The sequence below is a fragment of the Plecotus auritus genome (genome assembly GCF_963455305.1).
Source record: "Plecotus auritus genome assembly, chromosome: 5".
Classification (NCBI taxonomy): domain Eukaryota; kingdom Metazoa; phylum Chordata; class Mammalia; order Chiroptera; family Vespertilionidae; genus Plecotus; species Plecotus auritus.
Genome location: NC_137776.1, coordinates 53,438,782 through 53,582,960, shown reverse-complemented (window position 1 = coordinate 53,582,960; position 144,179 = coordinate 53,438,782). Strand labels below are relative to the sequence as shown.

At 39.1% G+C, this 144,179-nt stretch overlaps 2 protein-coding genes across 7 annotated transcripts in view; both read right to left on the bottom strand.

Annotated features, from left to right (window-relative positions):
* Positions 1–51,027: 51,027 nt before the first annotated feature.
* TTC21B (tetratricopeptide repeat domain 21B) lies at positions 51,028–126,674 on the bottom strand. 3 transcript variants are annotated; one of them, XM_080667292.1, is made up of 29 exons: positions 126,567–126,674; positions 123,267–123,396; positions 123,066–123,176; positions 120,253–120,419; positions 117,556–117,678; positions 114,946–115,103; positions 114,219–114,303; positions 112,853–112,951; positions 111,342–111,534; positions 110,819–110,916; positions 110,301–110,501; positions 99,799–99,928; positions 95,674–95,831; positions 93,816–94,040; positions 90,916–91,154; positions 88,801–88,873; positions 87,081–87,191; positions 86,193–86,328; positions 84,932–85,038; positions 79,553–79,741; positions 77,649–77,759; positions 76,663–76,744; positions 72,335–72,485; positions 71,978–72,139; positions 67,343–67,538; positions 61,933–62,157; positions 59,944–60,064; positions 53,882–53,949; positions 51,028–52,481 (listed from the first exon to the last, which is right to left on the bottom strand). In XM_080667292.1, exons 1-29 carry the CDS (start codon positions 126,585–126,587, stop codon positions 52,404–52,406), a joined length of 3,948 nt encoding a protein of 1,315 aa, XP_080523418.1. In that variant the 5' UTR covers positions 126,588–126,674; the 3' UTR covers positions 51,028–52,403. The 3 variants fall into 3 exon arrangements, with proteins under 3 accessions (XP_080523418.1, XP_080523419.1, XP_080523420.1); XM_080667293.1 differs by having other exon boundaries at positions 84,932–85,023; XM_080667294.1 differs by lacking the exon at positions 110,301–110,501 and having other exon boundaries at positions 126,567–126,673.
* Positions 126,675–135,068: 8,394 nt separating this feature from the next.
* The window catches only part of LOC308247756 (sodium channel protein type 1 subunit alpha), a 129,861-nt gene continuing 120,750 nt past the window's right edge, over positions 135,069–144,179 (bottom strand). For all 4 annotated transcript variants that reach the window (XM_080667270.1, XM_080667271.1, XM_080667269.1 and 1 more), the window contains 3 exons: positions 142,299–142,403; positions 140,482–140,752; positions 135,069–138,370 (listed from right to left, as the gene is read on the bottom strand). In XM_080667270.1, coding sequence (XP_080523396.1) covers positions 137,193–138,370; positions 140,482–140,752; positions 142,299–142,403 — 1,554 coding nt within the window. In that variant the 3' untranslated portion in view covers positions 135,069–137,192. The remainder of the gene's footprint in view (positions 138,371–140,481; positions 140,753–142,298; positions 142,404–144,179) is intronic.

The window sequence follows — 144,179 nt, the reverse complement described above, 5'->3', positions numbered from 1 at the left end:
ACGCACCTCTGAGAGAAAGCCACCCTCGAGTTCCACCCTCTGCCAGAGAGTCTAGTTTCTCCCTAAATGAGTCTGGGTCCCCAGAGTCTCGCCCGGAACTGGAGTTCAGTGCCGTCAGGAGCTTTTGTCTCCTTCCTGCTTGGGAAAGCCAGCTGCGTACTCAGTTGCCCGCCCTCTCTGCCCATGCGTGCCTCGATACCTCTGCCTTCCTCAGTTCCTCTGAGTCTCAGTGTGCTTTTCTCTTTCCTGACTGTCCAGTTTCACCCCGTATGAGTCTGGGTCCCCAGAGTCTCGCCAGGAACTGGAGTTCAGCGCAGTCAGGAGCTTTTGTCTCCCTGTCGCTTGAGAAGGCCAGCCACGCACTCAGTTGCCAGTCCTCTCCTGGTGCGCGTCTCAGTACCTCTGCCTCCTGCAGCTCCTCTGAGTCTCAGTGTGCTTTTCTCTTTCCTTCTGGTTGTAGAATTTCCACTCAGCCAGCCTTCCTGTGGTTCTGGATGATGTCCGTTTTGTCTTTTAGTTGTAGTTTTGAAATTGTTGTGTGAGGCAGCAGTTTAGGTGTTTACCTGTGCCACCATCTTGGTTTCTCTTCGCTATTTTATCTGTCCTTTATTTTTTAAATATATTTTATTGATTTTTTACAGAGAGGAAGGGAGAGGGATAGAGACCTAGAAACATTGATGAGAGAGAAACATCGATCAGCCGCCTTCTGCACACTCCCCACCGGGCATGTGCCGGCAACCAAGGTACATGCCCTTGACCAGAATCGAACCCGGTACCCTTGAGTTGCAGGCCGACGCTCTATCCATTGAGCCAAACCAGTTAGGGCTCATATATTTTTAATTGACAAATCTGGTACACCTATCCCAAGGATTCTGATGCTCACTAAATTTGAGAATCACTGGTTTAGGAGATTTGGCAAAAAGGTCAAATTCAATTTTGTGAGTTCTCCACCAAAGGAAAAAAAAATAGGAAAAAAAACAAGCCCACAGAAATAAACTATATATGGCCTGAGTCCCCAAAACAAATATACAGAAGAGTAAGGGTACAATCTCTCATCTTCAGTGTGGATGAAAGGGGCCACATGCTGACCTGTCAAGCTCAGGGGAGGCCTGCATGGCAGTCTTGCAAACTCAGAGACCTAAAGTAACCACAAAAGATGGTCTGAAATTAAACTTTAACTAAAAGCAGTTATGGTGTGCAGTTATGTCCTAGGCCGGTATCTTCAGTGACAAGGTCAACCTTTACCTTCACTGAGCCTATCTGTCTTTTTGCATCTATGATAACATACCCTTGAAGTGTCTGGGTAACTTGTAACTTCCCTTTTTCTGGACCGCCTGGGGCACAACCAAATGTGCTGGGCGCCAGGACAGATACCACAAATTCCTTCATTATCATGTTAACTGTTCCTGCACCCACCTAAGTATGTGTCCATCATTTTACTTTTTATCCAATCCCAGGGTCCCCCCCCCCCAACTTTGCTTTCTCCCACCTCTCTAATCTATCAAATCTATCACCAATGAATTTCATGTAACCAACCTATGTACCTTCCTTTGATTGCTATGTATAAATACAGATGTAACCCGCCATTCTCTGGAGCATTATCTCAATTCGTTGAGGTTCTGCTTCCTGGCATACATTGACAGTTTGGCTCAAATAAACTCACAAAAATTCTTTACAGGTTTAAGTGGTTTTTTTATGTTAACATCAGAATAGATGAGCTTTTTTTAGCAGCTATAGTGGCAAAAGTAGACAATCTAGCAGCTGGAAAGGAATCCACATCCTGTTCTCTCCCAGAAAGCATATTGGTTGTATCCTCCTCTGTCTGCCCAGCTTCCCAAGTATCAGAATACTTCACCATGTAGCCATGTTTCTTCTGACATTCAGGCTGGTCCCCTTCAATTTCAGTCTTCTGATGGAGATTTCCTGACTTATGGGTAATATGGTAATGCATAGTGTTTGTGCAAGTACAGAGATCTTAGAGAAACCATTATCTTAGTTAATTTTCACAATAACCCATAACCTCAGCAGATGAAGTACTGAGACTCAGAAAAGTTAAGGAAACTGAGGCATCAGTATGGGGTGTTTTATTCCTAGACCAAGACCCTTTGACTCATCTCAGGGTATTACACTTAAATGCTGTTCATTTGTCACTTTAGGATAGTGATTGAAGCACAGTTGTGTGACCCTGACCAAGTATTTTTTAACATTTATAAGCCTTCGTTTCCTCATTTGTGAACTTAGGTTAGTGAAAGTACCTACGTTTTGGAGTACTGAAATTAATAAAATGATCAAGTTTTAGCACAGTGACTGAATGTTGTAAGCATTTAGGAAATACTAGCCATTATTAAAGCTATCCTCGGGGCTACTTCCTCTCCAGGCTTCACTCTTCTCAGTGTTATCTTTCAGTAAATAGAGCCAGAAAATGAGAAATTTAGATCCAAAACTAGCAAAAAGAGAAGTAGCAATGGCTGTGCAAGGAAGTAATAATCTACACCATTCTTCCTCTTTCCTACATCCCATCCCTGAATTCCCAAGATTTTACATGTATGTATAGTGAAAAAATTAGCCCTCCAAACTAGACTCAGAAGACCAGAGAGTAACTGGTTGAAATATTAGGGTCTTTAGTCAAAAGTAGGGACTAGAGTGAAGTACCAAGAAGATTAATTATTTGCATCTTTTTTAACTTCCCCATTTACACTAGCCTCCATAGTAATTATGGCATCCCAATGATAGCTGTTTAGGGCCACAATATTACCTACATTTATCTTCTTTTCCCACCCAGATTTTTAGATGATAACAGGTAATGTAATATCTTGATAACACCAGTGGATGACACATGGGGGACCTCAATGTACTTTTTTGCATTGCAACTATTAGGACTATTTTCTTCAGAACATACTTGGGGCAATACTGCTGTGGATAATGGGAAATAAATAGTGGGTCTTTCACAAGGAAAACAGAAGCTGTCTAGACCAAGTTAGGGTCACTGAACAGTACCAGAGGAGATATAAACAGAGAAGTTATCTTTTCACGACTGTGTCAGCACTGGCAAAGCTGTTGCCTTTTTTCTTAGAGGTAGCACACAGCTATTCAAAAGAAAAATGAAGGACATGCTTGGGACATAGTAGAGCAAGCTGCTCCAAAATTTGTTTTTGAAAAAATGTTGTGTTTCATCCTTTGGGAAAAGCCTAAAAGTGATCATCAGTGAGGAAAAAATGAATTTTACAACTTTGTCATATCCTTGTGTTTGGTTTAGAGTTTGTGGGGATTTTGTTTGTTTGTTTGTTTGTTTGTTTTTGGAACTATAGTTTTGGAAAGCTGGAGGATGGGTGGATATCATAATCTTTTTACTTTTTTTTTTTTTTTGGAAACTCTAAATGTCTTAATCAAATTTAGACAAATAGTGCATAGGTATTACTTGCTTTTTGCTATCCTATCTAATAAAGAGGGAATATGCTAATTGACCATCACTCCATCACAAAGATGGTTGCACCCACAGCTGAGGCCAAGTTCCCATAAGGAGCCTTAAGGAGCAATCAGCAGGGACCCCAGGCTACGCCCTCCCCAGTCCCCGTGGGGCTTGACAGAGGATCTCAGGCTGCACCCCCCACCCGGCAGGGCTTGATGGGAACCTCAGGCCATGCCCCCAACCCAGCAGGGCTTGACGGGGGACCTCAAGGTGCACTTCCAATCCTGGTGCTGGGCTAGGGGACCTCAGGCTGCTACCCCCCCGCCCCAACACCAGGCCGGGGGACCTCAGGCTGTGCCCCCCACCAGGTGGGGCTTGACAGGGGATCTCAGGCAGTGCCCCCCACCCAGCGGGGCTTGATGGGGGACCTGAGGCTGCACCCCACTACCGGTGCTGGGCCGGAGGACCTGAAGCTGCGCCCCCTCGCCTGGTGGGGCTTGATGGGGAATCTCAGGCCATGCCCCCAACCCAGCAGGGCTTGACGGGGGATCTTAAGGCATGCCTCCCACCCCGGGCTGGGCTGGGGGACCTCAGGCCACGGCCCCCATCCTGGCGCTGGGCAAGGGGACCTGAGGCTATGACCCCTGCCCAGCAGGGCTTAACAAAGGTGGGACTGGCCTGGTCTGGATCTAGCCCAATTGCGGGGGACGGGGGAGGGGCTGGCTGGATCTGGGTCTCACGTGATTTTGAGGTGCATGTGGGTGGTGGGGACTTGACTCTGGGTCCCGTGGTGAGCCCAGACTCTGACAGGAGGAAGGTCTTCATATACATTTTACTAATTTTCTTTTCATCTCTGACACTTCTATTATAAAGGGCAAATAGCAATATTAAATTATTTCCTCTGATTAATCCCCTTTTAATGTGCATGAATTTCGTGCACTGGGTCACTAGTTGACATATAATAGCCTTCATCTAGAGAAGGCTGACTTTTTTCCCTCTAAGATGTAGAACTTGTCAGCATGCTCCTTTATATCTAACAGGTTAGATTATAAAGCAAATAATCATAAGCCCTATCATTATTTGCTATTATTACCAAATGTTTCATGATGCAGTATAAGCCATTAAATTAACATACTTCCTGGATAGCAAATGTCTAGTAAATTTTTTTAAAATACAGTGCATTGTGTTAAACACAGTGAGAAATATACACCTGTATTTTTAAGGAGAAAAATGAAATAAATTATAGCATAGTTGTAAGTAATATTTAGAAACAACCATAATAAAGATAGCATGTGATAAATAGGCAAGAAGGAACAGATATGTCCTACTGATGGTGACCTTTTTCTGCCTACTGAGATTCTAACACTTTGGTGAGGCCCATTTTATTTGTTCTTATTCTCCAAACAGTTCAATCTCACAAATATTGAGTGAGCAAGCACCATGTGTGAACATTCATTCAACAAATATTTTCAACTTCCACTATGTATGGTGTATGAGAGATTCATTACAAGAAAAAGAAGCAGATATGACAAAAAAGGGGAGGAGGGAAGAAGGGAAAGAAGGAACTATCCCTTCTCCCAAGGAACTTTAAATGTTCTTGGGAAGTAGACAGGTAAACATAATGGCAATAAAATGTATAAGTTTTCTCCATGGACCTAGGCAGGGGTGGGCAAACTTTTTGACTCGAGGGCCACAATGAGTTTTTAAACTGGACCAGAGAGCCGGAACAAAAGCATGGATGGAGTGTTTGTGTGAAGTAATACAAATTCAAAGTAAAGGAGCGGAGGGGAGAGCAAGAGAACTGGATAGAACAGCCGGATCCGGCCCTCGGGCCGTAGTTTGCCCACGGCTGACCTAGAGTGTGAGGGAGTAGATCCTGGAAGAAATAACAGCATGCTGTTAGAAAAGGGGGAAACAGAGCCTGAGCAGGCAAAAACTACAGCTGAAAAATACAAATGGAGACTTGAGTCATGCCCTGGGGAAAGGTAGGACTTTTATTTATCTTGAAGCATAGGCATTGGAAAATATATGGGATTTGGGTTAAACATAATTTTGAACCTGTCTTTACCAATAATATGTGTAACCTTGAACAAGTTATTTTGCCTTTCTGAGCCCTGTCTCTAAATAGAAATTGTGATGCCTATATTTAAGTATTAATGTAAACATCTGCTCAAGCCTGTTGTCAGTCTGACATAATGAGTCTCACCTGTGTCTGGTGCCAACATTTAGCTATTAAACTCTGGCAAGTTACTGAACCTATTGGTGCCTCAGTCTCCACATCTGAAAATGAAAATTATAATAATAGCAAACCTACCTCCCATGGTTGTTGTGAGAATTAAATAAGTTAATTATGTAAAGTTACTTAAAAGTGCCTACACCTGGTAAGCCCTATAATTATTTGCTATTATTACCAAATGTTTCATGATGCAGTATAAGCAATTAAATTAGCATACTGCTTGAATAGCAGATGTCCAGTAAATTTTCATATTAAATACAGTGTTAAACATGGTGAGAAATATAAACCTGTATTTTTAAGGAGAAAAATGAAATAAAGTATAGCATAGTTGTAAGTAATATTTAGAAACAGCCATAATAAAGATAACATGTGATAAATAGGCAAGAAAGAACAGATATGTCCTATTGATAATTCAGAAGAATAAGTGGTCAGGAAGAAAAACTAAAAAGTATAATGAAGACATGCCCTACAGACATGGGAGTTGAGGGGAAGGAGTGGATGTATCCTTCTGAGTGGCAGGAGAAATAATGATCCCTGAGTCAACAATGCAAAGATAAGTAGGCTGTGGCTGGGTGGACTAGAGGCCCGGTGCACAAAATTCGTGCAAGGGGGGGGGAGGGTGTCCCTCAGCCCAGCCTGCATCCTCTCCAATCTGGGACCCCTTGAGGGATGTCCCACTGCCCGTTTAGGCCCGATCCAAGTAGGATTGGGCCTAAACAGGCAGTCGGACATCTCTCTCACAATCCAGGACTGCTGGTTCCCAACTGCTCGCCTGCCTGTCTTCCTGATTGCCCCTAACCGCTTCTGCCTGCCAGCCTGATCACCCCCTAACCACTTACCTGCTAGACTGATTGATGCCTAACTGCTCGCCTGCCAGCCTGTTTGCCCCTAACTGCCCCCCCCCCCTGCAGGCCTGGTCACCCCTAACTGCCCTCCCCTGCAGGCCTGTCCCCCCCAACTGCCCTTCCCTGCTGGCCATCTTGTGGTGGCCACCTTGTGTCCACATAGGGGCAGTCATCTTTGACCACATGGGGGCAGCCATCTTGTGTGTTGGAGTGACTGTCAATTTGCATATTATTCTTTTATTAGATAGGATTAGATAGGAGAGAGGACTGATGCACGGGTGGGGGCCAGCTGGTTTGCCCTGAAGGGTGTCCTAGATCAGGGTGGGGGTTCCCTTGGGGCATGGGGCGGCCTGGGCGAGGGCCCTGTGGTGGTCTGCAGGCTGGCCACAGCCCCTGGCGACCCAAGGGAAGGCCCTGGTATCTGGGATTTATTTAACTTCTATAATTGAAACTTTGTAGCCTTGAGCAGAGGCCAAGGCAGGTCAGGGCAGGTGGAAAGCTTGGCTTCCTCCATCGCCGGGGCAACTCAAGACTCCTGCTCTCTCCGTGGTGCAGCCATCTTGATTGGGTTAATTTTCATACTCGCTCCTGATTGGCTGGTGGATGTGGCTTGTGGGTGTAGCAGGGGTACGGTTAATTTGCCTATTACTCTTTTATTAGATAGGATTCCTGGCAAAACCAACAATGTGATGTTTTCAAGGGCATAGAAACTTGAGAAGGCTATGTGTGTTGCAGAAGAAAGCAAATTATTCAAGGTAGATGGGCTATAAGGTGTTAACTTTGAGTCATCATGTGATTGATAAAGATACAAGGATGAACAAGACATGTAAAAAATCTTTTTGGGGGGTACATGCTGGAGATTGTTTCTGTTCAAGTGTTTATGTCCTTGCCTTCCTCCTGTCAGATTACTTCTCACATGATATAACTTGATATAAAGGTTTTTCCAAGTTATAATGAGGCTTCAAATAGGGCTCTTTCATTAAATACCTTGTTTGTCAGCTGTCTGCTCTCACTACCATGTCCCTGTGGACATGGACAGTATAGAATTATTTGCAGAGTCCATGTGGGTTTGATGAGGAGCAGGCAGTCAATAAATAATTGCAGAATTGAACTGAATTGCTGAGACCTTAAATGCTCTAGAAGGGCTTCTTCACAATTCGTTGGCAAATTCTTTCAGAAACTGAATGTTGGGTATGGGTTGTGTGTGTGTGTGTGTGTGTGTGTGTATGTTTAGGGAGAATAAACTTGTGAAGATCCCTTTTCTCTGGTTTAACAGCATCTCCATGCTAATTTTTGTAGTCATTGAACATTTAAAAATGAGTGTGGTACTTTTTTTTTTTTTTTTTTACCTTAAATCAATGTCCATCACTGTTTCTGTTTTATACAGTGAATTCCTTGATTTTTCATACTTTCACTGTGGAATTATTAAAGTGAAAAAATATTGTCAAATCTACTAAACAGAGAGATTTTAAAATGAGACTTTGACCTTATTACCTTAGCAATTTGACCTTAGCAATTCTACTTCTAGAGCTTTATCCGACATATACATACTTACACATGTGTTCAAAGGCATATATATCAATGTTTATTGTTTACTGAAGTATTGTAGTAAAAAAAGGAGCAGGTAATGATCCAACTATTCTTCAATAGAGAACTGATTAAATAAATTATGATATATCCATATAATTAAATATTACCCAGTCATTTGAAAGAATAATGTAGATATATATGGGCTTATTTGAAATGATTTCCAGGACCTATTTTGAAATTAAAAAGAAGAAAGAAAGAAAGAAAGAAAGAAAGAAAGAAAGAAAGAAAGAAAGAAAGAATGAAAGAAAGAAGTTAAAAAAAAAAGTAAACCACAGAATAATTATAAAAAAAAATTCCCACTGATACACACAAATATTTACCCCGTGTGTGCATTTTATGTACTTAGTAATTACAAATGAATACTGCTGAAGGGGTTCAGAACAGGCCTCCCCAAAATGTGCCACTTTGGCATGTTGATTATTTTGAGCTGAAGGCCATCAAGACCCAGCAGACTCAAGAAAAACTTTTACCTCTCCCTTAATTACCTAAAAGAATTTAGTTAGCAGGCATGGCCCACAAAAAAGAGCTATTACCAGAAATAACTTTTTATCTGAATGACCTATCTGAAAGGCAGGACCAACATCTAATTACTAAACATCTGCTCTTCTTATTGTCCCGTGAATTACCCTCCTCCTCTTTGAAGCCTCAGGCCCTTATCCCTTTTCTTAGCTCAGGATAGCATATGAGCCTAAACTGCTAACAGTGTCCTTATGTTTTATTATCTCTGTGGGGCCTCCTTGAGTATGCAATTAAATTTGTTTTCTCCTGCTAATCTGTCTTATGTTAAATTGATTATTACACCAGCCAAAGAACCTAGAAAGGTAGAAGTAAAATTTTTCCTTCCCTACACTGTGTTATGCACAAAATCTTCTGAAAAAATAAGCAAGAAAGTACAAATAGTGATTTGTTCTGGATGGGCTAAGAATACTTTCCATTGCATATCTTTTGTAATCTGCATTTTTATTATGCTAATGTATTTTTATTACAAATTTTTTAATTAAAGAAAGAACCCTAATGAAGAGAAACTATTTTGGGTCAATTCTATAGTGGCTTCTTGGAGACTAAGTAATATACAGTCTGGACATAAATGTCCATATTAATAAACTAATAGTTCTCAGCCCTGACTTTATTAGAAGGGCATTTTCAAAGAGTTCAAGTATGTATAGGATTATTTTAAACAACTCAAAGAAAAAAATGGTAATTTACTTTAGTTTAAAAAGGAAACGTATTTTACACATTTTAGAAAAGAGTTGTTTTCAAAAAGGAAGCAGTGCCCTAATGAACAATCCATTGCATTCCTATGTATATTTCAACTGCGTGCAAACTAAGAAAAATTGTTCTTAGTGGACTACACCATAAAATTGCCTTAATTTTCCTATATCCAAAGGTCAAAAACACCAGAGAGCCTACCGCTCTTAACTTTAGCTCATTTGAGTAATATTTTTCTGTGCTCTGGAACACAGTTAGCTCTTAGGGAAAGAGGCCAACTTTTCAGTTTCTGCTTTTCATGGTTTTTTTGTCTTCCCCTGGGCTCCACTGCAGGTCAGGCACACAGATAAGCATTATGCCCAGAATAAAACTGGCTTTGTTTATCTGGACTAATAAATGAATGGAACCAGTTATTTTCATTGGTTTGGTCTGGAAGGAAACCAAACTAACTTCCACAGACCTTAAATTGGACCTATACCAAGCTCCTTGTCCTCGTTAGTAATAAGAGCAATGATGATGAACCCAAGTATAAAAGTAAAAATTTTTACAAAAGTAATCCATATTTATTGCTGGGAAAGGAAATTTGGTGGAAATTAGGAATTGGCATTGGGGGCCCTGAGAGCTCTGAGAAGATCTGCTTCATTTCCATTTCAATTGGATTGAGGTTTGCAGTTCAAAGGAACCTTTCTTTATGTTCTAGAGGCTCCAGTTTCTCTGTAGTCAATTATTCCAATCAAGTTATCCTGCTTTAAGCTGATGAGCAGAATATTTATGTGGTATCATAGAAACTTTTGCACAAATCTCTGTTTCACCCTGGAAACTTTTACAACTCAAATTGTACTTCTAGGGTTCCTGACAAGTTAGGATATTTTATTTCACAATTTATTAATGAAGCAGTGAAATTTTGACTTTCATTAACCACATGTAATAGATGTGTTTATCAGTGAACTTCACTCAGTTTATGAAAGCAATTACTCCCTCTGTTCAAACGGCATTGCTGTCCCTATTTAAGATTCATGGTTAGCCTTTTAATTATACACCCAACACTGACCCTAAATACATTCCCAGGGAAAATAGATAAAAGCATTTAAATAAAATATTAGCAAGATAGTACAAATAGATTGCATATTTTGCTCAAAGATAGGGACAATGTTTGGAGTTGCTCCCATGATTATAGTTTTATGATTCAAAATAGTTTAGCTATAGTTAATTTGGATATATTTTGAGAATGGAATAAACTCTTTATTGGAAGGAGAAAGGATTTGATAAGAACTTAAATCAGAGTACTTTTTCATAGTATGTATTTGTAAATGAAAATCATTTATTTTTCTGTGATTAAAAGTAATGCCCATTTGTGGAAAAACAAAATCAGACAAACCACTAAAATATAAAAACAAAAGGAAGGAAGGAAGGAAGGAAGGAAGGAAGAAAGGAAGGAAGGAACCCACATTTCTAAGCACCTAAAGAAAAACTACTATGTTAATATTTTCAAGTATACCCTTTCATACATTTATGTGGATAGACATCAGGTACACACACATTTTCCAGGACAAAAATGGGGTCATACCATACTCTTGGAATTAACAATATACCCCTGAGCCCTTTAAAATATGTAAAGATAGATAATTCAATAGGTATGTAGATAGATGGATCAATCTCCACCTTCCTGTTTATAATGCTGCACGACTTCTATTGTAGGTATTTCACCAGTCTATTCTTAATGAATATTACAGCAATTTCAATTTAATTTTATATAATGCAAATATCCATGTGAGTTTGTTTGATTATCTCTTTTGGTTTTATTCCTAAAACTTACTCACTATAGATATTTATAATGTTTGAAATTCATTCGTAACATATCTTCCAAAATGTTAAAACCCACAGTATAGTTTTGTTATCTTCTTACATCACAGGAAAGTTATTTAGAAAGAGTCTTTGGGTGAAAAGAAGTGGTGAGGAGGTATGAAGGACTAAGAGATGAAGGCAATACTAGATGTATTTCTTTTATATATATATATATTGATTTCAGAGAGGGAGAGAAAGAGAGAAAGATCAGAGAGAGAATCATTGATCGGCTGCCACCTGCACACTCCACATTAGGGATTGAGCCCGCAGCCCAGGCATATGCTCTAACTGGGAATAACACTGTGACCTCCTGGTGCATATAGGTCCATGCTCAACCACTGAGCCACGCTGGCTGAGCTGGATGTATTTCTTAAAGTAAGATAAATAATCTGTTAATAATCTGTGGAAGGTAGAAAAATGAGTACAGCTCAGAGATTTAAAAAAATAATAATGAAAAAGGTATGTGTTACATGAAGTCAGGCACCAATTCAACAACGTTGCTGAGAGAACACTCTTGTGAGCCAATGAGTAACCCAGAAGTTTTAGCTTGAATGAGCTGGAATGTTACTGCTTTGCTCCAGAGAGAAAGACAGCAAGAGATCTTGCCTAAATCTATTTTCAAATATAAGATTCCCAGTTTTTCAGTGGGCTGTTAAAAAAACATGCTCTCCTTTTCCTACTACACTTAATAAAATCTACTGTCGTCTTTTCCCTCATCCTCAGTTTTGACCAGAATCGACTGGGTTAGATCTAGTTAACAAACGTCCTCCAGGACGAAATACATTTAGAAATAAAAGTTACTATTTTGAGAGTTTTCCAAAGCGAACTAAGATACTTCTTACGCTTCTACAAATATATATCCAGGTGTATTTATTAAATGGTTAAAACCACAGAGATGGTTTTGCAAAACGAGCTTTGGCAAACCTTTTAAATAGGAAAATGTATCCTGTTGGATACTATTGTTCAACCTTGCCACCTTTTCTCAGGTGCCCAACCTTACCAATTGACACCACTCCCACCCCTGCAAGCCTTTCCTTCTCCAGTCCAGCTCTGTCCCTTCAAGACAGTACATTCAGGTAGGGCCCGATGATCATTCTTTACCTCCTTCTCTAGACTCATGAGCACACTTTAGTCTTTGACTTCACTATTTCCTCGGGGCACTCCTAAATGGAGCTCCCTTATCTGATGCTCTCCTGTGAAAAGTAATGATTAGTGGTAGTTCAGTGTGTTACTACTCCAGGTAAGAAAGCAATTTAAAAGTGGCCTTTAATGCCTCAGTGGAAAGAAATCTGTTATGTAAAAGGACTTTAAGCTTCTTAGAACAGGTTGTTTTCAGAGAAACCCACAATCACACCAAGTAAGGCCACAGCTCTGGGTTTGTAGTCACAGTCATAGATATAGTAAAGAGATATTGACAGATATTATCAGTGGAGGTTTAATTTTAATCTTTTAATTTTATCAAAGTAATACATAGATCCATTCTTTTAAAAAGTAAAATAACACTTTAAAGCTTTTAACAAAAATAGTTTGCTCCTGCTCCATTGCCTCACCTCAAAAACAAGACTTTCTACTCTATAATTGTTTATAGTATACATCCCCAAATTTCTCAAGTACCTGCTCAATCTATTCAATTTTCTTTTTTTTTCCCATTAGTAGTCAACATGTATTACTCATTTTCAACATTTTTACAGGTGAAAAGTTTACAAATGATTGTAGTAAAGTGATTTTAAGAAAATTAGTGTAAAAACCAAGAGAGCAGTTGTTTTTAGATCATATTATTACTAGTGAAAATTTTAATTTAGAATTGTTGTGAATATCAGTAAATACTATAAACCAAAAGTATTCAAAGGTTAAAGTTGACAGGCCTTCACTACCCTATTGGCTGTGTCCATGGGTTATGCATATATGCACACAAGTTCTTTGGTTGATTTTTCAATATGAGGTATCATTATTGATTGACTTCTCTGTATGGAAAGTGGAAATTAAGAGATCTCACACATACCTCCCACCACACACACAAGAAAGCTACCTATCTTCCCACTGTATTTGTGGCATACTTTGGGGTTAAATCAGTGTTTAATAGTTATATTACTAACTATGCATATTACTCATAGCTGAATCACACCATGTTTTGTAACTTACACATCTTTCCTTGCATTATTTTTGTTTTTTTTCCTGACTTTAAAGTAGTCCTGTGCTGTTTTGCTTCTTTTGTCTCTGCTGTGAAAATCTTCATAAATAAGACACATTAAGCGAGCCATTAGTACTATTTGTTTCATGGAGACAGTCTTCCTCGTGCTATCTGAAGTCCTTCCCACTCCAGGCCTGCTACAAGGTGGAATTCCTGGAAATTTCTTCTGCCCTTAGCCTGAGTATTCCCATTCTTTCTCATTTGAAATTTAACCCATTCTCATGCTTTTCTCTTTTTTATTTACTCTCTGATTTTGAAGAAACATATGATTCAGTGGCCTATTAAGAAAGAGGACTTAGGAGGGGACTTAGGGGGGATGGATGGATGAAAAAGGTAAGAGGGATTAAAAAGTACAAATTGCCAGTTATTAAAATAGCCATGGAGTGTTTATAAAATACAGCATAGGGAATACAGTCAACAATATTGTAATAACTATATATAGTATTAGGGGGGTACTAGATTTATCAGCAGGATCACTTTGTAAGGTATATAAATGCCCAATCACTATGTTGTACACCTGAAACTAATATAATATTGTATGTCAACTGTAATTGGAAAGTAAATTAATTTTTAAAAATAATAAAGTATCTTCCACACACACAAAAAAATAAAAATAAAATGGGGACGAGAGGTAAATGTACTGAGGCAGTGGTTGGCAAACTCATTAGTCAACAGAGCCAAATATCAACAGTGCAACGATTGAAATTTCTTTTGAGAGCCAAATTTTTTAAACTTAAACTTCTTCTAACGCCACTTCTTCAAAATAGACTTGCCCAGGCCATGGTATTTTGTGGAAGAGCCACACTCAAGGGGCCAAAGAGCCGCATGTGGCTCGTGAGCCGCAGTTTGCTGACCACGGTACTGAGGTATCACAAGTCAGAAAATATCTCTGCTGCATCCTCCAGTTTGATTGTGGTTTGGCACAGTACAGAAGTCAAGGCTGGAAGTCTTTTTCCCTCAGAATGTTGAAGGCAGTGCTCCAGCTGGAACAGGGCCCGTATTGCTGTTGAGAAGTTCAATGAAATCTGCTCTCGGCTCTAAATCCTTGTCACGAGAAATGATTGTTCTCTCTGGAAAACTTTTAAGGTGTCTTCTTGATCTCTGGCTTTCTGATGATGAACCTTGATGTGGATCTTTCTTCATTCATTGTGAAATGAATGACAGGTCCCTTTAATCTGAAAATGTGTCCTTCAACTGCAAACATATTTATTCTAGTATTTCTTTGATAATCTTGTCTTCTCTATTTTTATCTCTTCCTTGTTTGTGGAACTCATTAATTGGATACGAAACTCTGCTTTTCTTGTCCTTTCTATTCTATTTTCTATCTCTTTGTTTTTTATTCAACTTTCTGAATTACTTTTTTTTTTTAAATTTGTGTTTTCATCCCACTGATTTTATTTGTACGGTTATATTCTTTTTACATTTAAATAACTCTTTTTAAAATATTCCTTTTAAATAATATTCTTTTCTTGTTTTATGGTTACAAATCTACTTTTGTCTTTGAAAATATTCCCCCAGCTCCAGTATTGTTTCTAACGTTTGGTATAGCAGGAGTTTACACTCTTGCAGTCAGTTCAAATGCCAGTACTGACATTGACTCTAACCAATGACCTTGGGCAAGTTACTGCACTTCTCTTTATCAGTTTTCTCAGTAAAAGACATAATAAGGCTACCCAGGCATAGGATTGTTGAGAGATACAAAGAGATTCATATGTACCAAGCACTTAGAACATAAGTAGTGGAAAATAGTAAGCCCATGTAATGTTATTGCATCCATTTCCTTTGGGTTCCTTTTTTTTTTTTCTATTTTGCTTTGTTTTAGCCTTAATCTTTAGTGTTGGACACTTCTCCAATGCTTGGTGATCCTTGGCTGTGTGTTCATATTTTAAGAATGAGGAACTACAGAGCTGATTGGAAGCTCTTTGTATGCCTTTGGACCCCTGAATGCCACGTTGGAAATCTAATTCCCTCTTGGAGAGACCACATAATGATAGAGAGCAGTCGGCGCTTAAGGACCGTCCGCTGTTGGAATCACTTGCAACCACGTGAGACACCCCGAGTGACAACCACCTCTAAAACCATGAAGAGCCATGATAATAATAAATGATTGCTGTTGATTTATGCCACCAAATAGATAAATAACACATAGGAAAACAGGCTCCAGAATAAGCAGAGGCCCCACAAGGATCAGATCTTGTGACTTGAAAGTTTCAATTAATTGTCCAAGAAACAGCCTCCCAATCTCTATTTCTTTAGAGTCCTAGACAACACCCTTGTTTGAACATTAAAAATGTTTCTCTTTTCATTTCAAAATATATCATAGAATCATAGCTGGGGGTGATGCCCTTGTAAGGCACTGTAATCACTTGTTTTCTAAGTATGAAAATAAGGCATAATGATAAACCACCTAGAACAAACAGTGTAATTGTTACCTGGGTTAATAACACTGTTTTTCTCTTTGCCTCCCATCATGTCTCTCACTCATCTAAATTCATTCCTATGCCAGAAACGGAATTCAGGAAAGAGATTCCTCTGCAAACTGTAGAGTGATTCAAATTAAGGGAAAAAGAAAGCGAGATGAGATGCCAGAGGAACCTTCTCAGGAGCTAATGTAATCTTTTGGAAAGAGATGCCCACAAACATTGAAGCTTGACTCTTGAGGCAGATAATTCAGCATTAAATGATGTGCAACATAATTGCTAGGAGTATATTTGTTTAAACTGTGGAGCAGCTATTATACTGTGAAGAGGGATTTTGGATTTGGAACATCTTGACAGAGACCTTGAGTCTAAAACATATTTATTTCAAGTCAGTAGACATTGCTTACACTTTGCTGTTCATTTTATCTCCACCACTGAGAATGAGATTAGACTTCCCCTAAAGAAGTCATTGCTTCTTTTAAAGCAGAAAGTAGTCAAGGAGATCTCACAGGGGAGAAGGTAAACTAAGCATCCAAATTGAAATACTTAAATTGAAGCAGCTGTAAACCATGAATTCAGCCATTTAAAATGTAACCGTCAGTCTCAGCCACACTTATTGAAAATGTTACTCTCTGTGTTTGTTTGAAATGTTTCGAAACTCTAAGATGAATATCATATTAAGTTAGCCCTGGAAATTTTACCTATTCTAATTTTATTAAATTATGGTGAACAACGAAGAGCTGGTGTAAGTTGCCTGGGAGATATTTACTGAAACTATTGTCATTCCCCATTCACAGGCTGAACCTTCACCCTCAGCAGTTAAGTGTTGTGTGTAAGAACATGCAGAGGACGAAAATCTGTCATATACCTGATTTATGTTCAGAGAAGAAAAAGATGTATATCTTTCAAAATCTTACCAGCCCCAGAAATAATTTAGCCACTGTTTTAATAGAGCACCTCTTTCTGAAGTTGGCCTTGGGCACAGTGGTGGCCTAGTCAGTTGTGAACATGGAACAGAACAGTGATTTCAAACTTGAACATGCATTAGAATCACCCACAGGGCTGGATGCGCTGCATATTTCCTGGCCCCATTCCCACAGCTTTTGATTCAGTAAGTCTGGATTGTAGCCTAAGAATTTACATTTCAAACAAGTTCCCAAGTGACGCTGATGTTGCTGGTCCAGGGACCAACTGCAGTTTGAGAACCACTGAAATAGAGCAATCAAAATCATTGTGATGAGGACCCATAAATGCTATGTGTTTGTGTATTATCAAACACCATACACACACACACACACACACACACACACACACACACACACACACAGCAGAATCAGAAATTTTAGGAGAAACCACTTGCATTCTCTGATAGTTTACCTGTTCCTGTGAAAAATAAGATAAAGCAAAATAAAATAAAAGTTAGCACAAGCTCACCCTGAGATAATAAAACTGAAACTAGATTGTTATCATGATAATAATCACCTTCATAATAAGGCACTGCTGTTAAGCATTCTACCTTTAGACCTTATAACAGCATTACCATGAATGTGTCTGCATCCCTCCCTTTACAGGTGAGGAAACTGATGCTTAAAAAAGTTAAGAAATAGGAGGAGCAACCCTCCTGGTTTGCCTAGGACTGAGGAGTATCCCGGGTTGTGGGGCATTCACTGCTAACACCAGGAGAATCCCTGGCAAACTAGGATGGTTGGTTCCCTTACAGAGCAGGTAAACCAGTTACTAAGTGGTTATGAAAGGGCCAGGCCTACTGCAATGAAAATTTGGGAACACTCCATGCCAGCAAGCATATTTTTGTTATATGGTGGTGTTTTTTTTAGTTTGTTTTGTGGGGAAGACAAATTTATTCAACTAATCACACAAATAAATGCAATTGTAAATGTTATGAACCTATAAAGGAGAGGAACATGGTGCTATAAGCATTCATAAAAGAGACTTGACTTGGAGTGGTTGTAGGGGAAGTGGTCCTGCAACAGAAATACTCTTAGCCTTTTTTTTTTTTTTTTTAGTATACTAGAGGCTCAGTGCACAAATTTATACACAGGTGGGGTCCAGCCGACCCGGCCCCAATCAGGGCAGATTGGGACGGGCCTGTCGGGAGGAGGAGATGGCGGGAGGTTGGCCAGCAGGTCAGCCCCAATCAGGGCAATCAGGGCTGACCAGCTGGGGGGAGGGGCCACGGGCAATTGGCCAGCCAGTCCCACCACCAATTGGTGTGGGAGGGGGGCGATCAGGGGCAGAGCTGGCTTAGGGGAGAGGCTGCAGGAGGTTGGCCGCCCCCTCTCCCCAAAATCAGGCTGGTTCACTGGCTGCAGTGGGCGTCATAGCGACCCATCATTCTGGTCGTTATGGCATTCTGGTCGCTGGCTTTTTATATATAGATTTTAAAATTTTTCTTTATTGATTAAGGTATTACATATGTGTCCTTATCCCCCCATTGATCCCCCCAACCCCCACTCTTGCCCTCATCCCCTTGGTGTCTGTGTCCATTGGTTATGCTTATATGCATGCACACAAGTCCCTCTTACCTCCACCCTCCCCTGTCTTCCCTCTGAGGTTTGATGGTCTGATCGATGCTTCTCTGTCTCTGGATCTGTTTTTGTTCATCAGTTTATGTTGTTCATTATATTCCACAAATGAGTGAGATCATGAGATATTTATCTTTCTCCAACTGACTTATTTTGCTTAGCATAATGCTCTCCAGGTTATAGAGTGGTGTTTTTTGAGTGCCAACTTAGATTGCTACCATCCTTAGACTTGAGAGATGCTCATTCTATATGATATGCTAAACCACCGAAATTTGAACATGATTTCATGTCCCCATGAGGTTTAAAGGGCAACATCCACATGTTTAATATCCTAATTTTATTATATAGGAAACTGAAGCTCAGAGACGGTAAATTGCTTGACCACGGTTCCATTTAACTTGACTTTTATAAATCACCTTGGAAGTAAAAGGAATAGATTGTTTATCTTCTAAATTAGAAATGCTTAATACTTGAACTATGTTCAAAAAGTAAACTGTCAAGAACAGGTTTCTTCAGAGAAAAGAGAAATAATATTTAAACTTGATGGTATTAAATGAAAAAATACATAATCTGTGATATATGTTTTCTATCTTGTTTCATAAGTGGTAATTAGGTTGTAGAAGTCAAGAAAATAAGGGGATAGGTGAAACTGAGAAGATGGATAAGGCATAGATTAAGTAAAGAGTAACTTGTGAGACACGTTAAATGTAGGTAGGGTAAGTGGAGCACATATGTGTATGAATATAGATAGAAAGGGATGAAAGAACCAGGTGGTATTAACTATTTATCACAAACGAGTCGTATGAGGCACCAAATAATCGTGCTACAAAAAGTATACAATGTAATATGGTAAGCACTACCAGAGGAGCTCTTAAATCAGATGTAAAAGGGAGGGTTTCTATCAGGGGTGATACCTAAACTGAATTCTAAAGTCTCAGAGCAGGTAGAGGTGAGGTCGAGAGGGACATTCAGAGACAGACAACCAGTAGGTGTGGGGTATATAGACCCAGGGTAAGGAATCAATCACTCTTAGTTGATTTTGTGGAAATGGTCAATGTCAAGAAGAAAGCACAAACCAGACAAGTACCCAGGGTGGAACTCAAGGGGCTCACACAGACTTGCTGAGAAAATAAATAAAACATAGGGTATTCCCAAAAATGTATACACACACTTTGAATAATCATAAAGGCAGTGTTTATTAACATACTTTTCATTTTCAAAATTGAGCTATTAGCTGTTAAAGTGGGTATACATATATTTGGGACACCTGTATGTAACCTATCACTTACTAATATTAAAAAGAGCTCAAAACATGTCTGAATATGATCAGTAATATTACATCCAGGTTAGACCTTGTGAATATGTATAGATTTGGACTTATCAAATCAAGTCAAAAGAAATTAAAGTTCAAAATTTTTATTAACATGACACCATAGATGTCTTTACTGAGGGATCTAAGGGGTTTTCTTTTACTACAAATAAACGGACTGAAAATGGTAAACTATTGACTAGTATTTCTCAAATAGAAAATACTATTATAATCACTGTCATTTCAGTCATTAGCAACACTATATTATTTAAATGAATCTGCAGTGTGCTAAATAATTGGCATACATTATCTTACTTAATATGCAACACTGTAGAATAGTTATAGTTAAATCCATTTTAGCTGAAAATAAGGTTCTGAGAGTTGAGGTTTATACAGCTAACGAGTGGCAAAGTTGGTATATGAACCTTTGTGTTTCTGATTCTCAAACCTTAGCCTTCTGATAATGGATGTTTAAACAATTGGACTTTAATTCACATTATTCAAATCAGTAAAAAATTCAACAAAGTTTGATTGTACCAGGTGTTATTCCAAGTGATTTTCATGATAATATAACACTTTATTTTCCTCACTACCCATATGTAAGAGGCAAAATATAAAGTCTTAGTGCCAATGCTTCCCACAATATTCAGTAGGCAAAGGCTTTTCTTGATACTCCAAATTGCCTATTACAGCCTATCTACCACCAATACCACATAAAGATTTATTTTAGCCTCTTCATGGTCTTTGCATTCTTCCCTATCAATATAAAGGCTAAGATGATTACTCTGCAACTTCTCTCCAGAGCATTTATCATTAAGAGATAACACATCACATCAAAGGAATATATGCTTCTAACGGTGGAATTTTAAACATTGACAAGTATCCTTAGGAGAGCTTTTGTGTTTTTCTCCCTTTTAGAGCAGGGAAAGGAGCCAGGAATAGGATAGCAAGATGTGTGGTAGAGAGAAGCTTGGAGGAAGGAAAATCCTCTCTTGCCATATGCCCCCACTTTATTTTTAATGACTCTACTTCTGGATCAAGAGTATTGTGGAAAATTATTAATGAGTATGGATTTTTATTAGTGATAAAATACGAAGTTATTAATCTTAGTCTTTATGCATCTACCACATTTAGGTCTATGTGTGTTATAAATTTACCACTGTAAACATTGTGTGTGTGTGTGTGTGTGTGTGTTATGAATTTACCACTAAAACATTAAGCATCAGTGAAGGCAGTTATCCGTATCACTAGGTAAGATGGATCTGTGCAAGGCAAAGGGCCTGGAGTGGAGTGGTTCCATGACACACCAGAAGGTGGGAACTCTCATGATTGATGAAGGATTTTTAAGCTGAGTCACTTCCCATCACACAACCACATTTTTGTTGTTGTTAATCCTCACCCAAGGATATTTTTTCCATTGATTTTTAGAGAGTGGAAGGGAGCAAGGGAGGTAGAGAGAGAGAGAGAGAGAGAGAGAGAGATGTGAAAGAGACACAGTGGTTGGTTGCCTCCCAAACTCACCCCTTCACCCAAGTACGTGCCCTTTGATTGGGAATGGAACCTGCAACCCTTTGGTGTGTGGGTCAAAGCTCTAACCACTGATACACACTGTCCAGGGCCACACTACCACATTTAATTTACAGATTGAAGCCTTCAAATATGCCACCCAAAATTGATCAGCTTCAAGGGTAGGTTCTACTTGGAATGTCAATGTTCGCACACCTGCGTGGAGCCCCAGGAACTGCTCTAAGTCAAGAGAAACACCTTCCTTTCCAACCTGAAGGGAGCCAGCCAAGGGCGAGCCAGACATCCTCATTACTCTTTGTTTTCTCTCTGATTTCCCAGTCAAAAGCAGTGGGGAAAATTGGGAAGCACTAAAGACATTTTGTTTTCTCCTACTCTTGGTTGTAAAATTATGTGCTATGGAGTAATGGTCATGAAACTTAGGAGGGGCTTTAGAATGAAACCGAATAGTAAAATCATTTGAGCACCCCTGTATCACACCAGCTGGTTAATCTTTCTGATATTGTCCAGAAATTAAGACAATCCTTGAAGATAAAACTTAAATGCAATCTCGAGGATGAGAAATTCTGTGCTCATCCATTCATCTATTCTTTTAACAAATATTTACTGACTGACTTAGCACGTTCATGGATTGTTGAATGTTAAAGCAGAAAATGAGAGCCCAACTCTGACAAGCCAATGAGAAAATTAGAAAACTGAAATGGAAATTGAGATTGGTTTTTGTTTTTTCCTAATTTTTTTAGAAGCCCCTGTCCCTGATGAAAGTATAGAAAGTTTACTGTGCAATAACCAGGGAATTCCTGAGTTCTTGGACATCATTTAGAAAGGATCAAAGCCATGGTCACTGTGGTTCCCAAATCCTTGTAGTAAGGAGCTTGAACTGAAAGGTTAAGGAGCCATTCACTCTTGAGCTTCAGTTTTCTCAGGTTTCAAATGGGCATTAAAACAAAACAAAACCTGCTTCACAGTTAGAGAAAAGTTCCACAAAGAATCCGATCAACACATGTGAGATAACACCTTCACAATCGCTATGTCAGGAACCTGAACCAAGGTCTGTCAAATTCAATTTGCAAGGGATCTAAAGTGCCATGTGAACATGCCAGAAAAAATGCTTCACCAGATCAAAGAAGGGAACAATTTGTTTCTCTCTGGCATCCCCCACCGTTCAGGGCTATGGGACCTGTTTTGAGAAAGGGTGTCATAGATGTAAAATCAGGTGGCATTGGGCCCAGCTTGGGCTTCTTCCTGGAGTCATGACCTACAGAGCTCCTTTGTGTTTTTGCTGGGCAGAAAGAAAAACAGAAGTTCATGGAGAATTAAAGCCTTACTCTCTTTGTTTGATAAAGAATCACTGTATAGTTTCACACGCATTAGTCACTGAGGGATCTAAATCAACAGGAAAACCTGTTGATACAAGTTTCTCATCAGGATGACTTGGACTGATCAGGGTGGCTCTGCCATCCAATGGATTATCAAAGATGTAAACTTTTAGAGGTGTTTAGGTCATGGGTAACTTTATGTATATTGAAAATACCTACCATTTTGATAAAATTGAGGACATGATTTGTGTGTATTTGTCTACTTTATCTAATATAGAGAGACAGCAAGCTTCATGAGAGTAAGAATTGTGTTGTTCCTGGCACATTGTAGGTGCTCAATAAATGGATAAATAAATGAATGTCAGCAAAAATCATGTGATTATATTAAGAAAATGTTTAATGATGAAGAATATGGGAATAATTAAACCAAATAATAAGAAGAAATAAAGCCACTAATTTGTTATTACTCAACTATTTGAAGATAAAGCCAACACACCTAGGAAGGCAGAGTCTGAGAAAACTTAAGAAAAATGGAGCAGAAGCCTGCACCCACCTTCTCTCTGGCCTTACTGTTAAAACAATATTTCCTTATTGCTCAAACCAGTTTTTCTATTATTTGCAGTTAAAGGCATCATATTGACTCAACATCAATGCCTTTACTTTCACGGAAGCATATTTTTCCAATATCCAGAAATGCATTTATCTCCTACTCTAGACACTTTATGTTGGAATATCTAGAAATCCAGATTAATTATCAGAAGTTTCTCTCTCTCTCTCTCTCTCTCTCTCTCTCTCTCTCTCTCTCTCTCTCATAATTAGGGGGCAGTTTTCAGGAGGATTTTAACTGTTTTTAAAAATCCTGTCAAAATTTTGTTACACAGAAACAGTACCCCTCTCTAGTCACTAGGAAATGCAATGCACTACAGAGGAAGAGCTTTTTCCCTCTTGGACAGTGGTAGAGATCGTCTGCCCTTGTCTTCTTCGCTTCTGTTTGAATAAACCATCACTGTCTGAAAGAATGATAAGCCTCAAGTGCAAGCAGTGAAATTTTATAGTAGCCATATTTTTAAAATTAAAAACAAACCTGGAATTGAATTAATGATATATTTCATTTAATCCAAATACCTAACATATCTTTTCAACATCTAGTCAATATAAAATTATTAATGAGTTATTTTACACTCTTATATTTGTACCAAGCCTTCAAAAGTCTGTGTGTATTTTACTCTCGCAGCACTTCTTGATTTAGACTAGCCACATTTCAAGTGCCCAGTAGACAGTGTTGTTATGGCTGCACACAAATCTCCTTTACTTCTGTTGCAGCCTAAGGCATGCAGGGAAGGGCAAAAATAGGTGTACAGTTGCTCGTATGGAAAAAGACATGCAGCTTATGATTATTGTAATAGCTTTATTAACTCTGTGTTTTGCCCACTGCTGTAAAGACACATAACATTTGATTAGGTAACTTGATTACCTTGTTATTACAATCATCATTAAACTCATGTCATTTCATCCCTTTATCTGATTTAATGCAATCTCTTATATGTCACAGTTGATAATATTGAGGTGTAAACCAGTCTTCTTGATATAGGTGTAGGGGAGGCCATTTCTCTTAATCCAAGGATTTCCTTATTTACAAAATGCCACTTTTATAGCTATTGGATGGAAATACTGTAATTCATCCTAGGAACTCTTTTAAACTATGCATTGACCAAGAGTAAACATGCATGGAGTGTCTGTTTATTCCTGGTAAGCAAAATAACTAATGCAGCAAATAGATACTCAGGCAAAAGCAAAACTTTGTTAGTTGGTCTTCTGGTTAAAAAGGTGTTTTTATATGATTAGTTGAATTTTATCTTGAAAACTAGATTAACTGAGTACAGGAGACAGTGCACCATGGTGGAAAAGAGCATGGGCATCAGACTCAACTTGACTCTATTGCTTACTAGCCGTAACATTGGGCATCTTTATTAACTTCTCCATCCTTCAGTTTCCTCGCTTGTAGAATGACAATAACATACTATGACAGAAACTGTTAGTTTTATCCCAATACCCATTTTTCCCCTTCCTTATCATTAATGATTCTCCATAAGTGAGCTAGACACCAGGATGCCTAAAATAAAGTCCATGTTTCCAGTCTCCCTTGCAACTGAGTGTGTTTTATGTCATTAATTTCTGGCCATAGGATTAAGTTAAAGAAGTTTCCTTAAAAGAAGAGGAAGGATGCTTCTTCCCCCTTTTTCTTTCCTGCAGGTTGGAATTCAGGCATCTCTTGAACCATGAGATGCAAGCTGTGCATTGAGGATAGCACAAGAGCAAGAACCGAGGATCCTTGTGATCATGGAATCCCCACAAATGCCCTAGATCAATTACGTAGGCATTTAGAGAAGAAAGAAAAAGTACTTTTATTTTGTTTGCGCTATTGTTCTTACCGGTGTTTACTTTCTGTAGCATGTTGCTGAACCTAATACATGCCTAATCCCTAGGGTTGTCTTGAGGATTAAATGGAATAGTATGTGCCAAGCAGTTTGTGCCTGGCACAGGGGAATGCTAGTGGTACTCAATCCATGACTGCTATGGTTATGAGGATAAAATAGCTCCATAAAAAGTCAATCTAGGGATCAAGTGAAAAATGAGTGAACAATTAAAATGCGTCATAATCTACAAACCTAAAATTCACTGTATAAATGTTGGCCATAATTATCATCATCGTTATTAAATTATTACAAGAAACTATCAAACTGCCAGCAAACTCTCCTTGAATCAATCTATTAAAGCCAGCTAAAAAGTAGATACAGACTTCTTTACTTTGGTTCGGTTTACTTAGCATTTGTCAATTGTGAATGTCTATAGGCTTGACGTTATATCAAAGCTTTAACACTCAAATGAAATACTCATTTGGGTAGTTTAAAGAAAATGCTTAGAATCTATTTAGATAGTAACATCACTTATTCATTTACTTTTACCTTTATTTTAAAAGTTCAATATGACAAAAATTAAGGTAGTGTTTATAGTTAAAATAAATTACAATGATAAAGACTTAAGTAAAATAAAAGAGTCCACCCTTTACTTTTTCTTCCCCATCCAATTCTTTACAATTGACTACTTAATTATTTATTTAACAATTCCTTGGGAGTAAATGACTTTCTTCTAGGAAGTCATTTAAACATTTTTACTGAGTTAATTATTATAAAATTGTAAAATGAAAGAGACTGCCCTTAAAATAATGGTAGGTAGCAACTTCTTTGAATTGTAAAGATTTCACTAGATAATTCAGGAAAGTGCTTAGTAAAATGTCTGGCACATAGTGAGTGACTAATAAATAGAAATGCTAGCTATTAAGACATTGATAATAATAATAATTAAAGTTAACCATTTCTTTGAGCTTAGTCTCAATAAATTGCTAATGTCAGAGTATAATATTCCTCATCTTATACTTTCATTTTAAAGACCCTCCTTGGACTCTGTTGTGCGGTGGAGGTGGTGTTGAAAGGGTTAGCTAGCTAGCTTAATTAGGCAGGTTTAGGTTAGGAATAAAAAGGGGTCTATGGGGGAAGGAATACGTAATGGAGACTTGAAGACGCCAGGGTGTTTATCTTACTTGTACAGAGAGTAGAGAAATGGAATAGGCAAATAGAAATATATCTGGCCTGTGCAATTAAAGACAGCCATAAACCAAAAGATATCTTGAGCCTGAGCAATTAAAGTGACCATAAGCTAGGCCAATAGTAGCCCTGACCTGAGTAGCTGGGAGAGCCATAAGATAGGGCTTTCTCTGCCAACACAACTGGAAGAGGTATAAGATAAATCAAAAGTGACTCCAACCAGCAAGATAAGGGGAGAGAAAATGGGGGACACCACGTGGGCTTTGAGCTTTGAAAACTAACTCTATGTAGCAAAATGATCAATAAGAAGGGATCAGGTTCAGACAAAGAACTGCAGCCTATTTAATGCCTCAAGACAAAGAGCAGCGGTCACCCTTCTCAGGGCCCCTCTGTCTGTCCAGCAGTGACCGTCTTAGGCTTAGAATTTAGAATTAGGTTTTAGAGGTAGTGTCTGCTTGCAATAAAGTTTCTGTACTTTTCACCTATAACCTTTTGTCCGTGGCTTCATTCTTCAAAACCATCAAAATAAGAACCCGAGAATTCAGGGCATTCCAGTTTAATTTTTGTGTTTCAGTGTCACATTCTGGGAGGACTCTCAGATTCAGGTTAGTTCTCTTCAGGAGGTCCTCACCTGTGCCTACCCAGTTCAGTTCCAAAACTGAACCAAAAATACAGTCCATCCACCTGCCAGCTAGTGATGAGGCCAAGATGGCCTTTCAAGGACCTAATTGAACCCTTGTTGGAAGGAGAGATGCCTGCTGGGTGGAGCTCACTGGCCTTTGAGAGAAGTATGGATTTAAAAGGACCTAATGACTCCTGGATAGCTACCAGGCAAACAGTGAGGCAGCCTGTCCTGGGGAAATGAACCACAAGATGCACAGAGTTCCTGTGAGGTCAATGGGGGTGTCAGAGGAACCAGGAAGGGGACTGACTGATGCTGACGGATGGCTCTGAGACAAAGGAAGGGCTGTAACAGGAGCTGTCTCCCAGAAGGGGGCAAATGGTAAATCTGATCATTTTGCCATTCCCCAAGTGTTTTAAGTGTAATTAAACCAGAGCCTGATAACAACGGGATAAGGGAAAAGATGAAATGGTTTTTTTAAGTGTCCAAACACATACTCCTGCCTTCAAAAATGTCTGGTGTCTAGGTAAATAATGTTAAAAATAAATCCAAGAACACCTCCTAAACTGGAGTGTTCAGAAAGTTACAAGCAACTGAGGTTGGTAATAACAGTGGACAAATCACCATCCAATTCTCTTCCTGAACATTTCTGATTTCTGGTGAAGCTGGAGCCTTAAATGGTCATAACTGGATAAGAAATAACACTGGACTTAGTACCAGCATATATTTTTTGCTTTGTACAAGGCCCTGAAATTCATCCCTCACTGCTCTTGAAAAGCTCTGTGCCTTAAACCAGGAATATATTTCTATAAAGTTTCTACCAGAAGGGGGAGCGTTGCGATAATTCAAACAAAGGCTTGGGTATGGAAGTCTTGCCTTGACTGGCTGAGGGACCTATGTTTGGATCTTAGCTGAGGGGTCTTTCAGCATCATCATTCCTGTATACATTCTCAATCCTACCGACTCATAGAATCATGGAATTTAGAGCCAATTAAATACCTCAGAAATTACCAATTTCAACTCATTTTGTAGATGAGAGACCTGAACCATAGAAAAATAGTTTTGCCTAAGTTTATAAGATTTAAATAGCTAATGATAATATTTGTTCAACAATATTATAAGCTTTTATGAGTTTGTTCATAGACCTATTTTTACTAACGCAGCACTAAAATATTCTGTTATGTACTTATTGAGGTTTAAGCTATAAAAGCAATTGTGCTTAATGTTTAGATTATTAAAAATATTTGGTCCTCAGTACAAACTTTCCCATTCTAGTATTTTGCTATTGTTCTAGGTTTATAACTAAAATGCGGCTGTCACTTCCTCTGAGAAATCTGTTCTTTCCTCTCGAGAATGGGTTGAGTAGCCCTCCCATGTGCCTGTCTACCACCTGGGGCTTTATCTTTGACATTTGTGACATTAGATTGTAGTTGTCATTTATAATTTTAGTTCCCTATAACCACTAAGCTCTATGAAAATAAAGATGTATTGGGTATTTCCTTACACTATTGTATCCCCAGTACTTGAAATAGTGTTTGAACTATATAAGTGGGTAAATATGCATTTGCAGAAGAGAAGACGAAAAACAGAAACAGAGAAAGGGACTCATGTAGAAATAGGGATGAAAAATAAAATAAAAAATGTGTTAAGAAATACAAGTTAGAGGTAGAAATAAATGAAAATAAATGAAAAAATAAAATAGTCCCCTAATTTACAAAGTTTTAAGATTTCTAAATATGTAGGTATGACAGTATAACCCATGTCAAAGCGTTCTCTGTGTTTGCCTTTATGTTGTCTATTTACATGTGGGGGTGTTGGAGGTGGTGTGGCAGACATATTCCACAGTGCCCCCCATGAGTTCTGCCCCTGAGGGTACATAGCTTTGTGTAATTCCCTACCCTTGCCATGTGGCCAGGACCTGCTTCTAACCAATGAGTATACCAACGCAGTGAAGTGTCACTCTTGTGATCATGTTACCTTTACATAAGACTCTGTCTTGCTAGCAGACTACTTTATTTATTTTTTAAATTTCTTTATTGATTAAGGTGTTACATATGTGTCCTTATTCCCCCATTACCCTCCCTAAACACCACCCCCCCTCATGCCCTCACCACCCTGGTGTCTGTGTCCATTGGTTAGGCTTATATGCATGCATACAAGTCCTTTGGTTGATCTCTCCCTCTTACCCCCACCCTCCCTTACCTTCCCTCTGAGGTTTCATGGTCTGATCTATGTTTCTCTGTCTCTGGATCCGTTTTTGTTCATCAGTTATGTTGTTCACTATATTCCATAAATGAGTGAGATCATGTGATATTATCTTTCTCTGACTGGCTTATTTCACTTAGCATAATGCTCTCCAGTTCCATCCATGCTGTTGCAAATGGTAAGAACTCCTTCTTTTTTACCGCAGCGTAGTATTCCATTGTGTAGTTGTACCACAGTTTTTTAATCCACTCATCCTAGCAGACTACTTTAGAGAATCTCCTTGCTGGCTTGGTAAAGTAAGCCCAGGGAAAGCCCATGTGGCAGGGAGCTGCAGGTGCCCTGTAGGAACTAGGAGTGGCCACTAGGAGTGGAGGGCAACCCCCAACTGAAACCAAAAAAGAAACCAGGGCCCTTCATCCTATGACTGCAAGGAAGTGAATTCTGCCAACAACATGAACGAACCCAGAAGCAGATCCTTCCCTAGTTTACCCTCCAGATGAGAGCACAGCTCCGCTGACACCTTACTTACACACTTGTGAGACCCTAAGCAAAGGACCCAACTAAGCTAGACCCAGACTAGACTCACAGGAGCTGTGAGAAAACAAGTGTGCATTGTTTTAAGGCATTACGCTTATAGAAATTCGTTACACAACAAGAGATAACTTACATAAGGTGTTAGGTTATAATGAAGCTATAAAAGTAATTAGTCCCCCACTGAAGAAAGGAAGAAAGGAAGGAAGAAAGGAAGGCAGACTATTTTTAGGCTTAATTTGATTATTTAAAAATCAGTATAGAAAACACCTAAATAACTTAGAATATTTCCAAAAAGCAAATATTAAAAATTTATCTGATCTGGGAGGGAATGTAAGAAATTTAGGCAAATTTATATGGGTGAATTCTATGAACACATAAGAATGGAAAAGTTCTTAAGAGGATAGTGATGTATATTCATCTTCAAGCAAGGCTTTTTCTAAATCCTCCCAAACATACAATGACAATGTTCATAATGACATGAATATTCTGAGCTTCTACTTATTGAGTTCCTCATATATGTCAGACGGAATTGAAAGAAACTGGTATCTATGAAGCACCTACAATTGTCCTTATATAGTACTGCAAACTATATAAATAACCTTGCATTAAATAACAATAAGCTTTCACAACCCACCTTTTATTGGTTTCTGTCACTTCTTTCTGCCTTAATTTTTTTTATTTGTTCCACCTTCCTTGACCATCTCCATGCCAACCACAATCACAAGTATCTAATATGAATAGGGCACTGTATTTGGCAATTGTTAGAGTTGAGGAAAGATTGGGTGGTCTGGGCTTTGCTCTGGGTCATGCACTGCCAATTCAAACGGCCATCAGAACAGTCTGAGGATAACTGAATGCCTACTGAGAGATTCTCAATATGTACCACAGACAGAAGTACACAAGGAGAGAAACACTTATAAGTTCAAAAAAGCACAAACTGCAGCATGCTGGACTCTGACAATCACACTCTAATCCAGTAATGTCTTAAACCAGTATTAATAGAAGTTCCTTTTTCAAGGACTCACAGGTTATTTTCCTGAAAAATGTGAAAATGCTAGATTTTCTTCTAATCTCTATCTTAATTTATTTAATAGCATTAAATAATAATGTACAGTCAACCTTGATGTCATACTGAGACAACATTTCTGTATAAAATCTAATATAATTATACTATCAAGCCATAAATATGATCATATCACAAATTTACATGTAATGGTTAAACCCCAAAGAAAGAACCCCATTCTTTAAAAAGTACCAAAACACTCAGCCAATGTGGCTCAGTGGTTGAGCATCAACCTATGAACCAGGAGATCATGGTTCTATTCCCTGTCAGGGCAAATGCCCAGGTTGCAAGCTTAATCCCCAGTGGGGTGCATGCAGGAGGCAGCTGATCAATGATTCTCTCTCATCTTTGATGTTTCTATCTCACTCTCCCTCTCCCTTCCTCTCTGAAATAATTTTTTTTAAAGTGCCAAAGCATTTAAGTATATTTCTGAGCAGTAACATTCAGACCAGGATCACCAACAAATGATAAGTAACAATTTTCAATGAAGAAAACCATCAAACATGACCTAATCAGTCCACCATTTGTGTCAAAAATAAAATAATCCAGCCCTAGCATGTTTGGCTCCGTGGATAGAGCGTTGGCCTGCAGACCCGGGTTGTTAGCTCGATCCCCAGTAGGGGGCGTGCAGGGGGCAGCTGATAAATGATTCTCACTCATCGTTGATATTTCTCTCTCTCTTGTCCTCTCTGAAATCAATAAAAAATCAATAAAAATATATTTTATATGTTTAAAAAATAAAATAATCCATACTTGATGCATTCTATGATATTATAAAAACTGCAGCATGGCCAGTAGGGGTTGAGCATTGACCCAGGAACCAAGAGGTTAACAGTTCCATTCGGGTCAGGGCACTTACCCAGTTCCGGGCTCCATCCCCAGTAGAGGGCATGAAGGAGGCAGCTGGTCAACGATTCTCTTTCATTATTGATGTTTCTCTCTCTCTCTTCTCCCTTCCTCTCTGAAATAAATAAAAATATTTTAAGATAAATAAATAAAACCATTAAAAAACTTTGCAATATGGCAAATGCAAAAAGAAATATGTGCATATCTAAATTTTTATTATGATATACATGTACATATAAATTAGAAGACATATGATGGCAATTAAAATTTATTGTAAATTTTAAATCTGATTTAAGTGTCCAATAGAAAGCCAATGTTCAAGCATGATACAATAAAGAAAATATATGCACTTCATTAAATTCAAGATCATCCTTACATTTTCCCTCTTAAAGGTCAACACTTAATCTATACTATCATAATTCATTTGGTAACTTATCTCAATTTTAAGATTAACTTGTCTGCAACTTCTCTTTAATATTCTAGGATTCAAAGTTCTTCCCAGGTTTCTGAAAATATTGGTATTTTCTCCCCCTTGATGGATAGGAGGAATTGCTTTTTAAAATAAATACATGTGAAACCCGAGTGGACATTCAATTATACACTATGTTGGTTTAAATTGGGAAGGAATGGAGGGTAAAATACTCACAAAAAGGTGATTCTTCAATTAGTTCATTTAATATATGGTTTTTCTCCTTAATGAACAGGAGGAAAATAAATCTTTGTCATTCCAAGGAAGCGATTCTGAAGGGTAACCTCCATGAGATCATCTAGATCCGTGGTCAGCAAACTGCAGCTTGCGAGCCACATGCGGCTCTTTGGCCCCTTGAGTGTGGTTCTTCCACAAAATACCATGGCCTGGGTGAGTCTATTTTGAAGAAGTGGCGTTAGAAGAATTTTAAAAAAAATTTTTTTTATTTATTAAGGTATTATATGTGTACATATCTTACCATTGCCCCCCGACCCCACTCCCAAACATGCCCTCACCCCCCAATGTTTTGCATCCGTTGGTTACTCTTATATGCATGCATATAAGTCCTTCGGTTGATCTCTTATTTCCCCCACCTCTCCCTAACCTTCCCGCTGTAATTTGACAGTCTGTTTGATGCTTTACTGCCTCTGTATCTATCTTTTTGTTCATCAGTTTATAATGTTTTTTATTATCCACAAATGAGTGAGATCATGTGGTATTTTTCTTTCATTGACTGGCTTATTTCACTTAGCATAACGTTCTCTAATTCCATCCAGGTGCCTACAAATGGTAAGAATTCCTTCTTTTTTATGGCAGCATAGTATTCCATTGTGTAGATGTACTATAGTTTTCTGATCCAGTCATCTGCTGATGGGCACCTAGGCTGTTTCCAAATCTTAGCTATTGTAAATTGTGCTTCTATGAACATAGGGGTGCATATATCCTTTCTGATTGGTGTTTCTAGTTTCTTAGGATATATTCCTAGGAGTGGGATTACTGGGTCAAATGGGAGTTCCATTTTCAGTTTTTTGAGGGAACTCCATACTGTTCTCCACAGTGGCTGCACCAGTCTGCATTCCCACCAGCAGTGCATGAGGGTTCCTTTTTCTCCACATCCTCGCCAACACTTGTCGTTTGTTGATTTGTTGATGATAGCCATTCTGACAGGTGTGAGATGGTATCACATTGTCGTTTTGATTTGCATCTCTCGGATAATTAGTGACTTTGAGCATGTTTTCATGTGTCTCTTGGCCTTCCTTCTGTCCTCTTTCGAAAAGATTCTATTTAGGTCCGTTGCCCATTTTTTTTATTGGATCATTTATCTAGAAAAAGTTTAAGTTTAAAAAATTTGGCTCTCAAAAGAAATTTCAATTGTTGTACTGTTGATATTTGGCTCTGTTGAATAATGAGTTTGCCGACCACTGATCTAGATGAAGAACTGTCCGACAACACTATAATAAAGGCAGTAATTAAGATTGTTCCCAAGACCAGATGAAAGCCTGAGTTTCCATCAGTGGCCATGACTGAAGCTCATCATGATTTGGACATTGCAGCTGAAACCTCAAAGACGTATGCACTGAGCAACAGTGAAGATGCTGTATAATCAACTAGGATTACAGGGGGGAAAAACACACACACACACACACACACACACACACACACACACACACAAAACCAACAAAAACCCACACATAAAGTGCTTTCAGATCATAAAAGAAATGATTATCACGAGGAAAGGGAAGTGATTTTGGTTGGATCTAAAAGGCAATCAGAGAAAAATAAAGGAAGTAAATATATCATCACCCTAACCCCCCAAAATGTAAAAATCACAAAGAAAAATTTCCAAAGAAACTATAATAAGCTCACTGAAGGAAAAGCATTTACACAATCCATTTTAGGATGTACACTTTGCTAAATGATCTGCAAAATTGGAAAAACAAATTGAATCATTGTAGAGGTGCATTATTGAAGAGTACACAATGTCCAGAAATTCTGTTGCTTCTTTCATCAGAATCAATGTGAGGTTTGCATTAGTAAGGATGATGAAGTTATTTAAAAAAAGAGAAAAAGAAGAAGGAGGAGTGGGGAGAGAAGGGGAAGGAGGAGGAAGCTAGAGAACTAGTATCAAACCAAGAAGCAAAAGGGAGTATATCAACAATGTTCATTTCCCGATGTTTATTGGGAGAGGATTTATTGAAATATAATAAAGTGCCTTCTTTTTCCTTCAGCTAATATATAAAGTAAAAAATCTCCAGCGCTCCTGGAAAAAGATTGTTTCAACAAATGATGCACTCTTTAAATAAATATCATTCAATAGCTGCTGTTGAAATTTGACTCGTGTAAAAGCTGCAGTTATATTTTCATGTGGCAAAAATGCCACGTTGTATTTTAATTAGTTGTGCAAGGCCTTGCCACTGTTTTGTGTCATGTGTATGTGTGTCCATAATTCAAGAACAGTGGTTCTTGTCCTTTTATGTCTCAATACAACTGATGTAACTTTTTTTGTCATTGCTGTTAATCCTCACCCAAGGATATTTTTTCCATTGATTTTTAGAGAGAGTGGAAGGGAGGGGCGGGGAGAGAAATATCGATGTGTGTGTGTGAGAGAGAGAGAGAGAGACATCAATTGGTTGCCTCTCATATACACCCTGACCGGGGTCAGGGATCAAACCTGCAATGCAGGTACGTGCCATTGACCAGGAATCAAACCTACAACTCTTTGGTGAGTGGGCCAACAATCTAACCCGCTGAGCCACTCCAGCCAGGGCCAGATGATGTAAATTTTATTCTCCCATCAATAACAGTGATTCCTACACTCCTTCAGTAATTATGGGGAGACTATATCAAGTGTTAGAACCTCGCTCCAGTGGGAAGTTGAGAAGTGACTGCAGAGTTAAACATTTTTCTCAGTAGATTCTGATATGACTTTCAGAGGTTGTAAACCTTTCCCTTTTGAGAATCAATAGTCCTCCTAATGGTTATAAACACTGTCTGTTTTTGAGAATCACTGATCTTTGAATGAAGTTAAAAAATTGATATTTTTTTCTTCTATGCCAGGTTTTAGAACATAGAGTATATATATACGCTAGATTCACAAAGGGCATCCCCTAACCCACATTTGGTAGATCTTGCACTTTGAGATATATACAATTTCTTATAACAATGCAATATTTGTGCCTACCCACTACTTGGTTGTGATCACTAGCATAAGAAGTTTGGGGTTAAGGGTCTAGACAAGCCATGGAATAGAATGAAGTTTATGTATTTGCTCAGCAATTCTAACCAAAGCTAATAAACCATAGATCAAAGCCGTATGTTGACAGTAATATTAATGGCAGTCTCAGGTCAAAGTAAATGATCTGGGCCTTTTGGTCAGATGGTTGGCTGTCAGGAAGACTAAAGGGGGAGGTCAGGCCATTGCTTGGCTGTGACTGCATTCACCTGCAATTAGCCTCACAAGTCTTAAAGTGCTTCATGACTATCTTGTTATCCCAATGAGTGAAAAACTCTATGGCAAAATAATCTCCTTATATATAGGCACCGTCTTCCCACCAGTGGATGCTAGGCTCAGCCCTAGCCCCCTATTCAGGATTAAGATGTTCCTTCCCCAAGACGCCAGGTGTATTGGCTGCTGATGGTTCACAGCTAAGCCCTCTCCAAGAATTATCCTCAGCTTAAGATTATATCCCTTTCTGGGGGAGAGGGAAGAGGCAACCCACATACAGTGCAGGGCCAGGGCACAGGTTAGGCAAGTGTGGAATTGGCCTTGGCACTAAATTTAAAAAGGTGCCAAAAATCGATGTAATGAAGCTAAATAATATTTTATGGCTCTTTTTTAAAAAAAATGCAAAGAATCTATGATGAGCAACATATCACCCTTTAGATAAAGATAGCATCAGTAATTACCAATTCCTCCTCTTCCTGAAGCTCCAATATGGCTCTGAACAGCACAGCATTCTAACTGATCCCATCTTTATTTTAAATGTTCAGTATTTTGTTCATGGTGGATTTTTGCATTAATTTAGATTTTTAAAATAGCACATTAAAATATTTATCTTGGTTACTGAGTTTATTGGCACCCCTAAATTGTGTCCTTGAGGTGGGTGCTCACCCTAGTCCTAGCCCAAGCAGAGGGTACCCGGGCCTGGGTATTGGCCCTACAGGGGGACAATACTGAAGAGTCATCACAGCTGCAGGGACCCTGTAAGGTCACCTGAAACCTTTCTTGTGACTTCATCACACTTCAATCCTATTTCCCTCGCTCCCTCACCACATTATTCTCAAAAGCACCCTTGCAGTCAAGTCTCTGTCTTGGAGTCCATTTCCTCTAAAACGTCCCCATAAAAGAGAGGTGAAAATTGAAGCTCAGAGAGGTTGAATGATTTGCCCAAGTTCTCAGAGTTCCTAAGTGGCAGAGATGAGAACCTAGGTTAGTCTAATTCAAAGCCAGAGCCTCTCATTATAACACCCTGTAGAGTAGTGCCAGAATCGGAGACTACAGTCAAGTAAGCCAAAGGTCAAACCCAGATATCAACAGTCCCCATGCACTCTTCTGATTGAAATTCTTAATCATTGATTGGAAATCAGGCTCTCTGATTTCCAGGAAGTAAGCTTCTGATTATGTCAGACCCTGTGGCAGACAGAATAATAGCTCACCCCCCAAAGCTATCTATATCCTGACCCCCAGAATTTATAAATATATTAACTTTCATAGCAAAAAGGACTTTGCATATGTGATTAGATTAGGGATCTTAAGATGGGACCATTTCCAGGTGGGCCCAATATAATCACAGGGGTCCTTATGATAGGGAAAGAGGGAGGCAGGAAAGTCTGAGAAGATGTGATGATGAAAGTAGAGGTTAAGTTATGTGACCATGAACCAGAGTGTAGGCAGCCTCTAGAAAGTGGAAAAGTTAAGGAATAGATGTGCCCGAGAGACCCCACAAGGAATATAGCTCTGCTGCCACCTTGATTTTAGCCCTGTAAGACCTGTGTAGGACTTCTGACCTCTAGAAGTATAAGAAAATAAATTTGGAGAATAAAGTCAATAATGTTGAATGACAGGGTATTGGGCCAGGTGGGTGCTTGGAGCAGTGGGAGAATCACTCTGTAGAGTGCATGGTTTTTCAGTCGTTTTGCTGTATATCTGAAACTGGTGCAGAATGGTATTGAGTGTAAACTGTGCTTGAAAATAAATGAATGAATGAATTAACTAATACATAAATAAATTTGTGTTGTTTTAAGACACATTGGTAACCTAGGAAACTAATGTGGACCTCTAAGGCACAGTTTTTGCCCTGACCTCGTGGCACCAATCACAACACTCTGAGTTGTAATAGATCCCTAATGAAAATCAGATAGAACCACCAGAGGAATTTAACAATGACTTTTTCTCAGTTGTATGATACACACACACACACACACACACACACACACACACACACACACACGAGGCCTGGTGCACGAAATTTGTGCACGGGGGCGGGTGTGTCCCTCAGCCCAGCCTGCACCCTCTCCAATCTGGGACCCATTGAGGGATGTCTGACTGCCCGTTTAGGCCTGATCCAAGTAGGATCAGGCCTAAACGGGCAGTCAGACATCCCTCTCACAATCTAGGACTGCTGGCTCCCAACTGCTAGCCTGCCTGCCTTCCTGATTGCCCCTAACCACTTCTGCCTGCCAGCCTGATCACCCCCTAACCACTCCCCTGACAGACTGATTGATGCCTAACTGCTCCCTGCAGGCCTGGTCACCCCTAACTGCCCTCCCCTGCAGGCCTGGTCCCCCCCAACTGCTCTCCCCTGCAGGCCTGGGTCCCCCCCAACTGCCCTTTCCTGCAGGCCCAGTCGCCCCCAACTTCCCTCTTCTGCCTGCCTGGTCACCCCTAACTGCCCTCCCCTGTAGTCTTGATCGCCCCCAACTGCCCTCCCTTGCAGGCCTGGTCCCTCCCAACTGCCTTTCCCTGCTGGCCTGATCCCTCCCAACTGCCCTCCCCTGCTGGCCATCTTATGGTGGCCATCTTGTGTCCACATGGGGGCAGCCATCTTGTGTGTTGGAGTGATGGTCAATTTGCATATTACTGTTTTATTATATAGGAGAGAGGCCTGGTGCACGGGTGAGGGCCAGCTGGTTTGCCCTGAAGGGTGTCCTCGATCAGGGTGGGGGTTCCCTTGGGGTGTGGGGTAGCCTGGGCAAGGGGCCTGTGGTGGTTTTCAGGCCAGCCACGCCCCGCAGCAACCCAAGCGGAGGCCCTGGTATCTGGGATTTATTTATCTTCTATAATTGAAACTTTGTAGCCTTGAGTGGAGGCCAGGGCAGACCAGGAACTTGGCTTCCTCCATCGCTGGGGAAACTCAAGCCGCCTGCTCGCTCTGTGGCTGCCGCCATTTTGGTTGGGATTTATTTATCTTCTATAATTGAAACTTTGTAGCCTTGAGTGGAGTCCACGGCAGGCCAGGGTGTGTGGGAAGCTTGGCTTCCTCCATTACTCGCTCTGTGGCTGCAGCCATCTTGGTTGGGTTAATTTGCATACTCACTCCTGATTGGCTGGTGGGCATGGCTTGTGGGTGTAGCAGAGGTACAGTCAATTTGCATATTACTCTTTTATTAGATAGGATATATATATATATATATATATATATATATATATTTTTTTTTTTTTTTTTTTTTTTTTACATATTTAAAAGATCTTGGATCTGTGGAAGGATTGATGATCTGTTCTAAGTCCAGATGGTTGTGTTCTGCTGATGACAGATGGAAGTCCAAGGGAGGCGGGGCCCAGCTACATAAAAAATAAGAGAAATGATTGATACAGAAAGGCCAGCAAGATCCAGTAACTCTTCAAAGCCCACTTTTTACTTTTCTCATTCTTTAGTAATAGCCTTTGAATTATGGATATTACATTGCTATTAATATGGAACCAAGTGTTCTGTTTTTCTTCTCTTTCCTTGCTGCACTTGAAGAGTTTGGAGCTTAAGTTCCTCCTGCATTTGAGCAAAAATAAACATTTTTTTTTCTTAATGTTGATTAGACATTTGGCTCTGATAGGCTGTCAAGGTTTAGTATTAAAAATAAACCCCTGAATATTTTGGTGTTGGTTTTTTTTTTTTTTTTTTTTTTTTTTAAGATTAGTTATAAGAAAGAGGAAAAGATACTTTAGCTAGAAGCCAGAACAAGAGAATTTGGGGCATTAATATATTGAATAGAAACAGGAGAGAGTAGGGCTTCACTCCAGGTGAGTAAGGGCTTCTGACATGGAGACAGATAAGGAGAGAGAGGAATGAGCAAGGGAGCACCCATGAAAGGAGTCACACACATTTGTGTCTTTCCCCAATGCCAGGCTCATTAGGGGAAACCTCCCCAGTAAGCCGATAGAATCACAGGCAGGTTACATACAGAGAGAGGGAGCTTATGTGATAGAAGTCAGCAGAGTGAGTGTCCGGCATGAAGTCCCAGTCACTGGTGGTGGTGTCAGCAGGTGTAGAGGCAGATGTGGGTCTCAAGCCAGGCAGCTACAGTGGTGGTACGCTTTTGGTGTAGGGGAAAGGGATTCAAGTGTGGCCCATGGTACAGCCAGGCTTGAGCATTGGGTAGTCAGGTTCTCAGTTCTTTTGTTCCACCAGGGGTGGAGGTCCCACTTGTATTGATGTCCAGGTGGAGTCCTTATCCAAGTGTGCAGACTTGAGGTTTTGGATATTTCTGGCCCCTCCTAAGGGTGTTTCCATTACACCCATAATCTCAATTTTGACATAGCACCTGATATAACTGTTATGGCTGTCAGTGACTCCATGTTGAATTGTCGATGGTGTCCAAAAAGCTCTCTCTGCTCTTGCTCTGTTCAGTACCATGTGTATGAGTAGGTGGGTAAGGGGAAGGAGGCAAGAGGAGGTGGTTATAGCTAAGCAAATGAAACCATCAGCACGTTTGCAATGCTATTCTTGCCCCAAGCGTGTAACAGAAATATATAGTTCTACAGCCATTGACCTCATAGGAATGGAGTCATCACTAGGAAGCTTTAGCTTTTATCTGAATGAGTATCTCCTGCCCCTGGGGCCTCAGCTGTCATTGCTTCTGATTCTTCTGAAGATTCCACTCCCATCAGCTAGCATCTTGTTTGGGGCCTCCCTGAAGAAATAATGCTTATGCTCTTCCTTAAATTTTGTTTGTCAGAGTTATTCTCACCTCACAATGCCCCGGGACATACGTGAGCTCAAAAAAAAGGAGTGGAGTCCTGGACACTTAATGGGGTGGCATAACAAGGAATCCTTTGAAGCTGGATGGAACTGGCATGATTTGTTCCCCTCCCAGGATCTCCCAGTCTGTCACATTAGCTGAGATAGTGATTTATAGCTTTCTTTTACATGACAACAAAATAATGTGTAAATATAAAAGCCATCTTGCACAGAGGAATGAATATGGAGACCAAAGGTCTTGTCAACTGTCAACACATTCTTTGAAATAGCTTACTAATCAACATAGAGAATCCCTGGTCTTTATGGAGAAGTGCAGGCCTGGGCAGCAATCAGGTTGTTGAGACTCTAAGCAATACAGGACCCACTAAACTCTTAATTAATACTGAAGTAGTGTAGCCCTTGATATGTCCTGGTTTGGGTTTTTAGACATCTAGTAGAAAGAAATCAGATGAATTATAATTTTGAACAAATAATTTACTGTGTTGAGTAACTTTCTCCAGTTTTTAACTAAAATTTGTGCTTTTTTTATGTAGTTGTTCAGCTATGCCTGTGCCTTGAGTGCTTTTTTTTTTTTTTTTTTTTTTTTACAATGCTGGATTAAGTATTAAAGTATTGAAGAGAGAGAAGTGCAAAGAATCAGACAGCATGCTTGTAGTAACGTTTAGGACTGTCTGCTCAGCAACATTCTGATCCACAGAGTTAGACCTGGGTAACCTGTTTCACTGGGTGGCCTCCCTCCCCGCCAGAGTTGGAGGGGAATTGGAACTAAGGGTTTGCACATAGTTTTCTGCATGTGGCTAACCCTGTAACAGAGGAGCAGTGAAATGTCTGTGAGAACTGGAGGTGAGCATTTCAGCCCAGTGTGAGGGTTCTCCCCTCGCCTGGCACAGAATAGGCCTTCAGTGAGTATTTGTTGAATGACTTGAACTAGTGAGTGGGTGGATAGATGAGTATAGCCATGCAGAGAGCAGCGGAGGAAATAAGTAGAGTCCTGTCTATATTCCAGTCCCTGGTTCCAGTTGCTTCCTGCCTCTTTATCTCCAGTGCTGACATTAGTAAGCTCCACGAGATCCTTGGAACCTGCATATAACCCAGGCCATCCTATGTTGGTTTCTGTTACTTGCAAATTGTAACCACTAATAATAATGGGGAACTTGAGACTTCTTTGAGATAAACATGAAAAAAATCTGTAGAATGTATTCCATTTTTATAAGCGTATACTACATGAGTGTCTATTTGTGCATGTGTATGTGTATGTAGTATCATATATGTATAAGTGAATATATCCAAATGAACTGGACAAATTAATCAGCATCCCTGAACTCCTTTCCTTACACTATATCTAAAATGAAGGGGTTAGACACAATGATCTGAATGTTTAAGAGGTAATGTTTTTTAGGAATTCTGTCAATGATTTGTTAGTAAATCACCAGAAGGTATGCCCTTGACAGAAAAGAGAGCCCAACACAGGCACTTTGGGAATTCATGTACTTTCCATGTTGCACCAGCGAGGAAAACAGTTTGGCAGCTCTGTAGGGAAGTGCATTCAGAGGTGGTAGCACATTGTTTTAACTCCACCAGTGGGGGCAGCCTTCCAGTCTGAGGAATAGAGTGACTAAGGTTGCTGGTAACACAAGTTTGCAAAGAAAAGCAAAACGTAGCTATAAAATAGCGGTGAGGCTTTCCCCCCATGAATTGGCCCTGAAGGCAGACCCACAAGGAGGGCCATGTCAGTATGGATGGAATGTTGGTGAGAATAACATACCAAACTGAAGTGTCTGAAAGGTAACTAACCTGCAGGAGGCATCCCCAAAAGGCATCCCCAAACCTGGCTGCCCTCTTTGTGGGTGGGACCTCAATATCCCACCCACATCAATCAAGCACAATGCTGGGTATGTCCCAGGCATTCGACAAGCACTGGGTGGGTGATTAAGCCAAATTCATCATAACAGCTTCAGTGTTTGCACCCTTATTAGTGCTGTGGGCTTTTCCTATATTTCTCACCGTCAACACTCCTCTTTTTAGTCCCATTTTAAATGTTAAGAAACTGGGACTTAGAGAGCTTAAGGAACTTGCCCCAATCACACTGCTAATAAGCGGCAGAGCATGCCAAAGCCAGGTTGTCTGACCCCGAGGCCTGGTATACTATACTGCCTCTCTCTTCTCAGCCACAAATGGAGGCCAGTGAGAATGGCACAAAGCATTTTACCCTCTACTCGATTTAACTACCAATGATAAAGACTCTCCATAAATTAATATTGATCTGAATCATAATGCTCTCCTGAATAGCATCAGCTGCCTAGAAAACAAGGTTAGGAGGTCATGAATAGTTCAAAAAATTACACGTAAGTGTTTTTACAATGTGAAAATACATGGATTTCTAGTTGTTGGTTTCACTTTGTGTTTTCAGAGGGTCTGAAAGGGCAGCATATCTTCTACAGCCTTCTTCTCTCCAGCGCTCAGCTGTTCATGTGGGTTTTACTGGCATGTATCATTGTTCTCCCTGCTCATATATGCCCTAAGGGAGGGCACTCCGGCCTCCCACTGAAGTTCACTACTGAAAAGCTAATAGCTTTGGGGGACTATCACAAGGATTCCTTATGTTTTCAAGTTAGAGTGGAGAAAAAGAAATAGATCAGGTTCTTCCCAGATGTCTGATTTCTCGTTGGCATGCTGCTTGCATCCCTGGTGGAATACATTTCATCCATCCTGTGCCTAAGGAGAAAAACACCACTCCTGCCTCACGTCGCTATGGTAACTAGTGCTCAGCAGGCAGTTGCAGTTTCATAAAAGCACATAACTGGCTTTTAGAACTCGAGGGGATCATAAGTGCCTTATGACCCAGCGATTCCACTTCTGGGAACATATCTGAAGAAACCTGAAACACTAATTTGAAAGAATATATTCACCCCTATGTTCATTGCAGCGTTATTTACAATAGCCAAGATCTGGAAGCAGCCCAAGTGCCCAAATGAGTGGATAAGAGAGCTGTGCTACATTTACACAATGGAATATTACTCAGCCATAAAAAAGAAGAAAATCTTACCTTTTGCAACAGCATGGATGGACCTGGAGACCATTATGCTAACTGAAATAAGCCAGTCAGAGAAAGACAAGTACCATATGATTTCACTTATATGTGGAATCTAATGAACAAAAGAAACTAAAAACAAAATAGAAACAGACTCATAGATACATTAAATAGACTGACAGCTACCAAAGCGGGGAGAAGATAGGGAGCTGGGTTAAAAAGCAGACTGTCAGGCTACAGCGGGAAGGCAGAGGAGGTTTTGGGGGAGGGGGGCTGTAAGAGATCAACTGAAGGACTTGTGCGCATGCATATAAGCATAACCAATGGATACAAGACACTGGGGGAATGCAGGTAAAGGCATGGGGGGAAGGGGAGGCTGGGGGGAGGTCAATGGGAAAAAAAATGAGACATATGTACTACTATTTGTAATACTTCAAACAATTAAAAAAAAAAGCAATAATTAAGAAAAAAAAAAAAAAGAACAGACACAGACAACTGTATAGTGACTGCCAGAGGGAAAGAGGGCAAAAGGGGGTATAAATGGTGGTGGAAAAGACTTGACTTGGGGTGGTGAGTGCACGACGCAGTTTGCAGATGTATGTTACAGAATTGTGCACTTGAAACCTGTATGCTTTTATTAACCAATGTCACCCCAATAAATTCAATAAAAGAAGAACTTGAGGGGAAAGCATGCTTTCATGTAAGAGAAAGAGAAACACGAGTAGTTTAATTCATGTGTCAGAATTTAACACAGGGATACAGGTCACTTCCAATGTTTGACCATAACGTGTGTAGTCCGTTTTCTATCTCTGTCAGATCTAAGGCCTGAAGGGATGAAATATTTCTCTCATCATGTGTGGAGTGCACAAAGTTAGCAGAAAAGGAGAGACAGGGGTCGTGTTGGACCCTTTGCAAAAGGTTTTTCACTTTATAAAACCATCTCGGCTTGAGAATTTATAGAAGAATTGCCTTCTCGCATCCACAAAAGAGGCCTGAGAGATGGGTTGCTAGGCAACCTCACACCGAAGGCTGGGGTGCTTTGAAATTAACATAGCTGACCTTCCCATCTTCTGGGCAGCTCTGCTATTCAAAACCATTTTGTGAGGCAGTAGGATGCAAGAAAATAGATATAAAATGTAAACACAAAAATAAAGAATAGGGGAAATAAACCTAACAGTTCCAAACAAGACCAGGATTCATGCAATAAAGAAAAGGCAGCAGTTTGAAAAATCAGGTTGAGGGGAAAATGGTGTTAGTTGCTACAAACCAGAAACTTGTATTTTAAATAATCTAGGAAAGAAGAAAAATTTCCTATGTTTTTAAGAAATGTTTATAACTGCCATGTAAATTCAGGCAAGGGTCTGAAAATACTTAAGGGCAAACATAAAAATAAATCTGTTTATGAACATATAGATCTCCCACATTATTTTAACAAGAAGCTCAACCGTGAATCCTCAGCACATGATGTTTTCTTCCGTGCCAGTCTCCTCCTCTCTTTCCTGCCACTACATCATGAATATGACTGGTTGGTGTGGGAAGGGATGGCATTTATTTTGCAAGGAGATGAATATTTGGGAGGAAACTGCAAAGCTGTCCTCTGAAGCAGTGTGCACTCCTGTCAGCAATAAATTATTTAGTTTGATCTTTACAATACTTCATACCACTGGAAAATGCTTTCAGTAACATTTTAAGATATGTTCAATTTATCAACATTATAGTCAATCAAAATTGGTGCTGCTAGGATGGGGGGACAGCAAACAAATCCTGAGCTCACTTCAGTAGGTGTGTTTTTGTTATGGGTATTTGGATGAAGCGATTCTGAAACAATTTTACATGGATTCCAGGATTGAAGAATTGAACAATGCAGTACGTTGAGGTTGTTGGGACTCAGGGTATCGCTGTAGAAGAGGAGACAAGTGAGAACTGGGGGAAAACAAGAAAGAACCCTATGGTGATAAATTAGAATCAGTGTAATCCTGTGATTTCTAAAATGTGTCATCATGTATTTATACATGTGTGTCATGTATCTGTGCATATATATATATATATATATATATATATATGCATAAGTGTGTATGTAAGTCTGTATGTACATGCATGTTTTCTATTTGCTGAAAGGATTTAGAAGCAATAACCCTAGTAGCAATGAGCACACTTGGCACTAAGTTTCTAATACCATTTCCGTACTAAAGGGAACCAGGGATCATGGGAGAAATGGCTGATTCCAGGGCTGGGGCAGGATATGTTGAAGTTGAACCTGGAGCACTTTGTTATGCTAGAAAGTAGAAAGTGCTAAAAAAAAAAAAAAAAAAAAAAAAGAATGGGGGCAGTCATAAGGACAGCAGGAGCCAGCTTGAGGCAGCTCCTGTTGGCCAAATCTGAAACAATTTAAGCACCAAAATAATTAAGGACATTAATGAATTATGAGCCATTGAAAAAAAGGAATTCATGAACCCCTGTGATATTAAATGTTAAAGAGTAAATAAATGGAGTATATAGAAAGTAAATAATAGTAAATAAGCAAGGGAAGGCTCTTGCTTATAGTAAAATGCTAAGGGGCTGGCTGGTGGTACATGTGGATAAAATGTTGATGTTAAAATATCCTTTATAACCATCCTGATTAGATCAGGCAAGAATCATGCTAAACTAGTGACTATTTTTGAAGAGATACAGAATATTTGTATGATTAAAAGTGTCTCCCCAGAGATTGGTTATTACTTGCCAGGGAGAAAATAGCAACTGTATAGTGAACAAATTGACAGAGTAATAAAAATTAATATCACCAGTGAGGGCAGATGGACACTGTGCTTCCAGATGTGATAGCGCAAGGATGCAGCCTCACTTACATAATATTACGGCCAGGATTGCTCAATGCAAATTGAATCATGAGGAAATAGCAGACAAACCCCAAACAGAGAAACACTCTACTAAAAATAAAAAGGTGGGGCTGGAAAACTGTATTCTTCAAAAATAGCCATGTCATAAAAGACAGAGAAAGGCTGTGGAAACGCTCCAGATTAAACAAGACGGAAGAGACATGACAGGGAAATGCAATACCTGCTCCCAGGGTGGAACCTGGCTGGAGGAACAGATGCTACAAAGGACATTTATTGGCTCAATCGGCAGTAAAGAGTGATAGATGAAAAGTATTGCATCTATGGTAAATTTCCTGAAGTTCTGGACTGAACTGTGATTATACTATAGAATATCCCTATTTTTGGGAACTACACACTGAAGTGCTCAGGTGTACAGAGACATGCAACTCACTCTCAAAATGCTCAGAGGAAATACTTTACATGTAGGTGTGTGTATATATGTGTGTGAGTGCACAAATATATATACACCAAAATTTGTATATTTATACACAGAGAAGGCATAAATGAGGTAAAGTATTAGCAAAAATTTACTGCGTGTCTGGGTAAGTGGCATGTGGGTGCTCTTTGGACTTTTCCTGTTCATGCAACTTCTGTTAAGTGTGAAATGATTTCCAAATGAAACTTTAAAAAAATCAACCAGAAAAAAATTGTTTCTGTTTTTGTAGGGAAAAAAATGTTTTATTGGAACTAGAATAATGAATGTTTGCATTTTAAGAAATCTATGAAAACAACACCACATACAAAAAGATATTACACTTCCTAAGGGACAGTAGTAGAGTTATGTGTTTAGCAGAGTGAAGTGACGTCAGGATCTAGATTCGGCTCTCTCCCGTTTCTTCCCCGTGCCTCTTGGTGTGGTGTGTTTTCAATCATTTTAACTGTGCTCTTGGGTGTTCTCAATATCCTGAATTTTCCTGATTTTCCACATCCCCCTCAAACCATCCTCTGCAGTTTGTGACTGGAGCCATTGTGAAAAAATTGGCCAGAAATTTTTCAAGAAATTATATATCAGGGAGAAGCTTTCATTCATTGACTAGAGCCCCTTCAAGTATTTAACTCCAACTGTTTGACAAGAGCATTTATAGTAACTACTTAGCATTTTGAGTATTTTTTTTCCCTTTCACTGTTCCTAAGCTTCATGATTTTTTTCAAAGAAAGTATAAACTCTATCTGGGAAACAAGACCTATTACCCCGGCCCATTATAACTGAGAATACTACACAATACTTCACAGTGCAGCTCTTCCTGTCTCACGTATTATTTTTAAGGTTCTTACATCATTTGCCCATTGAAAATAAAACTAGCCTGCCTTTGGCAGAAACTGAAATAGTAATTACCTTCTTAAAATACCCTTCTGTTTGTTTAAAACAGAGTTTCTTTTACATTGCCAAAAGAATTTGTTTGAAGAAAGATAAAAATAACATACACAGTATTTGAAAACAGCCTGGTTTAAAGATTGCCATGGAGTCTAAGGTTATGCCACTCGGAAGGAAGACATTTAGAACCTGCTCATTACTCAGCTTTCCTCATTTATGGGATCAAATTGCTTTTTTGGGCACTGTGCCAGATTCATTTATGTGCACTGTAAGGCAGGCTGTAGAGTGAAGCATTTGTCTAGAAAACATCTGGTTCTTAAGAAGAGTATTAAAAGTGGGTAGCGCTTTTTTTTTTTTTTTGCTCATAACTAAGATTTATTATGTTACAGTAACCCCCCTTGTAATCTGGCAGGCCGACTTCCAGCAACCACAACCAGGAACCTGGAAGGTAAGTGAAAAATACCTCAGGGACCAAGGCAAATACAGGCCCCCAAATTCCATGCATAGGAAGGAGCAGTACTGCCCTCAGGTCAAAGTCCGTTTTATTTATTATAAAACTACCAGAGCCTATTAGCATAAGGGTCCCTGAGGTTACCTTCATATATATTACCTTTTTCTGCAGTTTTATTCCTTGACCCCCTTAACAAAACTCACACATCCCTCTGAACTCTAGTTCTCCTAAATACCACGGGATCCCACCCCTTTCCTACCCAGGTTTTCCTCTCTCCTATTTCTTATACTTTCAGTTTCTTTTAAAACTTTTTTAAAAATTGATTTCAGAGAGGAAAGGAGAGGGAGAGAGAGATAGAAACATCAATGATGAGAATCACCAATCAGCTGCGTCCTGCACACCCTCTACTGGGGATTGAGCCTGCAACCTGGTCATGTGCCATGACAGAGAATTCAACCATGACCTCCTGGTTCATAGGTCGATGCTCAACCACTGAGCCATGCTGGCTGGGCTACACTGTCAGTTTCTTTTGGCTTTCCCCATAAATATTACAAGGTGCTCAAGTAGCTCTATCTTAATAAAACAAAGAAACTTCTTAAATCTCTCTTAACCATCACTCTATTGCTCCCTACCCTCAGCCCTGGATCTAATAAACATTTTTCCACACCTTCCATTCACGGGGCTCTCACTAACCTACAAGGAAACTTCAAATTAGAAGAGGGGGTCCCTTCCTCTGGGGGAAGGCAGTTGCAGGTGCAATACTTGGGAATGTTGGAATTCAGCCTCCCTCTCCTCAGTCACTGTTCAAGACACACACTGCACAACCACACATTGTGGCCCTGTGTGATTTATTTTCTCTGGCTTCTTATTAATTAACTTTGGTAGGATCATCATTAAAATCGTTGCTACAATAATGAACTAAACGTGGAGAGAAGAACCGGTTTTGCTCACTCTTCACTCATTTTGACAAGGGGCCCAGTATCTCTCCTTAGCAATCTTATGTTCTCATGTTATGAGGGCTATTACCACTCCTATTACCATTTTCTGGCAGACTCTATCACCTACTTTCTGAATCTTTATCTCTGACAATTGAAATAAATGAGATTACATTTTGTTTAAATAATTAGTAAGTGTGGGGTTTAGGAGTTGAAATAATGCTACCTTTTATTTTCTTCATTTTTGCTCAGCAAAAAAAGCTTTAAAAAGTTAGCAAAAAGCAAGTTTGAGAAGCCCTATTATGTAAATAAAAATGGAAAAATAACTTGTTCTTAGTGTTTATTTTCATTGCAGTTAACTTACAAAATGGCAAAGAAATAAAAAGTCTCAGATAGTTCATCACTCAGATACAACTACTATTAAAAATTAGGTCACCCAGCCAGGGTGGCTCAGTGGTTGAGCATTGACCCTTAAACCAAGAGGTCATTGGTTTGATTCCCAGTCAGGGCACATGTCCTGGGTTGCGGGCTCAAAAACTAGTAAGGGGGACTGGTGTAGAAGGCAGCTGATATGGATGTTTCTCCCTCATCAATGTTTCTATCTCTCTCCCTTTCTCTCTCCAAAATCAATAAACTATATTCAAACAAACAAACCCCAATAGTGCTGTGAAGGCCTGGGGAGGGGGTGGGAGCAGGGTGGAGAGGGTCAATGCGGGGGAAGGGGGGACATCTGTAATGATTTCAACAATAAAGATAAAATTTAAAAAGTAAATTAGAAAAAAAACAACCAAAAAAATCTGCTACTTTATTATGTTCAACTGATTGTGGTTGGCAACAATTCAATGCCAACAGGAACCCCCAATTTGGGGTGTGGTGAAGAAGGAAACTATTCAGTGCAAACAGCTTAACAGAGCGACAGCACACGGCTGTGAAAACAGCATGGCCATGGACCAGCTCTGGGACCGGCAGTCCTGGGGCAAGGCCCTCTGGCTAGGCAGCTCAGCTCTGCTTCACTCCCTGATGGACGGTCTGCTCTGACCTGACCTGGAGAGACATCTTTGGCATTTCATTCAGCTCTAGCCAGGGAAATGCAGTCTTTGGTCTTCTGGAAAGTGTGTTCCCCAAGTGTGTTCCCCAAGAAGTCCTTGCCCCAGGCCCTAGTTTGTCCATTATCATGCACATGAGGTCTGCAAATCTTGCTTAATTGGTCCAAAGGTTTTTCTCAGTTGCAATTACTACTTGGTCCTATTCCATTTATAATAATAAATAAGTAGAGCTACTATTTATTAAGAGCTTAAGTGAATCAGATTCATTAGAGGTTTTATGTATGTTCTCTCATTTAATCCTTACAACAACTTGAGGCAGGTTATTATCCTTACATGCTTCTCTATGGGTGAGAGAGCCTAGGTCAGTGGTCAGCAAACTCTTTAGTCAACAGAGCCGCAGTTTGCCAACCACTGGCCTAGGGAACTAGAGAAAGATGAAACATCTAGTGGTGGTAGAACCAATATTCAAACCTAGGCTTGTCTGACTTCATATCACGTTTCCCACAGCTCCTCTGCTCTGCTGTGCACTTCGACTTCTCCTTGACAGTTTCTACGTTAGTAACACTCCATTCAGTTCATCTGGTTCCTCATTTCTTACCTATCCCCGTGACAGAACACTTAGTTTCATCTGCTAGCCAGATGTAGACATGAGAATTTTTCTCACAGATACAGTCTCTCTTACTTAGGAAAAGTATCTTAATAGGAACTAGAGCATAGGCTTTGAAATTGTGTGCACCAGTATGGAATCCAGGTTCTGACACTTTCTCTGTGACCTTGGGCAAATCATTTAGTTTGAGTCTCATCTTTCCCATCTGAAATCTAAGAATATTATTTCTCTGGAGAGTTGAGTGAGAATTAAGAGAGAATGTAAGGGAAGTTCCTAGAATGGTATGTAACAACGGCAGGTGCAAAGTAAAGGGCTGCTTAAGAAACAAAAAATCAAACTCTTCATTTTACAGACAGGGAAGCTGATTTGGAAATGTCTTGCTGGGAGAACAGATGTTCTACTTTCTCTATCTAATTTCCACGATTCTAGTATTCCATAATGCAAGTTCACTGGAACTGCTAAAGCTATTCTGTTATATGAGGTCCTAAACAATGTCTATTCAGACAGAAAGATAATTTTCCCCTGAATTACAGAGAAAGATAATCTGCCTCAATTCTAGAACTGCAAACAGGAATGATAATACCTGTATTAAAGGGCTGTGAGGATCAAATGTAATAAGACATGTGAAAGTGTTTTTTTTATTTTTTTTATTTTTTTTTTTATTTTTTTTTTCGAAAGTGTTTTAACAGATACAAAATGCTTCATAAATTTTAAAAAATTGAATTTATTGGGTTGACGTTGGTTAATAAAATTATATAGTTTTTAGGTATACAAATCTATAAGACATCATCTATATATTGTATTGTGTGTTTACCACCCCAAGTCAAGTCTCCTCTTCAGATAGGGTCCGTAGGCCTGGCTGGCGATCAGTGCCAATCTGTGGGGCAACCAGCGGGGTGATGGGGGGGGCGGCGGCGGCGGCGCTGGCACCCGCCTTGGCTGGCCTGGGGCCTGTGGGCAGCTCCTGCATTGAGCATCTGCCCCCTGGTGGTCAGTGCATGTCATAGCAACCGGTCGTTCTGCTGTTCGGTTGATTTGCATATTAGGCTTTTATTATATAGGTCATTTTCATGAAATGGCATAAACGAAATGTAGGTGAAATAGAATGATTAGAACTTTATAAGATATAACTGGAATTAAAAGGACTTTGGAAAATTGGAGAATAGCTCAGACACAAGAGAATTTAACTCAAAAGAAATAAACATAGGACATTTATAAAAGAGCAGCAAGTGACTGAAAAATAATATGTTTACTAAAAATGCAAATGAAATTGAAGACTGCTTATTATATTTTTATACAACTGGAAAAGATGTAGATAACAATTTCTTTTTTTAAATGCTAAGAATTGCATTTACTAAGATCAGGTTAAGTTTATCATCAAGGGTGAGAACTGCCCTGCCTGAGTGGTGTTGGGATAGTGGCTGAAATAACACTAGGAGGCCTAGTCTTTGGACAAAGGTTAAATACTGCTATAAAGGTTTACCACTTAAACTGATTTCAGGTACTGATTAGTTCTTAAGATCACACTGGCAGTGAGAGCAGAAAGAATGAGCTTAATAAAGGGAAAGGGAACTAACACTCTTTATATTTTTCCAAAATGATTTTTTGCTAGGAAAGCCACATTTTCTGCAACAGTACTCATAACATTCCAGACTGCAGGGGAAGCTCACTCTAATGTAGCAAAACTCACTGTGTCTTTTGAGTGCCAAGAGGAATACAAACCATACATTCCTAAAATATTTATTAAAATATATATATATTTTTCATAAGTTATTTACAAGAAAATTTGTTCAGATCTTTGAAACAAACAATGTTACAAAAAATTTTAATGGAGAATAGTTGCATTTTAAATATATTTCCTAGAATAAAGAACTCATATTCCTTAGAAAAGACATAGGATATTTAATTATCTACCTGTTAATAAAATATTCTTTATATAAATAGGTTATAATCTTTGCCACAAAGACACCAAATCTGCATCTACTCATTCACCTTCTCCCTCAGAAAACACCCATTTGCTATAGCATTTCTCTGTATGCAATAGCAGCCTCTGCTGGAGAAAGAAAAGAATGCTTGTATTACAAAAAATTAGCTCAAACCTATTTTGAACTGGAAGAACCTCAGATCTGTTTCCCACTGAACCACCAATCTAAATTAAAATAATTTTCAAGGTCTTAAAGATGTGCGAGCCTTATCAAGTATATCCTTCCTGATTTTTGGATAAGTTGGATGTGCTTCAAGAACCTGTAAAAACAGTGAGCAAAAAACAAGACAAAAAGCACAAGAACTTGTAATTATCCAGAACTGGAGAACTACAAAACTTACATGTAATGAACATTACAGTTGAGATTTCATTATATTAATACAGAAAATATAATTGCAATTTAAAAAATGATGTGATGAGATGTGACATGAAGATTCATTCATATTACTAGTAAATAGATGAAAACAGTAGTATATGAACTACATGTGGAAAAATAACAAATACAATTACTTCCTTAATAGGCCAGTTGCAGAAAACAACTACATATCAATAAATTAAGATATTTTAAAAATTTAACTATTATACATAATATTTAATTAATCTTTAGAGAATTATTTTTAAAAATATTTTTTTATTGATTTCAGAGAGGAAGGGAGAGGGAGAGAGAGATAGAAACATCAATGATGAGAGAGTATCATTGATTGGCTGCCTCCTGCACTCAACCCCTACCAGGAACTAAGCCTGAAAACCGGGCATGTGCCCTTGACCGGAATTGAACCCGGGACCCTTCAGTACGCAGGCCAACACTTTATCCACTGAGCCAAAACAGCTAGAGAATTATCTTTAACCAGGAGTACACATCAGATTTACCTCGAGTGATTTTGAAACATACAAAATTCCAGAACTACTGAGTCTAGAAGTGGGGAGATACTCATTAAAAAAAGACCAAACTCCACAAATGATTCTAATGTATAACCTTATATTAATGTACAACCTTAACCTTAATGTGAAATACTGGTTTACAGAGAGAGTCAATAATCAATTGCAATCGCTGAGACCAGTATTGACTCTAAGGATGCTGACATAGCACCTGGGATAAGGCACATTAACACAGCTCTTTTCTAAGGAGCTTTCCTGGGAACTTCTAACAATGCTTCATGTAATGTTTTATATGGAATATCAACAGGACAATGTTTATATAAAGAAACTGCAAATTCTAATACTGCAACTTATTTGTCATTTCAGTAAGGGTCACTTAATAGGGGATCAATCACAGAAAAGTAATCAAATGACTTCTACATCACAGAAATATCTCTTTTGTCTAACTTAAAAGTCTGAATTCTCTATTAACCAGATGTAGACACAGTCACAGAACTTCTATTCAGAACAATGAAATGACCTGGAGAATCTATAACAATGCTCAAATATCTTCTAACTTAAAGACTATGTTTTATTTCACTTGCTTCTTGTCTGGCCTCTGTCTTTAAAATGGAAATAAACATTGTACAATTTTTCTAAACTTTGAAAACTGATAACTGTCCAGAATGTATTTGATAAGTCACTTAACTAAAATACTACACTATATATATAGCTTGAAATTAATTAAAAGTAGGAAATTGTGCATCTGAAAAATTTTAAGAAATCTAAATTTAAGTGTTACCTGGTGACATACGTCAATTGCATCCACATATCTTTTTGCTTTTAAGTAATTAAATGCCAGTTTGTACCCTGTTAAGACAAAAACAACAACCCATAATGATACAGTACTATTTATAGAGCACACTGCTAGTATTACCGCTCTTTTTAAAAGTATATATATTTTATTGATTTTTTACAGAGAGGAAGGGAGAGGGATAGAGTTAGAAACATCGATCAGCTGCCTCCTGCACACCTCCTACTGGGGATGTGCCCACAACCAAGGTATATGCCCTTGACTGGAATCGAACCTGGGACCTTTCAGTCTGCAGGCCAACGCTCTATCCCAGCAGTTCTCAACCTGTGGGTCGCCACCCCTTTGGGGGTCGAACGACCCTTTCACAGGGGTCGCCTAAGACATCCTGCATATCAGATATTTACATTACGATTCATAACAGTAGCAAAATTACAGTTATAAAGTAGCAATGAAAATAATTTTATGGTTGGGGGTCACCACAACATGAGGAACTGTATTAAAGGGTCGTGGCATTAGGAAGGTTGAGAACCACTGCAGAGTCTATCCACTAAGCCAAACCGGTTAGGACTAGTATTACCCTTTTTTTGCCTCTTCCTTCATGTGCTTACTTACTAGAGAACCTAGAGGCTGGTGACTGCACTATGACAGACATGATGAGATAACAGAAGGTGGAGTGACATGAAAGGAGAACAGGTAGGAAAGAAAATGAAGTTGGAAAAAGGACCACAGTGAATACCCTTTTGGGTCAGCAGACTGCCATCCCACCAGTGTGATTCTGTAACTTACAGACTACAATAAAAACTCATCCTAGGGCAGTAAATGGTAACAGCTATTCAGTTATACAATATAGATTTACTCAGCACTAAAATACCAGGCAGACTGGTTCCTACAGTCATGAAGTTTACATCCTATGTGGAAAGAAAGCACATTATTAAAATAATTATGTAAGTGAATAAATAATTTCAAAACTGAGATAAATGCCATGAAATAAAGGTACAGGCTAAATGAGCTATAATGAGAAACCTGGTAGGGGAGAGGGTGGTGTCAGGCAACTTTTGAAATCTGAAGGAGGCATAAACTGAGCCAAGAGGGCATGAAGCGAGACCACTTTCAGGCCGAGGGAACTGTGCATATAAGGAACACACAGGAACCAAAGGGACCTAGAGGACATGGTAAGAGGGCAGAGCAGGTGGGAGAGTGGCCCAGAACAGAGATTATTCAGCAGATATTCCACATTATTGATGAGTAACAATTATCACAATTACTGATACCGAAATGTCATGTTTCAAATGGCGACAATTTAGAAAAAAAGGGTTATTTTTAAAAAAAACATTATTTTTTAAATTTATTTTTACTGCTGAAAGTATTACATGTTTACCCCCCGCCTTTTCCCTATGGACCCCCTCCACCCTGCACCCGCCCCACCCCCAGGCCTAAACTATACTACACTACTCTCTGTGTCCAAGCCTTATGCATATAAGTTCTTTGGTTAATCTCTCCGCACCCACCCACGCCTTTCCTCTGAGATTTATCAGTCTGCTCTTGGGCTCTAGTACCAAAACACATTTTTAGAATTTCAAAACATGTTTGAAAAAAATAACTGGCTAATGTAGTCATATAAAAGTGCGCACACGCACACATGCAGGCACACACATAACTGTCCTAGATGCAAACAGTAAGCCTCAGAGAGGTAAACTTGGTATCCTTATAAAGAAATTCTAAAATGGACTAATAAAGAGAGTTTGTGACATTTGAAATGAAAAACAATTTAAGGTGCCATGCCAAACACACTTTACATGGAAACGAGAGCCAAAAACACCTAGATTTAACTTTTGACTTCCTGACTAGGTTTGAGACCTTAGCCAAGTCACCTGAGCTGTCGATTTCAAGCTTCCTCATCTAAAAAATAGGATAATAATTTTTTCGCTCTTAGGATAATTTTAAAGACAATATACTTGTGAAAAGCTTTAAAAAATTTTAAAGCACCACAGAAATACTTGCAAAAATCATTTTTTCTGTGAAAACACTAAATTAGAAGTACAAAGTTTTAATGTTGAAAGAAACTTGATAGGTTACCTTGTTAAACATTTTTAGGAAAACAACAACAAAGGACTAAAAATGGTACACACACCAAAAATGGAAGCTGCATTATATGTGCTAAGCTTATAAGAATTCAACCTTCTGTAATTAGGGGGAAAATGGGAGAGAGAGGGAGGGACAGAAAGGGGGAGAAAAGAAGGGAGGGAGGGAGGGTAACAGGAATGACATGAACAGCCTAGTGACTGTCAGATAACCTGAGAATGGGTCTGAAGGAAAAACATGAACGTGTTCTTCTCTCGTAGGATCTCTCTTCCGGGTGCCCTTCCTTGTGACAACACTGAAGGGTGAATCCCATGGAAAGAATATGACCACATTAAGGATAGCCTGACAAATGGAAATGTGGCATGCATTATTAAGATGGCCGGCAGGTTGGGGGAGTTGGATGCAGTGACAATGCTAAGGAAGAAACTGAAGAATTAATTGAGAGCCTCTGAGGAATGTTTACTCAAGAAGTCTAAAAAATACAAAGATGGCACAATGAAAGAACTAGGGAGTTGAAATATCTATAGTTGCTGAAGTCTTCCAAGGAAGAGTGTATTTAAATAATTTAGCTTCTAAATGCACTCCTTTTGTGGAATAAAGTATCAAAATTTCATATATTTTAAGGATGTTATGGAATTTTCATTTTGCAAGGTGATTTTATTCTGTAAGATGTAGAATACCTAAAAAGGAAAAATACCATTGGCAAATGTTAGTTCCTGTGCTCTATATGAGTCTAGTAAGATAACAGACCCCAGAAAGATATCAGGTGGGAGTCCTGAACGGATAGTCTTAGTGTGAAGATGACCTGACTGCAAATGAAAAGAATCCATACTGTGATATGGCTGCTAAAAAGACAGATGTCATCTAAGGCTGAATTAACAACTACTAACTGCCTAATTTATAAAACAGCTTCATTATAAATACAATTTGATCTTAAATCATACTTAAGAACTGGTTCATTTCTGGTACAACAGGTCAGGAGGGACATAGCAAATAAAACACCCTTTCCCAAACTTAATTGGCCATGGAATCTAATCTCTTCATACTCATCTCTCTTATTTAAAAAAAATTTTTTAAATATATTTTTAATGATTTCCTTAAGGAAAGGAGAGAGAGAGAGAGAAACATCAATGAGAGAATCACTGATAGGTTGCCTCCTGCACACCCCACACTGGGGCATATGCCCTGAATGGGAATCGAATCTTGACCTGATTCATAGGTTAATGCTCAACTACTAAGCCACACTGGCTGGGCTCTCTTTCTTTTAATAATTATCTCACCAAGTATTCCAAAGCACAGCTGGGAAAACACTAATGTAGCGTTTCCAGGGTTCAGCAACAAGAAGGGTGGAAGACTTGGACGCAAGTTTCAGAAGGAATGGACCAATAGGTGAGGATGGCTTGAAGAGAACCCTTAGGGGAGACGTGGCAGAAATCTGGAACCAGAGTGCTGGAAGCCAGTTCCAGCATGTCATAATTTCAAGAGTTTCATCGAAAGGTTGATGGAACTTGGGGACTCAACAAGGGCTGAGTCACATATGTTATCACCTGTTGGGAATGGCTGAAGGCATTTCCCCAAACCTGAAAAGGATGCATTAAATTGATGGTTTACTGCCAGAAAGCTCAGGACATCTTAATCTACATGTTATTGCCTCCTACTGGCCAAACACCTGAACAGCCGTAGGCTATTCCCCAATCTGACAATGCTTCTGTACAAAACCCTACCCTTTGAAGTGTATATCTCCACCTTGCCTTAGGACAAATTGTGTTAATAAAAAATAAGGGGTCCTGAAACTAGGAGAACTTGGTTTCTTCAGCCAGGCTCCTTTGCCTCCCCCATATGCTTTTCAAAATTATGTTACGTCTCTGGACTCTTATTTAATCTATGCACAGCTCTTTCTCCAGATTCCAGAACCTTTCTAGATGCCGGATCAAGACCACCGGCATTAAATGACGCCCAACGTCCGGCATTACCAGAAGGCCATTGTGTGTAGAAGAAAAGGGCTCTGCTTACTCCAGAACACAGGATGCGCAGTTTCAATGAGGCACGTGTCAGCTCTGTGTAAATACGGAGCAGATCCTGGGGAAGAGCTACCCCACATTGTGGGGAGACAGAGCCACTAGTGTACTTCAGATACTACTCATCTGTCAGGGTGGCTGGAGACTGGCAGTCCTCAAACTAATAGCCTACGATTGGAATAAGATGATGTTTCTAGATGCTCAGGGAGAAAAAATATGTTTCATGGTCAAATTATTGCAGGAAACATGTCCCTTCTGTGATAGCTGTCACAATACACAGTAGGGTTGAAAGGCTTTGAGAAGTTCTACAGTCAAGATATCTGCAGAATGTGATTTAATGCAATGTTTTTCTAATGTTCTTGACAATGGAACACTTCTGCCCACAGGATTTCCATTTTGGAAATAACAGAGGATGAAGGGAGAGAAAGGGCAGAATTACATTAGATGTCCTTAAGGTGACTAACGACAAGTTTGAATATCAGGAAATGATACCTAATAACTATTAGTAGCTAATAATTTATTGTGAATATAAAATTTATTCTTCAGAAGGACTGGCAAAAGAAGTGAGCTCTTAATGTGCATTTTGTTCTTAAAAAAAAAGTCTAATGCATTTAAATGAATATCTATGTATATATAAAAGCCTAAGCGACCACATGACTGAATGACTGGTCGACCAGTCGCTATGACATGCACTGACCACCAAGGGGCAGATGCTCAATGCAGGAGCTGCCCCCGGTGGTCAGTGTGCTCCCACAGCCAACCTCCTGTGGCTGGCCAACCTCCCATGGTCCCTTCCCCCAGCCGGCCAGCTCTGATCGGCCCTGATCACTGGCCAGGCCGAGGGACCCCCCCCCCCCATGCACTAATTTATGCACCGGGCCTCTAATCTATACTAATAAAAGAGAAACATGCAAATTATCATCACACCACTACCCTACCAGCCAATCAGAGTGAATATGCAAATTAACCCGAACCCATGGCAACCCCACCCCCCGCCGCTCCGGGCCCGTGGGGGTCGGAGAAGTCGGGCACCAGTGCTTGAGGCTGGCTGCAGCCCGGGAGACAAAGAAGCCGCCTGCCCCGTGATCCCAGGCTGCAGACAGCAGAAGCCTCATGTCCACCTGCCCCACGTCCTGGGGGAGACAGAGAAACCGGGCCCCAGCACCTGAGGCTGGCTGCAGCCCGGGAGACGAAGAAGTTGCCTGCCCCCTGATCCCAGGCCGCAGCCAGCAGCAGAAGCCTCATGTCCACCTGCCCCATGTCCTGGGGGAGATGGAGAAACCGGGCCCCAGCACCTGAGGCTAGGTGAGGCCCAGGAGATGAAGAAGCCACTTGCCCCATGATCCCAGGCCGCAGCCAGCTGGAGAAGTCGCCCACACTGCATCCCAGGGAAGACAGAGAAGCCGCCCACCCCGCAGTCCGGGACACCAGTACCTGCGGCTGGCTGTGGCCCAGGAGACGGAGAAGCTGCCCACCCTGCGGTCCTGGGCGCCAGCACTTGTAGCTGCAGCCCAGGCAAAGCCACCTGCCCACCATCCCCTGTGGCTGCAGCTGGCCTGGGTGCCTATGGCTGATCAGAGGGAGGGAAGCCCGGATCCTGGGTGCCTGTGATCGGCTGGAGGAGGGAATCCTGGGTCCCGGATGCGGGGCTGAGGCAGAGGTGGTTAGGGGCAATCAAGCCAGCAGGAGAGCAGTTAGGGACAATCAGGTTGGCAGGCAGAAGTAGTTAGGGGCAATCAGGCAGGCAGGCGAGCGGTTAGGAGCCAGCAGTTCTGGATTGTGAGAGGGATGTCCGACTGCCGGTTATCCCCTGAGGGGTCCCAGATTGGAGAGGGTGCAGGCCGGGCTGAGGGACACCCCCCGTGCATGAATTTCATGCACCGGGCCACTAGTTTACAAATAAAACCCAGGTTTCCTGTAAAAACCTAGTGCCTAATTCGTTAAACTCACCTATTGCTGGGTTTGTCTGATTCCCGTGTTTCCATGCCATCTCGTAGTTTAAGGCAGCATCTGTATACGTTTGCTCTTTTTCCATAATGTAGCCCATATATTCATAAGCTTTGCAGCAAGACTAAAGAAAAATGGAAGTTGTATCAATAAACTAAGCTCCATACCACTAAGATTTTGAGGTGCTTATGACCATAGAGGTCACCCATATTAACTAATTTATATGGCACATAAAACAATGGTTTTCAGCCTCAGCTACACAATCAAATGATCTAAAGGATTTAATAAAGGATTCTGAGGCCAAGCCCCCACCTCAAACCTGGAATCAGAATTTTTGGGTGAGAAGGGAATTTGTATTTTATTCATATACATGAATACATTTATTGTGAATAATTTCAACACACAAATATTATCCCCCACAGTTGTCCTTCTGTATTATCAGATAAAAACTCAGATATTGTCATTTCATCTATAAATATTTTATTATGCTTCTTTAAAAATAAGAACTTTCTTTAAACAAAACCACGAACCACAACTTGTCACACCTAAATGTAACAACTTGACATCACCAAGTATCCAGTCACTATTGAAATATCAATGGCCTCAATATAATTTTATTTTTGTTTGTTAGGATGAGAATCAAAATAAGGTTTACTCATTGCCATCTGACATGACAGGATGGCCTAATGTCATTTTGTACATTTCCTGTCTTAGATTTGGATGATCTTCATCTTTAAATTACATAATTCAATATTTCTAAGCTCTATCTCCTGAATCTTATGTTTCCAATACTGACAAGCTTAACCAGCAGGGCTGAGCCTCTACAGCAGCCATCATGTACAAACATGCAATGTATTGCTGTCAGTTTCTGGCAAACTGAAACTCTTGGCATGAAATCAGCCATTTAAGAGTTTTACTTTTTCAAAGCCTCTTAATGAGCACTCTCTTGTTTTTCAAGGCAATATAACTTAAATTAGATGTATAAACTATAAGTTGATAAATGGCTTACATTTTAGGTTTTGAAAGTTCCTAAGAAAATAACTGAATAGTATCAGATGATCTCTTTAAAAAATAAATGATCCATTTTGTAATCTAATTTGCTTGAAGAGAATAAAACATTGATTTTATGTGATTAAAGATTTGAAATAACTGATATGAATGTGTAAAGATAAATATCTTCAAGTTTCTAAAATGAATACAAGTATGTCTCAACAAATAGTTAAAAAATGTTTTATTGAATAAGACATTCTTTTTGTGTATGTGTGATTAAACACCAAAATGCACTGTTAAGTAAAGAGCCTTAAATTCTAAGGATTTTAAGATTTTCAATTTCATACCTAAAGATAAGAACTTATTAAACAAATCATATTAAATGCTGAAAAGACTTTTCACACAAAGTATGTTATACACAGTGGATTATGATACTGTGGAAAGTCATGCAGCTGTAGCAAAGTCATGGAGTATTTCTTAACAGGAAGGATGGATGCCCGCAATTAATGCTCTTCTGCAATTTTCATTAGTTCTGAGATGGCATGGGTAATCACAGGCAAATACTTGACATTCCAAAACACTTTCTATAAGTAGGGCATACCACAGCTGAAAGTTAAAACTGTATAAATCTGTGTTTTTTATATTTATTTTCAAGGGCAAATGGATTCTTTCTTATTATTAACTAGAGGCCCGATGCACAAAATTCATACAAGAGTAGGCCTTCTTTCCCCCCAGCTGCCGGCACCAGCTTCCCTCTGGTACCCAGAACCCGGGCTTCCCTCGCAGCCACGGCTTCATCTGGAAGGACATCTGGTCTAATTAGCATATTATGTTTTTATTATTATAGATGTTGGTTTCCTGATTATGGTAAGAATAAACATTGAATTTTCAAAACACACACACAGGAATCCTTAGAAATAGACCAACACTCTGTAATAGCCTATTATAGAAGGCTTATACAATAAAGGTTAACAATGATTGTTTTACCCCTCAATCGACTACCTTATTATGATGCAGGCATCGCTTTAACAGTTCTTCTGCCATGTCGTATTTGGCTGACTGAATATAAATATCAGCAAGTAGCAGCCAGCTCCTCTCAAAGTCCTCAGCATCAACAGGATTCCAGTTCATTTTCGCAATCCGCTTCAGCTGGTTTCTGGCTCGTGGAGTCTGTTTCAGGATCATATAAGCTGTTGCCATTCCCAAAAGTGCTGGAATATGATCCTTCTGTAAGAAAACCAAACTTTAGACCCTCAGATACACAAACATAAGTAAGTGTCCTATGTTTAAAAGGAAAACACATGGAAAGTAGCAAGTGCCACATAATATGGATTCTATTTCATGCTCCGTACAGCTAACTGTGATAGGGTCATTAATTAACACATCAAGTAAGCTCACCCTACCATGTAGAAGTTGGGTGAGGTGCCGCGTGGTTAAGATAATTCAATAAATTTGCAGATGCCACAACCACACAATCCCAGACAATTCGGGTGAGTCAATCTTTAATGGAATTGACTGGCTGTTTTGGTTTTGCACAGATACAAAAAAATAAACAAAATTCTATTTCAGTGGAATCCTGACTGAACATTTGCATTTTGACTCCTTCATTCTTTCATCTGTAAAAAGGAATAACAATGATTTACCCACAATGATAGTCCTTATCTATATTGACTTACCCTATTACTCCTTTTCTTCCCCTTCTCATTTTCACTTTATTCAACAGCCTCTTCTCCCAATAAAGATCAATGAAATGTTATAAATAAGCATGCAATTAGTTAGTCATGTGGAAATTATAGAAAATAAACTCGTTTTAAAACATGCTTTTATAGAGTTTTGATATTTTGCATGGGTTCAAAAGGAAAAACAATGTAGTTAATCTGGCCTCCCATTCCTTGTAATAGAATTTGCAGAATTTAGAAATTTCTTCTCTTTTGTGTGGTAAAATTCTACGTGATTGCTATTATAGTGAGGTGTTAGTGTACTAGGATAGTAGATGATAAAATACAGATGCACTGAAAGACATCAGGTTTAGGTAAGCCATAAGAAACAGGGTAGCAGAATAGTAAAACGTTCAACGCCCAACACGACCCTGGTTGGAAGTCGGAAATAACCTGGATTAGAGAAGGTTATTCATCAGAGCTTGATGAACACAGCTTTTTAAGAACATAAAATATCCCTGGCTCTAATTTTATATCTTTCAATAAACTTCCAATATGTAATTTGTTCTCATTAAAGAGTGGCAAAAAGGTTTTATTTGAGTGTCAAATCCACCCACTGGCAGTAAATTCTGAAGCTGTGTGTGGATGTTATCAGTTACTGAGCCTCATCCTCACCCTCAACCTATGTGGGCTAGAGGGAAAAGAAAATGGAGGCCGGCTATGAATTTGTCAGTCAGATCCCAGGACAGCCCACAAAGAGAAGGACCCTGTAATAATGTCCAGATCTTTTCACATACTAAAAATATCCCACACTACACATTTAAAAATAAACCCTCTGATTTTAAAATCACACACCTCAAGTTTGATGAGAATGAATCAATTCCCCACAGCTTGATCATGGCTGAGTGAACCCAAGAATAGTTTCTAAAACTGCAAATCTGCCCTGGCCAGTGTTGCTAATGGTTAGAGCATCGGCCCTTGCACCAAAGGGTCCCAGGTTTGATTCCCAGTCAAGGGCATGTTCCTGGGTTGCGGGTTCACTTCCCACCCACGGTTGGGGCGACCAGGCAATGTGTCTCTCTCACACTGTTGTTTCTCTGTCTCCCTCTTATTCTCTCTCCCTCCCTCCCACTCTCTCTGAAAAGCAATGGAAAAAATATCTTCAGGTGAAGATTAACAAAAATAAAACTGCAAATCTGAATTCTCAACCCGGCCTCAGACCCAAGATGTCTCTCTGGTGCAGACATCCTAAGGCATTCGGCCAGCTTCCCTCTCTCATGCTCAGTCCATGCTCAGCTGCAACACTTTGGACCACAAAGGACAATACAGCTATGTTATAAACAACATGCTTTTATGGTTCAAGGTGATGGAATGAAAGCTAGTGGAAGCACTGCTGTGCTTAATGTACTTTCCACCATTTCCTCCCACGATTCCTGTCGCATACCTCTTTTTCAATCAATCTGAATGCCGCATAGTGCTGTGAACATGCCATTTCCCTGCCCCCGTCTTTGTTCCTATTTCCCCTTACCCTGCAATGCACTTTCTCCATCTGTGTCTGTGAAAATGCAAGTTATGCTGGTTCTTCTTAAAACATACCTTCTCCACAAAAGGGCCTCCCAACTCTCCTTATATTGTTTCCTACAGCACTTTTATTTGCAACTCTAGGATAGAATGTCATAAATTTTGTGTTGTACCACAGTCAGTATGCTTACCTCATGGTCCCTAGATTATAAGAAACTTGAAGGAACTATACTTTAACTTTGTGACTCCCATTGTGCTTAGTACTATACTCACTGGCTGCTTAATCAATATTCATTATAGTTAACTAGAGGCCCGGTGCACGAATTTGTGCACCAGTGGGGTCCCTTGGCCTGGCCTGTGGGATGGGGCCAAAACTGGCTCTCCAACATCCTCCAAGGGGTCCCAATTGTGAGAGGGTGCAGACCAGGCCAAGGGACCCCACGGGTGCACGATCGGGCCTGGAGAGGGATGCCGGAGATTGGCCAGCCAATGAGGGACTGTGGGAGGGCTTCAGGGCATGTCCAGCGCGTCTCACTCAGTCACAATTGGCCGGACCCCAGCAGCAAGCTAACCTACTGGTCGGAGTGTAGGCAGACATTCAACTCAGGAGCTGCCCCCTGGTGGTCAGTGTATGTCATAGCGAGTGGTTGAGTGGCCTTAGCATATCATTAACATATTACTCTTTGATTGGTTGAATGGCCGACTAGACGACCAGACACTTAGCATATTAGGCTTTTATTATATAGGATACTAGAGGCCCAGTGCACAACATTCGTGTGCTCTGGGTTGGAGGGGGGTCCCTCAGCCCGGCCTGCACCCTCTCGCAGTCTAGGAGCCCTTGGGAGATGTCTGATGGCTTAGGCCCGTTCCCTTTGGGCCGCAGTCGGACATCCTTAGCGCTACAGTGGAGGCAGGCTGCTGCGTTCCCAAGCTGTCAGCCCGGCTTGTGGCTAAGTGGTGCTCCCCCTGTGGAAGCACACTGACCACCATGGGGCAGTTCCTGAGTTAAGTGTCTGCCCCCTGGTGGTCAGTGCGCATCATAGCAACTGGTCATTCCGCTGTCTGGTCAATTTGCATATTACCCTTTTATTATATAGGATACGCAATCTATGAGTTAAAAGAAAAAAGTGCAAGATAAAATTTGTTGCTTATGAAACTTCAGTTCACACACCAGTCTTTGGACAGTTCGGTCAGTAAACAGATTTGAGGAGAATATATTACTAATCACATATGTAAGAATAAAAAAAAAATAATGTAGTCTCACCAACACAAAAACTGATCATCTTTCTAGGAAATAGCTGTGATGTCACTAGCTGCTTTTGTGTTCTCTCTCAGATCCCACAGTTTAAACTCTCATTACATTCAGGGGTGGGGAACCATTTTTTTTTTTTTGCCAAGGACCATTTGGATATTTATAACATCATTCACAGACCATACAAAAGTATCAACTTAAAAATTAGCCTACTATATTTGGTCAAACATTTAATTAACTCACCCCTAATGCCTTGGCAGGGCCAGACCAAATGATTTTGCGGGCCTTACATGGCCCGCGGGCCAGATGTTCCCCACCCTTGCATTACATGCTAGGATGCTCCTTCACATTCGGTGGCTGTGATACCTTACTTGAAATGGTGCTTCATCGTGTTCTTACACATTTTCCTGGTCTGACATGACAGTCCTATTTCTGGTCTCAGTTCAGTCAGCCACTGTCATCACCTGCTGCTTCACAGCCAATTCCAATGAGCACAACCCCAGGGAACATTACTTCAATGTCAGCAGAAGGTTCTGCTCCAGGATGGGGCTGCTGCTGATGCTATCTTGCTGTCTGTTCCAAGGGTGGCTTAGATGGTAATACAGTGCCATCTAGGACACTTGGAACCAAACAGCAAATGGGGCTGTGGGTTTTCCCAAATCCCTTCAGAGTCTGGAAGGCAGGGGGAAAGGGTCACAATAGGAGTCCTTGGTGGTTTATTGTTATCACTGTGACTTCTGAACCATAAGAAAACAAAGCAAAACTCTGTAAATCTTATGACAGACACAAACTCATGAGTTTCCAGTGGCCTACAACATTGTTGAGTGGAAAAACATGAAACCTAATGAGTATGCTTAGAACTAGTTATTACCAACTGCTATTGGGGTGGGTGCCTAGAGTTCCTTCCTTAATATCAAGTAGTTAAAGAAATACAGTACCATTTGAGGAAAGGAAAAAAGAACACCAGAGAATGAGAAGGAAGGTGGGTCTGACGGGTGAAAAGAGGAAGCCTTTAAAATAATAATAATAATAATAATAATAATAATAATAGGATTATTTCAGTGTTGCTAGAGATCAATGTCATTATTTGCATGATATAGGTTGTCAGTATTGATCTCACTTAGCCTTAGAGTTGGAAAATTTTCAAATTCACGTAAGTGAAAAGGTGAGCAATGCCGGTAGCCTGGTGTTTATTTTCCCTTAGTAAGTTAACCTAGGCTACATCTACAACACACGACTTCTCCAGGGATAAAGCTGTTCCCTTGAAAATTAATTTATGCCCTTTTGAAGAATTTCCTTTCTCCAGAATTCACCATCCTAACTGTGATAAATACATCAACCACACATAAAAACAGTAACAGTGTCTCCTGGAGACAAAGGTACACTGTGTAAAATTATGCCAAACTATATACCTAATTTAAAAAAATATATTTTTATTGAATTTTATAAAGAGAAAGGAAGGGAGAGGGAGAGAAATATTGATGTGAGCGGAACATTGATCAGCTGTCCCCCTGAATGCCCCTTTCCAGGGATTGAGCATGCAACTCGAGCATATGACCTGACTGGAAATCAAACCATGACCCCTCAGTGCACTGGATGATGCTCAATTAACCAAAATACACCAGCCAGGGCTATATGCCTAATTTTTAATACTACTAAGTAATTAATTCAATTTTCAGAAAACAAAGTAATCAAAACACATATTTCTATACCATCATCTATATATATAAAAGACAAGTGACTAGAATGACCAGAATGACCAGAACGACCGAGAGACCAGCCAACCTCCCGTGGCCCCTCCTCCCGGCCGGTCTGGCCCCCTATTTGCCCCCCCACCCCAACTGGGGGTGGGGCTGGCCGACCTCCCACGGTCCCCCCCCACCTCCTTCCGGGCGGGCCAGACCCCACCTGTGCATGAATTTGTGCACCAGGCCTCTAGTAGAAACATAACATATGAAGTTGAAAAAGAAGATCTACGAACCTCAGATGTTGCTATTTCGGTGAACGTACTCAATGCTTGCTCAACATTAGATTTCTGCTTGGTAGCCATCAGGCAATAGTTCTCCAGTACTCGAAGCTGTACGTGACCCTCAGCAGTCTGAGGTTTCAGTTCTTTAAGGAGTTTTTCTGCTGTTCTCACTGCTAATTGCATAGACTCTTGCTTCTCAGTTGAATTACTGTATTCAATGAAAAATAAATCTCTTATATCTGCTACACATGAAGTCAAAGTCATTGAGAATGGAATGAGATCTATGGTACACATGGTTTCTTTTCTGTCACCAATTTAAAAGTAATCCTTTTGAAGAATGTCACTCATTCTCTTCTAGTACAAAGCGCAGTTATAATGTATTTTTTAAACAAAATTAATATAGCTTCAATAAAATAGCATTAAACATGTATTCACTCTAATGTGAAGACAAAATTTGGACAATATCTACATGTGGTGTTTTCATTTCAGCTAATATAAAACTAGAATTAAGAATAAGTAGAATCATCCTATCATCAATGGTATACCTATTCAGAAAAAGTAAAGAGGCAGCAAAAAGTAACTAAAATCACTGAAGCACCTACTATGTGCTAAGCACTGGATTATGTCATTCAATTTATGTTGAATCCATTTTATATGTTAGAAAACTAAGGCCCAAACAGGTGAAATAATTTGTCAAAGGTCACACAGCTAATAAATGTTAAACCTGGGATTTGAATCTAAGTTTGTCAGACATATAAAAAGTCTATTTTACTTTCCTCACTCAGTTGCTTATCAGATGCTCAGAAACTATATATCTGTCAAAAGGTTGTAAATTGTAAGTGCAATGACAGTTTAAATATGTACTAGCATTTTTCTTATTTTTTAAACACACATCCACACCCAGCTCTCTCTCGCTCTCTCTCGCTCTCTCTCTCTCTCTCTCTCTCTCTCTCTCTATATATATATATATATATATATATATATATATTAAAAGAAAATTAAATTCTCAAAGCCCATTCAATAAAGTCATTGGTCATTTTCTCAGGGCTTACGTTTTATCTTCTCTAAAACATGTCACACTGTTGGCTACCTTCTTCAAAGTTCCCCTCCCTTCGCTCTGTAACATGACACGTTTTTTGGTTCTCTTTCCACCACACTGATTGGCCTTTTCTGACTTCCCTTCCTCATCCAGTCCCCTTAAATGTTAGCATGCCCAAATTTAGTTCTCAGACTTCTCTTACTACATTCTACTTGCAAAGAGGCCATTCATGGGGTTCCAACCATCCACTCTGTACACATGTCCTCCAAATCTGTATCTCTAGCTATGGCCTCCTTTCTGAGTTCTAGTTTTATATTTTCAACTACTTGCTGAAGAATAGCCTATAGACACCTAACAGTAGTTTACCTTAGCCTTTTCAAAACAAACATAAGACAAACATGTCTCTCCCTACTCTAAAACTTGCCATGGTCTCTAGAATCCAAGCCTTCAAATCTGTCATTGAAATGTCTCAGCAGTCTGGTTCTAATTTACTCCCGTTCCCTTATGCATCTCCCCTTGATTGCTTTGCACTGCTATGAGTTCTATGAATTCTTGCAACACTTCAGATCTGTTTCGTTGGAGATTGAATGCTTTCAGATACTGTCCTATCTCCTAGGTAAATTACATGTTTCTGAAGGCAGAAACTACCCCTATACCTTAGTATATATTTACATACTTATGCATCCCCACCATACCTTGCTCAATTTGAGGAGAGGACAAGCAATAAATACAGGTTCATAGAAATATAACAACTTAACAGCAGTGCACACAGTGGCTTTGAAGTCAGGTAGAACTCAGCCCAAATCTTGCCCCCACCACTTACTAATCTATCACATTAGACAAGTTAACTCTGAGCTAATTTCACAATACTGCTGTAGAGAATAAATAAGACAATGCATATAGAGTATACAGCAACAAGGGTATGGAATATAACCACCATCTCTTTTTTTTTTTGAATAAATCTTTATTCAGATTATTACAATTGTTTCTCCTTTTTCCCCCCATAGCTCCCCTCCACCCATTTCCCACCCCACCTTCTGCCCTTACCTCCCCCCCACTGTCCTCATCCATAGGTGTATGATTTTTGTCAAGTCTCTTCATGAACCCCCCATACCCCTTTCCCCCTGAGAATTATCAGTCCACTCCCTTTCTATGCCCCTGATTCTACTATATTCACCAGATTATTCTGTTCCTCAGGTTTTTAATTCACTTGATTTTTAGGTTCACTTGTTGATAGATATGTATTTGTTGTTCATAATTTTTCTCTTTACTTTTTTCTTCTTCCTCTTCTTTAAGAATACCTTTCAGCATTTCATATAATACTGGTTTGGTGGTGATGGACTCCTTTAGCTTTTTCTTGTCTGTGAAACTCTTTATCTGCCCTTCAATTCTGAATGATAGCTTTGCTGGGTAGAGTAATCTTGGTTGTAGGTTCTTGCTATTCATCACATTGAAAATTTCTTGCCACTCCCGTCTGGCCTGCATAGTTTCTGTTGAGAAGTCAGCTGACAGTCGTATGGGTGCTCCCTTGTAGGTAACTAACTGTTTTTCTCTTGCTGCTTTTAATATTCTCTCTTTGTCTTTTGCTCTTGGCATTTTCATTATGATGTGTCTTGGTGTGGTCCTCTTTGGATTCCTTTTGTTTGGGGTTCTGTGCGCTTCCTGGACTTGTAAGTCTATTTCTTTCACCAGGTGGGGGAAGTTTTTGGTCATTATTTCTTCAAATAGGTTTTCAGTATCTTGCTCTCTCTCTTCTTCTGGCACCTCCATAATTCTGATGTTGGTACGCTTGAAGTTGTCCCAGAGTCTTCTTACATTATCTTCAACTTTTTGGATTTTTTTTTTTGCTTTTTTGCTTTTTCGGTTGAGTGTTTTTTGCTTCTTTGTATTTCAATTCTTTGACTTGATTTTTGTGTTCCTCTTGTCTGTTTTTGGGTCTCTGTATAATATTTTTTATTTCAGTCAGTGTATGTTTAATTTCTAGTTGGTCCTTTTTCATATCTTTGAGGGTCTCGTTATATTTATCGGCCTTTTCTAGGATATTCTTAAAAAGCCTTATAACCGTGGTTTTGAATTCTATATCCAGTCGTTTGTTTTCCTCCATTTCTTTCATTTGTGATCTGAATCTTTGACGCCGCATTTTCACTGCTTCCCTGAGTTGGTAAGGTAGATTTGTGTGCTAGGTTTCCAATATGGCCCAGTGGGTCTGCCTCCCCACTTAACCTGAGGTGGACACTCTTGGTGCACCCCTTTGTGGACTGTGTGTACAGCCTTGTTGTAATTAAGTCTTTATTGTTGTTGGTATCACTGGGAAGAATTGATCTCCAGGCCAGTTGGCTGTAGGGATCAGCTGTGTCTATGCTGGGAGAAGTTCGGTGCTGGAGACAGCCTTATAGGATTAGACTTGCCTAATTGCAATAGCCTCTGTGCTCAGCTTAGATGGGGTGGAGTCTCAGTCTTGGCTTCCCGTCAGCCTTGCCCTTGCGCGCACGTGCGTGCCTTCAGACCTCTGCCTTCCCGGCTCCCGAGTCTCCACCCGAGAGTCCAGACTCCCCCCACAAGAGCGTGGGTCCCCAGGGGCTCGCCTGGAACTGGGGTTCAGTGCAGTCAGAACTGGGGCTTAGTGCATTCAGGAGCCTCTGACTCCCTTCCACTAGGGAAAGCCTGTGGCAACCTCCGTAGCCTTTGTGCGCACTGGCGCGCGCGCGCTTTCAGTCCTCTGCCTTCCCCGGCTCCCGAATCTCCGCCCAAGAGTCCAGACTCCCCCCACAAGAGCGTGGGTCCCCAGGGGCTCGCCTGGAATTGGGGTTCACTGCAGTCAGAACTGGGGCTCAGTGCATTCAGGAGCCTCTGACTCCCTTCCACTAGGGAAAGCCTGTGGCAACCTCCGCAGCCTTTGTGCGCACTGGCGCGCGCGCAGCCTTTCAGTCCTCCGCCTTCCCCAGCTCCCGAGTCTCTGCCTGAGAGTCCAGACTCCCCCCCGTAAGAGCGTGGGTCCCCAGGGGCTCGCCCGGAACTGGGGTTAAGTGCAGTCAGAACTGGGGTTCAGTGCGGTCGGGGGCTTCCTTCCCCCTTCCGCCAGAGAAAGTCCGCCAGGCTCTCAGCCGCCCTTCCTCTCTGCGCGCACAAAGACCCTTTGCCGTACCTCCAATTCTGTGAGCTTTTCTCTTTCCTTCTAGTTGTAGAATTTCCACTCAGGCAGCTTTCCTGTGGTTCTGGATGGTGTCCGTTTTGTCTTTTAGTTGTAGTTTTGAAATTGTTGTGCGAGGCAGCAGTTTAGGTGTTTACCTATGCCGCCATCTTGGTTTCTGTAACCACCATCTCTTAAAGAGTTACTATTGGGTGAACAATTTTGTGAAAGTAATCAAATTCTATAATGTACCTGTTTTTTACAGAGTAGGGGAGTGTCTTTGTAAGTTTCTTCTGATTTAGGAAATCTACAAAAAGTAATACATGCTTGCTACAGAGAACAGTTATTTTAGCTATGATTTTTTAATCTAACCCTTCATTAGTGCTATCCTAGAATTTAGTTCTCTTTTGTAAGGTATCCTTGCTTATTATCCTCAATGTGTTTCTTAAAAAAGAGTAATTTGTCAAACACTACTCACCCCAGGTCTCTGTCTAGATTTTCAAACACTTCACCTCCAACAGTTTCATTATCTGGATTCAAACAGATTTCTATCATATTATAAAGGGCATTTTGGCCCCATTCACTATCTTTCCGAGCTTTATTAAAATGTCGAAGGGCATCGTTTGGTTCTCCAGTATACCTGGTTAAATGTTAAAAAAAAAACACAAAACTTATTTCAATCACTGACTACAAACTTTAAGTCGTTTATAGTTTGTTTGGTAAATAAACATATTCTAAAATGTAGATATTTTTCAAAACAAAGAAATGCATATTCTACTTTATTCAAAATGAGGAAAAAAATTGTTATGTAGGATTTATTTGCCAATAGATTTACCAAAGGTACAGTCCTTTACAGTACTGATATCCTGGCTCCAATTTTGCTCTGGAGTTACGTTTCTCAGCCATTAAGAAAAATCTTGGAACATCCTCAAGTTTTCCACATCTTCTTAGGAAATCAATTAAACGAGATAATGTCATATAATTATCTACAAACAAAGAATATTTCAGATAAAGACACATTTTATATCTTTTGTTTTAATGGTTAGAATCCTACTTTATTAAAGTATAGTTTACTTTAAATGAAATACAATTTAAACAAAGGAATACCTTTGGGGTTATAATCCCTAAAGAGACTGTGTGGATAACTTGATGATCAATCAAATGATAAAGGGTGGGTTGGTCTGATCACAGTGAGAGAGGTTCTAAATACATAGGCAAATAGACAAAAATGCACATTTGTTGCAACTTACTTTTCAGACATTCCTAGGACCAAAATATTCTAGAAACAGTCTCTGTGCAGATAACCTAAACTCCCACTGTAAAATTTAGGAGGAGTGATGTCATTGCGCAGGGCAAGTCTGCCTATGAGGCAACCTTTTCCGCTTACTGCAGCACGCAAGGGAGTAAGAACAGTACATTCTGATGACAATGTCTGGGGTGGGCAATTAGAAATTTACTCCAGCCTTTCCTTCATATGTGTATGTCCACGCATATTAGACACTAGCTCACCATACTATAATTTTAAGATATCAGTCCCAGTGTTTTAATCCTATTTTACCTTCTTCTAAGGAAAAATAATTAATTTAGTTATTTGGTCTCAGGTATAATTTTCTGGCACACTCCTAGAAAGCCTTCTTCTCTCAATTCTATCTAGTTTTGAGGCTAATTTAATAAATGTTTTATAAGATCTTAAAAATAAGGAATATTTAAATAAATGTTTTAAAAGATCTTAAAAATAATGTATGGAAACTTTAGAAAATTTGGAAAAATACAAAAAAATATAAAGAAGAAAAAAACACATTCATATTCCCACAAGCTAGAGGTGACCACATTTTGGTTTCCTTTTATATATTTATGAGTGAAAAACAATCTTAAACATAAGCAAATACTTAAACGTAAGCAAATGAATATGTTTCTTTGCTTACATATATACAAAATTGAAGTCACACTTGGGTTTTAAAAAAATATATGTATTTTTATTGATTTCAGAGAGGAAGGAAGAGGGGGAGATAGAAACATCAATAAGGAGAGAATCATTGATTGGCTGTCTCCTGCACACCGCCTACTATGGATCAAACCTGCAACCGAGCATATGCCCTGACCAGGAATTGAACCATGATCTTCTGGTTTATATGTCAACACTCAACCACTGGGCCACACTTGGGGTTTTGATTCAACATTATACAGTGAACATTTCTCAATTGTCATTAAATGGTCTTCCAAAACATAATCTTAATATGAATGCATAATTATTGATGGCTCACATTTTATTTCTCTGTAGTTGTATTCTTAGGTGTTTGGACTCTCAAGTTTCAGTTAGCACAGGACTCATATTAGGGGATTTGTAAAAATTCCTTGCACTGGCTGGTCTGGCTCAGTGGATAGAGAGTCAGCCTGCAGACAATACTACTGAAAGGTATTCATTATTAGTTCAAGTTATAATTACTAGTGATAGATTAAATTGCATTAACTTGTTTTTTTTTGGTTAAACATGAAATTTGACAGAAGGCAAATTTCTGCACTTTAAGGAATCTACTGAAAACTGAAATGTGTCCCACTCTGAAAAAACATAGTCCATATTCATTGATGGATAGTGAGGCGATATCTGCGATGTGACAAGGCATGAATGAAGTGTTATGGAATTACAATGTACAGAATTCCTCTAACTTTGCTTTGGGGAAGCTGGAGACATTTCATCTAGGACTGGACCTTTGAGCAACCTGAAGGAAAGGAGGATCTTGCTAGACAAAGGCATTCCGAGAGGTAGACAGCATGTGCAAAAACAGAGCAGAGAACATGAGTGCTGCTGAGTTTGATGTTACTAGCCATACACTGGAGGAAGGATAAGAAATATGAATGGAAGGATCATCTGGGCCACATTATCAAAATAATGCTATATTAGACTTTACCCTAGACAGCCATCCTTAATTTTAAGCAGAGGGATGGTTTTTGATTTTTGGAATTAATATAGCAGTCCTATCATGACACAGAGCTGCAAGAACCTAGAGGCTGGAAGATCAGTAGGGAAATTGCACTAATGTGGGTGAGAAGTAACACAGGCCTTACTTAAAGCCGTGGGCTAGGAGAAGATAGACTGGATGTGACACTTAGCTATTAAACAGACAGAACTGATGGGACTTTTTAATCAATTGCTGTGAGGACAGGGGAGAACTCGGGAAGATTCGGAGATTTTATGAGTGAAAAGGTGTAATCTGTCAAGAGAGCAGTAATTAGATCTATAAGGAGAATTTTTAACCAGCTAGGGCAGTGGTCAGCAAACTCATTAGTCAACAGAGCCAAATATCAACAGTACAAGAATTGAAATTTCTTTTGAGAGCCAAAAACCGACTTCTGCGCATGGGCCATGAAGTTTCAATTGCACTGTACTTGGGCGCCTGCACGTGGTATTTTGTGGAAGAGCCACACTCAAGGGGCCAAAGAGCCGCATGCGGCTCGCGAGCCCCGGTTTGCTGACCACTGAGCTAGGTTAAGTCAAATAGGACAGTACATTTCTCAAGTAAGCTAAAATACAGCCTTACTTTAAAGTATTAAATGTGCTACTGAGGGTGAGCAATAATGGACACATAAAATAAGTAGATCATAGGTTTTAGAATAATTCTTACAAAGCAGATCAGTGGATGAGTTTGTAAAGTCCTATTAGAAATCAAATAGGACACAAGATTCAAAACATAAAATATCACACAGGCAGTAAAAACTTACTTATTTTGCATTTTTTTTAAAAAATATATTTCATTGATTTTTTTACAGAGAGGAAGGGAGAGGGATAGAGAGTGAGAAACATCGATGGGAGAGAAACATCGATCAGCTGCCTCCCGCACACCTCCCACTGGGGATGTGCCTGCAACCAAGGTACATGCCCTTGACCGGAATCGAACCTGGGACCTTTCAGTCCGCAGGCCGATGCTCTATCCACTGAGCCAAACCGGTTAGGGCTTATTTTGCATTTTTTAAATGACTTAGTACTGCACAGCCATTCACCAATCCATTCAACCAATAAACATTTACTTTGTACCATCTGTGTGCTTTATACCACAACGTGTTTGATGGTGGGAATATCAGATGGATGTGAGATGATCCCTGCAAACTTGGAGTTTGCAGTTTAATGGAGATGACAAATATATGCATAAATACTTTTAGCAAAATAATAGAATTATGTGATAAAGAGGCCTGAGTGAAGTGATTCATTATTAGTGTGACCAACTCATCCCGATTTGCTGAGACTTTTTTAATTTTAGCATTGAAAGCCCTGTCTTCCCGGAGACCCTTCAGTCTTAGGCAAATCAAGGTAGGTGGTCACCCTACTCAGCATCACATGAGATATTTTATAATGTAGGTGGTGGCAGTGGTTTGGGATTTTTATTTGGCAAACGGTGAATATTTTGGATTATGTGTAGGGAAAGACATAGCGGAAGAATGAGGAAGGCAAAATTCATTATGGACAAAAGGAAAAACCATGTATAGGCTTGGAGGTGTGTGTCACTTGGTACTTCTGCAGTATTGTTATACTGAATTTATAAATAATTCATTTCATATGTGCTTATGAACAGTCCAAAGTAACCAGTCTACTAAGCCAATTATGTTATTGCCATTTTAGAGAGATGCTGGGTGAGACAAAATTCATCTTCTAGATGAGCACTTCTTAAATCTTTCATGTGGGGGCAATATTGTCATTGATGGCTGAAAAATATTAGCAAGGGGCCCAAGCCAGGTGGATCAGTTGGTTGGAACGTCATCCCATACACTGAAAATGTTGTGGGTTCAATCCCTAGTGAGCGTGTACAGGAGGCAACCGATCGACGTTTTTCACATTAATGTTTCTCTCTCTTTAAAATCAACAAAAAGATATCACACACATACACACATGAGGGGAGAGGTCTGCTTTTTACACACACATGTACTCACAAGGGGACAGGTCTGTTTTTTAAAGACATCAGTTGGATTATTAGCTCAAAGGGAAATATTGCAATATGGGAACAGCTTAAGATAGACAGAATGAAAATATTATGTACACTACCTTAAACAGTCATTCAGAAAATGAGAAAGGGTCAAAACAGAATCTAGAACCCAAGGCGGAAATGGCATAACAGCCAAGAGGAGAAAAGGAGTTGAGTGCATTAGCCAATACAATCAATGAATATTTACCTGGCTTGCGCTCTAAAAGCTGTTGTAAATGAAACACTGCTTGTTCATAGTCCTGCTTCCTGAACATGAGATCTGCCATCATCTATAAAATTAAAAGTTGGTTCTAAAAATATTGCCATATATTTTACAAAGCATATTCCTCCTATCAAGATTTAGCACTAGGAAGACACATTTGAATAACAGGAGGGAAGTTTTACAAAAAGGAGCCCCTTACACATATCAGCCCTGAGATCAGTGTAACAGAAGGTTATCAGGACGTGAACAGAATGCTCTGTTCCCAAACTGTATTTTAGCAGAAAATATGTTTCAAGAGGTTATTTTAAAAGCAGAAATTTTAGGAAATTGCACACTCTATGTGCCATCATAGAAAGATGCCTCATTGGATTTGCTAAAATGACAAGATTAAAAAAAATAACAACACTCTTAATTCTTAATATTTCAAAGGAATTTCAAATAAGCAAGACCTACTGAGATTTTCTTATCATATGTTTTAAAGGGAGAGTTCTAACATTTCTAGTTACATTTGTAGTAACCTTGAATAAACCTCACAAACTGTCATCTATATAGCTGTATGAAAAGCTAACTAATACTGTTTAAAACTCACCATCTTAAAACAATAAAGTTTTTCTGTAACTCCAAAAGTCCCACTGCAACTTATAAATTAGTCCAGCATGTCTGAGTACGGACTTAAAAGCCAGTCTTTAGCAAATTATGACTTACCACATGACTGACCATGCATCCTCTTACGCATAAAGAAAATTTAACTGGGCCCAAGACAGCAAATCAGGCCTTATTTAGAAAAACAGGTTTACCATGTTCATAAAATAAAAAAAGAATCTTAGTCTTCTTTGGTAAAATGTACTAATAATGTTAAAAATGTTATTTTTCCCAAAAGCCAACACGAGGCAGGCCTCTCATCTAGCATTAGTTTTGTGTGGAACCTAAAACACAGCCGCCTTTACAGCACTGAAGTCTCTAGGACTAACCATGGTGGCAGCCTCATTGTCCTGGTCACTCTGGAGAAGTAGAGCACAGTGCCGCAGGCAGGCCTCAGGGTCATCGTGTGCCAGGTATAATCGTGCCAGCTCCAACATTATCTATGGACAAACAGGGCAAGATTAGTGAGAGACTGGAATAAACAGTGACTGAGGAAATTGTCTGGACACAGATTAAACTTTAGTTGATCAAAGTTATCGGAATAAAAATGCCAAGCATGATAGATAGGAAAACTATAGGCACACTCATCTTTCTTTTCTCTTATACCTGAGGGAAAAAAAGGAAAAACGGGTGGTAACCCACTTGAAAAGTAGAGAGACACAAAACATGTAAAGAACACTCGCTTAAGTCAGGAAATTAGATTCTGCCCCAAGCTTTTCCATGATGGGGCCAAGTCTCTCTTACCTCTAGGAACCTGTTTTCTCATCCTATATAATAAAGAGGTATGAAATATGAAAATTGACCATCATGCCCTCACAAGATGGCTGCCTACAACCAGGCCAGCAGGGGGGTTAGTGAGGGATGACCAAACGACTGAACAAGCAGGCTGTGTGGGATGACCAGGCTGGCAGGGGGGGAGGGGGGGCGTGCGCAGTTAGGGGCGACCAGGCCGGCGGGGGGGGGGTGGGAAGTTAGGGGTGACCAGGCCGGCGGGGGGTGCAGTTGGGGGCAACAAGGCTGGCAGGGGGGGCAGTTGGGGGCGATTAGGCTGACAGGGGGACAGTGAGGGGCGACTAGGCCAGCAGGGTGGAGGGCAGTTGGGGGTGACCAGGCCAGCAGAGGGGGGCAGTTGGGGGCGACCAGGCCGGCAGGGGAGACAGTAAGGGTGACCAGGCCTGCAGGGGGGGCAATTAGGGGTGACCAGGCCAGCAGGGGGGGGCAGTTAGGGATGACCTGGCCAGTAGCGGGAGGCAGTTAGGGCAACCAGGCAGGCAGGGGGGGCAGTTAGGGGCAACCAGGCAGGCAGGCCGGTGAGCGATTAGGAGCCAGCGGTCCAGGATTGTGAGAGGGATGTCCAACTGCCGGTTTAGGCCTGATCCTGGAGATCATCCCCCAAGGGGTCTGGGATTGGAGAGGGTGCAGGATGGGCTGAGGGGACCGCCCCCCCCCGCCCATGCACAAATTTCGTGCACTGGGCCTCTGGTTTGTAAAATAAAAAGCTTGAAGCAGACAATTCCCAAGATATGCTTTATACTGAAACTAGAATTATAGCTCCTTCAGCCATCACGAAACCAGGTGCCTATTTGGCAATGCCTTAATAAAGGTTATTTTTGCCTTACATCTGAAAGAATTGTATTAACTTCAAAATGCTCAATCCTAAACTTTAAATTCTAGAATACAACTGCCTTTTGTTCTACATCACTTATTTAAGTTTTAGCTATTTTTAGAGATTTCTAAGGAAAAAAATCTAATTATCAACATCTGAAAAATTACACCTTTAGTTTATATATGTTTTCTACATCAATATTATCTTTACATTTACTCCCAAACTGTGCCATTTGAGGTAAGAGATTCAATCTAGTCATTTCTGCATATCCAGTAATTGAAAAATAGGTGTACAAGGGCTATTTAGTAAGATGAACTGAGTCATCTAGAGCCACATAGTTGAGATTGAGAAATTGTTTTAAAGTAATTATTAAAACACAAATGAATATTGAACATCAAAGAGCTTACAGATTTACTTTATATCACTTATTCCATCATGATTTTTAGATTCTAATATTATTAAAGGCATAAGTATTTTGAAGGATTTCTAGACACAGTATTAATTTTTAACTTGTATTTTTGGTATATTTCTTTTCAAATCTTTAATAAGCTGATAAGAATTTTACATTTGGAGAAATTAGATGACATCTGGAATAAAAGGTGCTTAAACTTTTATGAAGGTTCTGACCTTATTATCTGTTTCACAATGAACAAGTGCTTCTCTATAAAACTTAATTGCTTTTTCATAGTCTCGCTGAGCAACAGAATGTTTTGCAATCTCTGCACAAATTTCTGCTGCTAAATGTTTCTGTGCAGGAACTGCATCTGGTTGTTCCATCTGAACACGTTTTAGTACCCGAGCTTGTAATTCTCGAGCCTAGGAAAAAATAAGGATAAAAAATATTAAAAAAAAAAAAGTAGAAACTAACAATTCTCAATAGTGAACACACAGCATAAACTTTACAGAAGATTTATTAAAGCATTTTTGGCCCTTGAGCTAACAAAGCCTGACCCAAAGAAAATATCTCAGTTGAGGTCTTAAACATGCACTTGTTTGCAAATGAGCCAGCATGCCTATACTTTCCAACTGAAGTACTACAAATTACTGAGTCTTTCCCACTTTTATAAAGATATGTACAGGAAGCTCACTAGGGAACAATGCAACCATAAAACCAATATTTGGAAAAAATGTTCCACTCTTCGAAAGGTATTGAGGAAATGACTTAAAACATGTTATTTGTTATAAAGAAAAACAAACAAACCACATTGTTATTTGTTGTAAAAACGAAGAAACAGTAAAAGCAAAACAAAAACAAAAAGAATCTCTAAATAGCCCAATGTCTAAGAATGAAAATGGCTAATCAATTTTTGGTGAATACATACATATGGTCCTACATTGTGCACAGACAACCGGAAGGAAGGCAGGGGTCTTCCTCAGGGTAAGAATGTAGAGGTTGCTAAATTAGAAGAACATTAGCCTTTCCACCCATAGATCTGTTTTCTGACACATTGAGACCTTCCTTTAATAAGTGACAGAGAACTCTTGTGCTTTAAGCCTGCACAATAAAATTTAACTTTGAGCTAATCATTCACTAATGCATTCATGCGTTCATGTAACAAACAGTGAATATTCACCATCTGCCACACATTATGCTACACACAGGGAGCCCTTTTGGAGACCCCTGTCAAAATGCTGGTTGACAACTGGTGTTTAATGAAGATGGTCTAAAGCTGAGTGTGTTTGGGAATCACAGGTCCTAACATTAATTTAGGACATTATAATAAGCATTCTTCTGGAAATGGAAGAGAATGGATTAGAGAATATTATTAGATACAGCATATGGTGAAGGTTAAGACTGTTTCATGAAATTTTACTTTTTTATGATGAAGATGTAGCTACATAGACATGCTGGTAAAATCCACAGAAATGAATATTAAGTGAAAGAAGCATAATCAAATATAAGTCTGTACTTATCAATTATAATTTTATAAAATTATAAAATTGTTAAGTGTTTTATGGCATATAGATTCTTTATTTCTGATTTATTTAGATATTTTTTCACAGAAAAGATAATTTGCTAAAAAGTGATTTCCCTTAGAATTTTCCTGCAATTAAAGTATTAGAACTTCTGTTAGCTAAAGCTCAAAACATTTGATAAATGAGTTGCACAGAATGCAGAACTCTTCTGGGTACATGAAAATGAGGTCAAAAGAGTGGTATTCTAGAAAGCAAAAATAGTGAGATGCTCTATGTTCTACTTCAAGCTCAGCAAAGATGTGGGGCAAATCAATTAACAAATGACCCAGTCAACAACATCATTTAAAATCCACATGGAAACTTTACCAAAATTGATTACAATGTAGGGCATTAAGCAAGCTTTAACAAATTTCAAAGGGCTGAATCATTCAAACCATGTCTGACCACAGTGAAATTGAACTAGAAATAATTATAAAAAAGATAACAACAAAAAATGGAACTGCCCGGAAATTGAACACTATTACTTTCATTTTTACTAGAGGCCTGGTGCACAAAATTCGTGCACGGGGGTTGGGGGGTGTCCCTCAGCCCAGCCTGCACCCTCTCCAATCTGGGTCCCCTCGAGGGATGTCTGACTGCCTGTTTAGGCCCGATCCCGGTAGGGCAGTCGGACATCCCTCTCACAATCCAGGACTGCTGGCTCCCAACTAGCTTGCCTGCCTGCCTTCCTGATTGCCCCTAACCACTTCTGCCTGCCAGCCTGATCACCCCCTAACCACTCCCGACAGACTGATTAATGCCTAACTGCTCCCCTGCCAGCCTGTTTGCCCCTAACTGCCCTCCCCTGCAGGCCTGGTCACCCCCAACTGCCCTCCCCTGCAGGCCTGGTCCCCCCCAGCTTCTCTCCTCTGCCAGCCTGGTCACCCCTAATTGCCCTCCCCTGCAGGCTTGATCGCCCCCAACTGCCCTTCCTTGTAGACCTGGTCCCTCCCAACTGCCCTTCCCTGCTGGCCTGATCACCCATAACTGCCCTCCGCTGCTGGCCTGATCCCTCCCAACTGCCCTCCCCTGCTGGCCATCTTGTGGCAGCCATTTTGTGTCCACATGGGGGCAGCCATCTTGTGTGTTGGAGTGACTGTCAATTTGCATATTACTCTTATTAGATAGGATAGAGGCCTGGTGCACGGGTGGGGGCCAGCTGGTTTGCTCTGAAGGATGTCCTGGATCAGGGTGGGGGTTCCCTTGGGGCATGGGGCAGCCTGAGCGAGGGGCCTGTGGAGGTTTGCAGGCCAGCCATGCCCCCCGGCAACCCAAGCGGAGGCCCTGGTATCTGGGATTTATTTATCTTCTATAATTGAAACTTTGTAGCCTTGAGCGGAGGCCTGGGCCAGCTAGGGTGTGCAGGAAGCTTGACTTCCTCCATTACCAGGGAAACCCAAGCCTCCTGCTTGCTCCATGGCCGCAGCCATTTTTGTTGGAATTTATTTATCTTCTATAATTGAAACTTTGTAGCCTTGAGTGGAGTCCTGAGCCAGCCAGGGTGTGCAGGAATCTTGGCTTCCTCCATTGCCAGGAAAACCTAAGTCTCCTGTTCGCTCCGTGGCCACAGCCATCTTGGTTGGGTTAATTTGCATACTTGCTCCTGATTGGCTGGTGGGCGTGGCTTGTGGGTATAGTGGAGGTATGGTTAATTTGCATATTACTCTTTTATTAGATAGTATACATAAACAGATTTTATTTCAAACCATATTTATAACTATATGTTGTGAAAAATAACTGCCATATATTAAGTGCTATGTTATTTCCACATGCAATAGTTGGCACTTTAAATTATTTAAAATTTATCTTTATGGTTGGAAGTATTACAGATGTTCCCTTCACCCCTCCCCCATTGATCCCCTCCTTCTCATTCCTATCCCCTCCTCAGACCTCCACCACACTATTGTCTGTGTCCATGGATAACGCATATCCTATATAATAAAAGGGTAATATGCAAATCAATTGAATGGTGGAACGACCAGTCACTATGATGCTCAATGACCACCAGGGGGCAGACACTCAACGCAGGAGCTGCCCCTGGTGGTCAGTGCGCTCCTACAGGGGGAGTGCCGCTCATCCACAAGCCGGGCTGACGGCTGGCGAGCGCAGTGGCCTGCCTCCGCGGCAGCACTAAGGATGTCTGACTGAGACTTAGGCCATCAGTTGAACATCCCCTGAGGGCTCCTGGACTGTGAAAGGGCACAGGCCAGGCTGAGGTACACCCTCTCCCCCCCTACCCCCACCGAGTGCACGAATGTTGTGCACCGGGCCTCTAGTATGCATATAAGATCCTTGGTTAACCTCTTTCCACCTACCCTACCCCCCTTCCCTCTTAGAATCTTCAGTCTGTTGCATGCTTCCATGTCTCTGGATCTATTTTATTCATCAGTTTATTTTGTTCATTGGATTCCACATATAAGTGAGATCATGTGAGACTTGTCTTTCTTTGACTGGCTTGTTTTGCTTAGCATAATATTCTCCAAGTCCTTCCATGTTGTCTCAAAGAGTAAGAGATTCTGCTTTTTTACTACTGCATACTATTCCATTGTGTAAATGTACCACAGCTTTTTTTATCCACGCATTTACTGATGGGCACTTGGGCTGTTCCCACATCTTAGTTATTGTAAATAATGCTGCTATGAGCACAGGGGTGCACATATTCTTTCTGATTGGTGTTTCAGTCTTCTTAGGATATGTTCCTAGAAGTGAGATCCCTGGATAAACACTATACTTATAAATAACCCAAAGTGATCAAAGTAGAAGTGAGGAAATATTATAAACTGAACAATAATAAACTTGTGGGGTGTATCTTAAAGCAATGCTTAGAGATAAATTTATTACCTTAAATGAATAAGAAAAGAACAAAGGCTAAACCAGCCTATGTTACTACCTAATGGACTATTTCAATAGTCTAGAAAAAGATTAGTAAACCAAATCCAAAGAAAGTAAAGAAAACTAATTAGTGAGGTAAAAAAGCAAACATTTAATGAAGCCAGAAAAGGAAAAAGTTGGTTCTCTGAAAATATTATTATAATAAACCACTGGCATAACTGATCATTAATAACAGAAGGAAAAGACCAATATCAGGACTATAAAAGAAGATATTTCTACAGCATTTCCAGACTTTCAACAGGTAAGATATAATGAAAAAATATGTCAATTAATTTGACGATGTAATGAAATAAAAAACTGCTTAAAAATATATCCATCCAAACTAACATAAGAGGAAATTTTTTAATGAGCACTCTAAGATCCATTATAGATGTTGAATCCATTAATAAAAATCTTCCATCCAGAAGCTTTGAAGTCCCAATGGTTTTAATATCAAATTGTTCCAAATGTTAAAAAAATTGCATCAGTCTATAGATCAATATCTCTCATGAACATGGATGTACAGATCTTGAACAAAATACTAGCTAATATCTTTAAAATCCAGTTATTGTTTTAAAAAAATATAAAAAATGACATATTTCAGGGCTATCAAGGTGATTTAACATCTGAAAATCAATTTAATGTATCACATTTACAGAAAAAAAAAATAGGAGAAAAGTCACATGAGTATCCTGATAGATGCAGAAAGTGAATTATGATCAAATTTAATTAAAAAGAAAACTGTTAGCAAACTAGAAATTTGAAAGTCATTAAAAATATTAGCTACTTAGGGAACAGTTCAAAGGAAAAGTGTGCAAAACCCCTACAGTGAAAACAACAAAATATTAAAAGAAATTAGAGAAGATATAAATAAAGGAAGAAAAAAAAAAACAACTGATGTCAAATCCCACCTATAAAGTACCTATAAAATAAGTCATATGACTGCACAAAAGCTTTAGACCAAACTTTCTCAGCTGTAAAACAGAATTAAAAAATCAACTTCCCTATTTGTTATAATAATTAGCAATAATATATTTAAACCGTACAACCCACAGGCATTCAATCATTTCCATTTTGACTTATTTTCTGTGAATGAGATTGGTTTACTCTTACATGTGGCATATTTCCTTCTGCATCCATCCTCCACCCACAACCACCCTCACAAACAAATGCAATTACCTGTTGTAATGAAGTAATTGCATCACCAGGTCTTTCCATTTTACTGTAAACTTTTGCTAGAAGAACTTGCAAACGTCCATCTTCCATGACAGCTGACAGTTCATTTACTATGAAAGAATTGAACACATTGGGGGAAAATATTAATTTTAAACAAATGCTTACATTTTTCAACCAGTTTAAAAAATGGTCTTTGGAAAGAATGGTTTTGAAAAATAGTGAACAAAGTTAAAAATTTTTCAGTAAGTTAACTGAGGAATGGCCATGTTTGTGTTTTTTAAAAAAAGATACAAACAGGTTGGAAGAAAAAATAAAGAACTGGGTAAAACTGGAGGTTTTTCTTAAGACATATATTTAGAAATAACAATGTAATAACTTAGTTAATAATTTCAATTTTCATTCTTAAGTATATAAAATTTCTGCTTGTTGAAGTTATTAAAAGATAAGATAGAATATCTGCTGCACTGTAATGAAGAAGTGCTGTTTTTTAAAATAATATATTATCTTATTTGATAGGCTATGAATTGTAGTCAGTAAGAACATCGCTTGTGATGCCAACCAGTCTGATTTCAAATTTAGGCTTCATCACTTACTAGCTATTTAACCTTAAACAAGTACTTAACCATTCTGTGCCTCCCTTCCATGTGTAAAAGAGGGGAAATAATAGTACCTATTTCATAGGGTTGTTGTAAAATATTTAAAGTTAGTAAGTACAAAGTAAGTTAACATATGCAAAGCAATTAAAATAAAGTGTGGCATGTGGTTGAGAGCAATTTAAATATTTAGTATTATTACTTTGTGATCTAAGAGCAGTAAAAGAACCCTAAATACTAATTAACAGAAATATGTTTCTTCCACCATTTAAGAAGTACATGGTCTATGCCAGTCTGTTTGAAGTGGTTTATTTAAATTATTTCTTTAATTTTACATTATTGATGTTTCTTTCTCTCTGAAATCAATAAAAATATATTTTTAAAACACTTATAATAAAAATGTTTACTTGTTTAAACATCAGACATAATTGCAATTTAAAAGAACTTTACATCATTTTGGGAAGTATCTTTCTATAACACAATTAACTGTTTCATAAATCTGTTATATATTTTTCAAATGTCTTATTTTAATAGAGTGATATTCTGATCAATGAAATAAGCAACTTCACATATAAAATACTGGGAATACAAATACACATTTATATAATACAAAAATGAAAAGATAAGGTATATCAGGTATACTTTTTTTCAAATCAGGAATATTTTCATACCAAGTTCATGAGCTAGAGCGTGTTGAAGAACTTTTTCTGCTTTGTCATACCATTTCAATTTTAATAAAAGCTCTGCCAAGTCATAGCAAAGAAAATGTTGTCCATTTTTCAGTGCAGCTTCATAGTAAGTGATTGCCTAAACAAAATCCATTTTAGTTAGGAAGAAAGAGGCAATGAGAATGGCATTCAAGCATAAGTAATTTACACACAGATTTAAAACATATACATAACTGAAAATAACCAAGGAGAAGCTTAGGCATTTATCTGCACTACCAGTTAAGTATGCCATTTTCCTCAGAGAATCAAACATCACACAAGGCAACTAGCATTTCTTGTATAAGTAGCTTATTAATAGAGTGCTTGGTGAAAAAAATTTTTTTAATGGTTTTATTTCAGAAGCCAGTGAACTTTATCAAATGCAAATACTTTGCTAGCTGTTGTATAAATGTTCAATAGTTACTAGGAATAGAGCAAAAATATAGCAACTAAAGAACACTCATTTACTCTAAGAGGCAAAAAAACACACCAAAAAACAAAAACCCAAACCCAACCCTCAAAGCACATAGCTTACCAAAATTCATTCCAGAGAAAGGACATCTATTATGCTTTGTCATATAATGAAAGAGATGTTAATAGCAACTGGTTTAGTGATAAGAATATAGGTGTAAGATGAGGCCTGAAGTAAACTTTAGTTCAAACAATCTTAGCAAAATGCAGTGAACAAGATGTGAGACAAGAGAAAGACTTCAGCACAAATTCCAGCTTGTGGACACAAATTTGGAGTTTTACAACCATCAAGATATAAACGGTGCTTGCTGAAGGCCTCTCATAGAGCAGACTTTGAAAAATTTGACCCAACAGATATATTTTAAACTATAAAGTACTTGCCTTTGAATAGTTATGAGTTTTCACAAGCGCTTTCCCAACTTTGCTTGCCAGTGTTCCATCTTTTGGGTTTTGATTTAATGCTTGCTCATATGCTACTATGGCTTCTTCAGGCTAATGTTGACAGACACAAAAAATAGGCAATAGATAAAGAGCTTGGCTGGATCCCACTAATGACAACATTTATATAATTATGTGCTTCATTTGGAATCCTATCTAATAAAAGAATAATATGAAAATTAACCATCTCTCTGCTACACCTACAAGCCACACCCACCAGCCACGCCCACCAGCCAATCAGGAGCAAATATGCAAATAAACCCAACCAAGATGGCTACGGCCACAGAGAGCAGGAGGGAGACTTGGGTTTCCCCGGTGATGGAGGAAGCCAAGCTTTCCGCCTGCCCTTGCCAGCCTAGGCCTCCACTCAAGGCTACAAAGTTTCAATGATAGAAGATACATAAACCCAAACAGAAATGGCAGCAGCAAACCAGGGCAAACCAGCTGGCTCCCACCCATGCACCAGGCCTCTATCCTATCTAATAAAAGAGTAATATGCAAACTGACCATCACTCCAACACACGAGATGGCTGCCGCCATGTGATCAAAGATCCTGCCCCCATGTGGACACAAGATGGACACCACAAGATGGCCAGCAAGGGAGGGCAGTTGGGAGGGACCAGGCCTGCAAGGGAGGGCAGTTGGGGGCGATCAAGCCTGCAGGGGAGGGCAGTTAGGCGTGACCAAGCCAGCAGAGGAGGGAAGTTGGGGGTGACCAGGCCTGCAGGGGAGGGCAGTTGGGAGGGACCCAGGCCTGCAGGGGAGAGCAGTTAGGGGGGACCAGGCCTGCAGGGGAGGGCAGTTAGGGGTGACCAGGCCTGCAGGGGAGGACAGTTAGGGGCAAACAGGCTGGCAGGGGAGCAGTTAAGCATCAATCAGGCTGTCAGGGGAGTGGTTAGGGGGTGATCATGCTGGCAGGTAGAAGCGGTTAGGGGCAATCAGGATGGCAGGCAGGTGAGCAGTTGGGAGCCAGCAGTCCTGGATTGTGAGAGGGATGTCTGACTGCCCGTTTAGGCCCGATCTCACCGGGATTGGGCCTAAACGGGCAGTCGGACATCCCTCGAGGGTTCCCAGATTGGAGAGGGTGCAGGCTGGGCTGAGGGACACCCCCCAAACCCCGTGCACGAATTTCGTGCACCGGGCCTCTAGTATTTAATAAAATTAATAAAGCATGTATTTAAGTCCAGAAACCTTAATAATTTCAGAAAGGTGACAGTCACTAGCATAGGTATAACTTATCAGTATACTCCCACCCATGTTAATTGTTCTCTTGCCTTCATAAATAATAATCTGAGAAGAGAAAAGTTCTTGACTTTTCATTTCTGGCAATCATCACAAAAGCCAGATAGAGTCAGAGGACTGCTTCCCTTTGAAGAAAACACCACATAGCCAATAGTTCCATTCATCCCTCTGTTTAAAGGAGCCTCTTCACTTGCTTCTGATACCATCTCTATTTTAAATAATGATAGTGTTGAATTATTGGATCTTAACTTGAAAAGAAAAGCGTTCTTTTATTGTAATGGTTGTCTCCTTTCACTGTGATGACTGAATCTTGAATATTAAGTAAACATTATTTAGAAAACCAAATTCCTTTTCATTTGGGATGTTATACTAATCACAAAGATTTTTTAAAAGTCTAAGTTCAGTAGCACCAGAAATTTACCTCTTGAATATTCATGTATGCATCTCCAAGGAGAAGAAAAGAATGAGGGCTGGGCATTATTTCAGCAATTTCTCTGGAAATCAGACCAACACTATTTAGTATATTGAATACAAATATCTTCTTCTAAAAGATAAGCACATTTATTTCAATTAACCAATAACCTTCAGAGTACCTTCTACATATCCAACAGTGTAACACTGTGAAAAACACAAACAAAAAACAAAACCACCATACCCATAACCAGACTGTTTATGTTTTTCATTAAGTCTTTGCATTTTCTGAAATGCAGGAAACAGAGTACAGGTGGATAAATTGTATCCAGAAATATATTTTCTGTTATGTTTAATTTTGAAATGACATGGAAGTAAAGGTACCAAAATGGATGGGGGAGGCTGGAGGAGGGACACCACTTATTCTCCTACGTATCTTGAGCTCTGGTATTCATGGCATTAACCATGTGCTGCAATGAGTTACTTTAAAAAATATCCAGTCTTCTAATTCAGTATTTCCTGTTTATTTTTTACCTGCAAAATTTAACTACTAAAGGTCAAAATACCAAAGTTACTCAAATAAGAACATGATACTAAGTCTTTAACGTATAGTATCTCATTTAATTGATCAAAAATTCTTATGAGAAAGAGAATTATTATTTTGATTTTACAGATGATGCTGAGTTTGTCTACAGCTAATGTGTCAGATCTGCTTGAAACAGAAACCTATGCTTTTAACTCCTATATTATACTGTATTCAAACAAATCAACCCTATTTGGAAATACTTTCACCATTAGAGATGATAGTGCTCATCTTTAGGAAATGTGATGTAGAACTTTAGTTCATCTATCTATACTAGGGTACTGCTCCTTTTCTTTGAATCACACAGCACCTACAAAGAATCTAAGCATGGGACGAGGGATGGGGGCAGGCTTCAATGGGGGAAAACGGGGGACATGTGCAATACTTTCAACAATAAAGATTTAATTAAAAAATAAAAGGATCTAAAGAGACAAAAAAAAAAAAAGAATCGAGCAGATTTCTGATCCTTGATATATACATATTAGATGAACCAATTTGACTTGGTTTGACGACTTAATTCATCAGTATTTTACTGTTTTCAAGAGATAAAAATGTTAATTTTCTCTTATGTGGAGTGTGTGCATGTATGTTTATCTGTTTGTTCAGGTAGAAGAGTAAAAGCAACCTCTGTGTGTGCATGTGTGTATATGTCCATGTGCATGTGTTGTATATTCTAATAACTCCTAAGGGCATCAGAACATAACTTTTAATTAATTTATTGATTTTAGAGAGAGAGGAAGGGAGAGAGAAACATCAATGTGAGAGAGAAACATTGATTGTTTGCCTCCCACACACGCCCTGACTAGGGAATTGAACCCAAGACCTGAGTATGTGCCGTGACCGGTAATCGAACCTGTCACCTTTTGGTGTATGGGATGACGCTCAACAATCTGAGCTACACTGACCAGGGCCACATATAACTTTTAAAGTCCCTGTCCTTTCACCAAGGAACATTTGTAATTCATACCTTAGTGTAGTACATACTAAACCATAATTCTTTTTCTGTATCTATAATAATAAAAGCATAATATGCTAATTAGACCAGACAACCAAACGACCTCCAGATGTCCTCTGGACGACCTTCTGGATGAAGCTGGGGCTGCGAGGGCCGAGGCAAGCCGCCGCGGCTGCGAGGGCCAAGCCCCTTGCACGAATTTCGTGCATTGGGCCTTTATTATATTAGGAATTAAACATGACCATCTAGCCCCCGAATTGATGTTACATTACATAATTGTCTTAAATTATTAATACATATAACTGTTGTTCTTTCCCTTCCCCAACAGAAAGATGTCTAAAAGTAACATCTGATGGGGGAGGAGAACTGAGAAACCAGAATGAGCCACAGGTTGAAGTAATCCTAAGTATTATGCTTTATGTTTTTGAGAGAGTAGCTTGGTTAGAGTGACTGTGGTTGATGGTAGGAGAAGGAAGTGAGAACATGAAGGCAAGGATATATACAGTATCTACAAAACACTTAAGAGAGAAGTAAAACAAATTTGGGAATTAATTTTAGGAGGTAAGTGCATTAAAATAACCATTTACCTATAGCAAGTGATATACAACGTTTTCTCTTTTCTATGCTTCAGGTATATATCTGCCATTTTTTCTTTGACCTCTATGAAATAAGGCTGTTTGGATGTAACATTCTGAAGCATGCTTAAAGCCCGCTCAACATCTCCTTGGGCCAGGGCTAGGTCTGCATTAGCAATGGTAACACGCAATTCTTCATATGTCCCAGAAAATTCATGGATAGCATCTTGTAACACTTTTGCTGCCTCATGCTGTAAGGATGAAATAAAAATAACATTCAAAATATTCAACAAATTATATTAGAAATGAGGATTTTCTATGAAAACAGAATGAACAATAAATGCTAGCACAATTAGGATATTCATGAAATACTGATGGATTTTTAAAAAGCACAAAAATTTAAAACTAAATGCAGAAACCAAATTCAGATAACATTATAAACTCTGGTTAGCTGAGAAGTGTTTACATAACTGAGACAACAGCAGTTGCTACACAAGAGACACCACTACTATAATTTAACTAGAGGCCCAGTGCATGAAATTTGTGCATGGGAGGGGGAGTTCCCACAGCCGGGTCTGCACCTTTTCACAATCCAGGACCCCTCAGGGGATGTCTGACTACTGGGTTAGGACATTCCTCTCGAAATCTGGGACCGCTGGCTCCTAACCACTCGCCTGCCTGCCTACCTGGTCGCTCCTAACTGCTCGCCTGCCTGCCTGATCACCCCTAACTGCTCGCCTGCCTGCTTGATCTCCCCTAACCACTCGCCTGCCTGCCTGATCGCCCCTAACCACTAGCCTGCCTGCCTGATCGCCCCTAACCATCTCTGCCTTGGCCCCTGCCATGGCGGCTTCGTCCAGAAGGACGTCAGGAATGAGAGTAAACTGTCCGGTCTAATTAGCATATTACGCTTTTATTATTATCGATAAGCATTTACTTTGCACCCAGCATTGTATTAACCTAATTCTCACAAACAACCTATAAGGTAGTTACTATTATTACCCCTACCCTGCAGTAAGGATATTGAGATTTAGAGAGTTAAGAAGTTAACAAATGATAGACCAGAATTCAAGCTCAGGCAGCCTGACTCCAAAGCCTAAATTCTTAGCCATGTTCATTACTACCTCATCGATGCCCAACGGTCACTAGTCCGGTCACTCACTGCACCCAACGGCTCCTCATTAAGTAGTGTACTACTTCATTCCCTATGTCAGGAGATCATTTTTCTTATACCTCAGGTGAACATATTACTTCATTTCCAAATTTGTACCTCAATGAATCTAAAATGTTATTTAAGATTCATCTCAAATGTCATTTAAGATCCATTTCAACTTTAAATATTATAGAACATTCGGATTTCAGAAATGTTAAGATGTGAAAAAACTAGCACATCTTAGAATCAGCTATTTATACATGGCAGCTGGTTCTTCTTATTTAAATGCATTTTATGTTCATTTATTAGTGAAACAGAAATTGAGACTTGGCAATTATCTAGACACTAGAGGCCTGGTACACGGATTCGTGTACTTGTGGGGTCCCTCGGTCTGGCCTGTGCCCTCTCATAATCCAGGACCCCTCAGGGGATGTCAGAGCCCGGTGCATGGATCTGACCCAATCCCCGCAGACCAGGCTGAGGGACCCCACTGGTGCACAGATCCGTGCACCAGGCCTCTAGTATGCATATAAGATCTTTGGTTAATCTCTTCCCACCCCCCATTCCTCTCCCCTCTGAGATTCATCAGTCTGTTCCACGTTTCCATGCCTGTGAGCTGAGCATCTGCCCCCTGGTGGTCAGTGTGTGTTATAGCTACTGGTCTAATGGTTGGACACTTAGCATATTAGCCTTTTATATATATAGATTAGAGGCCCAGTGCACAAATTCATGCACGGGTGGGGTTCGGCCGGCCTACCCCAATTGGGGCCGATCGGGCCAGGTTGGCTGGGGGAGAGGCTGCGGGCAGTTGGTGGAACGGCCCTGCCCCCGATCGGGGTAGGGGTGTCAATTGGGAGCAGGGCCAGCTGGGGGGAGGGGCCACAGGCGGTTGGCCAGCCGGCCGGCTCTGCCCCCTGGTCAAACTCCCAGTCAAGGGGACAATTTGCATATTAGCCTTTTATTAATAGGATAGCCTTCTTAACTTCCACTGAAATATAAAACTAAATTAGCAACTGCTGCAATCCAAAAACCAGGTATCAATGACATTAAGTTCTTCATTTTCTTGAATCCTCTCAGAATTACCTGCTATTTTCCATCTATCCATCATCCATCCATCCATCTACCCATCTGTATTATTATTTTTTAAAGCATTTGATTTTATGGCTGTCCTATGAATTTATCAAAGTTGTTATTCATCCACTGGTTCTTTTGTTTCCTCAAGTACTAGAATTTCAGGTTGGTATTTTCATTTTATTTCAGTAGTACTTGTGTGTACATGTATGCTTGTGTGTGTGAAGCCTTTAGGAATTCACAGAATTATAACTATATTATATTGTTACTTTTCATGGTAGCTGGGGTAATCATACATTATAATGCTATTATACATATTAATACATTTCATAATATGTCATATTACATTGTATTGTTATTCACATTATGTTATATTATGCTATATTATGTTATGCTATGTTATAACATTTTATGGTAGCCAATCTAAGTACACTGATACTTAATGTCTTCCACGTGCAAACTATGTGTAACTTCAGGGACTTGCAAAAAGTACATGATTTGGTGAAAAGTGGTGAGAAATAAATTCCCTAAATTTTACTACTTGGTCAGGGTAGCTTTTTCATTTCCTACTAACATATATATATTATATATTATATATATATATATATATATATATATATATATATATATTTTTTTTTTTTTTTATAAAAAGTTCAGATCTGAGTCAATGAATTAAAATTTGACCTACCTGTTCTCCATTTAGGCAGTAAACCTCTACCAACTCAAGAAAGATTGATAAACGATGGCTTGCATCAACTTCAGTATTTTTGTATTTTGATTTTGAGGAGGCTCCAATTTTCCTCACTCCTGGTAAACTCATTGCCATATGTAGAGTTTTAATAGCCTCTCCTATTTCTCCCATTTTCTTTTGTGACTGAGCTTTTATCAAATGATATAAAGGATATTCTCTCACCTGAAAAAAATAATATTCAGAAATACTTCCTTGAAGTATTTACAACATCAACACATAATTTACAGTCCATCAAACATTAAAATGATAGGATATTTGAGGACAGCCTGTGATTATATACATAAGGTCTATTTCTGTCCTTTTATTAACTTTCTGATCCAATATTGTATTAAATCAAATTTAGGAAACCTGCCACTACCTAGCATCCCTATGGATGAACAACCAGGTAATTAAGTGCTTCTACTATGACAGAGGAGAAAATGCAAACAAAGTACATAAGGCTAGAAAATATATTCTAAAATAATTTGTTTTCAGGAAACGAGTTTCTTTACCTGGGACTGCTGGTACTGATATAAAGTCATTAGATTTCTAGAAACAAAGTTTTCCCCCTTTTCTTTATTTTTAAGATTAAGCATTTTAGGATACGTTAATCAAACATTGGTCTTACCATTTGGTACTACTCAGAAACATGAAACAAAGCTTGTCTTTATTGTGGCTAGCAACAGTGTATACAGAAAAACAAAATGACAAAAACGAGTGAGGAATGAGTCAAAGAAGATAATGCAGAATGAGGTGAAGTAGTAGCCATTTAATGTCTGGGACAGCTACACTCCTCTGTAAGGCTGTGGTTCTGTCTTAGTCACCTATGAACTCTGTGTGAACACTCCTGCTTATCGTTTCTCTTGGAGATTCTCAATGACTGGGGTAGAGTCCCTACATGGGGTTCCAAAGGCCGACCAGACTTGAGAACTACTATCCTAGGAAGCAGGTGCTATCATCTGCAAACCTTGCTTGGGACTTTAGTTCTCCAGTCCATCAATGGGTTCTCATATAACAGGGCTTAAGACGCTGTGAACCCAAGTGAAAACTTGAGGAGGTCCTCCATAACTCCAGGTAGCTCAGGAACCACCTGAACCTGGATTTCCCCTAATGCTGAGGGATATGATATGTATCACAGAATATCTTGGGTAGAAATCTAGTTTATATCCTCAAACCACATACTAAGCTTAAAAATGACTCAGCATCTTTGATGATAAATCTAGAGAAAAGTTATTAAAAATCCAGGTCCAAGGCCCTGTACGCCAAAAGACTATGGGTTCGATTCCCCATCAGGGCACATACCTAGATTGCGATTCAACCTCTGGTTAATGAGTATAAGGAAGGCAACCGATAGATGTTGCTCTCTCACTCTCTCTCTCTAAAAATCAGTAAAAACATATCCTCAGGTGAGGATTTAAAAAAAAAACCACAAAAACAAAAAACAAGGTCCAAGAAGGCAACAGGCAATAAAATAAATCATAATACATAAAAATATTTATAGTTTATAATTATTTTTGATACTTTCATTATTGCATTTAATACTCACTATAACTGTAGGGTATTATGAATTGTATAAAAAAGAAAACTGAGGTTCAGAGAGATAAGTGTAAACACCAGACACTGACTCCAGGACTTTGTTGCCCAGTCCCTATAGTTTTTAAACTATACACAGTTGCTCCATTTCTTCTCCTACTGCTTATGAATCCAAAATCTTTTTAATTTAAAAATGCATTTATTAGCAAAATATTAAAGGCTAAATTTTTTTAAAAGTTGATATATAAACATCTGCTAAAGATTCCTGGAGGTTGATACTTACCTTAAAGTTATAGCTCAGACAAAGATCAAGAGACTGAGAACATAATTTAAATTTATCCTGAGACAAATAAACTTGAGCCATCAGGAGGTAAGCATCTGCATAAGAAGAATTGTGTTCCAGGCAATGCTGCAGGTTATTATAAGCTGCTTCAATGTCACCTAATGAGGGACACAAAGCACCATTTAATTCAAATGATTAAGAACTGGAGATCTTAGAAGAGTGAGAAAAGTAGTTAGTCTATGGATAGTTCCAGTGTTTGAAGTCCTCTGTTCGTAAGGCCATGATTTAATCTCTTCTTTGTAGTCCGCATGAAAGAATTTACATGTAAATCAGAGTACTGTACACCTGTAAGACCACACCTTGGTCATAAGAAGCAAACCAGAGAAAGTGTGAAAAAATCGGAATCAATCACCACTGTTACTGAGAGACCTATGCATGTATCTTTATTCATTTTCCTTGTCAATTTATTTTATTTACAATTTCATTAAAATAAGTTATATAAAACATAGAAATTTAAATAGGTAGAATGCTATAGTAACAAAGAGGATTTAGTCTAGTTATCATTCTAGACTAAAAGTTTTAAAAATCTAGAAATTTTATTACCATCCATAAAATTACAAAAAGACATAATGATATACCCTAGAGATTTAGAAACATGAGTTTTAGATTTAAAATGCCTTTAAACACCAACTGAAATATTAAAGGTATTGGAAACACATCTACTGTACATCTGGGAGTCTTAAATAAAAGCAAATGACCAAGATTAAAGTTACGGGAAGAGTGGAGCCTACCCTGGGTTGGCAGATGAACAGTAGTCTCCGGGTGCTAGTGGTCTGACTTGAGATGTGCACATCTGCATTAGCCATCTCATAAATTGGCCTTAGGTAAGTATAGCTAGGCCAACTCCCCATTCAGCTTTGCTAGGAGAATGGGGAAAGAAGAGATCCTCAACTATTTTCTGTTCAATTACTCTCCTTAACATCACCTGACACCTCAACAGACAAGGCTATAGCCAGGGCTCCAGTATTCCTACTTATAATACAAATCCATTTAAACAGAAAACATTTTTTCTAGGAGACAGAGAATTAATGAACAAAAATTTGGCTGAGGCAGCACAAAACTTATTAAATATAGTGTCAAAATTTGTCCATTAACTATCAAGCATAATTGTGATGCAATCCGACACTCAGAACAGATAAAAAAGGAAATGTGAAGGTTAAGCAAATGAATTCGCATGGGAATTACCATTCCCCTGTTCTTTTAGGAAGGAGGATTAAGGCGGTAACTTGAAATAAGAGGTTATTACCAAGGGGAGAAAGTATATGGGAAAGAATCAGGATTTGCAAAAAAGTGATGAAGAAAATGAGGAATGCATGAATAATTGAGATAAGAATCTTGTTTCTTCTAAAGCAAGGGAAGAATGTGGCACTTATTTCAGAAGTTTATAAAAATAGAGAAATGGGTCATCACTGTTGGGAAAAAAAAAAAAGACCATATAAACAAAGATCACATCAACATCACATTCTTATCTGAGAGCAGTCCAATTTCTCTTGAAGGAACAATGAAAGCCTTTGCTGTCTGATGATCTGTTTTTGTCAGAGTTACGTACAATAAAGAATATACTAGTAGCTGCCCTTTTCCCAAGGTTCCTGAGAGGGAGACTCTAAATCTTGGAATTTCACAAATTCCATGGAATGTCTTTGTTATCTGTGGTGGCTCTGATAGTTTATGATAACAGTATAACTCAGGATGGGAGCTGCCCATCTCATGAAGACCCACCACATGATTAAAGGGTTGGGGCTTTGAACCTTGTGATATCAACCTGACTGGCAGAAGGGGAACTGAGATTGAATTCAATCACGAGGCCAGCCAATGATTTGATCCATACCTATGTAATGAAACCCTACGGAGATTAAACCTTTAGTGAGCTTCCATGGCTGCTAATGTACCGCAGGTACTGTCCTACATCACTGGCAGAAAGTTGATGTGTCCCAACTCCACAGGAAGAGGACAATGACAGCAGCACATTTGGGACCCACCCAGACCTCACCCTGTGCATCTCTTCCTTTTGCTGGTTCAGATTAATGTCCTTTGTTATAATAACACTGTAATTCAAAGTATAGTGCTTCCCTGAGTTCTATGAGTCATTCTGGTAAATTCTCAAACCTGAAGGGGTAATAGGGAGCCTGAAATTTGGACCCAGCTAGTCAGAAGTACAGAGGGCCCTGAATTGCAGAGGATTCCTTTGGTCTAAAGGGAGGGCATTCTGATGAAGGGTTATGGCCTTAACTTGTAAAGTTTGGTCCAGATCCAGGCAGTTGGTGCAGCCAGCAAATTAGCAAGAATACTGCTATTTAGACACATGACAGTGAAGTCAGACCCCAACTGCTCTGCCTGCCCAGCACCCCTTGCTCTCACAATATAATTGTAAGTTGATGATGTACTGTTTCTTTGTCAAGCAGGAGATAAATCCAGGGTCACAAGGAGAATTTATGAGTCTGTTCTGCAGAAGGAATGAATGCCTCTAAGAAAGTTGTGACCACCTGCTACTGCCCACCTGCTGCTGCCCAAAAGTCTGGTTACACAAGGTGTCACATGAGAGGGAGACTGAAGAACCACAGATGTCTCCCTCAGTTCCCTGAAACTCCCCCTCTCTCTAACTCCCTCGCTGCAAAAAAAGTCCCCAGTTTTGCTTTTTGGAGAACACATATTTGAGAGATCTTCCCCTCCTGTCCTCTCTCTCTGGCCAAATCAATGAACCTTTCTCTATCTCCGAGCACCAGTGTCTCAGTGTTTGGCTTATCTGTGCATCAGACACACAAATCTGAATTTTGACAATTTTAGCAATATCAGCACCATTTCAAATGATTTCAGGCTGCTCCTTTTTAAAATGGGTTAATATCTGAGACTTTTATTCCTAGAGACTTTGACAATTAAGTATTACAATGAGACTTATTTATATAAAATTTCAAAATAAATAATAAATGTTTAATAAATTAATCTGAACTCAAAGTTCCAGTTTGATTAACTAGTATGTGATACCCATTGTAATTGGGAAGAAAAAACAGAAACATCATGTGATGGGGGGAGGTAGGAGAAGGGAAAGCATGGATAAATGGTAATGGAAGGAGACTTGACTCGGGGTGGAAAACACACAATACAATATGCAGGTGATGTACTGTAGAATTGTATACCTGAAACCTATAATTTTATTAACCAGTGCCACCCCAATAAATTCAATAAAAAAAAAAAGAAATATCATGTGGCTCAATAGAAGTCAACCAGAAGAAGGTCACTTCTCACATCTAGAGAACTTAAGAGGTGAAACAAGCTTTTGAGATTATCTAGGTCTTTTTTTTAAAAAAATTTGTGAAGTCAATCTCTTAATTCTTTCCATTATATATAAGATATAGCTGTTAATGAAAATAAACAGTTGGTTTCTGCCCATTAGGACTTTGTAAACTTAATTTACTTAGCACAGTATTCAACCAGCAAAGGTACATATATAGGCACCATGTGATCATCTATTTTTATGTATATATTGTACATATGTTTGTGTCCTAAAAAGCTAAGGCTATAATGGAGGTTGTTTGTTTGGTTATCTATGTATCTATTAATTATTATTTTTTAAAAAAAATCTTGATTGTTGAGAATATTACCAATGTTCCCACCCCCTCCCCCCCCTGCTTTTTTTTTTTTTTTTTTTTTGGCTGTATGTAACCAGTCACAGAAACTAAACAGGAATTAAGAAATTCCATTAGGACCTGAAACCTGGTAAACATCACACATTCTGTTATGCTGATGAGTCAACAACTATGAATTAATGCCTGTAAATTACCATTGAGAGGCCCCAGTACTATGTGATAGACTTTTGTAAAGTGTTAAAACTGTATTTTCCCAACTATTCACTTGAATCACAAAAGGTTTATAGTATGTTTAAAAGAATTAAACAGTAACACAAGTTATACAATTTTATTTTGGATAAAACTGAGTTATTTGTGTACATGAAAAGTGTGCATTTTACATTACAATTCTCCATATATGTGAAATTCTTAGTTTGTTTATGTTGTTTTTAATAAACATCAGAATATAAATCTTCTTTTAAGCTTTCAAGGTATACCTTACCTGACAAATATTTCACTTTTGCTATTAGGAAGACAGCTTGCAGGAGACCTGGCACAGTTCTTACTATAGCCTCCAGGACTGAGGTGCACCGTCTAAGAAGTGGAGAAAGAGGTTGGCCAGGACTTGCAGGCTAAACAAAACAAATTAGCAGGTCATTTTACAAGTTTATAATGGAATTTAGCTAAAAATAAACTTATTAATTATAATGTAAATACCAAAAATATTATATTTTCTACCATTTTTCTTATTCTATTTATTGTCCAAAATCTTTGCTATGACTAGTTGAATACCAATTTATTTTCCTGAGACCTATGAAGAGACTATATAAATAATAACTTTGTTCAGGCAAATAATTATTAATTATACAATTACTCATTCAATAACATATGAAAGGTACATATCTTGTTCAAAGGAAAAATAACCAAGAGTTAGTGTTTCTTGTTGGAATTAAGAGTCAAGGCCATGTGAGTTCTAATTTTAAACCTTCCCTGAGATTTACTCAATTCAATAATTCACACTATCCCCAAGAGTACTGTATGGTCAGTTTTTAGAGGATTCAGCTTTTGTTTTCTAGTAGAATCAGAAGGTAGAACACACTCATGTGTAATCCATCAAATGAATATTTTCATATTCCCTCTTTTCTGCCTAGCATGTTATAGGCCCTCAATCATTTTTTTTTCATTTTTATTAATAATGAATATTGTAACTAAAGAAGTACTAAGCCATTTGCTAATTTTTTCCATGGTTGCCTACTCAACCAATCTTTACTCAGTGGTTATCCACTCACAATTTAGAATGTGATCTCAGAACTTAAATATCAAATAGTCTCCCTGCTTTGCCCCATTAATGTTGATTCCTTTACTTAAAGGATGGCCCTCCACATTCCCCCTTATATCCCACACATATACATTCTTAACTGGAGAATGGCCTCTTAACTGATCATCACTCCTACAACAAGCGATTATTACTGACAAAAAAAGTGTCCCATTTTCTCACTATGTTGAAGCACACAAAAATGTGTGCTCAAAAACATTTTTAGAATATGAGCACAGGTGGCTAGAATACTTCAACTTCTTGAAATTCCTATAGCACTTGTACTCTATGAAATAAAATTTAGCATTTTATATCTTACTAGAGGCCCGGTGCACGAAATTCATGCACGGGGAGTGGGGGGTGGGGGGAGGGATCCCCTCAGCCCAGCCTGTACCCTCTCCAATCCCAGACCCCTTGGGGGATGTCCAACTGCCGGTTTAGGACCAATCCCTAACTGCCCCCCTCCCCTGCCAGCCTGGTAGCCCCTAACTGCCCCTCCCAACTTGGTCACCCCCAACTGTCTCCCCTGCCGGCCTGGTCACCCCTCATGCCCCCCCCCCCCCACTGGCCTGGTCACCCCACGCAGCCTGCTGTTCAGTCTTTTGGTCATCCCTCACTAATCCCCCAGCCAGTCTGGTCGTAGGCACCCATCTTGTGAGGGCGTGAGGGTTAATTTGCATATCACCTCTTTATTATATAGGATAACATTTCCATAGTAGTTCCATATTTAGTTTTGCCTCTTTTATAGGATGAAGGTTCTTTATGTCTTAAATATCATAATTTTACACTTCTTGACACAGTAATGGATACAGAATAAATTTCTTAAAGCATATTTTTTTTCAGCACAAATGGAAATAATTAAAGTATAGGTGACATGGTGAGGTTCTCATAATGTTATTTGCCACTTGCTAAGAATTAGTTATTGAGAATAAGCATTGTTTTCACTATAGTTTCAGAATGAATCAGAATAAACCAAACAGGACTTTTGTGGATAATCTCTATATGATTAAAAAAAAAAAAAGTATATGTAAAAGGGCCAAAGAAGTAGGGACAGAGCTCAGAGCTAGATGGACAAGTCTGCCTTTCTGATATTTCCCCATGAAAACAGCATTATAAATGCTAATTAGGTCCTATCATGCTGATAGAAGTTATTATGAAAAAAATAGGATGTCTGTGGACTGGAGAGCCAACTACCACTTATTATTTCTTGCTCTACCTACAGTTTACTCTCAGCACAGCTGCTAGAAAAATCGTTTAAAATGTTGAATATGGTCATGCCAGAAACCTTCTCATGGCTTCCCACTGTACTCAGAACTGAACCCAAAGAAGTTACAAACAGAATTGAAGTCAGAGTTGTTACAGCTGGTATCCTCTGCTATGACCTCTTTCTGACAACTCCTCTCCTCCTCATCCATCCCAGCCATACTCGCCTCCTTGTGTCCCTTCGGGCCACTGAACATCTATTCTGTTTGTCTGTCTGAAACACTCTATACCAAGTTTCCACATGACCCTTTCAAGTTTTTGTTCAAATTTTACCATCTTAATAAGGCCTATCCAGGTCATGTTATCTAAAATCACTCTTCCCTACCGTTATTTTCTTCTGTGACCTTTAAAATACTATATAACCTATTGATTATATTAGCTGTCTCCTCCTGATATTATACATGCCTCAAGAGATCAAGGGTTGTAGTTTGCTTTTAAATCACTATTTCCCTAGCTCTGAACAGAGTGCTGGATGCTCCGCAAGCATTTGTTGAATGAATTCTGAATACTGCATGAGTACTGAGAAGTGCATTCGACTTCTAAGATCATGACTGGGGAGACTGAGATCAATCCCATGTGTGATTCTAGAGGGAATATTTAAAAAAATAGATTATGAAAGTGTGGAAAAGAAAATGACAATCAATAAAAAGCAGCATGGGTTCCCCAAGGAAAGTTCATTATTCTCATTTCCTTGTTAAACAACCCTGGTTGTTTAACAAGCTATAGATCAGGGAAAATGCTAAGAACTATGCTTTTAGCAATGAAGATAGTGCCCATCATGACATCCCTGTGTTGCATTGTGAGTTGAGTATAATTAAGTCATCCACTTACTGTCTATAACAAATAAGTGATGACTAATGGATCCATGTCAATTTGTTTTTTTAATAAATCTTTATTGTTCGGATTATTACAATTATTCCTCTCCCCCCCTCCCCCCCACCACATAGTTCCCCTCCATCTGGGTCCCACCCCACCCTCTTCCCTTACCACCCTCCCCACTGACCTCATCCATAGGTGTACAATTTTTGGCCAGACTCTTCCTGCACCCCCCACACCCCTTTCCCCTCAAGAATTGTCAGTCCACTCCCTTTCTATGCCCCTGATTCTATTATATTCACCAGTTTATTCTGTTCATCATTTTTTTTTATTCACTTGATTTTTAGATTCACTTGTTGATAGATATGTATTTGTTGTCATTATGTTGTTCATAATTTTTATCTTTACCTTTTTCTTCTTCTTCCTCTTCTTAAAGAATACCTTTCAGCACTTCATATAATACTGGTTTGGCAGTGATAAACTCCTTTAGCTTTTTCTTATCTGTGAAGCTCTTTATCTGACCTTCAATTCTGAATGATAGCTTTGCTGGGTAGAGTAATCTTGGTTGTAGGTTCTTGCTATTCATCACTTTGAATATTTCTTGCCACTCCCATATGGCCTACATAGTTTCTGTTGAGAAATCAGCTGACAGTCAAATGGGTGCTCCCTTGTAGGTAACTGTTTTTCTCTTGCTGCTTTTAATATTCTCTCTTTGTCTTTCGCTCTTGGCATTTTAATTATGATGTGTCTTGGTGTGGTCCTCTTTGGATTCCTTTTGTTTGGGGTTCTCTGCACTTCCTAGACTTGTAAGTCTATTTCTTTCACCAGGTGGGGGAAGTTTTCTGTCATTATTTCTTCAAATAGGTTTTCAGAATCTTGCTCTCTCTCTTCTTCTGGAACCCCCATAATTCTGATGTTGGTACGCTTGAAGTTGTCCCAGAGGCTCCTTACACTATCTTCATATTTTTGGATTCTTTTTTCTTTTTGCTTTTCTGGTTGGGTGTTTTTGCTTCTTTGTATTTCAAATCTTTGACTTGATTCTTGCGATCCTCTAGTCTACTGTTGGATTTCTGTATATTATTCTTTATTTCAGTCAGTGTATGCTTAATTTCTAGTTGGTCCTTTTACATATCTTTGAGGGTTTCATTAATTTATCAGCCTTTTCTAGAAAATTCTTGAAAAACCTTATAACCGTGATTTTGAACTCTATATCCAGTTGTTTGCTTTCCTCCATTTCTTTCATTTGTGACCTGTTTCTTTGTCTCCACATTTTGGCTGCTTCCCTGAGTTGATAGAGTGGCTCTGTGTGCTAGGTGTCCTATAGGGCCCAGTGGCTCAGCCTCCCCAGTTACCTGAGGTGGACACTCTTGGTGCACCCCTTTGTGGGCTGTGTGCACAGCCTGGTTGTAGTTAAGCCGTGATTATTGTTGGTATCACTGGGAGGAATTGACCTCCAGACCAATTGGCAGTGAGGATCAGCTGTGTCTAAGCTGGAAGAACTTCTGTGCTGGAGACACCCTTATGAGACAAGACTTGCTTCAGTGGGGCTTTGTTGCTCACTGAGTCTGCCCCCTGAGTGTGTCCCTTATGGATCTGAGGAGTTGTAATCTGGATGGTCCCACTCTGACCCCTGGGTACACTGTCTCTTGGATCTCCAAGGAGGTGCTAATATAGCCTCTGCCTGAGGCCACCCAGCAGGAGCTACAGAGAGATCTGCAGATTCCTCTTCTTTGTCTGGGTTTTGGAGGTGCCCAGATGAGGCCCAGCTGTGAAGCAATGCAAGCTGCTGGGGGGCCTTGGGCCTTCTTTTGGATGTTCTGGGTCTCTCTGACTCAGCTGCAGTTTGTTAGGTAAGTTTAGATTTCAAAGGACCAGGGCATTCATATGCAAAAGCCTCTGCACTCAGCTTAGATGGGGCGGAGTCTCAGGGTGGAGCAAAAAGCAATGGCTTCATGGGGGGGGATCTCAGGGTGGAGCAGACAGCAATGGCTTCCCATCAGCCCTGCCCTAAGAGGCCCCTGGGTCTCAGTGTCCTGCAGTAATCACTGCAAGCACCTCTGAGAGAAAGCCACCCTCCAGTTTCTCCCGCTGCCAGACAGTCCAGTTTCTCCCCGTATGTGGGTCCCCAGAGTCTCGCCCGGAACTGGAATTCAGAGCAGTCGGGAGCTTTTGTCTCCCTCTCGATTGAGAAAGCCAGCCGCATACTCAGTTGCCAGCCCTCTCCACGCACGCGCCTCCGTACCTCTGCCTCCTGCAGCTCCAGTGAGTCTCAGTGTGCTTTTCTCTTTCCTTCTAGTTGTAGAATTTCCACTCAGCCAGCTTTCCTGTGGTTCTGGATGATGTCCGTTTTGTCTTTTAGTTGTAGTTTTGAAATTGTTGTGTGAGGCAGCAGTTCAGGTGTTTACCTATGCTGCCATCTTGGTTTCTCCCCCATGTCAATTTGTAATAAACTCTCTGGTAATAAATCAGAGGGTTCCATCCTCAGTTCTACTCAGAGCTATTTAAGGCAGATGATGGGTGACAATAAGATCCATACAAAATAGATGATAATTAGAATCTAGAAGGATATGTCATCTTGAATTATGGAATGAATCATGGAGATAAAATTTCATAGAGATAAATGTAGAGTCCTATACTGGGGTCCAAAGCTACAGTGAGTAGAGCAGTGGTTCTCACCCTTTTTAATGCCACAACCCTTTAATACAGTTCCTCAAGTTGTGGTGACCCCCAACCATAAAATTATTTTCTTTTTTTTTTATTTTTTTTATTTTATTGATATTTTACAGAGAGGAAGGGAGAGGAATAGAGAGCTAGAAACATCGATGAGAGAGAAACATCGATCAGCTGCCTCCTGCACACCCCCTACTGGGGATGTGCCCGCAACCAAGGTACATACCCTTGACCGGAATCGAACCCGGGACCCTTCAGTCCGCAGGCCGATGCTCTATCCAGTGAGCCAAACCAGTTTTGGCCATAAAATTATTTTCGTTGCTACTTCATAACTGTAATTTTGCTACTGTTAATGAATCGTAATGTAAATATCTGTGTTTTCCCATGGTCTGAGGCTCTACAGCAGTGGTTCTCAACCTGTGGGTCGTGTTGAGAACTGCTAGCAGGGTCGCCTAAGACCATGGGAAAACACAGATATTTACATTATGATCCATAATAGTAACAAAATTACAGTTATGAAGTAGCAACAAAAATAATTTTATGCTCGGGGGTCACCACAACATGAGGAACTGTATTAAAGGGTCGCGGCATTAAAAAGGTTGAGAACCACTGGAGTAGAGGATCTAATGACTGTTACATGATTCACAAAAAGAAACCTGGATGGAAATCCATAATTTGGAGGAAAAGGATCTAATTGAGGTCTTGCAGTCCAAATCCATATGTGGAATAGTGAGCATAATGAGAGGCACTGACAAAATAAAGGCTATCCTCTAACTCACAGCCAGGGTTCTCAAACATGACATAAAAAAATAAATGACTGGCACCAACCGCAAGGAACAACATTTCGAGGACAGGCTTAATTTGCATTCAAAACCAAGGTTCCCACCTTCGGGTTCAAGGTGGTGGAGTAGGAAGATCCTAAGCTCACCTCCTCTCATTGACATCAAAACTACAACTATGTATAGAACAGCTATCTCTGAGAACGACGTACAGACTAGCAGAGCAGATTCTCTACAACTACAGATACAAAGAAAAGCCACACTGAGACAGGTAGGAGGGGGCAGAGAGACTCAGTCTAGTCAGGACCCACTCTACTCCCTATACCCCATGCAGTGACCCATGAATGGGAAGGATATCCCTCTGAAGAAGAAAGGGTTTGAGCCCCAGCCTGGGGCACCTTCACCAAGAAGAGGAGCCCTCATAACATGTGGCTTTAAAAATCAACAGGGCTTACATTTGGGAAAGCCAAAGGGCTGTAGGAAACTAAGGGGCACACTTTCTGAGTCCAAGTGCAGAGGCAACAGTTTGAAAAGCATCTGAGTCATACATGAAGGTGACATACTGACTAATTTTAAGATGTGTGCTGATCAGACAGAGAGCTGTTGGAACTTTTTCCAGGGACAGTAAATGGTGAGCACCCATTTTTTTTCCTTTTTTATTTTCCTTCCACCTAGCTGGTCTGACACTGGCAGGCACCAATTCTGGCATTCTCTATTAACCTTATTAACACTTCATTCCACCCTGGCATTTCTCTAAGGACCCACCACTGGCATCTCTCCAAAGTGGCTCTTACTCTGTCACACCCAGTGGGCAGCCTCAGTTGGCATTAGCTGAGGCTGGGCCTCACAGCCAGCTGGGCCAGAGGCCAGTCTCGCCTGCCAGTGTGACCTTAGCAGCTGTAGCCCAACCACAACAAGAAGCCACAGTAGTCTAGACAGGGAACACCTCTGGAGCACCTGGTTCTAGTGACTAGGGGGGATTCCACCACTAGGCCCCACAGAACACCTTCAAAAAAAGGCCACTTTTATAAAACCAGGGGACATAGCTGATCTACCGAATACATAGAAACAAACAGGCAAACTGAGGAGACAAAAGAATATGTTACAAACAAATAAAACAAACAAACAAAAACACAAAACCCCAGAAAAAGAACAAAACAAAAGCAAACTGTCTACTAAATAAAGAGTTCAAAGTACTAGTCATAAAAATACTCATCAAACTCTGCAGACAAGTGGAGAACTTCTATAAAGATATAAAACTGTAAAAAAGAACTAATAAAAACTGAAGAATATAACAACTGAAATAAAAAACACACTAGAGGAAAACAGCATATTAGATGTGACACAGAAGAATACATCAGCAATCCGAAAGACAGGGTAGTGAAAATCACCCAATTGGAAAATATTTTAAAAAGTTAAAAGAATGAGGATAGCATAAAGCATAAGATCATAAGAGACCTCTAGGACAACATCAAGTATACTAACATTCCCATCATAGGGGTTCCAGAAGGAAAAGAGAGAGAAAGGGACAGAAAACCTATTTGAAGAAATAATGGCTGAAAAGTTCCCTAACCTGGTGAAGGAAATAGACATCCAATTCTGGGAAGTAAGGTAATGAACTCAAAGAGATCTGCACCAAAACATATCATAATTAAAACGTTAAAAGTTAAAGAGAGAATCTTAAAACAGCAAGAGAAAACAACTAGTTATGTACAAAGGAATACCCATAAGACTATCAGCTGATTTTTCAACAGAAACTTTACAGGCCAGAAGGGAATAGTGGGATACCTTAATATGATGAAAGGGAAAACCTACAATCAAGAATACTCTACCATGGCAAGGTTACCATTCAGAATTGTGGAAGAGCTAAAGAATTTCCAGACAAGGAAAAGCTAAATGAGTTTATTTTCACTAAACTGGCATTACAAGAAATGTTAAAAGGAACTCTTTAAAAGGAAAAGAAAAAGCCAAAAATGCACACACACACACACACACACACAAAAATCTCACTAGTAAAGGCAAACATATAGTAAAGGTGGTTCTTAATAGTAATAGGGGACTTAAGCCCACTTTCATCAATGGATAGATCATTTAGATAAAATCGAAAAGGAAATACTGGCCTTAGGTGACAGAGATTAGATGGACTTAATAGGTATGCACAGAACATTCTATCCCCAAACAGTAGAATATTACATTCTTTCTTTTCTTTTTTTTTTTTTTTTAGAGAGAGAGTAGAAGGGAGGAGGAGAGACAGAGGGAGAGAAACATTGATGTGAGAGAGACAAATCAATTAGTTGTCTCCTACTCGAGGCCTGACCAGGGCCTGGGATCAAGCCTGCACCCAAAGTACATGACCTTGACCAGAATCAAACATGGGATCAGTCTGTGGGCTGATGCTCTATCCACTGAGCCAAACTGGCTAGACAGAATGTGCATTCTTTTTAAGTGCATATGAACATTCTCCATGATAGAATACATATTAGGTCACAAAGCTTAAGGACACTAAAATCATGTCAGGTAACTTTTCCAACCACAACAGAATAAAAATAAAAACAAATTATAAGAGAAAAACTGGAAAGAACACAGTCCAAAGTTAGTAGAAGGAAGAAAAAATAATAAAGACCACAGCAGAAGTAAATGAAATTGAAGTTGGAGACCTCACTCTCTCTTATTTCAAACTATACTACAAAGCTGTTATGATAAAAACATGTATGATACGGGCACAAAAAGAGAAACATAGGCCAATGGAACAGAATGAAGAGACTAGAAATAAACCCACACATATATAATCAATTAAACTTACAACAAAGGAGGCAAGAATATACAATGGGGAAACGTCTTCAATAAGGATGAGGAGATATATCAGAAAAGATATTGCTACATGAAATGGCTGACATTTTACTGCCTGTTTTCTTCTAGGGTTTTTATAGTTTCAAGCCTTACATTTAAGTCTTTCATCCATTTTGAGTTTATGCTTGTATATGGTGTGAGAAGGTGGTCATTTTATTTTCACATATCTGTCCAATTTTCCCAATACCATTTATTGAATAGATGGTGTTTACCTCGCAGTATATTCTTGCCTCCTTTGTCAAATATTAATGCCCATATAGGTGTGGGTTTATTTCTAGGCTCTCTGTTCTGTTCCATTGATCTATATGGCTGTTTTTATGCCAGAACTCTGCTGTTTTGATTACTATGGCCTTGTAGTATAGTCTGATATCAGGCAGTGTGGGCAGAGGACCTGAACAGACAATTCTCCCAAGAGGTCATACAGATGGCCAATAGACATATGAACAGATGCTCAATATCACTAATAATTATGGATATACAAATTAAAACCACAATGAGATATCACCTGATATCTGAAAGAATGGCTTTCAGTAAATCAACAACAAGTGTTGGCAAGGATGTGGAGAAAAGGGAACCCTAGTGCACTGTTGGTGGAAATGCAGACTGGTGCAGCCCCTATGGAAAACAGTACGGAGCTTCCTCAAAAAATTAAAAATGGAACTGCCTTATGACCCAGTGATTCTACTTCTGAGACTATATCAGAACCCAAAACTCTGATTTGAAAGAACACACGCTCCCTATGTTCATTGCAGCACTATTTACAATAGCCAAGATTTGGAAGCAGCCCAAGTGCCCATCAGTAGATAAGTAGGTAAAAGAAGCTGTGTTACATTTACACAATGAAATACTATTCAGTCATAAGAAAGAGAAGGAAATCTTACCCCTGGCAACAGCATGGATGGACCTGGAATAAGCTAGTCAGAGAAAGACAAATACCACATGATTTCACTTATACAGACTCACAGATACAGATACGGACTCACAGATACAGAGAACAAACTGACAGCTTCCAGAGGCAGTATTAGAGTGCCAGGTGAAATAGATGAAGGAATTAAGCAAAAAAACACACACAAAACTCATAGACACAGACATTGGTATTGTGATTACCAGAAGGAAAGGGGGTTGAGGGAGGCAGAAGAGGGGAAGGGGGGCTCAACATGACAGGAGGCTTGACTTTGGGCAGTGAACACACAATACAATATTCAGATGATGTGTCAATTGTACACCTGAAACCTAGATAATTTTATTAACCAATGTGCTCACAATAAATAGTCACCCCCTATCCCTCCCAAAAGTCCCCCAATTACTTACTTGCAATGGACAGAAATTCAGATATTCTGTAATGATTTCTAGCAAGAAATCAGGATTTAACTTCTCAAAATACTGTATGCCAAAAGGTAAATCTTGTAATTGTGAAAAATGAGTGTCCAAGGCATCATTTAACAAGTTAATAACTTCTTCTTGTTGTTTATTTTTCTTTATAGCAAGAATTGCTTGTAAATAGGTTAATTCCTGAAAAATCAGTAGTTTTTATAAATTACTCCATTCAGTTATAAAGGCATTTCTTTCTATTTAGATTTCAAATGTATAAGAAGTGCTCTTGATGTTAAATATTTGTTCATACTTAAGTTTTAGCTTAGATTTTTAGAATTTTATGGGAGAATATTTAAAGCCTAATTTTTCATGGAGTTAAATTAATAAATGAAGTTACATATTAAAATTAGTGTATATTACTCCCTTTAAAGCTATTACTAAATAAGACAATTTAAAATTTCGTATTTTATAAATAGTAGCTGGGACCTAGTATCTAATAAAATAAAATACCGTACCGCATATTTTCCAAAAGACTGCTGAATTTCACTAAGGAATTCTAGCTGCTGATCTGCTTCCTGTAATTGCCCTTCTATTAATTGACATCGGATACATCCTAAAACCAAACAGAACAAAAACAAAGTTTGCATATCTGGTTTTAGGCATGCAAACTTTAAGCTTACACCAACAACATTAATAAAACATGGATTTCCCCACCAATAAACCCGTGAAAATTTTACATTAAAAAAAAAAAAGAAAGAAAAGGTGAAAGAAAAGAAAATGGGTGGCTTGGTACTCATATAAAATCTGTTATGATGGAATTCATAATATATTAGTATAGGAACTATCTCATAAAAACCTACTCTCTCAAGATATTATGAAACAAAAACTTTATTTTTAAAGATATATGATTTTTTTTCTGTTGGGATAGTGGAGAATTGTTTAATTTTAGAAAATCACAAAACATTTTTAATGGCAGATATGAAAAGCAATTATGACTTGCATCTATATGAAGAACATTTATAGAAATAGAGGTCATACCAATCACTGCAGTGATACTAGTTTCTTCAAGATTTATGGCAATCTGATACCACTTCCATGCTTCCTTAACTTTTTCTTGTAAAAGCATTTGGTATCCAAGTTCTGTAGCATATTCTGCTTGCTGAGGGGTTAAACTGAAAGCTCTTTCTAGTAATGTCTGAATTTTTTCAAGAATGAGTTCATTACGTCCACACTAAAAAGAAGAAAAGATTAAGTTGGACTAGAACACTTCTATTCAGTCAATATGATTGTTTCTCTAAATATACATATATGTTACTTATATTTGCAGGAGAAAAATGCAAAGAAACAATATGATTTAATAAGCAAGAAAAATAAAACTTCTCTATTTACTATCTAGGCAGAACAGCAAGAGTTTATATCCTCTGAGAACTTATATATCCTGAGTAGTGTTTTTAAAAACAGCTACCTTGAAAAGTAAACTCCTAATGATGTTGCCATACAAGGATATTCTAGACCTCTTTTCAAACTGCCCTATGGTTGTTTTACAAAGTAGACAATAAAGTTATTGCTTTAAGTTTATATATATATTTTTAATGGGGGGAAAAAAAAAAGTAGGGCTTTCCCCCTAAAGACAAGGGTGGCACCACTGAGACTATTTTAAAAGATTATGCCTTAGAATCTTCTTTTTAAAAAGCTTCAAAAATATTTCAAGAAATGACAATGTTGCTAGAGTAAGTATGTAACACTTGAAGACAACTTTTACTAGTAAAATACTAAACTGCTTGAATTTTTGTAAACTAATCAGATATCTGGCAACAGGCAAACAAAAAGGGTAAATATACCCTCCTTAACTTAAACTTTTGCAATAGCAGAATTTGTTTTTCTCTAAACTTCACACAATCTGACAATCTTTGTTTGTAAATAAGAAAATTCAGTTTATTTATGTCATTTAACAACATCCTTGATTTTTCCTTTCAACTTTATATTTACTAATTATTTTACTTAACTCATGTGTGCCTTTTTCCTTTCTTTTTCCCTAGCTTAATTAACTTTTTAATCCACTCAATTCAGGTATTGATTTCAAGATTCTGCTGATTTTTTTAATCCATTCCTGATTACCTTTTTAAAATTGGGTACTTACAATGCAAACATTTCTTTAATATTATAAAAAAAAGTAAAATACCAACCATTTCCCCTACCAAAATAGTCTATTACCCACATTAAAACTTTTTTCAGATAGTTTAAAAACACAAAAGAAAGAACATTCCTACTCAAAAATCCTATGCACTTATTTCCTTTGCCTGAAAGGTACTTCCCTCTCTTTAAAGGTTCAACAAGTGCCACTTCCTTCATGAAGCCTCCATGATGTCTTCTTACAGTTGGAACCCTTATCTCCTCTGGACTGCCCTTCTTAGGAATATATCACATATTTATATACATATCATATTTTCACTCTAGGCCATATGCTCTTTGGTGCCTCAACCTTGATGACTTATTTTCTATTTCCAGCTGTAGATAACAGAGCTATGGTACATAGTAGACCCTCTTACAGTTCTGCTGAAGGCTAGAGTGATCTTATAAAAAAGTTGAGCGTTCTGTGGTTCCATAGCATCCAAAGCATTTTCCAAGTTTTCCAGCGTGGTTGCAGCCTAAAAGAAAAGTACCCAGTATAATTTTAAAATAAACTAAGAAATAAAGAATATAATATATGACATAGACTAATAAATACTATTATTGTTTAAAAGATATTTGCTTTTACTAATTCTTCCCTCTTCCAATAAAGTCTTACGTTGCAAGATGTATTAAAACTTCTTTAAAAAAGCTCAATAATTATCAATAAAGAACAGTTTTAGAATGTATTTTTTAAATATTTGTTATTGAATAGGAACCTTTGGGTAAATAAAGATACCTATAATACTCAATTAACTGTACATGCCAAGCTCCCTCTAAAATAATGAATCCATGACACAAATGAGATACGAATAATAACGTATTTACAAACACCAATATTATATAACATCAGCCCTTAGATTACATATATAGCCTGGTTTATATTTAAAATTATCCCGAATAGAAAAACCACTAAGATACTTAGTATAAATAATTTCAATGCCTGGAATATTTACTGAATAGTTGCCTCTACTAAATTCTTTTTTTTTTTTAATATATTTTATTGATTTTTTACAGAGAGGAAGGGAGAGGGATAGAGAGTCAGAAACATCGATGAGAGAGAAACATTGATCAGCTGCCTCCTGCACACCCCCTACTGGGGATGTGCCCGCAACCAAGGTACATGCCCTTGACTGGAATAGAACCTGGGACCCTTCAGTCCATAGGCCGACGCTCTATCCACTGAGTCAAACTGGTTAGGGCTCTACTAAATTCTTTTAATATTTACTAAAGTACCTATTAGGCACTTTTATATTAACTAATTTAACCAAATTCAACACAATCCAAATCTACTACTTTTTGTAATACTATTTACTTAAGACTGGATGATAATATTCTGTAATCTAGTATATAGTGAATATGTTCGCTACTAGAGAAATATGTTACCTTACTGTAAGGTCCAATGGGATTTTATCCTAAGCCCATGTAACCTATCCAAACTTAAATAAAATTAAAAAATATTATAAACTGTATTTTTTCTATGTTCTCTTCCATACTCAGTATCACCAGTTACATTAATCAAACATAGTACTGCATGGGAGTTTTATACAGAAAAACCACATATACCGTAATTCATGATCAAAGGAATTTTCATAATGTTTTTACTTTACTAGCTGAATTAAGAAGCTCACCTCTTTGTAAAGGTGTATTTTCAAGAATCAACTAAAAACTACCGTGACATACATTCTAAAAGAGTACTTCCTGTATTATGAATATAGGAAACCTAATTAGCACAATGCAACTTACCTTCTCTATATCCCCTTCCCTACACAAATAGTAAAGAGCCAGCATTCTTAGTGCTTCTACATTTTGTTTGTCTTGAAGCATTAACCTGCGGAAAAACATTTTGTCGAAATAAATTTATATATGTTCACAACCTGGCACCCTGCTCCCTCGACCTTTCTGCTGGGACTTCACTCCTAGTCATGTTACTCCTTTCCATTTCTTAAACATAGGACACATACTCTGGCCTCAAGGTGTTCGCACTTGCTTTTCCTTTCTGCAAAGTTTTTCCCAGATATCTGCATTGCTTATTTCCTTTGCTCAAATGCCATCTTCTCAGTGAGGCCTTCCCTGACCATTCTCATAAAATCTACTCCCTCACCCCCACTCCCCATTTCACCTTCCAGCTTTGGCTTTATCTTTTCCCCATAGCACTTACAACTTTCAAACATGCTACATAATTTCTTATTTGTTCTGTTTATCATATGGTTCCTCTCATTTGAATATAAGCTTCATGAGTACAGGGGTATTCGTTTGCAAAAAAAAAAGTCTGCCTTACAACAGCTAGTCAGATATTTATGTAAATTGATCGATTCAGTTTTAAACAATGCAGTATTAAACCTTTGAATTCCATATTTTTTGAAAAATCGAATTTAAAAAGTCCTATGATAAAAAATTATGTGCAGATTTTATTTTTTCTCAAAATTAAAACCAGATGCAAAGGTTTGGGTGTCACCTTTTTGTACTTTACCTCTGTACAATCTCAATCGTCTGGTCCCAATCTTGCAAGGCCAGTTGTAGCTTCATTTTCTGTACAAAAGCAGGGAGGAAACTTGGAAAATTCACAATTATTTGGTTCACAGTCTCCAAAGCACCTAAATAATTCTGGCGCATCTCAAGGCATTGTGCCTAATGGGAGAAAAAAGAAGTGGTATCAAAAATGTGATCATATATACCAAGGTTCTCACAACAGTTATCCTGAAGTAGGTAGAAAACTAGTGTTTAGCATTTTCTATATTTTTGTTCTCTGACTTTTCCGTAAGGAAGTGATCACTTTTATAATAAGAAAAAAATAGTTTTTAATCAAAACAAAAGTTTAAAACATCACAGAATAAAAGTTTTAAATTCCACTTCTAAATACCCAAGAAATATAACTAATGTTAAAAATGTTTTTAGAAACACCATAAAATAATGTTTCCTTTTAGAATAAAATATTTCCTGTGTATTCAGAAGCAGCATCTAAAACTAAGAGATTTTGTACCTTTTAAAAAATTATTTTCAAGCTAAAGAAGATAAGATTTTTAAAGAATAAGCAAAATAACAGCAAAGGAAATCATCAATAAAATGAAAAGACAACCTACTGAATGGGAGAACATATTTGCCAATGAAACATTTGATAAGGGGTTAATATCCAAAATTAAGAACCCATACAACTAAATACCAAAAAAGCAATCAAGTAAAAAAATGGGCAGAGGACCTAAATAGACACTTTTCCAAAGAGGACAAAGAGATGGCCAACAGACAGATGAAAAGATGCTCAACTTTACTAATCATCAGAGAAACGCAAATTAAAACTACAATGAGATATCACCTTACACCTGTCAGAATGGTTATCATCAGTAAATCAACAAACAAGTGTTGGGGAGGATGTAGAGAAAAGCAAACCCTCTTGCACTGTTGGTGGGAATGCAGATTGGTGCAACCACTGTGGAAAATTGTATCGAAGTTTCTCAAAAAATTAAATATGGAACTGCCTTATGAGGCAGCAATTTCATTTCTGGGTATATATCTGAAAAAACCCAAAACACTACAGTGGACCCTCAGTTCTAGAACTTAATTTGTTCCGGAAGGCTGTTTGAGAAGCAATTTGGTCAAAAAACCCAATCATTTTTTTCCCACTAGAAATAGTCACAGCATAATTTCCTGAGATGTTAACATGAGGTATAGCAGTAAACTGACTCATACTCACACATTCTCTCCTTTGTTTATCACCTGAAAGATGCATGACTAATTGTATAGGAATCAGCATGAAAGGGTTTTTGGGTCAAGAACCAAACTGTGGGAAAATGGGAGACATTTGAGAACCAAGGTTTGACTATAATTCAAAAGAATATATGCACCTGTATGTTCACTGCAGAGTTACTTATTTATAGCCTAGTTATTGAAGTAATCCAAGTGCTCATCAATAGACAAGTGGATAAAGAAGCTGTGCTATATACACACAATGGAATATTACTCAGCCATAAAAACAATGAAATCTGCCCGGACTGGTTTGGCCCAGTGGATAGAGTGTCGGTCTACAGACTGAAGTGTCCTGGGTATCCCCAATACCTAGAGTGATACCTCACATTTTTAGGCTATAAATGTTTGGTGAATAAATAACATAGGAACCACAACCACCAACACCAATAACAACAAAAACAATTAAAATTGATCTAGGATTGAAGAATTTGGTAGGGTATACATTTCTCTAGTTTACTGTTCATTGTCCTATCTATAATAATAAAAGCATAATATGCTAATTAGACCAGACAACCAAACAACCTTCTGGATGTCATTCCGGACATCCTTCTGGACAAAACCGCAGCGGCGGGGGCTGAGGCAGAGGTGGTTAGGAGCGATCAGGCAGGCAGGCGAGAAGTTAGGGGCGATCAGGCAGGCAGGCGAGTGGTTAGGGGTGATCAGGCAGGCAGAGTGGTTAGGGGCAATCAGGCAGGCAGAGTGATTAGGGTGATCAGGCAGGCAGGCGAGTGGTTAGGGGTGATCAGGCAGGCAGGCAGAGGTGTTAAGGGCAATCAGGCAGGCAGGCAAGCAGTTAGGGGTGGGCAGGCAAGTGGTTAGGGGCAATGAGGCAGGCAGACGAGCAGTTAGAGGTGACAAGGCAGGCAGGCGAGCGGTTTGGGGCGATGAGGCAGGCAGGCAGGCAGAGGGGTTAGGGGTGATGAGGCAGGCAGGTGAGTGGTTAGGGGTGATGAGGCAGGCAGGCAAGTGGTTAGGGGCGATGAAGCAGGTAGGCAGAGTGGTTAGGGGCGATGAGGCAGGCAGGCAGGCAAGCAGTTAGGAGACAGCGGTCCCGGATTGCAAGAGGGATGTCTGAATGCCAGTTTAGGCCTGATCCCAGAAGTTGGACATCCTCTGAGGGTCCCGGATTGCAAGAGGGTGCAGGCCGGGCTGAGAGACCACCCCCCCCAATTCACAAATTCCATGCACTAGGCCTCTAGTATAAACATTTGTCCCTCCAACAATTGAGAATTGATAAAAGTAACATGAAAATTATTTCTGATCCACTTAGTTTTGTTGGGTTTCAACTATATTATGAATAAATTTTGAAACGTGATTTGTTTACCTAACTCCAACTCACCTTACCCAGCAGAGCAAAAATATCATTTCCATTTTGTAATCCCTCTTCAAAAGATCTTAGTGCTCTTTTAGTATAAGGTTCTTTTCCTCTTGTAATATCAAGCCATGCTCTCAAGATCTGTCCCTGTAAAATAAAAAATTCTAATCATACTTCCAATTCTTTGGGGGAGAAATGGGTAAAAGAAGTAAACCTAATGTCTTTTCTTTTTTGTAATTAATAACAAAAATCATTCTATCAAATAATATTATGAAAAATAAAACTACACAGTACAAATGCTTTCCAAATCTTGCCAGCCTAGAGTGTGGGAAAGTATTTAGAATGTCAGCCTTACTACTCTGCTCAATATTAATATGAAAAAGCTTATCAAAAACTCCATTAACGCTAAATAATCAATATTCTTATTTGGGACTTTGCCAGCAAACTGTTATTAACAATAGTTAAAAATGTAATTTGCGACATAAATAAGAATTTGTGACCTCTTTTGGAGCAATCAGACTAAATGAACTAAGATGGAAAAATAGGAGTGCCTTGCTTCATATATATTAAAAATTAAGATAATGTAGCAATGTTCTCTTTAATCTGTGACTAGTCCAGTGAGTTTCAAATGCAAGCATATATGGCCCAAGAAATTAAAAACTGAAGAAGTCATGGATGTTTACCTTCAGAAATGTTAGCCAATGGGTTGCAAGATTTATAGCACTGAAAACAAGATGGACATAAGTCGAATATTTTTCTTTTTAATTTCAAATAAAAATTATGAAATCTGCTCTTCTATCAAATTTATAGTCCCTGGCTGGTGTGACTAAATGGTTAAGTTAGAGCTGGGATAGCAAACCCTTTCTCTGCCAAGGGTCATTTGAATACTTATAGCATCATTCGCGGGACATACAACATTATCAACTTAAAAATTAGCCAAAGATTTAATTAACTCACTCCTAATGCCTTGGCAGGGCCAGGCCAAATGATTTTGCAGGCCATATAGAGCCCAAGCATCAGCCCGTGCACCGAAGGGTCTCAGGTTGGATTCCTGGTCAAGGGCACGTATCTGGGTTACAGGTTCGATCCCTGGCTGTGGTCAGGGCACGTGAGTGAGGTAACCAATCGATGTCTCTCTCACATAAGTGTTTCTGTCTCTGTCTCTCTCTCCTCTCTTTCCCCCTCCCCATCCTTCCACTCTTTCTAAAAATCAATGGAAAAATATCCCTGGGTGAGGATTAACACAAAAAATTATAGGTTAATTCATAAACTTATAAATCTTTAACTGAGATTATATTTAGCTCTCTGTATTTCATCTGAAAAGACAGCTAATACTACTCAAACAGTGCTATTTCTACTCACTACATCAGTGTGTTTGTTTGAATTGTTTCAACTACTATCTCTGGGTAGATAATTCCCAAGCTTTACTTGCAGTCCAGTAACTCTTTTAATTTTTTCTTTTCCCAACAGCTCATCTACTATCTATTTCACTGTTCTCTAGAGCCTGGAACATAGCATGTCTTCAGCTAAACACTGCTCTCTTTAAGATTACCTTCTTAATTCAATGTAGTTTCCATTCATGTTAACTGGTCTCTGAACTGTCCAGGCTTAAAACCTCAGAGATATCCTCAGTATCTTCCCCCCATTATTTACTATCAGTTGACAAGTTTTGTGGATATTTAACAATTCACAAATCTGTACCCCTCTACAGTATTTTAGTACCGGCCCTCAAAATCTTCTGCCAGAAAGCAGTACCCTTTTGGCTGCATTCTAGTCCACCACCTGCCCACCCCCCGCCCAGGTCAGTCCACCCCATACAGCACTGTTAAATTAATCAGCTGAATCTGTGCTCTAATAACATCACTGCCGAGATTAAGAACCTTTGATGGTCTTTCAATGCCTATCAAATTAGATACAAATACTGTACCTTGCTGTCAAGATCCTTCAATTTGCCCGAACCCACATCTCCACATTATTCTTCCATCCTCTTCATCTATGTACCCCATGTTCCCATCAAATATGAAGAGTCTCACTGTACCCAGAACCAATATGTCTCCTTGTTTTTCTCATTTCCATCTATTACTTCCCACCTTGGGAGTATCTACTTCCCTTTTCCATAATCTTTGCATATGGAAACTATCCATCTTTCAGGTTTTAGTTCAAATGCTACTTCAAGAAATTCTTTCTCATTCTAATACTTACAGATCTTATCTTTCTTCAAGTACCTAAAATAGTGCCTAGCACAAAGCAAGCAAGCAATAAATGTCAACTATTATTTTCCTGCACACTTTAATCACACTTCTCTCAACATATTGGCTGGGTATATGACCTATGACAACTGCTACATGATCCATTCAGGACAGTGAAGCTTATGCATTCCTTATCTTTGTATTACTAACAGGTCAAATAATGGTGCCTTGTACCTACAGAAGCTCAATAAGGAGAGTTGGAGGGAAGGAAGGAAGGGAATAAGGAAGGAAGGGGAAGGAAGAAAGAAAGGGAACCAGGGAGAGGTCATTTCAAGAGTTAATAAATAGCATAAAAATAAATAGCTTTTGAGAACCACAACTTTACAAAATAGTAAAATATTAAAATAAAGCTATTATTTATGAAGTGAGAATAGAGTGAGCAATAACAGAGAATTAAACAGCAGTTACGTCTGAATATATAAATAACATGTTTCCTTTAATGTCACTATTTCACAATAAGAAAACCAGCTACCTCTTTACTACCATCTGACATTTTGATCATTCTGTCAATGTACTCTCTCGCTTTCTCGTGACGACCAATGTGCCATAAAAATAAGCCTGCGTGGTACAAAGCTTTCGGTTCTGCTCCTTTACGCAGCTCCTTCACTTTGGCATCTGATTCCAGAATAGCTTCTCTATCTGGAACGGAAAAAGAAGACATCAATGAAAATTAAATTCTAGACCAAGGATTTATAATAGGTCAGATGATTAACAGGGGAGAGAATTAAGTTCTTCTCTCTATAGCAGAACTGTCAAATAGAAATACAATGCAAGCCACATATGTAACTTAAAATTTTCTAGTAGCCACATGAAAGAGGCATAAAGAAACAAGTAAAATTAGTTTGTCCAGTATATCCAATTATTTCACCTGTAATTTAATAAGAAAACCACTGAGATTCTTTGTTTTCTTCTTACTAAATCTTCAAAATGTGGTATATATTTTATATACATATCTCATTAAGTTACTAAATTTTCTCCAGAAATACTTAATTTGTACTTCGATTTCATAAAATTTATGAAAAAGCATATTCATTTACTCAGTTCTAAACATAACTTCTAATAGCTGAATCAAGTATCAGTTTAAAATGTAAAAGTAATTAGAATTCAATTAAAAATTTGGTTCCTCAAACTAAGCCCAAGTGCTCAATAGCCGCATGTGGTTAATGAGCACTGCAATGTACAGTTCTAAATTTTATGTCATCCCCAAGATTATAAAGGCTATAAATGCAACTTTTAAAATAATACTTGAAAAAATTAGCAATGATTCTAAAATGATGTAATTATTAGAGGCAAACCAGGACTAGTATTTAAATTACCCAATTCCCTAATCCATTTCTAAAATATATCAACATGGGAGGCTACTGTCACAGACCAGTGAAAGGTAGTATAATGGTTGTTCCTTACATAGTTTAATAACTGCCTGGCTGCTCCCTTAAATAGTCTACTTCCAACAACTCTAATCATTATTATCAAATCTATCATATGAGAGTATGTGCTTAGGACACAAATGTCAATTAGATCCAAATCCTGGATCAAAGCAGAGCAGGGTCAGTTATACAGTAAGGAAGAAGAAATGTCCAAGTTGAGGGCGGTGATTCTAACAGACTCTATCTTTCTGGAAATGGCTACCAAGGAAAGGTAAGTGACCCTTCCTTTTAGCTCCAATGACACAAATTTAAATTTAAATGTGTAATTACCAAGGTACCACTTCATGACTTTAGGAAATAAAATCATTTTTGGTGGGCTACAGCTTGCTTGGCAAGAAGACTGCTTCTGTCTGCCGTCCACCTCCCTTCAGAAATGTTTGTTAAAGAACCACAATACGGAGACAGAAAAGAACTCATCCGGCAGGAGCAGGCACTATAGTCTTCTGCCCAGATTTCCATCAGGTCCCTACTGAGGCATCAGTTAGCTGGGACACCACCTGCACAAAGTTAGCTCTTGCCACTTCACAGCTCAAGTTCTTACTGCATCATAGCCCTTTATATTCAGGACTTATGTCAGAACTCTGGAAGAATGAACATGAACCATCCAGGCCTTTTCTAGGCACTACTGACAAACCTCTGGGCCCCTCCTAGACTCAAGACTACTCAGCATCATATATGGTGAAAAGCAGAGTCAGTACTCAAGTGTCCCTCGGCAATATTTCTGCCTCCATCTTTTTAGTGTCCCAGAAATCACATTTCCCAACAGAATCAATACTGTTGGGAATAATCAATTAAATGAAAACCTGATTCTAGGAAGAAAATATTTTGTATTAATTTTTTTAAAGGTTTATTGATGACTGCTCCAGCTTAAAACTCCCGCTGCGGCACAGAGAGAGGGGATCCACAGAAGAGTCGAATCCTGAACCAATTCCGTGTGTTTGCCCATGGATTTCTCCTGTCTGACAAATATGCTTTATACTGAAATCCTGCCTGTCTTTCAAAGATCAGATTAAGTTCCTATCTTCCAGGAAGCTTTCCCAGGCTACTCCTATGGATTAATAGTACATACTCTTTTCCATTAATTTGGGACTCATTTGTTTTATTTATCATTTTATTTAATAGTAACATTAGAATTTAATCTTGGTGTTTTTAAAAAAATCCTTATTGTTGAAAGTATTACATATGTCCCCTTTTTCCCCCCCATTGACCCCCTGCAGCCCACCCCTGCCCCTATTCTTGGTGGTTTTTACATTTCTTTTTTTCAACTAGGTCATATAAGATGTTATGGATCACATCTTATATGTTTAATATTAAATTAATAAATATTTATATAGACAGTTCACACAATTTTAATTGCTGGTTTTGCATAAAGTTTTTCTATAATATTTTCCAAACTATTACTTGATAAAAATTTACTGAATATCTTCCAAGGATTAGTCCTCTTGGGGACATAAAGGCCTTTAAGAAGCTTAAGATATAGTAGAAGAAAGACACTGCATATAGCTATATATTTAAACATAACTGGTTATAAAGTTGGCTGTTGCAGAGCAATTTATGTACCTGTTTGGGGCTATTCTTTTTGTTTGTTTGCTTAACAACTGCTAATATACGTTCACCTTTATGATAACTCAAACAACTCCTACATACAAATGAAAATTCTCCCAAAGGATATAAGGAATATGAAAGTAAGATACATATTTCTTCTGCTTTATGAACTTAAAATCTCATCGGAATGATAAAACATACATGATATAAATAGTACCTATAGATAATATGTAATACAGTTTGATCAGACTAAATGCTATGGTAATTGATAAAAAACAAAATAAATTGAGTAGGAAAAATTGTCCTACTATACCTGGATTAGGACTCATTTTATGGGCGTATATCAGTGCAAGCAGAGAACAAAGTGATACATCTGGTTTATTTTTAAGAGTCTCAAATTCTCGAAGAGCTTCTTGAGTTTTACCTGAAAGTCAAAATTATGATGTGAAAAATTATTCTTAGTGCAAAACAAGAATCCAAAATGTATGCAGCACGGTTAATAATTTGCACATACCTTCCATTAATGTACCATAGGCATGATAAAACCTGAAGACGGGGTCATTACCATACTTCTTAATTCCTTCACTGGCAACAAGTAACACGTGATGGAAATACCTCTCTTGACAATAGTAATTAATCAAAGTCTAAAGGGAAATAAGAACTAAATGTTACAAGGAGATTCTGATGTTCTGAAATATCTAAGCAGATATTAATCTAAAATCATGAATAATCTAAAACTTGTTAAAGCATAGCACTCAAATTTAAGGAATACAGAACACAATGAACACAAAATTACTTAAATATCTCGATGTTTTCTAATAATTTCAATCCTTTCTTCTAAATTGTTACATGAATGTTCTCTGGAACTTTTACTTTGCCTTCTCCTGCTCTCTAGTCTCTTCCTTGGCTATATTTCTTGCAAGTGTGATCCATACTCCATCTCCAAGCCCCCCACAGCACATCTCAATAAAATGCAGTTGTCCTCCAGTACCCCCTCCCTAGGGTAGCAAATGATCTCTTAGTTTCCCAACACTAAGGACACTTTTAATATCATTTTACTTGCCTTCTGTCCAGCAGTTGGTATCACTAAGAATCTAACTCTCTGAAAAGGCAGTGGCATGGTATTGTAAAAAGGACATGGCTGCCCCGGCCTGGCCTGTGTGGCTCAGCAGTTGAGCATCCACCCAGGAACCAATAGGCCTCTGGTTCCGATCCCCATCAGGACACATGCCCGAGCTGCGAGCTCGATCCCCAGTAGAGGGCATGCAGGAGGCAGACAACTGATGATGTTTCACTCTCATCAATGTTTTTCTCTCTATCCCTTCTCCCTTCTCTCTCTCTAAAAATCAATAAATGGGGGCGGGGGGGGGGAGGGAAGGACATGGCTTAAAGACAAAAAGACCTGGTTTCAAATTTCTGATCCATCTTATAGCTCCTGAGTTTGCTCACTTGTAAAATGCTGTTAGTTGTTTACAGGTCACTGTGAAGATTAAGATATCATAGTGTAAGAATCCTATCTGAAAAAAAAAAGTTCCTCCTAACCCTATATGCTGATGAAATAAAACACCACGTGTCCAGCCAAGACCTCTCATGGAAGTTCCAGATTCATCCTTCCATTTGCCCCACTGCCCAAGCCAGACATGAAGTCATGGAATCCTCCCTTTCCTTTGCCCAGTCCCCTAAGTAAGCAGTCAGTACGTTCTTCTGTTTCTGTAGCCTAATCCCCACCCTCCATACTACCACTACCTACCTTGGTTCAGGTTAGGTTGTTCGGTCAAACATTTACTGACCGCCTACTAGTGTCAGGACCTGGGTGAGGTACTATGAAAGTGAAGATGAGTAAGACACGGCAGCTCCTGCCCAGAAATACTTACGTTTTTCAAATGAGACTAGAATCTAAGAAAACTGAAATACGATGTACTAAATACAAGAAAAGTTGCTTTGAGGATATAGGAGAATGAGGATTGAGTGTGGATAACAGGGAAAAGTAAAATTAAGAGAAAGATTCTTGGAGAGGACTTCAGAACTGATTCTTGATTTGCAAACTCCTACTCCCCCTCCACACATAAACACACTCTTCCTATGTCCCTCTCATGATGTGTGAGGAAGGTGCAGGAGTACAGCGAGGCAGAGGCACTGCAACAACACAGTAATGAAACGTAGGGATGGGTGGGATGCAGACGACTAAAAGTCATCCCATAATTTAGAGAAAGGATTGGCAAACTATGGCACATGGCCATATCTACCCTATGCCTATTTTCTACAGCCGGCAAGGTAAGAATGAATTGTATGCTTTCAAATTGTTGAGAAAAGGAAAAAAGAAGAAAAATACTTCATAGCATATATGAAATTCAAATTTCAGGATTCATAAATAAGAATTTATTGGAACAAAGCCATGGTTTGCCATTTCCTGTTCTAGAACCTTAAGTAAGACAGGGATTACTGGGTGACTAAATTGGAGAGGCAGGTAGGGTCAAGAAGTGTCTTATATTAAGTCGATCCTCTAGTCCAGTGGTCGGCAAACTCATTAGTCAACAGAGCCAAATATCAACAGTACAGAGATTGAAATTTCTTTTGAGAGCCAAATTTTTTAAACTTAAACTTCTTCTAACGCCACTTCTTCAAAATAGACTCGCCCAGGCCATGGTATTTTGTGGAAGAGCCACACTCAAGGGGCCAAAGAGCCACATGTGGCTCGCGAGCCGCAGTTTGCCGACCACAGCTCTAGTCTAAGTGATGAGGAACCACATAATAGTTTTTAGCATGAAAAGTGTTTATTATAACAATTCCTTTGGGTGGTAGTACAAAGGATACATTTCAAGTGATGACAAAAATTTAAGGGGTTGGGAGTAGGCTTCACAGGAAGATACAATAATGTAAAAATTTAGGCAAAATATCGACACTACAGATTCTCTACCACTGCCAAACTGTCCTCCATCCACCTACCACCATCTAATGTGGCTCCCATTTTAGTTACTTGTTTAGGGTCTAGTCTCCTGGTCAAATGTAAAATCCGAGATGAGAGGCTTTTATCTAATTTTATTATTGCAGGGCTCATAGCGAATAGTGCCCGACACAGGAGGCATTCAATATATATAATGCATTAATTTAATTAAGGTTTTCTCCTGCACTAGCCGATACAATGTGTGAAGGCAGGGACTGCTCCATTCTGCTCATCTCCAGCGTCTAGTGGACACACTGTGTGCGCGCCCTTCATCACTCTCTGCTGGACGAATGATGGATGCAGTGCACAAATGTACAGAGAGCACCGTCACCCTAAAAGCAACTTATTTTCAAGTCTCATGTCTTTGTTTTCACAGAATTTCTTAAGTGGATTGTCAGTAAATGCTGAACCGATGAATCGGTGATAAACAGAGAAAACCATCCCCCTAAAATAGAGACGCCTCCATTTTCCAGCCTATGCTTTTAACTGTTTCCATTTCATCTTTCCGCGCTCCTTTTGGGGGATCTGACACTAGTTGGCTGTAAGTTACTAAAAATCACACCGGGAGGCGCAGGAGGTGTTATGGGTTGACCAAGGTTTCCGAGCAAACAGGGCACAAAAGTAAAAGGACACACAGCGAACAGGGTGGGACAAGCAATTCGGAAAGCAGCGCCGGGGAGGCTGCCCTGACCTCAAGCTCCCACAGCAGCACCTGGGCGGTGACCAGGCGACCGAGCGCCGGGCCGCCCGCCAGGCTGGGCGCGGGGAACCGCAGGTACCAACGCCCGGCGCAGGCGGCCGCGCTCTGCCCACGCCCCCGGCTCCCGGTCCACCCCGGAAGCACCCCACGTCCAGGTTCCGCCCGCTCACCTTCAGCCCCTGCGAGTCCATGGCTCTCCCGAGGCTGGGCCGCGAGCCTCCCGGGAGAAGCAGGGGTCCGGGCGCCGCAGCGAGGCCCAAACCCCGCTCGCGCTCCCGGGCCCGGTGGGAGGGGCGAGAGGGGCGGGGCGAGGCGGGGTCACGCCGCCATTGGCTGCCGAGGGGAGGGCGGTCCTCGCTGCAGGGATTGCAGGGAGGAGGCGGGGGACCGGGAGCCGCGACCCGCGGGGAGGGCTGCGGGTGGAAAAGGGGGTGCCACGGATGGTGGGAAAGACAAAGGAGGCCAAACCGAGAAACCGCCCGAGGAGGACAGTGGGTGGCGGGCCCGAGGATATGAAATTAAGGAATAAAGAAAACAGGGAGGACGCCCAACCAAATGACCTCTAAACATCAATAGAAAATCTTTAAAAAAGAAAGAAGGGAAACGGGCAATCTGTGTCTCATCTGTGGTTACAGGGAAGGACACCATTTTCGGCAAGTTTGTGCTGAGGCCGGTTCCAGCAATGCGGCTATTTGAAGGCCTGGCCAACTTCGGGAAAAAAACCCGTGTCACTTGTGGCTGTATTATGGCCACAAGGTGGCGCGGAAAAATCACAAATTTGTATGGGGGATGCGCTTCTTGGACTCATCTTCACAGGCATTGCTGCAATCCCGTGACTGTTGTTAGAATGAATATTAAATTATTTTTTTACAGCCCTGATGAGAGGAACAATTTATTTTGTTTTTGTTTTTTAAATGATACAACTGATTTTAAGTTGGCAATAAAATTAATCTTTAGGCAGACTTTTATGTCTGTACCCATCAGGCAACTCTGTTAACTGTTCGTCGGTTTCTTCACTTTTTCAGAACATTAAATTAAAATACAATGGACTAAGAGATTTTCTGTTTTTCCTTAAAGATATTTTCTAAATAGCACTTAAGATTTGAGGTTGTAAGTGATCTTTGTGGTCATTTACATGAATTCCAAATTTTGATCCTAGTGTTACCTAATTCAGTCGGTGTGATTTATAGTTGCACGAGTCTGGTTTTAAATTTGTTGTGGAGTCCGTGAATATTGGCTTTTCTTTGGTGCCAGTAGATTGGGTAGTGACAACCTGAGGAAAGAGGGTGGCTACTCTCCCAGGCTTCAAGGCTAGGCAATATCTCTCATTGGCTTCCTTTGAAAGAGTATTCCACCTAAGGAAGCACATAGTATTTTCATAAGGATTGTTCTTTTGGTTTCCAACATTTATAGTCAAGCTAAATGTCTGTGGTAATAGCGGCTGGTCTGATATTGAGAGCAGTGGTTTAATCTGCACTTGGTATGCAGAAGAGAATACTGCAAACCATCGTGCTAATCAAAGAATGTAATCTTTAACTGGATGCTTTTGCTTCCAAGTGAAAAGTTCATCTGGAAGAAAATGTCTCAGGAGCATGGTTAAAGGCACAAAATGATCAAGCTACTCACTGAGATATTTATTTATTTATTTATTTATTTATTTATTTATTTATTTATTTATTTATTGTTAATCCTCACCCAAGGATATTTTGTCCATTGATATTCATACAGGCATGCACCTCTGACCTGGAATCAAACCCAAGACCCTTTGGTGCTCAGACCACACTCCAACCACTGAGCCACACCTGTCAAGGTATGTTTATATATATGTATTTATGGGGATTCTGATTTAATTTCAAGTGATATTAGAACTGTATTTTTAGATATTTCCCTGAGAAGTTTTTCAAGTTAGATGAGTTTTTTTTTTCCAATTGTTCTAAGATTGTTGAAAGAGGTTATATAATAGGTCCAGAGACTTGGGGCCCACCATACTGAGGTCATGGTTGGATTGATTTGGATGTTTAAAGGAAGGCCAGGAGAATGCCATGAAAATAGCTAGGTTTTGGTTGGGAAAGCAGAATATCATAAAGTCCTAAGACATACCTGGCTAGTTTCATACTATATTTAATGCTGTTAACTGCCAAATGAGTTTTATTTTAGGGAACATTATATGACAAATAGAACAACCTCTGCTTATTTGAATGAAGTCCTTCCTCACCTTTTCTCTGAGCAAAATATTTCTAGGTACGCTGACCATTCTCCATAAATCCTATTATTTAGCTTCTTACATATTTGTAAGTTCACATTCTTCTGGTTACTATATTTTGCCTGAGCATTGCACCTGTTTCAAGTTATCAGTCAGTATAACTCAATAGATATTTTCCCTAAGCTAAGGCAAAAGGCTGCACTTGCCACTGCAGTTGAACAAAGGTACAATCTGCTTTCCTTTAGAAATTTGTGTTTTCAATGACTTCCAGAGATACTGCTGAACAAGACATTTCTTCACCATCCTCGATGAAAAATGAACATTAATAATGCAGATAAGAACCAGGCCAAGCGATGCTGAGAAGAAAACAAGGCCCAGAAGCGCTAATTCCTTTTAGAGAAATAAATTTAAAATGATAAGTTCAATAGTTCCACTATAACAAAGAATGAGGTGAGTATTGTATAACCCTTAAGTTCTAAAAAGTTAAATATCAATGTATGGACTCCTATACCTTGGAAATATTTATGTATATATCCATATATACCTATATTCTACACTTACACTATGTTTATTTCTTATATAATAGAGAGGAAGTGTATGTGCTCTTATGTATGTCATATATGTTTATTTAAATGTTTATTATATGTACTAGAGGCCCAATGAAATTCATGCAAAAGTAGGCCTTCCTTCCCCTGGCTGCTGGCACCAGCTTCCCTCTGGCACCCGGGATTCGGGCTTCCCTCGCAGCCCCGGCTTCGTCTGGAAGGTCATCTGGAAGGACATCCGGTCTAATTAGCATATTATGCTTTTATTATAATAGATACCCACTATTACTATAGTATACCAAAGCTGAGTTTCATTGGTAACTTTTGTGATGTTATTACTTTATATATTTTACATATAATGACAGGCCTCTAATATAGTATACAAGAGGAAAAGATCTTAGAGAGGTAAATAACTTAAGAGAAAAACAATTTAAAGCAATGCTAACAATTAATTAACTAATTTGCTCATTTACGAACTATCTACTGAGCAGCTCCTGTGCACAAAATACTGTAAAGGATACAAAGTACTTAAGGCCAATTTCTGATTATCAGACATTATCTGGGGTGTGTGTTCTCATGGCAGAAGTGGAGGAGAAGGGCGATGAGAGGAAGAAGCCCACATTCCAACCACTGCACCGAGGCAGTTTACATGCCATACAAATGGCATATGTGAGGTCCTGTTTTGCCTAGAAGGATCTGCACTTATGCCTGCTGTTTTAGTGTAATTATTAACAGTCCTCTCCTTCATTCTCAAAAGTGTCTGGGGTTGGACATGTGCATCAAAATCCCATAGAGTTCATAGGATATAAAATTCTCTTCCAGTAATAAGAAACAAGGAAACTGTCGCCGAATCCTGAAGGTTGGGTTTGTTTCAGGAGGTAGAAACAGAGATGAGGAGGGTGGTCAAGGCTTATGTCTCATCATTGCTTTCTTGTTTTCCCAGTAGCTTCTTAAATTATGTCCCTGCTTTCTATTTCCTTTTCCTAAAAGTCAAAATCTGCTCCAACTAGCACCTTCACTCTACTTTTAAATTTATTTATTTATTTACAAATGCCTTAATGATTCTTCTTCACCATAAGTTAAAGCCAAACCCCAACCGCCATTAGGGGTCTTCATTATCTGACCCCTGCTTGCCTCCCAGGCACTCTCAATGCTCACTTTTCACTTCAGTAGAATTGAACGTTCTGAACATGCCGTCCTGCTTCTTATTCTCATGTATGTCCTTGGTCATCATCATCAGGGCAAACACATACTACAGTAATTAGTATATACTTGGAGCTGTTGATCTGAAAGCTTTACTTGTTTGAACTCATTCCACGCTCTCAAGAATTAATATTACCATTTCTGGTGAAAATTTGGGGGAAAAAGGGATTAAGAAACTGTTCAAGGTTGTTCAGCTGGTAAGTAGTTTAACTGATATTTGAACCCAGATAATCTGGCTTCAGAGACTATGCTTTTGACTGCTATTCTAGAAAATTTCTGATGTTTTCGAGCTGCCCTACACCTCTGATTCTTCTAACCTAGATCAGAATTTATCCTGTTATAACTATCCCTGTATTATCCCATAGAGTAAATTTGTACTTACTTCTTTTGCTGAGCTACAAGAATAAGCCAAACAATAACAGATGTTGGGAAAGCAGTTTAGTACTATTGGTGGTTGAGAGGAATAGACTATCGTCATATCAGTTTTACACATATTTAATTGGCGGTGATAGCTGAGTATTCAAGTATAAATGACCAATCTTTGGAATTGCAGCATAGGCTTGGCAAAAAAGCGAATGCTGCAGTATAAAACTAAAAGGAGAGGAAAAATTAACAAACAGTAAAGGCAAAGAATCTAAAATATAAGAGGAGGCCTAGAATAGTTTATTTAGTTTTATTGACAGCAAAGGAAGATATAATTTTTAAACAAATATATATATATAGTTGATTTCAGAGAGGAATGGAGACGGGGAGAGAGAGAGAAACATCAATGATGACAGGGAATCATTGAGCAGCTGCCTCCTGCATGCCCCACACTGGGGATCAAGCCTGCAACCTGGGCATGTGCCCCAACTGGGAATTGAACCGTGACCTCCTGGTTCATAGACTGATGCTCAATCACTGAGACATGCCAGCCAGGCAGAAGATACAATTTAATGAAGGATGTGGTGATGATCATTAACATCAAATACTGAAAATCCATGAAATATGATGACGACAGAGTAAAGATGATTGAATTAGGCTAATTGTAGACTGGTGGAAGTAAGAGGTGGATTTGAGAGCATTAAAGAAAGAAAGAAGGTGCTTTGGAAGAATAAAATTCAGCATCTGTTTGACATTTGAATCTGTCAGTCATAAGATCTTTCACACAGCTTGAAAAAAAGAAGAAAAACCTGTGTCTTAATGCTTGCCCATTTCCCATGAAATATATAAATATTGTGGCAAGTTTAACACAGGGGAGTGAAGTCATTAATAGTTTAGTGAGCACATTAAATTTTCTATCACAATATATTTTTCCTGAAGAATTTACACAAAATATAGTTACCTATAAACTTATTTTAAGAAATTTCTGGTCCCCATACCTTCATTAAAAAAAAAGATTACATTCCTGGAAAACAAACAACAACAACAAAAAGGAAAAAAATGCTGCAGTTAGGATTGAATAGCTCTATGAACATTTTGCCTTTCTAAGTAAGCATTAAACAGGGGAGACGTAATTCATGATAACCAGTAACAGAGCATGTGCAGCTTTGCTTCACATAGGTAACAATCTTTGTTCATATATCCACCTTTTGTATTTTCTAGTCCTTTCCTCCTGATGTTATTGAGAAGAATAATAGCCAGAATTTCATTTTGAAAACTCAAAGTGCTATGTTAATAGGATTATTCACAGCCAAAATTTCACATAAATATCATTGGGACCTATATTTCATTGAATTTTAACTGAGATAGAAGGTGGTAAGTGTAGAACCCTGATTATGGAAGGTAATTTTTGAAAGGAATGAGATAATGGGACTATGGGTCAAAATGCATCAGGCTTGAGCAGTTATTTTGCAAGAATAAAATAAAAACAGTTTTGAAAATGCAAATCCAGACAAAAAGGATTAATCAAGAGTCAGAGAGAGAACAGATACAAGAGAGGAGAATAACCCATGGAACAAGGTATCAGGGTATGTGGAAATGAATGGGGGAAAATGATCTCTGGGAAGATACGAAGGAAAGGAAAGGGAGGGAGAAGGAGAGAGGGAAAGAAAGGACAGCAAAGAGAGGGGCAAGGAAGGGAAGGGAATAGAAAGGAAAGGAAGAGAAGAAAGACATTTTTCATTGGAGAGGAAGGAAGTTGAAAAGTTCTTGACAATGTCCTCATGTTTCTTGGTGAAGTAAAAGCAAGTTATCTGAGTCTTAACTACAGATTTCTCATAAAATAGCCTTATTTTTAGCAATATAAGAATTACCATGAAGGGTAAAGAATATAATCATTTAGTTACTCTTTAGAAAGATGACTTCCAGGAAACAAGAGTTACAATATAGTATTATTTAAGGTAATTGGAGGTAGCATATCTATGTTTGAGGGCAGAAGTAATAAAATTTAGGATACCAAAACAGGTGGTAGAGTGAATATACATACATATACACTTGAATAACACACAGCAACAAAAAATCATTCCTTCCCAAAAGACACACATATTTATCACATTTATATCTAAATTTACACAAACACATAGATACATATAATTGACTAGAGGCCCGGTGCACGAAAATTCATGCACTGCAGCGGGGTGTGTGGGGGAGGGGTTCCTCAGCCCGGCCTGCCCCCTCTCACAGTCTGGGAGCCCTCAGGGAATGTCCTACTGATGGCTTAGGCCCGCTCCCGGGGCCTAAGCCACAGTCTAGCCTCCCTCTATGGGAGGTGACCAGGCCAATCAGGGGAAGGTGCCACCCCCATCACTCTGCCACTGCTGCTGTCTCTGGCCGCCCTCAGTGGGAGGCGACCGGGCGATCAGGAGAAGGTGCCGTCCCCATCACCCCGCTGCAGCTGCCACTGCTGGCTGCCAGGGCTGCCGGCCCTCCTCGGCCCTCACAGCCGCTGCGGCTTTGTCCGGAAGGACGTGCAGAAGACATCTAGTCTATCTGGTCTAATTAGCATATTACCCTTTTATTAGTATAAATTTCCTTTGAACCCATTTGAGAATGAATTGCAGACACCATTCACCCCTAAATATCTTAGTATGCATTTTCCAAGAACAAAGATATTACCTATGGTGATATAATAGCAGCACTATACTTAATAAGATTAGGAAAATTAACCCATTTAGAATGATAATAAATAATCAACAGTCTATCTTTAAACTTAGTTTTCCCAGTAATATTCATAATCACTATTATTTTCCCAGGCCAGTATCGACTCTAGAATCAACCATTGTGTTTAGTTTTTATAGCTCCTTAGTGACAAGCAGTTCCTTGGCCTTTATTTATTTTTGCTTTTTATGACATTAATATTTTTGAAGATTTCAGTCATTATTTTATAGAATGCCCTCAATTTGATTTTCTTTATGGTTAAATTCTGTCTGTACAATTTTGACTAGATATCAAAACATTGTATGTCTTTTTCAGTATAGTTGGTTCCATAATTGGTGATGTTATTTTTGAAGAGAGTGTTTGTTAGATTTCTCCACTGTAAACTTCGTTATTTTTGTAATTTTTATAATTAATACAGAAGAGACACATTGAGACTATGTAAATTTCCTTTTCCTCATTGAACACACCCATGAGTTTTAGTATTCATTGATTATTTTTGCCTGAATCAATTGTCATTATGAAGATGGCCAACTGGTGACTTTTTAACTTCATTATTTTTACTACACTTGTCAGTTAACATTTAACTGTAAGGATTAGGTTTGTCCTTTTCTCTATTTATATCAGTATATACTGGTGGATTGTTATTTCATTCAATGGGTTATAATCTATTACTATCATTATTTATTTTGATGTCAAATTGCCCATTTTGACCAGTGAGAACCCCCTTCAAACTGTTTACTATGTCTTACACTAACATCACTCCATTACATGAGCATTAAGTTACTTTTTGGTACAAAAATATTATGCAAAATAATACAAAAATGAATATGTTGATCTTTTGAATTACGTTCACCAATTCTCTTTGTATTTGTTGAATACTGGTATGGATGTGGAATATAAAAAATCGGCAATAATTCTTCTATAATTCTTATTTATATTGATTGGAAATAGGAAATTCTTTTCAGCCATTGATAAATCAGTATAATTGTCATGTTGTTTTAGGGCTATGATGTGAAAAGACAAGGTTGTAGAAGGATGAGAGAAGCACTGTACATTACTGCTCCTTTTCTTGTCAAGGTCATATTCTCCCTTCTGGCTTCGTAACTGAGATTGTCAAATACAGCCACTGCCAGCCCAGAGCAGCTCAACAAAGGAACTGGGGATAAGTACCCAATTCACTCTTCTCCCATCGGTGCTTTCCTGATGCTGTTTCCCATTGGCCAAAGCAGTTGTGAGCTGTAGAGTAAGAGACTGATTGATGAGACTGATGCAATGCATACAGTTACCCTCACACAGAGCAGCGTGGAGAAGCTTGGAGAAGTGTGGCTCTGGGGGTACAAACAAAATATCCAACTCACACATAGCAAGTTTTACTTTTTTAAAATACAAATTTAAGGGATTCTTTTTGTGCTTTAAGTCGCCATCCGCCATTATTTGGGTTTCCTTACGTTTCCTCCTGAAGACATCAGCTTATACTCTGACATTCTTTCTCCTAACAAAGACACACCTTACTGTCAGCCTAGGTAGACCCAGTTGTGTGTGTATGTGTGTGTGTTTAGCTCCCCTTCTCCCTCAGTTTGTTGAATAAAAATAGCTTCATTTTGTTATAAAATACTTTTAACAAAAAGTACCCGGGCAAACAATAAAATAGAAAATGTAATCTTTATTAGTTTTGCACATTTTTAATGTTGGTTAGCATCATTTAGGGTAACAGTAGCATTTTCCAGCATGCAGTTCACGAATACAGTTTATCTAAGTAGTTTTAAGAAAAAGAGGAGCCTACTGTTTGCTTCTTCTGTAAGAAACACAAAATGTCCTGATGTAATTGCCTAGATAAGTTCACTACTCTATTTTTTTTTGTGTGTGTGTGTGGGGGGGGAGAATGTGAAACCCACATCATATTTACCACAATCTAAAGCAGCATGAGTCCAAAGAAATAAAAATATAAACAGAAGTTAGATAAAAAGGAAAAAATGAAAAATAAACACTACATTCAATCAGCTAGTACAGATTCCACCAAAAAATGTAAATAAAATTTATACCCTTTTCCGATTACAAAGCATAATTTGAATGTGAATTGTGAACCCATTTTGGCCCTTAAAATTATGAAATAATCTAAAATTAGCAAATGTAATAAAAAGCAGAAACACACAACTACCCAGTCTTGTTTTCATTTCTTTTTTTTTTTTTTTTTTTAGCAAATTTCTTCCATTAAAAAGTACTATGGACAGAAAGTAAGAAAAGTGATTGTGATCTCAACCTGAAGGTAATTAATTTCCTCTTCATATTTATGTACATAATGCTGAAAAAGAAAATAAAATGACTTTTTTTTTACAGTATTTATATTTGCTTATAAAATTCTAAACACATTTTTAACAGGTTAAGCAAGGTTTTTTTGTTTGTTTATTTTTAACATGTCTGTACAGTCTGGCTATACACCATATGTTATCCACTTAAAATTTAAAAATAACCAAAAGGCTATTAAAGTGCTGCAAACTATTGCTTAATGACATAAAGAAATGAAGTCAGTTGAACAATTATCACTGACATACGGTTTCTCATAAATGAGATTCTGAGCAGTGGGAGAAACCAGATATAGCAGCATGGTAATAAAAACATGCATTTATAGCATTCAAACTATTTATAATGGTACAGAATACTTTATATTACCTCTGTAAAGCTTGCACTCTACATTTCTTGTGGTACATATTTGATGCAATAAATACTGTGCTTAGGTCATTATTTGTTTGCTCAAACGTGCACCACAGGGTAAAATGACTATTTACATAATAAATAGCATTTCAGTAACATATACAGCGTTGATCTTGCTGAGCTGAAGATGGCTAAACAAAGTGCAGGATTAAGCAGAAATTTATAAAGGGTTCTTTTGGTCAATTCAGTCTTCAGGGGAGAAGCAATGCTCATTATTTAGTTTTTTTAATACAATAAACAAAAACATAACATTATGATTCCAGACATTTGAATGAAGTTTGCACCTACTAACATTTAATGGCCTACCACCCCCAAAATGATGTACTTGGTCTAGGGGCTGGATTTAAAAACAAAAACACAAAACAAGATGAGCAAAGCACCTCCAGTGATCACCTAATTACCCCTCCGGAAACATGAATGGAATTTAAGAACTCATTGTTTTCCTCATGACCTTTTTTCATGCATGATCTCTAAGTGTTGCATGCCCTCATGCAAACCACGTCTTTGTTCAGTTAGGAGGGTGATGTGATTGCCATCACTCCTGGTGGCATACCTAGTAAAGAGGTCCTTTAATCTATTTCCCAACAGAAACCCCGTTTACAAAAATAGTCACATATAATAAACAACATATGGATTAAAAAAAAAAAAGAGAGATGAATCCACTAACAGATTTTGTAAAAATGTGACAAATGTGGCAGTTGAAATGCAAAGAGTGGATACAATTACTACACTAAAGTGTTTCATGTTAAACAACCCAAATCATAGGTTTGCACCCCTTGGAACTGGTCCTCACATTCTGAGTAACCGTTTTGTCTCTTGTCTTCAGCAGTGTCAGCTGGTAGTGAGAACAGTAACCTCCTGTCATCTCCCCTTTACACAGAGTTGCAGTTTTCTGACAAGGGGTCACTGTCTTATTGTAGGCACTGACCTTAAGTAGATTTGTGTAAAAACAGTCAGTTTGGCATTGACCTCCTAAAGGAGTCCTGTTGACAAAAATACATCACCTTCACAGGCTGTAAACAAATAGTAACCCGATTATTTTTATTTGTTTTTGTTTATTTCCCTTTGGCTTTTTTATCTTTGCCTTCTTGCTCGTGTTTTTCCACGATTGGCTTTGTTACCCGATCATAGGAGGGTGGACAAGCTGCTGTGGACATGGTCAGATCAGTTTTTTCTGTAATAGAATTTTCATTTATTCTGTCAATGATCATGTCTTCTTTTACAAGAAGATTAACCCCACCTTTGATTCTATTTTTGTTATACATAAATGAAGCTTGTTTTACAGTTCGTCTTAAAAGGTAGCGCCTATAAGCACGCTGAATAATAACAGCGGACACCTCCTCTTGTTTTCGTTTTAAAGTTGTAGTAATTGGCTGGTAGGAGGCCTTTGATGGATTAGAAGCCATGAATCGTTCTTCCATCTGTATTCGGAGAGCATCCATCTCTCCACTCTCCCCCAGAACCCTCTTAGTAAAAGCAAATAGAATGTCAAGACAGTGGATCCGGTCGCCACTGACCATGGGCAAATCCATGGCAATGAGCTGGAGTTTGTTTGGTTGTGGCAAATTGAGAGGAGGTTCAAGAGCAGCTGCAAACTGCGATAATTTTTCAAATTCCATGAACTGGGTGGCATCGGGGTCAAACTTCTCCCAGACCTCGTAAAACATCTCAAAGTCATCCTCACTCAGGGGCTCTGCACTTTCTTCAGTAGCGACACTGAAGTTCTCCAGGATGACAGCGATGTACATGTTCACCACAACCAGGAATGATATGATGATGTAACTGACGAAAAAGAAAATTCCAACAGATGGGTTCCCACAGTCTCCCTTAACTTGGCTTCCAGGATTTACTTTATCAGGGTCACAGTCTGGAGGTCCACTATTAAGAATAGGTGCTAGCAACCCATCCCAGCCAGCAGAGGTGGTAATCTGGAACAGGCAGATCATGCTGTTGCCAAAGGTTTCAAAGTTGAACATGTCATCAATTCCAACTTCCCTCTTGACATAAGCAAAGTTGGACATTCCAAAGATGGCGTAGATGAACATGACCAGGAAGAGCAGGAGGCCGATGTTAAACAATGCAGGAAGGGACATCATCAGAGCAAAGAGCAGTGTGCGGATCCCCTTTGCCCCTTTGATCAGACGTAGGATTCGGCCAATCCTGGCAAGACGGATCACTCGGAACAGGGTAGGGGACACAAAATATTTTTCTATCAGCTCAGCCAGAAACATGCCTGTAGATAAAAAAATGAGAATGTCAACCAAAGAAGAAGTTATCTATTAAAGTAACACTTAAGTTTCTGTCAAGGCTCTAAGTTAAAGTTCAGAGTATTGATATTCAGTTACATAATAATAAATTTGATGTACACACACACATATATATAATTGTATATAATATAGATTATAAATAAACTAAAATGACATCCAGTATTAAGTTAACTCAATATTTGCAACAGATGGAATATTTTCAGCCCCAAATTCATATGTTAAAGCCCTAACCATCCTCCCTGTGATGGTATTTGGAGATAAGGCCTTTGGGAAATAATTAGGTTTACAATAGATCCTGAGGCTGGGCCTTCATGGTGGATTAGTTCCTCTATAAGAAGAAATACCGGAGAGCTTTCTGTCCCTCTTCAAGCCCCCCTCCCCACAGCCATGTGAGGACACAGTGAGAAGGTGGCTGTCTACAAGCTAAGAAGGGAGCTCTCATCAGAAACCCACCATGCTGGCACCTTGATCTTGGATTTTTAACCTCCAGAACTTTGAGAAAATAGATTTCAGTTGTTCAAGCCACCTGTTCTATTATGGCAGTCTGAGTTAAAACAACATTCAGTTCAATAAAAAATTTACAGTACTTTTTGACTTTATAAACTATTTATTAGCTTACTTAAAATTTCCAGACTGAATCTAAAACAATAAGTTAAAATTCTCAATTCTGGCTGAATAACATTGGCCAACAGTATAAGAACAAATTTACATGAATATACTTTTTTTCCCCTGAAATTGGCAAACCACATATCCTCTTTTCAGTCCTTAACCATCTAAAAGCATCTGCAGTATTTGATGCTATTTTCATCTCTCCATGAACTTAATACTTTCCCGAGTCTCCTCTATAATATTCTTATATATTTATTTATAGATGCTCTGGTGCATGTATAAAGGAATCTAAGGCTGATGATCTTTTTGGTTTCCTGTAGCTGATACTGGTCTCAGCCCTCTTCTTTTAAGCTTCTTTCTCCTCTTACCATTTAAATAATGAAATAATAATTATACTGAAGAGGAGCTCAAGAAACCAAGTGCCTTGTAGTTACATTGTCTCATTCTGTACAGGGTAAGTAAGCCTACATAATTGTGTGTTTGTGTGTGTATATGTGTGTGTGCATGAGAGAGAGAGAGAGAGAGAGAGAGAGAGAGAGAATAAGAAGAGAGTCACATACAACTTTAGTACCCTATCCACAAAGGATTACATGAGGGATTAGTGTAGGAATCAAAGGCTACATACAAATATGAATTGGATATCAATCAACTTCTTCAGAGAGGGGAATGACATAAAAATCTGCCCAATAGAGGTGCCCCATATAGGATGGTTAAATATTGACCTAATCATATTATCTGGTTTAGGAAAGAGTGAATGCTTCAGTCCCACAGACAGACTTCTTTGTTTCACTGGTGCTGGAGTTGTATCTTTAACAAGATGAGCTATTGCTCATGTGACCTGTTGAAGGGTTTTGAACAAGCATCAAATAATGTCCCGTGCCACCTGCACTTTCCCTTGTGCATCATTACTATAAACCCTTTCAGGGTAATCTAGAAAATCTCTACCTGATACCCTTAAAGAACTTGTGATATGAATTTGGTAACATTTTGTTCTTATTTTTATTCTCTTCTCACTCTAGGCTTTATCTTCTCTTGTCATCAACTTCCACTCCTATCTACTTGCTGATGGCTCTATGTCCATATCTCTGATGCAATGTATTTCCTAAATACCAGACTAAATTTCTAGTCCTCTTCTCAATAGAGCCATCTAGCTATTGTATAGGCTATTCAATCTCAACATCTCAAAACATTTTGATCTTAGTTAATAGTACATTTCTAATTCAAATGAATGAAAGTTTATTATATTGACAAATAATACACCTAGTATCTAAAATGGGCAGAATAGGATACAATACTGTATGTACAGCAGGAGCCTCATTTTGTAAGAAACACAAACACACCTGGATGAAACACATTAAAATTTTCTTAGTGGTTATCTCTGAGTGGTGGGATGACCTCCAATTTAAACTTGATGGTTCCCACTTTTACTTTTATTGAGCTGAACTTAAGAGACTTAAATACTTCTTACCTACAATGGAGAGAATGACAACCACAAAATCAAAAATATTCCAGCCTATGGTAAAATAATAATGGCGGAGGGAAATGAGCTTCAGAACACACTCTCCGGTGAACAGCACAATGAACACCAGGTTGATGCGTGACAAAACGCTAGTTACATATTCACTTTGGTCATCTGTTTCTACCATCATTGTGACCATGTTGAGACAGATGAGGATCATAATGCTTATGTCAAAAACTTGTCTGGTTACAAAGTCAAAGACCATTCCTTGATACTTGTTCTGTAGAGAAACAGAAATGCTTTTAGCAACAGAATAGTTTTCCTGAACATATTAACATCTATAGAAGCACTTTCTCCATTGATTCTCTAGTATTGTACAGAGTAATCATTGGCCCTGAATTTTGTGAAAGGTGGTTTATAATGCATTACTTTTTAAAAATATATTTTTATTGATTTCAGAGAGAAAGGGAGAGGGAGAGATAGAAACATCAATGATGAGAGAGAATCATTGATTAGCTGCCTCCTGCACACCCCACACTGGGGATTGAGCCCGCAACCCAGGCATGTGCCCTGACCAGGAATCGAACCATGACTTCCTGATTAATAGGTCAATGCTCAACCACTGAGCCATGCTGACTGGGCAATACATTAATTTTTTTAATTCAGTTATCTAAATTGCTGTTTACCAATGTGTATTCCACAGAATAACAATCTCTTCTCAAAAGGAGATTTCTGATAAGAAACATTGCATAGTAATACAAATGCATATTAATGTATTAAGTTTATGAGAAGGTAAGAAATCTGCTTTATTTTGTTTTACCAAAATGTCCCATTATCAGTTGAACCATGCATCCATTTCAAAATTCAGTATCTAATAACATAATCATTTGTCTTATTTTCAAAGAACTGTTCAAGGGAACTTAGGATTTCTAGGACATTTTGCATTTAAAGTTCATGTATGGCAGTATTGATGGTTTTCCACCACACAGTCTTTGCTGACATTGTCAGACACAGAATTCTGACTGAGTCTACACAGAGATAATCTGACCAGAAAAGCACCCCCTTATTCTTTGATGTAAAAAATTCACATCCTCAGCCCTGGCTGGTGCTCAGTTGGGCATCCTACCATGCACCAAAAGGTTGCTGGTTCTATTTCCTGTCAAGGCACATGCCTGGGTTGAGGGCTCCATCCTTGGTAGGGGGTATAGAGGAGGCAGCTGATCGATGTTCCATTCTCACATTGATGTTTCCCTTTCTTTCTGCCTCTCTTTTCCTCTCTAAAAATCAATAAAGATATTTTTAAAAATTCACATCCCTTGTCACTGATCCATGGTTCTGTTCCCCAGTTCTGCCACTGTCAGTCACTGCCGGCCATTGTCTGGCTCATTTCCCTAGGTCACTGAGGAACTCTGATGACATCTTCTATCTTACATTTTTCCTATACACAGTTGACCCATTTCTACTTCCACTGTTGAGGCTTATCAAGGAAAAGTTTATATTACTCATCATTCTCAAGAATGCAACTAGCATATTATGAAAGTTCACTAGTATTTTGTGTCCTTTGCCATTTAGTTTGGATTCTAACTGTATAATTCTAAATCTCTTGACATTAAGAGCACATTTTCTATTTCTTCTTTTTATTTTTGGTCTCTCTCTTTTTTAAAACAATTTTTACCATTACCATAAAAGATATGAATTAATGATGTTTTAAAAAATTAAAGAAATCTTTGAGGCTAGAAATGTTAGCTGCTATCGGTCTTGTAAGAAAACCCATGCAAGTTTTTGTTTTTGGTATATTTTCCCCCGTGTCATTTGGTATTTCTTACTCCTGGTCGAGGTATAGGCTTTTGTGGCTTTTTCGATCCTAATTTTTTCATTGCATTATAATATTTCTTCTGTTCTTCTGTCATAAAGATGTCTTGACCTCCAAAGTATAGAAAAGAAAAAACAAAACTGGTTAAAACTATGTCCCTTTGCACACAATATTTTAATGATAAACTTAAAATAGGAAAGGGGTAGTTAAAAAAGGAAATGCAAACTTCAACCAGTTAGGATAATTATGCCTGGGACTTAAAATTTGAAAAATTAAAAGTACACTTTAGGTACTATAATCCTATTTAATTCTCACAATCATCCAATATTGACTTTATTATTTTCATTATCTTATATAATAAAAGGCTAATATGCAAATCAAACAGCAGAATGACTGGTCACTATGATGCATATTGACCACCATGGGCAGATGCTTAATGCAGGAGCTGTCCCTGGTGGTCAGTGCGCTCCCACAGGGGGAGTGCTGCTCAGCCAGAAGCTGGGCTCACGGCTGCCAAGTGCAGCAGCGGTGGCAGGAGCCTCTCCCACCGCCAGGGTAGCACTGAGGATGTCCGACTGCCAGCTTAGGTCTGCTGCCCATGGGGAGTGAGCCTAAGCATTAGTTGGAATTAGTTGGACATCCCCTGAGGGCTCCCGGACTGTGAGAGGGCGCAGGCCGGGCTGAGGCCTCTCTCCCCCCCCCCCCCCCCCCCGAGTGCATGAATTTCATGCACTGGGCCTCTAGTTACTTTATGAAGGAAAAAATTCCAGAAACTGGGAGGCTAACTATTTTATTCCAGACCAAATACTACATGAGAGGTAAAATTTGATTCTTAGAAACGAAATACTTGGTTCATTACACTATACACACTGCCTTCCTGAAGTTGTAGACAATATTTTTTAATTCAAATGTAGTAAAGAGTTAGCATATTTATATTGCAAGATGATTTAGAGACTTATAGAAAGGCACTTTCACTCTGACAAGAATTGGTGCAAAAGTATCGAAAGAAAACTGGATGAGTTGGTAGAAGAGTTAAGGGATAAGTCAGAGATCATAAGTATGTCAGGTATGTGATAGACCAGTAGATAGAGAGGATTTGGAACTCAGGCCTGATATTGACTACAACATAATATTAGTAATAATAAAAGGGGATGGACCTGGCCAGTGTGGCTCAGCGGCTGAATGTCCACCCAGGAACCAGGAAGTTGCTGGTTCGATTCCTGGTCAGGGCACATGCCTAGGTTGTGGGATCGATCCACAGTGTGGGGCATGCAGGACACAGCTGATGGATGATGTTCTTGTCTCATTGATGTTTCTCTCTCTCCCTTTCCCTTCCTCTCTCTCTCTCTAAAAAAAAAAAAAATATATATATATATATATATATATATATATATATATATAATATTTTTTATTGATTTCAGAGAAGAAGGGAGAGGGAGAAAGAGAGAAACATCAATGATGAGAGAGAATCATTGATTGGCTGCCTCCTGTATGCCCCCTACTGGGGATTGAGCCTGCAACCCAGGCATGTGCTCTTGACCAGAGTCAAACCCGGGACCCTTCAGTCTATAGGCAGATGCTCTATCCACTGAGCCAAACCAGCTGGGGCAATAAAAAATATTTTAAAAATTAATAAAAAATAAAAAGGGATGGATGGGGCAGGAATGTTCTAAGAGTGAGACTCTCATATAACAAAAGCACTCATCCTATATAATAAAAGGCTAATATGCAAATTGACTGAACGGTGGAACAACCAGTCCTATAATGTGCACTGACCACCAGGGGGCAGACACTCAACACAGGAGCTGCCACCTGGTATTCAGTGTGCTCCCACAGGAGGAGAGGAGCAGCAGTGCGGCAGCGTTAAGGATGTCCAACTGCTGGCTTAGGCCCG

What these genes read in the sequence shown, in the direction of transcription:
- TTC21B (XM_080667292.1), bottom strand. Translation starts at nt 126,587, where the DNA reads ATGGACTCGCAGGGGCTGAAG. An exon ending in GTCTGAGCTATAACTTTAAG is followed by an intron (nt 94,041 to 95,673) that starts GTAAGTATCAAC and finishes TATTTTTTTCAG; the next exon opens with GTGAGAGAATATCCTTTATA. An exon ending in CGCTCTAGCTCATGAACTTG is followed by an intron (nt 85,039 to 86,192) that starts GTATGAAAATAT and finishes ATTCTTTCATAG; the next exon opens with TAAATGAACTGTCAGCTGTC.